At 41.1% G+C, this 112970-nt stretch overlaps 2 protein-coding genes across 2 annotated transcripts in view; both read right to left on the bottom strand.

The window, feature by feature from the left end:
• Nucleotides 1–250: 250 nt before the first annotated feature.
• On the bottom strand, nucleotides 251–66998 carry LOC121630396 (unconventional myosin-XVIIIb-like). The gene is made up of 43 exons (XM_041970681.1): nucleotides 66969–66998; nucleotides 65803–65946; nucleotides 59006–59395; nucleotides 57892–57955; nucleotides 54037–54149; nucleotides 52848–53015; nucleotides 52561–52771; nucleotides 49454–49596; nucleotides 49271–49371; nucleotides 48287–48350; nucleotides 46733–46877; nucleotides 46050–46214; nucleotides 44887–44977; nucleotides 44248–44440; nucleotides 43152–43232; nucleotides 42419–42539; nucleotides 42189–42336; nucleotides 40049–40232; nucleotides 39828–39978; nucleotides 38121–38230; nucleotides 37973–38038; nucleotides 37765–37893; nucleotides 35519–35662; nucleotides 33989–34078; nucleotides 33793–33912; nucleotides 33510–33615; nucleotides 31824–31948; nucleotides 31582–31736; nucleotides 31233–31356; nucleotides 27050–27250; nucleotides 26856–26966; nucleotides 23061–23165; nucleotides 18919–19080; nucleotides 18723–18836; nucleotides 17732–17848; nucleotides 17567–17650; nucleotides 17204–17341; nucleotides 16902–17087; nucleotides 7092–7225; nucleotides 6959–7000; nucleotides 5068–5232; nucleotides 1215–2159; nucleotides 251–440 (listed from the first exon to the last, which is right to left on the bottom strand). The coding sequence occupies exons 1-42, from the start codon at nucleotides 66996–66998 to the stop codon at nucleotides 1223–1225; spliced, it is 6372 nt and encodes a 2123-aa protein (XP_041826615.1). The 3' UTR covers nucleotides 251–440; nucleotides 1215–1222.
• Nucleotides 66999–78626: 11628 nt separating this feature from the next.
• grk3 (G protein-coupled receptor kinase 3) overlaps nucleotides 78627–112970 on the bottom strand; it is a 76855-nt gene continuing 42511 nt past the window's right edge. Inside the window, exons 4-21 of the mRNA XM_041969287.1 lie at nucleotides 112953–112970; nucleotides 110302–110376; nucleotides 108794–108855; nucleotides 108627–108678; nucleotides 106624–106715; nucleotides 106413–106512; nucleotides 104492–104570; nucleotides 103890–104020; nucleotides 102121–102215; nucleotides 100769–100876; nucleotides 93316–93382; nucleotides 90758–90858; nucleotides 90406–90472; nucleotides 86944–87039; nucleotides 86224–86386; nucleotides 86005–86141; nucleotides 81948–82061; nucleotides 78627–81866 (exon numbers count right to left, since the gene is read on the bottom strand). The exon at nucleotides 112953–112970 is cut by the window's right edge and continues 84 nt beyond it. Coding sequence (XP_041825221.1) covers nucleotides 81705–81866; nucleotides 81948–82061; nucleotides 86005–86141; nucleotides 86224–86386; nucleotides 86944–87039; nucleotides 90406–90472; nucleotides 90758–90858; nucleotides 93316–93382; nucleotides 100769–100876; nucleotides 102121–102215; nucleotides 103890–104020; nucleotides 104492–104570; nucleotides 106413–106512; nucleotides 106624–106715; nucleotides 108627–108678; nucleotides 108794–108855; nucleotides 110302–110376; nucleotides 112953–112970 — 1719 coding nt within the window. The 3' untranslated portion in view covers nucleotides 78627–81704. The remainder of the gene's footprint in view (nucleotides 81867–81947; nucleotides 82062–86004; nucleotides 86142–86223; nucleotides 86387–86943; nucleotides 87040–90405; nucleotides 90473–90757; nucleotides 90859–93315; nucleotides 93383–100768; nucleotides 100877–102120; nucleotides 102216–103889; nucleotides 104021–104491; nucleotides 104571–106412; nucleotides 106513–106623; nucleotides 106716–108626; nucleotides 108679–108793; nucleotides 108856–110301; nucleotides 110377–112952) is intronic.

The following is a 112970-nucleotide window of genomic DNA, read 5'->3' as shown; positions in this document are numbered from 1 at the left end:
ACTTTTTCTATTCACCTCTCTATAGGAACTTCACAGCTTTCTGAGCCAGAAGTACTTCCATCTTAACTAAAAGTAAATAAACAGTATTGCAATAAATATTCCCTTTAAAAAAATGCAAACCAGCTCCAACTCACCTCACGCATATTGTCATGATTATTACATGTGAAGGTTTTCCAGTTTGAAAAAGGGAGATGATATGTAACAGGTGTTAATGGGTGAGTGAGAGATGCAGCACATTAACATGAAAGCATGTAGTTATAGTTTTTAATTCATATACAAAGAGAACTTTTTCAAAAATACAGCAAGTGTATTTTCAGTTGCTTTAATATGCGTATGAGGAATTAAAAAGCATCCTCGATGACTTCTGAAGCATTTCCTTCAGTCTCCGGAAATCTGCAGGCTCTTTGAAGCTCACAGCTGGATGTGGACACATAAAGAGCCTGATGGGAGATAAAAAATAAAAAAAGGAACATGTTGGTCAGAGATGTGATGTGAAAGAGAGGTGTTATGTGCATTTTGAGTCAGATACAAGTCTGAGCTGGAATTCATCAACCACCTGAGATTCACTCATCACAAGCTGAAATGGGGCTGAAAAATACTACAACCTCAATTATTTATGAGTCATGCGACACCAATTCTCAGCAGAGAGCTCATTTGGGAGAAAAATGACGTTAGTGCTACGTGCATTTTATGTGATTAATGACCATGTCTGATGGGTTTTCCACTTTATGCCAAAACAATCAAGGCTGGGTTTCCTGACGATAATCGCTGAAGTAAAGAGCATCAGTTTCTCTTCAGAAGATTTAAACCTAAATATACCAGATTTTACATAAAGCTGCTAGTTTATCAGTAGGGGATTGTGAATGTCTGAATTAAGTTTTGTCTCAAACAGTCTGATTATTGTGGAAATGTCTTGCTCAAAAGTGCAAATGACAATCACCCAAAGAAGTGACTCAAAAATGGCTCTATATGAAATTCTACAGTATAAAAACAGAACCAATGTAAAATCTATCGCCCACAGCTTTGAAGTGACAGCCTTTTATAATTCATGAAGGAAAGAAGCAGTGGCGTCCTGAGCTGTGACACCCAAAAAGGATTTCACAATCAGCTTAAGATTCTTTTGGGAAATAGGCGCTGAAATAGAAGAAATTTGATGCATGAAACACTAAATTAAAGACCCAGAGTTTTCACTCTCTTTGCGCCTGACGGCTCACCTCATCTGTCAGTCGACCTCCTTTTTAAGGTATTTCTTCATGACAGAAGCCACGTCACCCCCCTCGCTGCCCTCCGCCTCCAGTCTTTCTCCTTGCGGCCTCTCAAACCGGCGTCTTGGCCCACTGCCCTGGGAGCTTCCCCCTGAACCACCTGAGCTGGAAGACTCCGTTTCTGAGCTTTTCCTGCTGCGGGTGGAAGGTGGCAACTCTCCAAAGTGGACACTCAACGCCCTCCTTCCTCCTCTGACTGAGCTGGCCAGGCTGCTGGTGGACTGAGCTCTCCGGATGGCGGGCAGGATGTCAGAGGCTGCATCGTCGCGATCGCCAGCAAGGCGGCGGTTTTGGAACACCATTGGTTCTGAACCCAGAGAGCACTCACCTCCATCCGCAGTAATGAGACTCCCCAGTGTGCACCGTCGCAGTACCTGCGGAGAGCGCTGGATGGGAGTCGTTGCAGAGCGGGGTTCATCTGGATCTTCCTCTGGGATGGACAGTGAGGGAGGAGGATGGCGAGCAGCAAGAGTGGATGACAATGACGAGAGGCGTGGCAGCGATGGGAGCGATGAAACTGAATCGTTTGAGCTAAAGCGAGAGATTTTTGCTCCAGCTGTAGATTCTTGAGAGTCAATGATAGAGCGAGCGCTGGCAGCACGAGACAGGAGAGGAGAGGATGGTTTGAGGATACTGGGACCAGGCCGGGGTTCTGGTATGTCTTCTGGACCGAGAGAGAGGGCTGATGACCTCCGTCTAAGAGTTGAGGCTCCAGTTGTTTGGTATATTGGCAGGGATACAGTGCTACCAGTTCCATCTCCTGCATCACCACCAGCTCTACGTTTACGGAGTCCATCCAGCAGCTCAGACAGAGCTGAAGAGGACGGGGCTCGGCTGACACGTCTGGCGCCAACTCCTCCAGCTTCAGAACCTTCGTCAAAATCCACACATGAGCTGCAAATGAGTGACAGAAACACTTTAAACTGCGGGTCTTCACAGAAACACAAACTAGTCTGCTTTATATATATATATATATATATAAATATATATACATATATAATCTTTTACACTGAATTTATTTTATGTATGCTTGAAGATGTCTGCCTGTGCGCATGTGTGAGTGTGTGGGAGTAAGTGTGTAGTGAAGAGGTTTTTAAAAAGAGTAATTATAAAAAATAATTTAAAGAGAAAATGCAGAGCTCAGATATAATGGGAGTGGTTTGGAGTGGGAGTGAGTGGAGTGTATACTGGGGCAATTTCAGCTTAAGGCAAAGAAATTAACCCTGCTTCTCTAAAACATGAGTAAGATATCTTACAAAGTAACTAATTGTACCTTTAGGGATACAAAGGATTGTCACTGGGGTCGTACCCTCAAAGGTACTGCTACGGTACCCTAAACAGTGTGTATTTATACCTTATAAAGCTAAGACAGCCCCCAGAGAATTAATGCTGGTCTAAATAAAGGTACAAACTGCACTGGTGAGCGTATGACAGCAGCACCTTTGTGGGTATCACCCCAACAACAATCCAGAACACATCTTACACACTGTCCTCAGAAGCCTTGTTAGAAGTCTTGACTGGCAGAAAGAAGGGACTCCTGAAATGAGGGACTACCTCATTTTTAAGTTTAGGTAAGCACACCTCTCCACCCTCAGGGTGGTCTGGTGGCATACCTCACTCATGTTTCAAACAACTGGGCCTCATTTAAGCCAAAGTTCTCTTTCAACATTAGTTTCAGTATTACTTCCCTATAGAGATGCCTCTTTTGCCAGACAAGCTTACCCCCGTCTGTGGGTGTGGTTATTTATTTAGACAGGTTCCTATGGCACAGCTTCCATTCATCTAATCATCGCAGCTGCCATCCATCTAATCATCACGGCTACCAGTCATCTACTCATCCACCAGCAGAATATTTAGACCACATCCTTCCTTCACTCGACGCCAGAGCGTTGAACCACCAACGCTTGGTATCTGGTCTCTTGTATTTGAGAAATTCAGTCTTGCTCATGTTTCCTGGTTTTTTGATCTGCATTGTCTTCCAGAGAATCCTGTTTAAGCCTTTCAGATCCAGAGCCATGCCTGCACAACTCTGCCCCTACAGACCGAGGGTCAGCTGTCTGCCCGCTCGCTGTTTATACCAGCTCACAAGACACTTTTTGTCATCAAATAAACCTTTTTCTCAATTCTAGAACTCTGCTTCCTGGGTCCACCATCTTGCCCTTGTGACAGATGTTGCTTGGTTGGCAGCTGTATTTATATCTTCTAAATAAATGCTTTAAAACAGTGCCCAGGATGGAGCAATACCATGAGCAGAATAGCACGCAAACTTGCTGGAGGCTATAATCCAGTGAGACCATCTTTGCTTTGGAAGAGGTCCCGTCTTCCCCCGTATGGTGTGGAGCCCACTATACAAACAGCTATTCCGATTTTCTGAACCTGTCTTGTCTATATTAAATGAGTAATGTCAGCACTGAAGAGAGTGAGTTAAGCCACTCATGATCCTGCGAGGAGAAAAGTGACGACAGAAGCTGGGTTAAAAACTTTAAGTGTAAAAGAAGAGTTTGGCTTCAGCAGCACCATAGATTGCCCATTAAAAATGACATACAAGAGGAGTTGACTGACAGGGCATGAATGCCACCCACACACCTTAAAGGAGAGCAGCTTAAGCTCAACTTGCTGCAGCAACTCGAAAGGCAAGTGTGACAGTGCATCAAGCAGCATAAGTTAATCCTTTGAGGCAGTCAAGCTAGTTGACACTGGCCACAGTCTCATTCGTCCTTGAGAAACTCAAAACAAGCGGGTGTTGGCCAACTGCTTTGTCCCCAAAACCTATGTGGCAAGTCAATATGACAGCTAAATCAACTTGGACAGTGAAAAAAGGCAAACTTTCATCCTGCAGCTCCCGTAAAAATGGAAAAAGGGGGGCTGAAGCGCCACCACCCCTGGTTTAGCACACCAATCCTCAAATGCCTGCAATTTCCTGTCATATGTGCTAGCATCTAGCTGGTAGCCTTAGCTGGTACCTGTGGGGATAGTGTTTCCTCCTGTTGGGTCAGCTTTGGCATGCTAGCCTGCGTCTCTGAGTGTTGAGAAACAGGCGAGTACGATGCTCACAAATAACCAAGGATGCTAACATGTCCTGGGTGTGGTGCATCCCTAGTTATCAAGCACAAACAGCATTGGTATCTGCTCAGGCAATTTTGTCACTACATGTGCACGCTTTGGCTAGCAGCTTCCTTTTCCATGGTGAAGGAAATTCTGAGCTCTGTGGTTTGTCAGATCTGAAGGAAAAACTAAAACATCTGGAGCCAGTGTTTGGTGACAGCCTAGTTGCTGAGACATAGCGTTTGGTGACTGAATGGCTAGCTCGCTCTAACAGTATTGCTAGCCCGTTAGCACCTGCTATCCGAAAGGCTTCTGGGAGTGAGAAGAGATTTGTTGGACGCTAGGCTCTTCTAGTAGGAGGAAGTCCTTCCTCTCAGAAGCAGATGTTATTTCTTTCTGCAAGTCAAGACTAGCATTCAGAGCTTTTGGGGACAGCGTATGAGGCTTGAGCCCCATACTGAGATGCCAAAACCAATGTTGAAAGAGAAGAGTACAGCATATCAAAGTGACAGTCACACTGGATGAAAAAGTACAAAAATAACTACATATTGATGGATACACGGTATAAGTAAAGCAGAAATTACAGGTTAAGGTTGTGTTGATATAAAAATATTTTGAATATAACCAACAAATGTCCAATCTGGTAACATTATTGCATCTGCTTAACATGAAATCAAAAAATATTGTACACACCCCAATGCTTGTTGTTATGCAACTTTATCTATAAACTTGGTTGAAGGGTCTGTATCTAACTTACCGGAAGCTGTATGTGCTCATGGTGTCAGTGACGGACTGACGGCCATCTTGGCTGCTGTATGGTGAGCCACCACTGCGGGATCCTCCTTTTGCAAGTCCTAACCGGCTACGAATCCCCTCTCCAACATCCTCTATCCCAACTGAGCCAACACTGGACACAGAGTCACTGCAAGACAAGAAAAGTGAACACCTCAACACTTTGCCTCCCCTCATGCTCTTTAGCTAGCTGTTCTGCATAATTAGCTGCAATGAGCATGCAAGCACATTGCAGATGATTGTGTATGACTGCAGCTCAGCAACAGAAGATCAACCACTGCAAGCCAGGTTGAAGTCTTAATGTCACTTTGGTTTATCTGTTTTCATTCCTCCTGTGTTATTAGCTAAATAATGCAGACAGATCTCAAAATGCACAGAGGAAGCTTTGGATTGACAGCAGCAATGGAAGCAGAGGTCATCAGGATAAATGAAAGATGCAGCAGGTTGTTAGATCAGCATCTTCATGGTCAGTTGGATTATCTACCCATAAATACCAAAATTTAGCCTGCACAATATGCTCATGGAAAAGTAGTGAATTATGTCCCTGTATTTAGAACATTAAGTAATGTGCTATTTCATTATCCATAATGCATTTATTATTGATTGAAACATATTTTCAATCAGGGCGGCATGGTGGTGTGGTGGTTATCACCGCTGCCTTACAGCAAGAAGATCACGAGCCTCGGCTGGGGGGAGGTTGGATCAGTGGCCTCTCTGTGTGGAGTTTGCATGTTCTCTGCATGTATGCATGGGTTCTCTCCGGGTATTCCCACTTCCTCCCACCGTCCAAAGACATGCATGTTAGGTAAATTGGTCACTCTAAATTCTCCCTAGGAGTGAATGTGAGTAAGAGTGGTTGTTTGTCTCTTCGTGTTAGCCCTGCGATGGACTGGCAACCTGTCCAGGGTGTACCTGCCTCTTGCCTGTTAATTGCTGGGATAGGCTCCAGCTTACTGGACTCTTAACTGGATTAAGCGGTACAGAAAATGAAAGAAAAATATTTTTCTGGGATTTTTTTTGTTTGGTTTTTTTTTTTTCTAACTCGAGGCACATTAAAGAACCATTAAAACACACTAGAGAATTAATGTATAATCACCACTTTTAGAAGATTTCATTCAGTGGTTATATTTTGTAGAAAAAGTGTTCATCACCTCTACAGTAAATGTCTGGTGGACTTTCAATCGAAGAAAGTCTGATGATGCTGAGGTAATTTTTCTGCATTCACCAAGCGTTGGATTGTTCACCCACTAATAGGGAACGTGAGCTGGGATTAGACCGTCGTGAGACAGGTTAATTATACCCTACTGATGATGTGTTGTTGCAATAGTAATGAAGATGCAAAAAGTGTTCAAACTTTTCTTTAGAAAAGACACATTGGCACAATGACATGGCTTGCAAATAGTCTGGATCTGATAGACAATTTGAGAAATTGCTGTTTTCAAAGGTACATGACAAGGCGCCATCCTGCAAAGCTGTCAGAAATGCCGGAGGAGCTGGAACAAAGTACTTTCTGTGCAAAGAAATGGCCATTAACATAAATTTTATTCATATTTACCAACAAATCCAGTTTTATTCAGCTGTTAAATAATATTATTTTCTCTCATTTTTTTAAGCTGGATAAACATCCTCCAAGAGTGGTGATTCCTTATTTTCTGCCAGGGGTTGACTTATCAGTCTGACTTAAACTGTGCAGCTGATTTAGTGAAAACTTTTTCATTAATGTGGGAGTTTATGATTCAGTCTAGTTATAATACGCAGGAATCATCCTTTAAGTTAATGATCACACTTCTTGACCTGATGCTCAAGTTACAGCCACACATTACCACCTCACACACACACAGACATGAGTTCCTTACAGGTCTTTCTTTCGAGTAAAGGACTCCACAGCAGTTTGAACGCTGGATTTAAGAGCAGAGCAGTGAAAGGTTGAGTTTAAGGACACAGGTATGATGATTTAATAGTAGGGAAACCTTGCTGAAGTCTCACTACCTTTCTGTATCACTTTCATCACTCGATTCCACTTCCTCCAGGGCGGCCTGCAGATCGACAATGCGGCGGATGGACGTCTCCAGATCGGCCTGCAACGTCTGTCTGACGGCGGTTAGCTCTTCCACCTGCATTTCCTGTAAACAAATCAGATTAGAGGACATTAGCGGACACCAGGGTGAATGTGGCACTCACCTTCAACAGGCCAGCTATGTATTTTCATCCACCAGCAACCTGAAAAGACCCCAGGGCTCAATCCGCCTCAGCAATTACCTTCATTTGAGCCCATATTACCTCATCAGTCAAACCCTGAACGTCTGATGGTGTGTCCTCCCTCACACATACACGCTTCTATGATCAGGGCTCTGCTGCTGTAGTCTGCAGCACTTTGGCCAGGTTATTTAGAAGAAAATAGCAACATACACACACTGACATTGGGAAAATAGTGATTTATTAATTCATCTTGTCTGTGCTTTCTTTTATAATCCCGTCTCTCTGGCATCCTGTCACACACGCCTACAAACACAAGTGGATGCACACATGCAAAAGCTCCTAAGCTTTCAAATTATTGGCTTTGTTGGCTTTGAGGAGACGGGTGTGGGTGCAGCAGTTGTCATAGAGACACATAAGCATGTATGAGTATGTGTGTGTGTCTGTATGTGTGTGTGCTCATAACCTTGAAGAGACAATGAGGATTAATCACAGTCAGAGAGAGAAAGCAGGATGAAGGAGAGATGACGTTATGAATGGTGCTGGGGAGGTGGGAGGAAGATGAATGTGTGTCTGTTGTTGTTTGTATGAATATGTCTATTCATGAAGTGCATGTGTGTTTTGGTAGGTTGTTAAAGGGCAGCCTTGTGTGTGTGTGTTTCTTTGCTCTAATAACTGAATAATTATTGAAGCTCTCTTTTCCTCTGCTCAAAGGTCATAAAGAAATCATCTAAGAATGAGAAGAACTGAGAATATCTGGCTCCAAAAAATGCTAACTCGGTGGAAAAATATCTTAAACATTTGCTTTGATCTTAATGATGAAACTGAATTTTAGCCATTTAATATTAGAATTAAAGGCAGAGCCAACATTCATTTCTGCAGGTGTGACTTATGATGGACTTCATGTTTTAACAATCCCAACAAATCTGCACCAGGAAAAAGACCATTTCCAGTCATCTTCCATTGTTGTTACCAGTACAAAAATATGCACTAAAATGCATCAAAGAGCATTTTTATAATAACAGAATCTAAGTGTGTAGCATTGTGTGTTGCAGACAAAAAAAATAAATAAATAAAAAGGTTTAGTTTTAGAACTACAGACAAGATTTACTGAAGAGAAATAATAAGTTTTATGTCTTGAAAGGTTGTGTTAGAGTTTTCTTTTCAGAATCCAACTTTGTGAAAGACAAAGTTTTGCAGCTGGTATCATACTAATGATTAATCCACTACATTAATATAAAGTATGTCGTGTTTGTAGCTGAAACAGAGACTCTTTGAGACATGGACCCCACTGGATGATGCAGAATTAGCTTGATTTGATTGAGATGTGGAAACTTTAGAGGCAAAGTCAACATCAAACTCAGAGTTTGATGTGGTTTCTTAAAGCATTTTTGAGTGGCAGGGAGCACTGCTACAGGGAATACAGTTTCTATGAAAGGATGTACTTTTGTGAAAGTAATATTTATTTTCCCTGCAGAACACTGATCCATGTAAAGACACACAGCTCTCTAATCAGATTGATTTCAACCACGCTGAAGAAATATTTTTCCATTTTAACTTGGTCTGTGCCAAAGATTGTTGTTGCTTGACATGTTTGTGATTAGGAAGAAGATGAAAGTGAGAGAGAACACAAAGAGGGGATATTAATTTAGATGGACTATCAAAGGAGGATGTTCCTAATGTACTGGAAGAACATTCAGATGAACTAGGACCTTCAGCTACAGCGATAATCATACTGATGCATTTTGTCCATTTACCACTAGACAGGTATAAAAGAAAGGCAATACAAGAAAACAAAACAAAAGCAAAAACATGAGATACTTAATTGAAAAAAGGAGTCTTACAACAAGCCCATCTTTTAACCCTGCTTGTAGCTTGTTTAATCAATGCACCAGCACTTCACCTGCATTTTCTCTGGTCCTGAGGTCACTAATGGGAAAAGTGCAGGAGTGTAATGATGTTCCCAAACGAGCGGGAGGCTCTCCAAAGATTTCAGCCTCAGGCGGGTTTATGTTCACATCCCTTAACGGGGTTATTTTATAACAAAATCAATATTTCACTGCTTCAGAACATAGATTTGGGTGTCTGAAGTTACAACCAAGTAAAAACACACAGGACATATAAGCATGAATCTGACTACCATCCATCCTTGAGATCAATTTCAAAACTGTTCTCATCTTCTAGTCTTTTTACTACTTTTTTATGTTGTTATAATTGCGGTTTACATATGGGGTGAGATTTAGATGTAAATAAATACAGTTTATAGGTTGCTACATAAATGATGCCCCCCAAAATACCTAGAGATGTAGAACCCAGCCCTACTGCTTGAGGGATAAACCGTACCCAGAGTACCCAACAGTTTTATCCAGTGTCTGTAGAGACTTTATCTGAGCCATCAGACAGTTCCCACTAAAGACAATAATGCTTTTCAAATGTTCCAGATAATGAAACAGCTGCTGTTTGTGGTAATGAGAGCAGCTGCTTGGAAGTGTAAGGCACTTCCATCGCCTGGAGGAAGTCTTTACTGCGAGCCCGTCTCCTAAAATGCTGTCCCACAGCCTGGATAGGAGTATGGCCCTGTTGGGTTTTATATTTAGCAGCTTCCACGCTGCCCAGGTAACGCAGAGATGTGGTGATGTATCTGCAGGCGACAGAGATGCCAAAGAAAATGAGAAACAAGTCAGAGCAACACGCTGTCATCTGCGACTCAACACAGATGTGAGGAAAGAAGCAGGTCGTCAAAGAATACGAGAAAAACAAGGAAGATGAAGGCAAACATCAAGAGACGACGACTGATTAGAGATATTTCTGCAGCCAGTACTGTGCAAGAAGCTTTAGGTATTTGGAGCGCTCCTGTTTGATCATCATTCCAATCCTCCTCATCTGCAGTACATAGTTTTTTAGACTTGTCCAGTTTCTTCAGGATGCACTGCACACCATGCTGAGATATGCCAAGTTTTCAGATCATAGGTGCAACTAAAGAAACGGGAGCAAATTATATGTCTTTGTGCCAGGCTGCTGGTAATGTAGGGCCTAAAGATCCAATTTAAAATGAGTTCTTTGCTAAGCTGTTGGTTGTTTGGAGTTTGGAGCCTTAAATGCTGGTTCACAGGTCAGAGTTAAGCGGTTTAACAGATGAAAAAAATACTTCTGAAAATGGTCAGGTACAAGGACTGGACAGAAAACGGGTGAAAAAAGTGGCAAATGTGCAAAGAAAAACTTTGAAAGACCTTCAGAAAGCTCCAAGGACAAGCTGGAGGGATCATACTCTTGGTTGGCCTACGAACGAGAAAGGAGGAGCTTCTGGAGGACCCAGCATTAAGGAAATAAATGTATATACTTTGTGGAAGTATTTTATCAAGTGTTAAAGTTTGGTGTCATGTCAGACTAAATTGATGTTTTCTTTTTTCATGGTTTTCTATCCTTTTAATTTCTTTTTTTTTTTTCATTCACTTTTTTATTGAGTTTTCAAAAAGCAAACAAAAAATAAAAAGACAAAAATAATACATAACAATACTCTGGTACACTTATGTTGCACGGACTGTGGGCTATTACAACCAGCACCCAGATACCTAATGTTTTAAAATTTTGACCGTTCATATTCGGTAGTAATGAAAGTTTAGGTACCAAGAATATTAAAAGACAGTTTAAACTTATAATCAATAAACATTTATAACAATGTAGCTTAGAACAAGGGTGTCCAACCTCCGTCTCACTTTCCATTAGGGATACATATGCAATCGGAAATAAGACTAGGATTTCACATATACACCATCCATCTCCACAAATGATACCACATGATCTGGGGGTAAGTAATACAATTCCTATCCCAAATCCCCTCTTAGTTGTTTCACATATTGTAGCCATCCTTCCCAAACGGCATTGAGTTTGTCCAGTTCCAATCTAAGAGAAAAAGTTAGTTTCTCCATTTGGTAAATGTTCATCATTATTTCAACCCAGTCATCTCCCCTAGGTGCTACCCCACTTCGCCACCTCCTGGTGATTGTCTTTTTACTGGCCACCAACATGATCCTCAACAATTTGTAATCTTCAGGTTTCTTTAGGTTAAGCTTGTTCGTCCTTCCTAAAAACATATCTTCAAAGGTGAGAGGGATATTTGTTTTCAGCACCTTATCAACACTTTTTTTAATCTCACCCCAATATTGACCTATTAGTGGACATCCCCAAAAGATGTGATAGTGATCCGCTCTGGCTTCTCCACATAGTCTCCAACACGTTGCATCTACATATTTTCTTTGTGCGGGTGTCACAAAAAACCTTATTATGTTCTTCCATCCATGCTCCCTCCAAAGTGTGGAGCTGGTGGTCTTCCATTGTATTTCGTTTATTTCTTCCCAGTCTTCCCTTGGTATCTCAATATTTGCTTCCCTCTCCCACTTTCCTTTTATATAATCTGTGGTGTCAGTTTTCAATTCCTCTAGAGCCATGTACAATTTGGAGACAATTTTTTTAACCAACTTTGATTTACATGCTTCAACCATTATTTTGATTATCGTTGGTTGGGAGACATCTAGATCCTCTTTTTTTATTTCCTGCCCTACATAGTGTCGCAACTGGAGATATCTGTGGAAATCTTGATTGTTTAGAACATATCGATCCTTTAGTTCCTGGAAACTCATCATTACCTTATCTTTACTAGCTTCCCAATACATCTTTGGCCCACTTTCCCATTTTTTAAATGTATTATCTAACTTATTGGGTATGAAATCCGTATCATACGCAATCCATCTCAGTGATCTACACTTACCCATCAAATTGTATTTAGTCACAATGACAGTCCATATCCTAAGAGGTACCTCAAGCCATGGGTTTGTTCCTTCCTTTATATAAGATCTCAGTTTACTGTCACATATAGTCGCCTGTACTGGAACTTTTTCTATTAAATTTTCATCTATGTCCTTCCATTTTGCAAGATAATCGGGGTCACATAGGTGCAACAACACTTTGAGCTGTGCGGCATAGTAATAGCTCCTCAGACACGGCAATGCCAGTCCTCCCTTTCCCTTTGATAACTGCATTGTTCTATATTTGATTCTTGGCCTCATGCCTTGCCAGACATATCTGGAAATCATTTTATCCCATTCTTTAAATTCTGTCTCCGTCACTTCAACTGGAAGAGTCTGAAATACATATAGCAGCCGGGGAAGAACATTCATTTTAATTATCTCTACTCTTGATGTTAGACTTAAAAAAGGGATTAAGCTCCATTTTCCCAAATCGGCTTTTATTTTCGATATTAACTGAGTATAATTAGATGATTTCAACTGTCCCAAATCTTGTGTTAGGTTTATACCTAAATACTTCATTGATTTCTGTCCCCACTTAATTTTATAATTCTGTTCAATAGCCTGATTTGGTTCGTAATTAAAAGTGATGACTTGAGTTTTTTGTATGTTAATTTTATACCCAGATAGCCTCCCAAATTCCGCAAAGATGGTCATAAGTGTAGGTAACGATGTGTTGGGTTTTTCAAGATAAATAAGGATGTTGTCCGCAAACAAGGCTATTTTATGCTCTTGTCCCGCAATAACTATACCTTTTATAACCTCATGCTGTTTTATCCACTGGCTCAAGGGTTCCAGGAAGATGGCAAAGAGTAATGGGCTAACCGAACACCCTTGTCGGCAGCCTCGTTCTAGTGTGATTGCGTTGGACAAACTTCCATTGACTTTAATCCTTGCTGTAGGATTTGCATATAAGGCCTGCAATAACTTAATACTAGTTTCATGAAAATTAAACTTCTTCATAACCCTATATAAGAATTCCCACCTAACTGAGTCAAAAGCTTTTTCTGCATCAATCCCCATTATCAATGCTTCTAACTTGTTATTTGATATATACTGCATTATATGTAAGGTCCGGCGGATATTATCGTGTGTCTGGCGACGTTTGATAAAGCCTGTTTGATCCAAACTTATGATATCTGGCAAAATTTTCTCTATTCGCCTTGCTAAGATTGCTGTGAAGAGTCTATAGTCTATGTTGAGTACACTTATAGGTCTATAGTTGGAACAGTTGGTTTCATCCTTTCCTTCCTTCGCAATTACAGAAATAATTCCCTCTTTCCATGAATTAGGAATCCCTCCTCCTTGTAGTATCCAATTAAAAGTCCTATGTAATAATGGTAATAGTTTGTGTCTGTAGATCTTATACCATTCCGAGATGTATCCATCAGTTCCAGGGCTCTTATTATTCTTGAGTTTAGAAATTGCCGTATTTATTTCTTCCATAGTTATCTCCGATATTAGAGCAGCATTTTGTTCTTCTGTTACCTGTGGTAAATTTAGCCTTTCCAAAAAACTATCTATCTGTAATTCATTATCATGGTTCATTTTAGCATACAATTGTCTATAATAGAGTTCAAAACATTTATGAATTTCCCCTGTTTTATACACCAATTTCTTCGTTTGTGGGTCTCTCATTTTGTAAACGTTTCTCGTTGCTTGTTGTTTTTTAAGCCTATATGCTAACAGTTTCGCAGATTTACTTCCGGCCTCATAATTTCTTTGTTTGGAGAAGATCAGTTTATTCTGAATTTCTTGTGTTAAGATGTCATTTATCTCTGCCCTTTTCTTTTTAATCTCGGTACATTTTTCCTTATCTAATGTATTTTTGTGTTCCCTTTCAATCTTTTCTAAATCAGCCTGCAATGATTTCAACTTTTCCTGTCTTTTCTTTTTCAAGTATGAAGATCTAGCTATTAGTTTCCCTCTCATTACCGCCTTACAAGCATCCCACAGAATGGACGGACACACCTCCCCATTATCATTGTCATCCACGTACTCCTGAATTTCTTTCTCAATTTCTTCCCTCATGCGACCATTTAATAAATTTGAGTTAAGTCTCCATAATGTAGTTTTCTTTTCGTTCTCCAGGTGCATTTTTAAATACACCGGACTATGATCGGACAAGTCCCTTACTCCAAACTCGCAACTTACCACCCTGTATCGATCTCTATTATAAATCAAGAAATAATCGATTCTTGAGTACAGAACATGGGGTGCAGAAAAATATGTGTAGTCTTTTCCAGTAGGATTAAGTTCTCTCCATATATCTAAAATTCCAAGCTCAGACATCATTTTACAGATTTTTTTCCCTGTGACACTTTTTTGCACATTTTTCCCAGAAGAGTCTAATTGTGGATTAAGTCTTTGGTTGAGGTCTCCTCCCCCAATGAAAATACCCTCTACCTCTGTTGCCATTAAGTTAAACAATTGCTTAAAGAAATCCCAGTCTGATCCCGGAGGCGCATAAACGTTAAGTAGTGTGACTAGTTCTCCTTCCAATCGACCCGTCACTAGAATGTATCTACCTTCTTTGTCTTTTACCACTCTCAGTCTCTCAAAACAGAGTTTATTTGATATCAATATAGCCACCCCTCTTCTATGTCCAGATTTATATGACGCTGAAAACTCCTGGTTATAACCATTCCTTTTTAATTTGTCATGCTCTTTGTCAGTTAAATGGGTCTCCTGTAAAAAGAGCACTTCTACCTTCTCCTTCTTCATTTTACTAATTATCTTGCTCCTTTTTATCGGGTTGAGTACTCCGTTGACATTATATGAGGCAATTTTAATAGTAGTCATTTTCTATATTTTAACTTATCTATTCCCTCCTACTTATCCTTCCACCCCATTTGCTACAACACTTAAACATTAAGAACAAGAACAATGAAATAAACAATCGAACCTTATCAATAACAACTTCCAAACAAGAGGTCCAAAACTTGACCTTTTCTGAGCCAACTCCTAGCTCTAAGGGATAGACCCTGGTCCATGAAGGCCAGGGGCCCTTTTGGCCTACTTTGGCCCTGTTCATTTGTCCAATATTTTCAAGAAAATTAACATAAAAGAAAAACAGTCCCGACATGACCATTACTTAAAAGGAAGGGAACTCTCAGTTATTTATCAAAAGTGCTAGCTAGGCGCATCCGGTTACCTTAATCGTCCTATATGCCACCTTTCACCTGGCTTTATGCATTGTTCTTCACTGTTCCTTCTCACTGTTTCTTCGGAAAATCTGCAGTTTTTGTTTGTATCCCATTGATGTCGTCCCGTCCGGTTTATCCGCTGCTTCAGCTCGACGCCACATCTGTCTCCGTATCCTCTCCATCGGGTCGTCTGCTGGTTTGATGACTCTCACCTGAAATCCTCTCTCTACCATGTCCTTGGTTGCCTCTGTCGCCGTGTTATAAGTCCGTGTGTCACCCTCATAGAAGACACGGAGCTTCGCCGGAAATGGGGTCTGAAAACGGATCTTTTTCTCTTTCAGGATCTTCTTCGCCTCGATATATTCCTTACGCCTCTTCATAATCTCGGGAGCATAATCATGATCCACAATAACCCGCCGCCCTTCGTACAAAAACCCTTTCTTTTCCCAAGCCAGCTTGATGATTTCTTCTTTGCATCTGTAACTCAGCAGTTTAACAACAATCGACCGCGGAGGGGCATCACTTGGAGGGCGTGCTGACAGCGCTCTGTGGGCCCTCTCGATATTGAGTGCGAATGACTGTGGCAATTCTAGTTGTTTCCTCAGCAGGTTTTTTACAAAGTCAGCCATTGACTCCGTGTTGTCCTCAGCCCCCTCTTTAACCCCGTGCAGTCTTATATTTTCTCTCCTGGCACGCCCTTCTTGGTCTATCAGCTTCTCCTCAAATCTCTTTTGAAGTTTAAGCAGCTCCAGTGTAGCTTCCTCCACACTCTGAACACGGTCTTCCGCTTTGACTATGCGCCTTTCTGCCTCGTCAAGTCTGCCATTCGTTTTCGTGATTTCTTCTCTTATATCTTTAAGACTAGCTGCATTTTCCCGGCGAAACTCTCTTATCTCCCGCAACACCGTATCTAAGTCCGCCATGCTTTCAGCCACTTGCCCCGGTGTCTCCCGATGAACCTCCGCCAGCACGGGGATAGCTTCTGCTGCTAAGTCTGCTAGCTCCGATGTTTGCTTATCGTGTTTGCTGTCGTCTTTCGCGTTCTTCCCCGCTTCGTATGTCGTCTTTTTTGGTCTTCCTTTAGTCATAATCCCTGCCCCCGGTAATTTATTCACTCGTTGTCCTTGAAAAACTCACATTTAAACCGTACGGGGCATTATTACTGCATAATGTCGGGGAGCTGTGTTCCTATGCTGTCGCCATGTTCATGGTTCCGACCGGAAGTCCTATCCTTTTAATTTCTAATGAAGGAGATGAGACTTGAAGCAACATGAGTGAAGGAAGCAACAGGATGTGTTACCAAAATACCAATTCATTTCTTTTTTTTCTTTTTTTTCTTTTTTAATTGACCCATATCCACGGGTATTTCCAGATGGTTTCTAAATGGCTCAGCTCTGCATCCAGGGAGCATCTCAACAAATTTCTGACTGCAAAATCTTTTTTCAAACATGTGAATCTATGATGAAACTGGGGTTTGAGACATTTTGTGGCTGCCTTGTTGTCTTCAGAAATTAATTTTATTGCTTCTTATTAAAATATTCAGATAATATAAGGTCAGTGCTTTACCTTTAGGACTGTGAGTGGATACTACCCAGAGGCAGCCTTTTATAGGTGTTGTGAAAGGAAGAAAAATGGTGGTCTGATCACGTTACCAGCTCCATGCGTCTGCGGCTGCTGTCCTGCTCTCTCAAGCTCAGCTCCTCCATCTCCACCCTCATCTCCTGCAGCCGCTGCTGGTAGTAGCGGGCATTCTCCTTCTCCCGGGCCTCAGCCTGGGCGCTCTGCTCCAGCTCCTCTCCCAGACGCACCACACTGTCCCTCAAACGCAGCACAAGCACCTGCACATCACACAGAATCAGGAATAAAAATGTGAGATAAAAGGCAATGAGGGATTACAATATCACACATGCTCATAATTATGTGATGAAATTGGAAAAGCATTATCTGATCTTACCTCAAACCTCTTGACTTGGCCTCTCTGAAACTCCAATTTATTTTCCAGGTCACATACACGGGCCTCCTGTTTACTGACAATGCTGCGCCCCACGGTGGACGACTCCAGGAACTGCACCCTGGACGTGCACTGCTGTAGCTGCAGAGGAGCAGGTTGAGCCATAAGCATTTAAATAATGCACAGATATATCAATGAGCGCAGCAGAGCTCCACCTGAAGCTTGCAGGTGCATTAAGATGAAAAACAATCAGGTTGAGTGATCCAGAAATCCATTATAATCTCATCTAGGTCAGTTGTAACAGAACTTTCAGTTAATAAAGCTTTCAGGGCTGCATTTATTTTCTGCAAATCAAACACAGTTCACCTCGTCTTGGAGAGACTGTCTCTGTTTCTTCACTTCCTCCAGTTCCGCCTGCAGGTCTCTGATCTGAGCGATATCACTGGAGGACTGATAGAGACCAAGTGTGAGGATGTTTGTTTCCTTTCAGGGTGTTTAAACAATTCATTGTGTGATTAATGAAGGAAGCACCTGAGCAATAAGTGCTTTGTGTTTCTTCATAAGCTCATTGAGGTCTTCCTGGTCCTCCTCGAGCCTCTTCAGCAGGTCCACCTTCTCATGCTGCAGCATGGCCAGCTGTTCATCCGCCTGCATTCAGAGAAAAGGGTGAGGAAGAGGCAGGCTCATGCTCTACACCTTCAGATTAACTTAGTCAGTGGGCCAGTGTTCTGCAGATTTTAGATGTTTCCCTGTAGATTAAAAGCCTTTAATGTCTCATTGATTTGAGTCGTGTGTTAGAGCAAGTCAGCATCAAAAAGTTATTCCCCTGATCTAATCAGTGTTCTCTGCCGACTAAATAACATTTTCATACCCCCAATACTTTACCTGTCTACTTTTCTATTTTTTATTTTTTTTTATATCTATTATGGTTTCAGCATTTATTTTCAATCTGATTTAAGTTTTGGAGCTTTAGTTTAATTTACACCTGCATGAGAAGGGAGCAGACACAAACTCACCTGAAACAAAGTTAACTAGCTATGAGGATGGGAAACATGAATCTTGGTTAACCAAAGCTAGTCATGATATTACGTTCTCCCACCCCACCTTCATCCAGACCAGAACCACACACTGACCAGGTAATTACAGCAAAAACCATTTAAATTCACTTAAAACGTTGCTATTTCACTGCTATGTGGTTTGTCTGCACTTTAGCCCAGCAGCCCGTCAGCCGTGCAGTTCAGCCCTGTTATTTTTTAAACACCTCCTGGCAGCTGTCATGTCATTTAAGTGTGAGAGGATTTCTGACTTGGCAGAAATCAAATCAAAACCAACTTCTGACCTCAGATCTGCAGAAATTGACCCATTTGTGATACAAATGACACCCTGTGTTATTTGCCAGATGATGCAAAGACAGAAGCAGAAACAGATTGGTGACCAACATCAAACAAGTACCTCAGTGAGGATTTGGGACACAAGAAAAGTCAAATCACAAACTTCCTTCTCTGGACCAGTAAAGCCTCACCACACTCTTCTGCCTGCAGATATTCTCCAGTTCTAGCTGAGTGTTCTCCAGCTCCTGGGTAAGGGTTTTCTGAATGCTCTCAGCCTCCAGACGCCTCGCCTCGCTCTCCTCAAGCTGATCAGAGACAAAGACAGCTTCAGATAGAGCACAAGGTGACCCTCTGTGGTGGTGAGGGTGTGTGTTGAGGGCAGTGTACCTGGAAGTGCAGCCGCTCTATCTGGTCTTTGCTGCCGTTGGGCAGGCTCTGGCCTGAGCTGTCGATCGTAGCGAGGAGCAGCTGGGCATCGGCCAGCAGAGCGTGAGTTCTCTTCAGGTCTCTCCTCAGCTTCTTCTCCACGTCAAAGTCTCGGTGTCCCACCTACAATATGAGAAAAGATTCATAATTCTGCCAAGAAAGCCACCAGTGATACAACGTAGATGGTGTTTAATGCATGCAGGTGCTCGGAAACACATTTAGTAAAGAAAACCTTGTCCCAGTTGTCTGCTTGAAGAGTAAAAGTGGGAGCAATTCAAAGCCTGAGTTATTACTACCAGGTATGTTTGTCCAGATGCTGCAGAAAACGGTGCACTTTAGCTAAAAATGACACATGATGAAATCAAACATAACTAAGCATTCTAACTATTGGTTACAGGAGTGAGGATTTTTGTGAGAATAACAAGTTGGCTTTGCAAAAAAAAAAAGAAAAGAAAAGAAAAGTCAACATATGCTAATTTGTTGTCTCAAAAAGACGACGTTTTTGTTGACTGGAATGATTTGTGTTTGGGAAAAATCTGAGTTTGCTGTAAGTTCATGAGAAATTTCACACAAATTAGATAAGATACATCAAAAAATCTTAGCTTTATGTTCGACACATAATGATTTCTAGTTCACCTAACTTAAAGTTATCGAACTGTAAAATATTCTGTGTTAGCAGCAGGAAGTTGGTGTGGACATGGTTTTTGTTGAACTAATGTCCACAGATCTTTGTTATGGTGCAGCTGCCTGGATAACTTCTTTTAAACAGGGATGGCCAGTAACTTCAGAGTATTTAAATGACATAACCAAAATTAATTAAAAATCATTCATTTTCATCATCAGTCAACATTGTAACAGGTAAACTGTATTTGTCTAGACCACTGAAACTATGGTGAAAGGTGGATAGTTGCTGATATAAGGTCATATGGAGACCAGAGAAAGTTTTCCTGTTTAGCTGTGAACTGGTTTCCTCACAAGAGAATTTTTGAAGGGAGAGATCATCATGGTTGACATGAGATAGTGGTTTTATTATGATTTTACATTTTATTATTTTCCCTAAATAACTTATTGTTATTGATCATAACAGAGAGAAACAAGTAGAAGAAAACACCTAAACCAGAGAAACTTTTCAATAACTACTGGTTCATTTTAACTACTACAAACTCCCAAAGTAAAAGGAAAGTTTGCATACAATGATTTACCACTAATTTGTTGCTGGGAGTCAACTGTGCACCAGCTGGTCTTTCTTTCTATCGGTGATCCTGATGGTTGTCGGCTTGCTGAAGGTTGTTTTCCATTTCCTGTTTACAGGTGTAGCTGCTGGTTGTCTGGTTATTCTGTTTGATTGACAGGTTGATGCTGTTTCTTCCATTTGGTGTTTTCTTTATCTCCTTTTTTTCTCTTACATGTACATTTAGCAATAGACTAATTTAAAAATAAAAAATCAAACTTAAGTATTAAGAGGAGCCTTAAATCCATAAAGGCCCCTCCTGGCAAAGTAAATTTGTTGGTCACATCAGGGCAGCTGGGCCATCATTCTGGTTGCTATGATGCTGAACAAGTTCAAAACAAACAAAATAATGGTGCATGTCACAGTGTGAGACCATGGTCCTCAGTCTGATGGGTCACCCTCTCTGGGTTGGGAGAAAAGAGTTCACAAATGTTTTCCTAAGCAGGTGTTTTTCTATCTTAATGTTCCCAGTCATCTTGTTTTCTTCATCCGTAGCTACATATAAGTGTTTATCTTCCCTAGATTCATCCAAGAAAAAATTACTAATTTGTGGGTTGTGTGGTAAAAATAAAACATTCTTCCCTCTCAACCCTGCAGACTTGGATTTGAATTGCTTGCCAGCTTGGCCACACACCAGGTCCTTGGCCACTTATCAAGAGTCTAATTACATCCTTACAGTGACAGAGTGTTAAATTAGCCACCTCCAACTCGCTGCATATGCTGGTTTTGTGGTGCTTGTAATGGAGAAATGACATATCCATCATCTGGAGAGCTTTAACCCACAATGAGAATGATCTATGACAAAAAGCTGGAAAGAAGTCGTCCAAGTGGAAGCTGGTAAAAAGATCTTACTCCTGAGGAAGTTTTTAAGTTTAGTAAATTAGGTTCAAATGTTTGGATGAGGTGTCATATATCAATTGTAGATGAGAAAACAGAGGAAGCAATAAAACTGTGAATATGACCTGCTGGTCAGTAATAAGCTAGATGAGTGGTTTTATAAGTCCACAGTTACAAGATAATAAATCGTTATAAAAATGTGTTTATTAGACATATTCAGTATGTTTAAGACATATAAGTCTGTGAAAAAGTCTGAAAAACTGGCTTCTAGCTTAGTTTAATTACAACCCTATTTATATTTTGTTTATTTAATAGAGACAAATTAGGTGTTTGTAGTTTACACAGAACCTTGCATCATTTATCCAGTACTGTCATTTACTACACTGTCATTTACACTTTAAAGTGGAATATTTTACATATCAGAACCTAATTCAAAGCTATCTGGTTATTACGGGGTCTTAAAAGGAAGCAAATTTTACCGCAGCTCAACAACAGTGCATGATTTATGATTCATCATTTATTGAACCAAACTAAACCAAAATGCAGAAGCAGTATGTTAAAATCCACCCAACATTTCAGCAACTATAGGGGCGGCATTTGCTGCAATACCTTGGCGTTACCATTTTCTCTATAATGTTATCAGCCTTTCACATCATTGAGGAGGACGTTTGCTACACTTTTGCTTCAGTTCATTGAGATTTGCAGCATTGGTTTGTGCACAGATCTCTGCTCTGAAGGTCCCACCACAGCATTACATCCAGGATGAGGTCTGGACTTCAAATGGATCATGTGAACAACTTAATTCTTTTCTTTTTCAGTCATTCTGTAGACGATCTGCTGCTGTTGGGATCATTGTCCTGTGACATGAAACAATTTCAGCCAAGCTTTAGGTCGTGTCAGAAACCTTGTTTTTGGTTAGGCTTTTATTTTGTTAAATCTCAGTTTGGGTCCTCTGGTGTGGCTCAGAGACGGCCTGCTGGGTATGGTGGTGCTGATTGAGGACGTGATTTTTGGTGAAAGCTCTGTTTAGACTGGAGCAAGAGGTACACCTACAGCATCATACTAAGCCTTTTTTGTTTGGTTTTTGTTTGTTTATTTGTTTTTGCCACACTGCCTTTGCCTCTGCTTCTGTTACATCCCATCCAAGTTTTTATCCACCGACAACCAGTCAGTACTCAACTCCTGTCATGTTTATTACTTACTGATCCTTCACAGGCACTTATAACCATAGAGGATGGTTTTGAGTTTGATTCCTCCTGAAGGATCTCTACAATAAAAATTTATTTTTTACTTCCTGCTGTCTCTGTCCTTTCCTGGGTTCAGCCTCTTACAGCTGGTTTTGATAGATCCCCTCACATTTAACTCTTGAATACTTTGGTATGCAGAGGAACTCAGGGTCCTCTCAATGACAGCAAGGTGTCCATGTCCTGTGGCTGCAGAGCAAGCCTAGATCATCACCCCTCCACCACCGTGCTTGACAGTTGTTACAAAGTGTTTGTGCTGCAATGCATTATGAGCAAACATCTTTGGTCTGGTGTGTCCAAAGGATATTGTTCCAGAAGTCTTGTGGTTTGTTTAGATCCAACTTTCCAAAGCTGTGCTGTCATGTTCTCTTTCCAAACAAGCAATACTTGTTCAGTCTTTTTCTAACTGGAGTATCCATGAATTCTAGCATTTAACATGCTAACTGAGGCCCGTAGAGTCTAAGACGTAGTTCTCTGGTTTGCTGCAGTTTCTCTGAGCATCACACAGACGCTGCTGGAACGTCCACTCTGTGGAAAATGACTATTTTTGTCCACCTGAATAATCTTTCTCATTGTAGAATGATGGACTTCTAGATTGATGAACATCAACAGCTGCTTCTCTAAGATCATCGCTGATGTCTTTCCTCCTTGGCATTGTGCTAACACACCTGAATGCAGCAGAATGACAAACTCCCAAAACGTTTTGCTTTTACGTATGTCTAACATGTGGCCGACTTTATCTGAGAGGTTCTGTGTGTGAGTGTGTGTGGGTGTGTGTATGTGTGGTTTACCTGGTCACACAGTGTTGCAATGAGTCCCTCCAAGTCATGCTTCTCATGAATCACCATCTGCTTCTCTTCATACTCCTGCTCCAACTGCATCTCCAGCTGCCTCAGCTGCAAAAACACACACACAGTGCAAAGATGAACAACAAAGCTTTGTTTTTTTTTGTTTGTTTGTTTGTTTTTTTTCTTTCTTTAACTGGTCCTGTCCAGCATTGTAACAAACAGAAGGATGGCTGCTGTGTTATGTGGAACAAATTTCCTCTGCAAGGAGAAGCTTTATGGGTATAAGGCTCTTCTTGATAATCAAATTTTTTTTATTTCTTTATTCGTATAAATATATCATGTTATCTTATCTATTTGGAATTATGGAATTTGTGTAATCTTGCTGGACCTGACCACAGGGAACAGAAAAAAAAGGACAGTAATGGAAAGAAGTAAAAAGGAAATTCAATTCAACTTAACACCAGACAACCAGCTGCTACACTTGTACATAAACACAGGTCCTCTGTAGGAAACAGAGAATTTCCTACAGCTTTCACAGATAAACTACAACCAGCCTGAGTGAACTTTTATTGGGCATGACAGGAAAATTCCTCTGTAGCAGCTGTGGCATGCATAACAATGAGCATAACACATCATCAACTTTGGACAAGCAATAAAATAAACAGATTATTGGCTCCTGTCGGTAAGTTTAGGTGGTTTAGACACACTCGATCTGTCTGTACATAGAAACACACATCTTCCATTTCTGAGCAGAGCTAATAGCTTCATGTAACATTTTAAATGCCTCCTCCACCCTGCATCCACCTGTAAGCCTCAAGTTAAACCTATTCTGTGGGATGTTTTTATCACCACTCCTGCATATCTTGGTGTTTTGCTGAGCCTAGATGTTTCCTGAAGGAATTGGCGAGGTCAGCGCCAGAATGCTGAATATAAGCTCTGTAAATAATCCCAATGTGATGTAAAAAGAGCTCCACTGAAGCCAAATCCCTGATATAACTATGTTATGATGATGATGAGTTTGCTGAGGAAGGCTGAGGAACAGCTTGTGTATTGATGGAAGTGCAGAGATGGGATATAACTGCTCCCTGGTTGTGTCACATTGTGAAGCAGAAAAAAGGTAAAGTGGATCATTAAATGAAGGACAGCCCCCCTCCCCACACTCCTCCAAAACACTGAACCCAGCAGAGCTCCTTCGACGGCAGACTGCTGCACCCAAAGCGTGACGGAAACGTGACGGAGCGCAGGTCCTTGATTCCTGCAGCAGCTAGACTGGAAACCAGCACTGCTCCCAGTAGTCCACAAACATACTCAATAAAAGCCTAAATTAATGCATTGTTTCTTTCCTTTATTTATTTTTGATTGCTATAAGTCTTCATTATAGTTCTTTTAACAACAAGTAGGTTTCTGAGGGAACCTGTGTAGAGTTTGCATGTTTTCCGACTATGTGTGGTTTCTCTCTCGGCTTCCTCCCACAGTCCTAAGACATGAATGTTAGGCTGGTTTGAGTCTTTAATTTAAAACCAAAGTAACACCCAGGTGTTATAATAAACTGTGTTCTGATAAAGGAGTTCACAATATGGTCTAAACACTGTTGGTCAACAGTCTGTGGTTGCTCTTGTCTGACTTTCCTCTTATGATGCTCCAACATTTTCAGTAGGAGACAAACAAACACACTCTGTGTGTACAGAGGCATGCTGCTCATGCAGAATGAGGTCTGACATTGTCCTCACATTGAAATAACCACAAACCTCCTGGGAAAAGACGTCACCTTGATGGTAGCATATGTCTCTCAAAAAGTCCAACATCCATCGCTGCATCAGCACTACCTTCACACATACAAAGTCATCCATGCTATGAACACTGATGCACCCCCATACCGTCACAGATGCTGGCTTTATCTGCTTTCTCTGCATGCCATTTCACCTTTTGCACATCAAACCAGACGTTTTTCCCAAAAGCAGCTGAAACATGGACTCGTGTCCAGACTTTCTATCCATCTGATATGAGTTTGGCATACAAAGTTAGTGATATTCAGCTTATTCTATGAGCAGAATTAACCTGAATGTACCCTAACCTTTACAGGTCAACTTAGACTTACTCGAAACCTTTGAATGCACATGTATAACTGTTCAATGTTAAACAATTTATTACAGAAGATGCTATTCTCTAAACCATCCATGTATCACTAAATGTTCTTCTTTACCTAACACATGACAAGTTATTGAGACAGTTTATGTCGTGGTACATCCACCACTGTTAGCTTTTGTTTCCATAAATTATCCAAGATGAAGTAATTACCATCACATGATTCTACTTACATGTCCTACATTCGCACAAACTTTTAAATTTCTCTTAAATTTCACCCAAAAGTTGATTGTTCCTTACTTTTTACTTTATGTGAGCAGTGTGTCTTCCTCCTTGTGTAATCCAGTTTCAGGTTACATTTCTGGATGCAAAGGTGGGCTGTGCGAGTGAAAATGGTTCTCCAAGGTCCTCCTGAGCTTATGTGATTGCATTGATCAGGGTGTCATGACAGTTTCTCCTGCAGTACTTTCTGTTCTTTAAACACTGGGATTTCCCAGACTCCCTGAATCTTTTCTCAATATTTTTAACTGTGGATGCAGGAAATTTTGTTTGAACCTCTATCCTTGTCCACAACCTCATCGCCTCCCACATTGATTACTGCAACTCTTTTCTCTTCGATCTCCCTCAGAAACATCTCCAAAGGCTTCAAATGGCCCAGAATTCAGACGCTCGCATCATCAAAACCCCCTTCCTTCACCACATCACCCCGATCCTACAGCAACTGCACTGGCTCCCAGTTAAATCAAGAAAAGAATTGAAACTCCTCCTGCAAACATTCAACGCCATCCACAACCTCACCCCCCTCTTATCCGTCAGATTTCCTGCACTTTGCCACCTCCTCCTGCTGCCTAAGGTCATCCTCCTCCATCCACCTTACTGTGCCCTGCAGCCGTCTCCATGGGGAGGAGAGCATTCAGCCGATCTGCTCCTCAGCTCTGGAGTTCACTTCCACCTTACATTCGTAAGATTCACAAATTCTGTTTAAATCCAGACTTAAAATTCACCTGTTCAAGAATAAATCTTCATGTTTTATACCTGTAATTTTTTTATTGTTGTTGTTTTTATTATCAGCTTGTTTTTCTTTTATTGTACAGTTTCCTTGAGTGACCTGAAAAGTGCTTCTAAATCAAATGTATTATTATTATTATTATTATTATTATTATTATTATTATTATTATTATTAACAATAATAATAATATCATTATCATTATTATTATAATACCCAATTCTGATACCCTTACATATCATCAATCCATCTGCTAACAGGTGAATCTTCCAGAGCGATAACGCTGTATATTTATTCATTTTCAGCCTTTCTTTGTCTCTATTCCAACTTATTTAAAGTAGTTTACTGCAGTCTATTTTGTCTAAATACAATAAAGTTGAGGATTGAATCATTCCTTGACAAGAGGAATCTCCTCACAGCTGTGGACGTGTTTACACTCAGAACTACTTTATCTCACAGTCCATCTCTTCCCTCTCTGTCAGTCAATCAATCTTAAAGACTCATAAGTTCACAAACACTGTGAGGAAAGAAAGACGAAGACTTCGTCTGAAATCAGCTCAGATTACAGCCCACATCAGTTTCTTTTCAGAGTTCAGTAGCAGACAGATGTCAACATCAGTTAGAGCTGACGACAAGTTTCCATTCAGCTGTGAAGCAACTTTTAAATGTTTTCATAGGAAATAGGCATTATTTGGACATTAACCTACCCGTCTCTGAGAGGACTTGTGGACATCCTCTAACTCCTCTTCCTTATCCTCCAGCTCTTTCTGATGAATCTGCTTCATCCTCTCCATCTCCATCTCAAACCGCATGTGGACCTATCAGAGAAAAGACAAAGACGAGATGAGACCGGTGGCAGGAAGAAGGCCGCTCTGATCACGCTGGTGTGCACGGGGAGCACCTGCTGCTGCTGCTGGATCTTGGAGGTGAGTGTTGTGATCTCTTCGGCTCTCTCGCTGGCTTGGCTCTCCAGGAGGCGAAGCTGCTTCTTCAAGTCAGGAAGTGAATCTGAGGCGAGGTGGACAGGTAGGCTGAGGTCTCGGATCTGAGCGCACAGCTCCTCCTTCTGCTTCTGCAGACGGCTCACCTCTGACTGGCTCTCCTGCACAAAAACACACCAAAACACTTTATTCATGTTCTAGTTTAAGGAGCCTGTATTTGTCTGGCTGCATCTCTGCAGGCGGTGCGGGTTAAATAGTTTAAACTTGTTCATGACTCATTGCAGCATGAAAGGAAAAACAAATGCATACAGACATGTAGGAGCACAGACATAAAAAAATAAAAAATAAAAATGTTTCTAGTCCATTTTATTCATAGAAATTGTTTGGTGACTGTATGTTGCAGCTCTGAATTTATATCACAAACCCAGAGTTGCAACATATTCATTTATTACCAGAGAACTGATTAATTTCTCTGAATATTTTTATACTTTTATTAACTATTTTATTTTATTTTAAGCTTGAAGTGTTGATAAACTCAGACCTGACTTTCAGCAGCCACATCAAAGCTTCACTAAGAAGCTTTTTACCAGCTCAGAAACATCAACAGAATTAAAAGTTTAGTCTCCCAGAAAGACCAAGAGAGACTCATCCATGCATTCATCTCCAGTAGACTGGATTACTGTAATGGTCTTTTAACAGGACTTCTTAAAAAGAGCATTAAACATCTGCAGCTCATCCAGAACGCTGCTGCTAGAGTTTTAACCAGGACTAAGAGATCTGAACACATCACACCAGTTTTAAAAATCTTTACACTGGCTTCCAGTCAGTCACAGAATAGATTTTAAAACCCTTCTTATTGTTTACAAATCCCAGAATGGTTTAGGCCCAGAACACATCTGTGATATGTTCAGAGAATATAAACCTAGCAGAGCTCTTAGATCCAAAGACTCTGGTCAACTAGTCCAGACCAGAGTCCAGAACAGAGTCCAGACTAAACATGGAGAAGCAGCATTTAGCTGTTATGCTGCAAACAAGTGGAACAAACTGCCAGTGGAGATTAAAGTTTCACTAAATGTAGACATTTTTAAATCCAGATTAAAAACTTTTTTTTTTTTTTTAACTTATCTTGCTTTTAATCATTTTAATGTAATTTATTATTTTATTGTGATTATGTGTTGATGCCTTTTACTCTTTCTAAATATCTGTAATGCTTTTGTTTTATGTAAAGCACTTTGAATTGTCCTGTACATGAAATGTGCTGTACAAATAAACTGCCTTGCCTTGATGAGGAAAGTGAATCATCTCTTATTTCTCATTTAGCTGACAGAAAAGTGAATGTGAGACATAAGCATGTCTAAAATGAGGCTGCTTTGTTTACAACAAAACTAATCAGAAATGAACTTTAATAACTTGAAAGTCAGAAAGGATTGATAAGCAAACACAAGGAAGCCTGGTCTGCTGCTTTCCTGCGTCATCCGTGCTGTCTGCAGCAGTTCTGCCTGTTTGCATTTATTGTTGGTTTTTCATCAGCATGTTTTTTACTTCTTCAGCCTCAAAGTTTCATAAACAAAACTGTTCTCTAAAATCTTCAATTCTCAGCCTCTGATGAAACTATAAATATGAAGTAAAAACAGTGTGAGAGGTTACATCATCAGCTTTTAGTATATAATATTATTTTACCCTCAAGCTCAGTTAGTAATATTTTAAAAAGCAGTTTTTGTGTGCAGCTAAAATCACGTTAGGCTTGAAAAGCAGGAGCATGCAAACTGTTTCTGAAAGACAGAGTCATTATATCAGGTTTTAAAAAGGTTGTTGAGTTGTTTTAATTAACTGTGACAACTTGAAAACATCCAACCATTCATTTGCTCACCAGGGACTTGTGCAGGTCCCATAAGTTTAACTTCGTGCTGTGGATGTGTGTGATGGCTGCACACATTGAGCCTGGTCTGGTAACCTTTTTTTTTATTTCAGTTAATTCAATAGACACTTTATATGTAATACTTACCATTTCTTTTATATTTCACCTTTTTATTAGCACGTTTGGCAGGGTGGTTGACTAAGTCAGGTCATGTTTGTAAATGAGAACTGGTTCTCAAACATTTTTTTACCTGGTTAAATAAAGGTTAAATAAAAATAAATAAGTGGGTGCACACCTTTAGTTGACTTATTTGTGTCACCTTGTTAATTTGGTTTGCTTTCAGTTAATCTGCATTTTTCTTTGAGTTGCCAGTTCCTGGGGAAGTTGCCTTGTGTGGGAGGTCTAAGCCCACGAAGGAAAAAAGTCCCAGTTGAGGTGGATCTTCCTTGATGAGGCGGATGCCTAATTGAACTCTTCTATTTCACAAGAGAATAGCGGGAAAGAGGTTTAAGTTTTCTATTGTTTTGTATTACTTTACTTGTTGCTTTTTTATGTAGAATTATGATTATTTAGATTTCTGTTTCCCTCATAGGTTAGTTTAAATTATTGTTAAATTTATTGTGAATTAAGTTTGTCTAAGCTCGTTGGAGATAGTTATTTTATGCCAACTTTATGTCTTGTGTCAAAATAGTCTGATCAGCCAGAAAATAGATTCCCTTGTGTGTCAGTTTGTTAGGATGGTTAGTTTTAACTTTGACCTCTTTTATGGGGCCAGAACCTTTACTTCCGGATTTTCATTTTTGTTGTTTTTTTGTAAAATTAAATGTCAAAAAAAATTTTTTTAAAAAAAACCTCCTGTGCTCTCTTCATCCTTGGCCTCGGTCCCTCATCATGTGTCAGAATTTTCTTCAGCTGAATAAAGATAAATCTGAAGTCACTGTGTTTGGAAACAAAGATGAACTTCCAAAGGTTAATGTCCAGCTTTGGCCAGCGATGTAAAAACAACAGATTTTTTAACTCTAAGCTAAACTTTAACAGCCACATAAAGCAGGAAACCGGATCAGCTTTTACCACCTGAAGAATACATCTACAATAACAGGACTGATGGCTCGACATGAACGTTTTCAGTAGTCTTGCCTACTGCCGTGGAGTTTTTACAGGCCTCTAAAAAGTCTCTAAGACAACTGCAACTAATCCAGTTGCTGCCGCTTGTGTCCTCACAATTAAAAGGGAAGATATCACTGTGGTTCTCACATCTCTATGCTGGCGTCCTGTAATGCTGCTGGTGTACAAGGCTCTTCATGGTCCAAAATATGTATTTTTAATATGAGCCACCAAGTCATCTGGGTCAAGTCTGCTTTCCATCCCAAGAGTTAAAACTAAACATTTAGTTTTCATGCTTCTGATATCTGGAACAAACTGTCATGGTTTCTGGTTCATGGTTTTGTCGTTTTTATTCTGAACTTGTCAGTTCTCTGTCTTGTTTCCTGTTTTGCTTTCCTTTGTGTTTTTCTGGTTCTTCATTGTCACATTCTCGCTTTGTTATCCCGGCCTCTGTACATAGCTCCAGGTTTTACTTTGTGAACTGCCAGTTCATTGTTTGTTTTTGTAATGCCGTGTTACTCGAGTTTTGTCAGTCGGTCATTTTCAGTACTTCTGGTAATCCCTGCTTTTGCTGTGTCTTTACTTTTATTAAAACATCCTAGAATCCACTGGGATTTCCACGAGTCCTGCATTTGATTCCTATCTCCTCAGCTTTCACGATCCTTGGCATGTACTACCAGAAAACCTGAAGTCCGATCCAAGGTCTTTTAAATCAGGTCTGAAAACTCTTATTTGTGTCTGCTTTTAATGAAGATGGAGTTTTTCTTTCTGGCTATATATACTTGATTATGTGAATTGACAGTGATGATGATGATGTTTCTCATTGTCATCTGTGCCATATGTAACTCATTGTATATATTTTGTTGTCTGTTTCTTTCTAATTTAGCTTCTTCTCTTTCTATTTTATCTATTTTTTTCTTTTTAGTTTGTTGTAATTCTCCTTTTAATGTTTTTTGCACCCTGCTATAATTATTTTATTGTTTTATGTAAAGCACTTTTAGTTGTCTTGTACATGAAATGTGCTCAAATGTGCTAAACAAACACATCTGCCTTACCTTAGCTTAGTTATGGGGGAAACACATCCAGGAGGGGATCCCAGATTCAGATTTAATTGTGCAAAGTTGATTCATGCATATTTTTATTGAAAAACACACATCTTCCACATGTGAACACAAACACACCTGTAGGTTGCGTCGCAGGTTGAATATTTCAGTCCCCAGAGCTGCCATCTCCTGGAAGGCTTTTTCCTTCTGCTCCCTCTCATTATCTGCTTCCTCCAGAGCCTGAGTCAACTCACTGTCAAACCTGTACCAATGCACACAAAAGAATAGATAAATGCTGTGGAAGAAATATTAAAATGGTTAAACTTTACATCTTTCTGATCAAAGTGTCATCACAGGTGGTGGTGTATCATTTCACACATCACAGAATCATTTTAGAATCATTTAAATTAAACATGAAGATGATGCAGCAGCGGGGAGATATCTGATCTTCAGACCGGAAGAAAACCAGCCTGAGGTGGAGACAGACCTCCTCTGTTTGCGGTCCAGTTCGTGCATGCGACTCTGCAGACTGTCAGTGAGCACACGGGCATCCTGAAGTTCTGAGGTCACCCGGCGACAATGACGTTTCAGCTCCACCGTGCTCCTTCTGAACTGCTCCAGCTGGGCCTGCAGCGTCACCACCTACACACACACAGGCAAAGTGTTTTTAACTTCAGACATTTAATCTGCCATCAGTGCTGCTGCGCACGTCGGCGTGTCCTGCATCACCTTGGTATCGAGCTGTTGTCTGGTCTGTCTCTCCGTCTCCAATTTTTCCTCCGTCTGCTTCAGTCGTCTGCGGACGAATTCCACCTCCGTCTGGCAGCACTCCAGCTGCATGGCCAGCTCACTTTCTGTGTGACGGACAGACGGACGTGACCTTGTCAGGAGTGATCCATCACTTGAAATCTTGAAACATTTTGGTGTTTCTTGTTATTCAAAACTGCTTTCCAAAAGTTCACGGCACAAAATATCTAGTTTTTCTTTTCTGTGCTGCAAAGATTAAACTTACCTGATAGGTCAGAAATGTATTGAATTGACTGCAATGGAAATGTAGCTGCAGCTCGCTTATTTGGTGCAAGAATTTAATGTGGTGTTTAGACCGCTGTGTGTCTGTGTGTTTATCACATTTGATGGTTATTAGCATTATCAACAATCTCTCCACATTCATAGTGTTTCTGTTTCTGTCTTGTTCTTTCTAAAAACACAGCCCCTGCTCTAAATGCAGCAGGAGCTGCTTGACTCTTCACATCTTATCTTGTTAGACCAATCAGCAACTTTCAACACGGTAAACAAACACATTCTGCTATCTGTATTCCTCCTGAAATGGGCGTCTAAGATAACACTTCGTTTGACTACTACCTCACATAGCCTTCTTTAAAGGTTAATGTAAAGACATTCACACCACATTACTTTCCTGAAGGAGAGCCTGAGGCTCAGTGCTGGGGTCCCTTTTCTTTGCCTTACACACCCCCTTCTTAAGTCCAGTTATCATCTCACATATAGATGTTTCACTGCTATGCAGATGATGTGTAACTGTACCTGTCAGTCCTACCAGATAACTGATGTTTCAGTCTTGAATAATTAGACAATATCAGTAGATAATTTCCCAGACATCTACCAATAATCCTGAAGTTGTGACCCTCATCCGAACAGATCTGTCTGATCTTTTTGCCAGCTGGTAAACAGTATTAGTGTCTCAGTGCTCGTACCACGAAGCTCAGAGCCATTTGTTGCCCAAGAGCTGTAAATCTACTTAAGTACATTTTTAATTTACTTTTACGCACTTATTAGAGTTGATTGCTGCATGACACAGTGACAGGTTTTGTATTTTATGGCCTGCTTTTTTTTATTTAATATTCAAATTTTGTATTGGCTCTGCTCTGTGTTTAACTATAAACTGAACTGAATTGATTTCTTCATTTCTTTCTCCAGTCAAGGCTTTGAGAAACATGGAGCTGATGAATGATGGCTAGTTCGCTTTCTCGAACCACAAGCTTGAATTTTGTTCCTCAGCTGTTTGGAGCAAAAGCGTCTGCTAAATGAATTCCTCCACCTCTGCTTTGGTTTACCACTGACAGAACAGTATGCATCCAGATAGCCGTCGCTGACCAAAGAATCAGTCCACAAACACAAAGATGAAAACCATTAATTCAGTTGCAGAAATCACATAATTTTTTTAAGGATTCAAATTTTGTTTGCTGGTATTTAATAATTCAGTCTGGCTTTCAGACTCATGACAAACCACATTAAGCCCTCCTACTATTTGAATTGTGGATTTCAGGGATATGCACAATTCTCACACACTGCTTCAACCCGGCTGCACTAAAACAACAGCAAGCCTGCCAATCAGTTTGGTTTTCCTCTTTCCTGCAGTAAATTCTTCAATAAAAAGCAGCAAAAAGTAGATTTTACCTGTTGCAGCTCCTCTCTGACTCTCTGCAACTTGAGCTTTCTGCTTCTCCTCCTCCAGCTGCTTCTCCAGTGTTTCCATGGTAACCTTACACTGGTCGAGGCGAGTCTGTGGTGGAAAAACAAAAGATGCATGTTTAAGAACAATAAGGACGCAGTTATTTAAGAAAATGCCATTTAAGTAAGCAGCTGTTTCTGCACCCAAGGGCCAGATTACTTCATAAGCAGTTACTTTGGGCTCCTGCACTGAGCAGCGAGTAATAGATTACTTTCTCAGTGGGCCTACCAGCAGGTCTTTGTTCTCCCTGCTGAGTCGAAGCCTCTCTGCCCTCTCCACATCCAGAGCCTGACCCACCGCATCGCCACGGAAACGCTCATCGCTGAGCTCAGAAGTCACAGCTGTAATCTACACACATGGATCGCAGCGTTAGCAGTGTGTGTGTGTGCGTTCATGTGAACTGTGTGTGTGTTGCAGTATAAACCTTGGTCTCCAGGCTGTCTGCAGTCTGCCTCAGCTCATTTCTCTCTTTCTCTGATTTCTCCAGGCGGCGCCTCAGAGCCGATAACTCATCCTGACAAAATGAAAAAGGGATGCATCTCTCAGCACCTGAAGCATCTTTGAAAACATGATTTGTCACATTAATTGACATTTTGTAGGATTATTTTTTAACCCTTCTTTCACACACAAACACTGACTGAACATCCACTATTTCAACTATCTTTTAGTTTCCATGTTTTAGATTTGTTACCTTAAAGAACAACAAGGATGTGTTAACAATGAGAGACTAAAACTATTTATCAGTTAACCACGCCAACCACTATGTTTCCGTTTGTCTTCTGTCTGTCTATTCATGTCAAACTTTTGCAGGAGTTGAGGCTAAAGTTGGCGAAACCAACAGAGACTCTGCAATGGCTGATAAGATGAACAAAACCACAACGTATCGGTTTAAACAAACTACACATTGAGCCTAAAAGCACCAGCATACTTCCTCTCTCTGCACCTTAAAGACATCAGAACTGAGGAGAAAGATAAAAATCTAACAGTGATGTGAGACTGTAACCAGGCAACCTCACAAACATCTTCCAGGTGAGTCAGAAAATGTGAACTTTATCCAGAGTTAAGCATTTTATTTATTGAAACAGAAACACATCACAGGGATGCTCCCTGAGGGTGATTTGTAGTTTCCAAAAATGTGACTTTTAAGGAATGTTCTCTTATATAGTAACCAGCCCTAAAACCGTTAAGAAAACCTTTCATTTTAATTGTAAACCTCATAACACTTCTTATCCTATTTCCAAACACTCATGGTCCTGAAAAACATTTTTTTCTCACAACTACTCACTTTATTGAAAACATCCCGCTTCCCTAAGCATCTCTTCTTCTATGGTGTTGAGTAGTTTTCCGTCCCTGCTTTTACAGCAGCACGTATTATTAAACATTATTGCTGATTGATTGTGGAGGTTGAGAAATAAGCTGATTTATATCAGCCACAATCCGGCCATTACAGAAACACGTTTTGCCCTTGAGATGTGGAATGAAGCGGTAGTGGTGTGTTTTATGTAATTTGTAAACGTGGCTGAAGCTAAGTCTCACATTTTACAAAACAAATCTTTTAGAATAAAGTAATTGTGTGCCTGATATTTAAAGTTCAGGATAAATCTCACTAAAGGATACAACAGTGCTGAAGTAAACTGGCATGTTTACAGTTAAATCAGAGCCATTATAGTTAAAAAAAAAAGAACAACTGGCATCTGATTTTTCTGGTGGTTTTAGGAGTCTTTATTACTAATGAAAACATCCCATTCTCAGCTTATTAATTAAGAATAAGACACAACCATAGATAACTGTTAACTTTCACAGAGATAACAGCTTGTTTTCTGCTCTGGTGTAAACATCACCATCTAAATCTCAACAAGATATCCATAAAGTCTGTGTGTGTGTGTGTGTGTGTGTGTGTGTGTGTGTGTGTGTGTGTGTGTGTGTGTGTGTGTGTGTGTGTGTGTGTGTTCACCTCCTTGGCCCTGAGCCTCTCGTTATCCATGTTGACGTCGAGCTGAGGACGCACTAGGCAGAAAAGTTTCCACCAGCTCCAACTGGTCACGACCCTCAGAGCTCGCAGGTTCCTCTGCAGACACCTGACCGCCATCTGCTGCACCTGGACACACACACACACACACACACACAAAGATTTAATGTAAAATGCTGCAGATGTTGGAAACTGCATATTCATTTCAATTATTGCACATTATCCTATTATGCATTAATGAACATAAAGTGGTAAAACGCTGCATTCATCATCCCAAAGTTATGTTTTCACTGAATGATTGACAATGATATCATATGAAAATAGAAGTTATTTCAACTTGGACAACACTAATTTAAAACCTGATTTACTAATAAAGCACAGAATCTCACGTTCATCCCGGTTGGGATGAGTTCAATAAGCTCCAGCTAGTTGTGGAAATATGGTAAATTTATAGAAAATTTCTATTTTCTGTAGAAGTCTTAATTATGATTTAATTCTCCAAACCAGAGCTCAGCTAACAGACGAGGACTCATGATGACCACCTTCAGACCAGAGAGAGAACTTGTACAAAACAACCTGCAGAAACTGTGTTTACATGGATCCAATCAGAGTAAAAATGAGTCGCCTCAGATTATCTGGTCCGCCTTGATTGGAAATAATTTTCAACCCATTTAAAAGGGATGGTTTAAACCTTTTCATGATCAGATCAGCAGGAAAAAATTACCATGACTACACTCTTCAATTATTTCTGGTGATTTCTGTGCATGCTCGACGAGTTTCAGAGAAGGCTTAAAAAATGGTGGCAGCGCGACAGGACTGGACTGCGATGAATACAAAGTTAAAAGACTTAAAGATAACTGGGCATCTCAATAATCAAAAGGCTCAAAATAAGAAAAAAATCTTTTATCTTCTTCTGAATTCAGTGAGTGAGTCCACTCCGGATGGGATGAGGTTCTGTCTTTTATCAGGGGATTGTGGCCAGTGTCTTGTTTTATGCTGTACTTTGTTGGGGTGGGAGCATCACCTCGAAAGAAAAAAATTGGATGAACAAACTTATTAAAAAGGCCAGCTCAGTGGTGGGGCTGAGCTTGGACTCTGTGGACATTATTGTGGACAAGAGGATGAGGACCAAACTAAGAACTGTTCTGTCTTTCACAGACCATCCTCTCCACAGTGTTGTAAGTGAACTTAAGAGCTCTTTTAGTGGGCGAATGGTGATGCCTCGGTGCTCAACTGAACGTTTAAGGAAGCCATTTGTTCCTGCTGCTGTGCGCTTTTATAAAGAGCACCTTTTATGATTTTCACTGTATTTGTATGTTTTAATGGTTGTGTTCTGTGTTGCAATGATGTCGTAATGGTGTGTAGCAGAGTCTATTAATGTATGTTGTATGTTTTTGTGTTAAGCGTCCTTGGCAATGTAGTTTCCCCCCTCGGGATTAATAAAGTTATCTTATCTTATTTTATCTTATCTTATTATTTCAAAAGTGTCATGATTGTATGAAATCTTTCCATCATGTAAACACACACCTGATCGGATCACTTTACCCAGCGTCCATGTAAACATGTCAGCTGGAATCTCTGATCACACTGATTTCAATCAGATAGATGAAATATTTGTCCATGCAAATGTAGCTGTTGATGTATTATTACCTTAAAAGACACAAAACAAACACAAGAAAAGGTGGAAAAATAGACAAATTCAAGATAAGAAGAAAAACAATCCTTGAGAAATCCAAAAGCTACAAAAAGAAACCAAAAAAACAACAAAAAAAAGGACACAAAACAGATGGAGATGATTATTACCTCAAAAGACACAAAACAAGCAGAAAGAAATGTGTAAAAATAATAAATAGATCCAAGTTGATCATTATGAACAGCAAAACAGCTAAAAAGAGAAGTACAATACAAACAGATGGCACAAAATAACCACAATAAGAAGTAAAACAATTAAAAATACCAAGAAAATATTTCTCACAACTATAATGAGAAACAAAACCACTATGAGGAAAATTTAAACAACTAAAAACAAGACAACACAAGTTCACAAAGAGGTAAGAAAATAAATACATCAAAAAATCAACAGAAAGAAGAACAGAAGAACAAAATGATGTAAAAATATCCACAAAAGTGATGCAACATGATCAGCACCATTACTGACATATAATATAATAATATTTATAAGAAAACACTTTATTCCTGTAAATTTTCTGTCTTTCGTGTGAGAGACCGACCTTGAGCTTGCGGTACTTCTGTCGGGCCAGGTGTCCCAGGCAGGCGGCCTGCAGGTAAACCAGCCAGCCGGTGACCTGCTGGTCTCTCTGCAGCTCCAGGTAACGCAGCACCCCTCGCTTCATAAACACCTGACAAAGAACAGGAAGACCATGCATCACCGGACTCACGCATGTCTGTTTGATGGCATGAGTTCAAACGTGTCCTCACCCTGCTGGCTCCCACGACGATGCTCTTTCTATCCACATCCAGCTCGACCAGCAGCTCCTCCACCGCCTGAAACACAGAGAGGGAAAATAAAACATTTACTGCCAGCTGAAGATGTTTGTGACTGAGCTGAAGCAAAGCGTCTACGCACCTTTCGCTCGTCGTGGCTGACGAACATTGAAGCGTAACGTTTCATAACTGGAGGAGATAAAGCCTGGAAATGACACCTGAAGTCACTCAGAGTCATGTGCTCTGGATAACCTGGAGAAGAAACAGACAGAGAAAGTTTCAGCTTGTTCTACATTTAAAACTGCACCTGAAAACCTTTGATAGAAAAACTTTCACCAATTAAACAGCTTAAACAGCTTTAGAATGCTTCACTGATAATCACATTATTAATGTGTTAAATGTAATTAAATATGGACGGTTTATATCTAAACAGCTGCACAGACAGCTGAACACGGAGCAGATTGTAATAAATCTCTGAGTTAAATACTGAGCTGGTTCCAGACCAGCAATATTTTCATTCAACAATCCTTTAAAGAAGCTCAGGTTGTTCCAGAGAGTTTGTGCCGAGGCTGCTGAGCAGCTCGGAGTCGGTCCTGATGCAGGATCCTGCTCGCCTGGAGGAAAACCTCATCCTGAGCTCTCCGGCTTCATCCTTCCTCCCAGGTACAGTTTTATCCTGACTTCGTTATCTACACGGAAAAATTCATCTAATATTTAAGTAAGTAAATGTTTATTTATATAGCACCTTAAAGATAAAAATCACAAAGTGGCTTTTATTTATATTTTTTTTACATTTATTTCTATTTTTCACTCTTATTTTTACGTATCTGTTGTTATGTATTATCATTATTCTTGTTTCTTTATTTTTCAGTTTATATTTAATTATTCATTCATTCATTTAATTATTCATTTATTCTGTTTGAATTATTATCTATTAATATTTATTCATTGTTTATTACTTTTATGGTTAAAAACTTTTATTTTTAAGTATTTATTATTAATTATAAAAAAAATTGTTTCTTTATTTTTAATTTCTTTATTTTCCCATTAATATGTATTTATTCATGTAATAAAATGTTACAGTAGCTAAATCATGTAAAATTCTTGATTCATTGAAAACATCTCAGTTATTTATAAATATGACAACTGGTAAAATTAGCAGAGTTTTTTTATCTTCTGGTTTTTGTGATTATTTAAACACGACTGCAGTGTTTGAGGTAACTGCTGCTTTACTCAAAAAACCTAAAGACAAACAAAAACCCACAAAATGATGCAGAAGAACAAAGAGCAACCACGATGAGAAAAAAGAAAAAAACTAAACACAATGGATACATCACAACTACAAAAAAAGAAAGAAAAAACTAAAAACAGGAACAGAAAGAAGAAGAACATCAAACGTCCTCCTGCTTGCTGTTTAAGAGAAAAAAGTTGTACCGTTTCGTGTTTCAGCTCCATGTAATAAATTAAACATCAACTATGCACAGATTGAATGTTTATGTGACAGAAATGTGGCTGAAACAACCGTTAGATGCTGCAGCTGTGTCTCAGAAAACTTTTAATTAAAGCTGATTTCAAATGAAGGCAAAGCGATGACGTCTCTTTTTGTTAAATACTTTTTACCTCGTCTCCTAGCTCCTTGTGTCTGTCCTCGACTCCTCTGAGGAGAGGAATCTAATGTGTGCAAACTGGGAAATGAAAATATTTGTAGATATTTTTGAGAGCAGCAGAGGGGATTAAAATCTACTACCGCTGTAACCTTCCAGCAGCCTAAAGCCAGAATAAAACCAGAGCATGGTCTGGGTGGGTTGTGATGGTTGTGGAGTGGCTGTGGATGAGAGGATGTGCCGACCTGTGCGGTAGAGCTGCAGGGCCGACAGGATCTGTGTGGAGTGCAGCTGCACTCTGAGAGCCGGGACGTCAAAACCTCCACCGTCCATCTTCGCACTGACACACTGCAGGAACACTGGCCTGGCTCGCCGGATCAGATTCACCAGAGCATCCTGATGAAAGAAGACCCAGATGAGGACCCCAGTCATCCTTCAGAGATGTTATCACCACTGCAGAATTTACCGCCTGCAGTTTCACTGCGATGCACTGCGAGTGTCTGCGAATGGCAGCCATCCCACCGCTGAACGTTTTCCTGATGGTGCCGTTCCTCTGCAGGGCGCGCTGGCTGCGGCCCTCCAGTCCCCCCAGACCACGACACAGGGGTGGCAGCGAGATTCTGGGGGTGAACATGGCCTTCACCACCCCACTGAAGAAGAGATGACAATAAACTGATTTTAAACCTTTAATGCATTGTCTCCACTACAGTTCAAACCTGTTAAAGGTTGTTTAAGTAGGCTGTCTTTCCAATACTCTGTTACTCACTTAGAATAAATAAACAGTTATTATACAATTTAATAATATAGATGCATTGTAATTACCAAGTTTGCTTCTTTAATAATTCATGTATCAGAGGTTTATTCCAAGCTGTACAAAAATAACAAAATTAGATTAATTAATCTGCATCTGGTACTTTGTTTATTTCATATATATAGTTATAGTTATTGATAGGTTTGCACGATGCTCAGCTCTGCTTCGCACCCAGCCATCATCATTGATATTTATACCCCTATTTGGACGCATGCTACTCCCACAGATTTCACAGTGCTACGTTTTCCACCCCGGCAACCCGACCACTTCCAGAAAATACTAAATGTTGGAATTCGGCCTCTTTGGCCTCGGTTGGGTAAAGCCTCAGGGTAGAGATTTCTAACAGAAGCATCACTTTAACTGTTGCTAGACAACCAATCATCATCCAGGAGGCAAATTTCCCCTCCAGAGACTAAATCAACAGGGAAACAGCGTTTCCGTGTTTTCTGTAATCCACTCTGTATCACCAGCTATGAGCACTTCCTCATCGGTTCCGTATGGTGTCTTTCAAATGTCAGTTTTTCTCATAAACTTTGAATAGGCCCCCTCCCTCCCTTTCCCTAGCCTACAAATTGTTACACTGAAAATTCACATGTCTGCTAACTAGTGGTGGAAAGTGGTAACAGGTTTAAGCTGTAATCTGATCCGTTTTAGGTTATTGGATAGTATCAAATCTTGAAAATAGGCTGTTCAAAAGGGAAATCCAGATCCTGAAATCAGCTAGGATCACGTAATCCAATCCTGGTTGTTATCCGGGTAAAACCCTCAGTTTGGGTTGTTCAAAACTTTTGAGTAGAATCTGGATAACTTTGATCCAAAAAACGAAACAGGATTATCTTGATCCCAGCAGAGGGCAGGATTACAAGGAGAATTTCAGGAGGAAACTGCGGTAAAACCTCAGATTTGGATAAATAATAGTATCTTTGTAGTCAGTGCATATGCTAAAAGTTATATGTTGCACTTGACTTGTTTAACCGTTATAACTCCTATTAAACCTTTCAGCATAGCATTCAATAACAAACACAAATAAAATATCTAATATTCCTGTTATTCATCACTGCATAATCAGAAAAGAACCTGTCAGAAATAATGTTGAGGATTGCATCCCTCACTACACATCCTATCCGTCCCTCCTTCTGACAGAATGACAGAGGGTGGGCCGGTACCTCATCGGGTCATTAACATCGTCTCAGAGAGGGACAGTCCGCCTGGTAGCAATATGATGCAGGACAATACATACAAGTATGATGTTATATGCTCCCAGTGGTTCCACTTGGAAGGTATGCAAACCGTCTCTTCTACCTGTTGTTCTTCGCATGGCAGGTAACACACACTGATTTACATGCTGGAAATCTGGATTTGGTGATCCTGAAAAGCGGGATTTTGGATCAGGGTGATCCAATCCTACTTTGTTTTGAACAACTGGGGTAAAAGTAATCCAGATTACATGATCCGCCATCCTGAAAAATGGGATTCCCAAATCTGGATAGCTTTTATCTGGATTAAATTTTTTGCACAACTGACCCCTGGAGATATGGCCTGATGCAGTTTTTGCAACTTTGGTGTTTAGAAGGTTTAACTCGCTGGATCTTCTCAAAGAAAGTAACAAGAATCCTGAGAAAACCGATTGTTTTTGTCTCTAACCCTTTGTGGTATGAGAGCAGCAGCTTCTAGGCTTTCTCATGTGTTTTATAGACCAGCTTATCCTCAGTGTTTTAGTTGTTTTTACAGAAATCTTTATGTTATGCTGGTTTAGAAATAACACAGGCATGAATGAGTCCTCAGACAGACTCACATGGTGGAGTTCTGGAGCAGACAGATGGCGTTGAGAGCAGAGGGGTTGTTCTGGATCAGACCGAACCATCCTGTGAGGTCGTAACGGACGGGATCGCCGCCCATCAGGTGGTTCACCTCACACTGCAATGGCTGCTCGCACTGACGCACTGCAGGGACACACATAGCATGGAATTAATTCACAGACCAGGAGTTAGCATGGCTCTGCGTGTGTAGCTTTGTTATCTTTACCTGTGTTGCTGTAATACTGGCAGACTCTCTGCAGGGCGTCGTTCTCGCAGGAGGCCGGAGTCACCATCTCCTCATCCAGAACCCACAGCAGACCTCTGGGGTCTCCATCTGCTGCCCGAATCTGAACACACACACAATTTAAAGCTACCACCTAACAGCAAAATGAGCTATTTTTCAAGGAGAAATTAAGTTTAAACTTTGAATTTCTGCTTCTGTCAGACAAAGAAAAGTCAGTCTTCTTTTCAATTAAAGAAACAAAAAGCTGCTAAACACCAAAAGAACATGCAGAAGGTGGTGGCCTCCATCTGTAAACTTTATGTAGTCTTCATGTCCAAACGGTAAAAAACAAAGTCTCTTCCTTCACCACTCGGTGCTGCTGGAGAAGCTTTTTGTTCTAATAATTCAACATTTGACTCAGAGGTGCATAGCCAGATTAGACTAAAATCCCTCAAAACAAATTAGATGAAAATCCCTAAATCCACACTTAAATCCTACTGATACTGAGAGTTTAGTTTGAAAAGATTCAACCTGAAACACAAAACAGGACAAAAACCAGATTCTGAGAAAAGAGGAGAATGTGTAATTTACCACCTGTGTGAATAAATCTATCCCTGCTCGTGTTTTTACGTGACAAAGTTCCACCACGGCAGCAGATGGCTTTTTCCGGATAAAATACAGGGTGTTTCTTTAAAAGAAGGATGTGCAGATGTAATCCTCGCAGCTGTACTCGTACCTGCGGAGGCGGCTGATCGATGGCAGAAACAACCTCAGCCGGACTGCTCTCCAGACACTCGAACTCCACATTGATCTTCTCCTGTTACAGAAAACACATGTGTAAAGCTGCTAAATCAAAATGATTTCATTCATTAGACATGGAAACTGCTGACGTCCACTGTTGCGTGTTTATCCAGAGAAAATGTAAAGAGTGAAGATACTTCAGTTATTGTGTAGTTTTTAATCATCTGAACCCAAATAAGGTGACGTTTGGAGTAATTAATAATCACTCACTGTCCACTTCATCAGCTCCACATGTCGACCTACCAACTATCCAACATGGTCTGGTTTAACCACCACAGCCTACCTGAGTATTGTTGCTGACCATGTCCATACCTTTATGACCACAGTGGAGCATCTTCTGATGCTACTTCCAGCAGGATAATGCACCATGTCACAAAGCTCAGATCATCTCCACCTGCTTTCTAGAACATGACAATGAGTTCACTGGACTCCAATGATCTCCACAGTAACCAGATCTCAGTCCAGTAGAGCAGCTTTGGGATGTGGTGGAACGGGAGATTCTCATCATGGATGCAGCCGACAAACCTGCAGCAACTGTGTGATGCTGTCATGTCAATATGGAGAAAACCTCTGAGGAAGGTTTCCACCTTCTGGAATCTATGACACCAACAATTAAAGTAGTTCTGAAGGAAAAAGAGGCCTAACCCGGTACTAGTAAGGTGGACCTGATAAAGTGGCTGATGAGTGCATATACGCCTTCTTCACAATATTACATCCAACTTTAAACTGCAGAGCTGCCGTGGTTTATTATGAGTGAATTTGGGTTAACTTTATGCCACAATATCTGGCAAAATAAATATTTAACAAAAGTATGAGGACAAAAAGAACAGATTTATTTATTACTATTTTCTGTTTATTTGTATTTATCTGTCCTTTATTTAGCAAGAAAACATCCACTAAGATGTGAAAACTCCTCTGTCAAGAAGGCAGCATTAAACTTTCATATTGTTATAAATGGGAGAAACTTTACATTTTTAATACAAACAGGACATGAATCGTATCGTGTGATGTGTGTGTAAACTCCATGTTACCTGTGCGTATCTGTCCAGTGTGTGTATAAAGGTGTGTGTGTGGTAATGCTCCAGCAGTCGCTCTTGCAGGTAGTTGTGGCAGAGCTCGGACCAGCTGGCTCCTCGCTCCTCTGCAGAGTGTCTCGGGTTCCTCAGGCCCGGCGTGTCCACCACCATCACAGAGGCTAACGCCAGCTGCTCGCTGCTCAGAGCCCTGCACACAAAGTACAACCATATGTGCTCATGTCGTACAGGAATTTATCCAGCCTGGCTTTTCACATGACTGATGCTGCATTCATTGCAGGTGGAATGGTGTGCATCAAATTTTAACTCAGGAAAGATGAGTTTAAAATGTAGTTTTACTACAAACTAGCATTAAAGTTAGGAAGTTAGTAATGCATCAAATACTTAAATATGGAATTTGTTCACTTTTTTAATCTTTATGTAACAGAAACAAGTACAAAAAAAATTATTATTGATTAATGTTTCCTTTCTGTTCAGCCAGCTTCCTTTCTATAAGACTTTTTAGTGTTTAGTGTAGTGATTTTTCTTAATGTGAATTCAGAGATGGCGTCTTCCCCGTTTACCCTGGATGCACCGGAGCAGGGCTCAGGGACACACAATCAGTGCATGTCAACCAAAACTGAGATGCAACGTTACCTGTTGATGAATGAGACGATGCTAGTGAAGAGCTCTTCGTAGAGTCCGGCAGCCATTCCCTCGACACACTGAGCAGCTGTTAAACGTGGACCTGCACACACCAGAGGAGTGAATGAAGACCAGGCCAGATGGGATTTCTCCCGTTTTTACTCAAAATGACTAAGAACAGCTGGATTTCCTCTCTGCAGCAGCTTGCCTTAATAACCAAGCAAAATTATAAAGTTATAACCCCTTACAATGATGAAAGATCTTTGTAGAAACATTATATTTAGTTTAATTTATTTCAGGTTAGACATATTTAAAAAAAAATGTGTGTATTTGTTCAACCCCCTTTAGATCAGAGACATATTTTGTTGTGTAAAATTTAAAGTTTGGCCAAAACTTCCAAATATTTTCCTGGAAATCTCCATAAAAAAGAATAACCAGATGAAATAGCACATTTTTAAAAAGTGCTGAAATAAAGATAACATGGAAAAGCTTTTAAATGGCTCTCCAGCTTATTATTTCTCCTGCATGGCACACATCTGTGAGGTATAAAGTCTCTTTTAAATAAAATCAGGCTCCGTTTCTAATGTAAGATTTTCAGAATTACTTATGAAATCAAGAAAATTTTACATTTAAGGTTCATAAAAACAACAGATGTTAATTTCTTTTCTCAGTTTTAGTTTTTTGTCTCTTTATTTGAACAGTTTTAATTTAATTTGAGACTGAGCTTCCAAACAGGTCACCACAGATAGATTAATGCCACATGGTATTAATTCATTGCAGCTATAATATTTTTTGGCTTTTTCTCCCTGATTTTATTAATATTCATCTTGGATCAACCGACCTGTTCTCAGATTGTGTTGTAACTTGGTTTTAACTGTGTGTGTGTACCTCACTGGCTGGTGTTGCTTTATGTTTACTGATCTAACAAATAACTTAATATGTTTATTTGTAAATGTATATAAGTAGGTTAAGCTGTCTTATGTACATCCTCAACCCTTATGTTTGTTCTGCAGTGTGTGGTAGGGATTACAGCCTCTCTGGGGCCACCAGTGAAGGGTCAGATTAATAAACTCCACCAGTGTCTGCAGCATCGCCTCTGCCCTCTGAAAGACTCCCTCATATCCGTTCCTCCTCCTTCTGCCTTCCTTATGTTTGCTGTTCTGTCTGAGCCTCACCCTCCTCTGACTCTGCGGTTCTTTCTCTGCTGCCTCCGGTGGCTTTCTGCAGCAGCTGTCGCAGGTGATGCTTGAAGACTGCCGTGTGCAGCTCCTCTCCCTCACATCCGAGTACGCTGCTGGCTGCCTGAGCGCTGTCAAAGTTCACAAACTGCCTCCTGGCCACTGTTCACACCAAAAGAGAGAGAAAGCAATCATGACAAAGTCCAGCTGCCCACTCTAGAAGTAGAAGTTCTTCATGTATTTCTTAATCTGGTGCATTTCCAGTGCATCCCTCTGCAGTAAAAAGACAAACTTGAGGTGAATTTAGTAGAGATTTGGGTGCACACACAGACAAAGTAATGAGGAATAAACACCTTAAATGTGTATTTTTGACATTTTCTTTCCACAGGTCTGAAAGAAAATGAATATGACCTGATCTTGATTTTGTTTGCCACCTGAAAGGTTCATCAAAACGTATCTAAGTAGAGCTGCAGATGCTTCACCTTCTGATTTAAGTGTCACAGTCATAACAAATACCAAAACAACTTTTTCCATATTCAGACCATCGAGATTAACCATTTCTACCCTTTAAATCTTAAAACAATCATCAGAAGCTTCTGATGAAAAATGATGTCATGTGAGGTCCTCAGAAACACAGGAAAGCTTCGCTTTGTGTGTGACTGATGATGATTCAGTGTTACCTTTACAGGCCCCGGCAGCTCCCAGATGGTAAATACCAGCCAGAACATGCCAGATCGCCCTCTGCTCGCTGGCTGAGAAGCCCAGCGTTTCCATGGCAGCCAGCAGCTTGGTGAAGGCAACGGACGCCCGCTGCTTCTCCTCCACCTGAGAACAGACAGAGGAGGAGGAAGAGGAGGAGGAGGTCTGTCAATGCTGTCTGTGAAAGTCAGACACTTAATAAGGTGGAGGAACAGCTGAGTCACATCTCATCTCCCATCACAGCCTGAGTCCCTTCAGCTGGAACCCTTCGCTCGATGGACTAGCCTCTTCAGAGCCGTTTTGGCTTCATTTTCTATTTTTTTTTTCCCCCTCCATGTTTTAACCTTACATGAGCTGTAAGTTCATGTAAATGCACCACAGTACCAGCTGACATGTTTGTCTGCATGTAATAATGGTCTGCAAAGGTGTTACACCATCTAATACTGTTGCTGGTAAGTTTCCAGCAAGCAGGTGAGATCAGTCAACCAACTGGAGGAAGTCAGCAGAAGCATACTTCTTAATGTTCACCACTAGACAGTTACAGCTAAACACAAAAAGGTATGGTGCCTTCATCTACCCTCAGTTCTTCATATGTTTTCAGAAATATATGAAATAGGAGCAGTGATTGATTGAAATGTGCAAACCTGAATGGAAATTCAGCATATAAGGTAAAAAAAAAGAAAGTTTGTCCCATTCTGAGGAGCTTGAGAGTGAGCAGCTTTATTCTTCAAAACAGTCTGAACCATCTTTAAAAAAAACTCTCTTTAAATAGTCTTCAGGAATATCAAAGGACTTTCCTAAGATCTTCTTCTTGTTTGGATGTTTCCGTTTTCTGTCCAGATGATCCCACACTGCTTCAACAGCTAACAGCTCTTTGGAAATCACCTTTTTGCTGCTAAAATCCCATTTTCTGTCTGTTAACCTGTGTTTTCTTTTAGAAATGGGAACAAATGATGTGTTTGTGACAAGCTGCTATTAAGAGTTCTTGGCTAAGTTGTCAGAGTTACGTGGATTAAATAAAAACATAATCCTCTGAAAATAAGTGAAAAAGCACAAAATATCCAATGAAAAACTATTGAAAGACCTTCAGAAAATCAGGAGACCTACTGACCTACTGTAAACCCTGAGGTTAAAAATCAATCTGCAGCCTGGAAAACAGATTTCTGATTCAGGTTCACAGTCTTTCTCATCATCAGAGAAAAGTGGAGCTGTTTAGGGTTTTGTGTGTGGAATTTTTTCCTCTTACCAAGCAGGATTATTCATTCACAACAGCAATGGTAAGAAAGTTTATAAAACATCAACCAGTTTACTTTTGTTTTATCTTTTTATTTTCCTGATTGACTAATACTTAAAAATAGGAGGAAATAAACTATAAAAGTTTAATTCAATCATGTTTTGATTTTATCAGCTGGTTTTATCATAGGTGTGTGTACAAAATAACATCCATGAAACCATCCAGAACATTCCGTGATCATACAGTATGGTGCTGACACACACACACACACAGAGAGAGAGACCTGTTGCACTTACTGTACCTTGGTGGGATGAACAATACCAAAAGAGTTGGACTCAAGAAGCTGGTGAAGCTGCAGTTCTGTCCTGATGGAGGATCATAGATGGAAAATGATTCGGGACATGTTCAACTATAAAAACTCTACAGAGCAACTAATCTGTTACCTCGTTGTTATTCAATAAAGTTAAAGTGAATCAACATGGACCCACCAACAAGTTGACGAGTAAGAGTCAAAGGTACTCAGAGACCTGGATGGGTTTTACTTTGGATCCTCTGAAGGAAAATGTTGTTGTGAAACTCAATTATTGGATAAATTATCCTAAACACTGACTTTTTTTTTTAAATAAAAAGTTAGGAGAAATGTAGTTGTGAGGGTTTACTTGTCTTTATTAGACTGAGAAGAGTTAAAATCCTGCAAACCATGAGAACTGTCTAAGATAATAACTTATTATTTTGAAACATCTCTAAAATTAAACAAGATGCCAAATTAGTTCCTAATACCTAAAAAATTAGAGATAGAGTCAAAGCATTTAGTATCTCACACCAAGACAAAGTAAATAAACATCTTAAACTAATAATAAACTAATAACTATAATAATGGAATGTAAAACTACTTTAAAATGATTTTTTACAATGATTTTTTTAATAATTATTTTCTTTCATCTCTGTGTGGGTGTGGCCTAAGGTGACCTAATCTACAGCAGTCTTAATTTTGGGACACTAACTCATTATGTTGAGCTGATGTCTAATTATTTTTTAAATCATATGTAAAGTTTACATTTTTACATGATTTCTCATCATAATGACCTGGAAGATTGAATTTTTTCTACAAGTTGGCGGAAATTGCCCTCCATGGGTCCTTTAGGGTTCAATACTAGAAACAAGTAACCACACAGGTTGGACAAATGCAGCCGGTGGTATTAGCAGCAGTGGTAGTTTAGCAGCTTTTAAAGGATAAGTAAACTGGATACTCAGATTTGTACAGTTCTTGGTCTGTGAAGGTTACCTCATCTCTGTGCTGAGTCCTGCCAGCATCTGAGAGAAGACCAGGAAGTTACTTTCTCCTGGAGTTTTCTGGCACACCTTCCACTTGTCCAGCATCATGGTCTGATTGATGGAGAGAGCACATGCAGGGCGATTAGAAGACATCAGAGGCTTCGCATGCAGACTGAAAGGTGTGTTTGTGTACCTGCAGATGTCCGGCAGCAGCCTGTCCAGCATGGTTAAAGTCCAGAGAGAAGACCATGGCGAATCGAGAAGAGGCGTCGCTGTGCTGGGTGCTCACGCAGCCGAATGACCTGAGGATGGTGAACATGGCCTGCACACGCTCCACTGCAGAAAGAAAGCCACCATCAGTTTCTACAGAATTCACTGTTATTACTCCAGCAACAGCATTAAATCAGAGAAAACAATTTAATTCACATTTACATGAAGTTGATCAGGAGTTAATCCAGTTTCAATCTTTATTTCTGTTTATCCCACTGGTGTGATGACTGACTCACAATGCACAAATGAAAACAGGATGCATCATCAATTTATGATTATTAGTTACTTTAAGTGCTCGCTAAGCAAAACATCAACTTTTACTCCATACTTGAACTTATATGAAATCAGTCCCAGAAAACCTTCAGGCTCATGAATGCACATGGTGAGTCTGACTGAAAGCAGATTTATTTTATTCAAACTGGAATATAAATACATACCTTTAAAAAAAAATGACGTATGAATGGTGCATGAATTTATCTGCAGGAGCTGCAGACTCTTCTCAACTCAACTTTATTTTTAAAGCACTTTATCAAGCACATAAGAGCAACGTGAAAAACATTAGCTCAAAAAAACAATTAGATCTGAGCAACGACAAGAATAAAAGCACATTAAAATAATAAAGGATATTAAAATAGATAATATAAAAGCAAGGATACATAACATCATATACAAAAAGGCCAAAAGAAGTAGATTAGAAGAGCTGGTGTTTAAAGATGTTTTTTAAAGAGTTCACTGGCATAACTCTTCATGCAATAAGAAGCAAAAAAACAATAAACACAAACAGAAATTATCTTGGAAAGTCTGATTTCAGTCAGTGTGTTTTACATGATGTTAAGAAAAATCTGTTTATAGTTATTTTAAATTAATGTGAAAACATATTAATCTGACTGACATCATGCTGAACTGAATTTCCTCTAGTTGCTCCAACACATCCAGACCGAGGCAACTTTATTTATAAAGCTGCCAACCAGCATGCTGCACACACAGCAAACATTTAGAGAAATAAAAACATGGTCTCTATGTGAGTGTAAGTAAAACCATAAAATAAATCTTAAAATTCATCCTCAGCTTGGGAGCCAGTGTAAAGAAGCACGGGGTTGTGTCCTCAAATATACTTCTCTGTTAAAAGAGGAGGCGTTTAAAGTAAAACTGGTTTATACCGTTAAAAAGAGCGCTGCAATAATTTGAGAGAGAAAAGATAAAAGCGTGCATGACCCAACTCACAATCACTTAAAAAAGAAATGGCTTGATTGTGACAAAAGACCTCAGAGTAAAAAAGACATTTTTTACAGACTAAGCTTTCGATTTAAAAACTACCCCCAGGTTTTTGGTAGGGTGTTTCAGATACTGGGAAATGAAGCCAGATGAAGCAGTTTTGATCCAGAACGTGTACGTTAAAGAGCAGAGGGCTTCAGCAGGGGGTCCGTGGAGGTACTGCAGGGGGTCCTGAAATCTTTGGTTGATTAGTCAGTTTTTGACGATACTTTTTTCTCACAAATTGATAACAAATGAAGATGAATCCAACTTATTATAGTAAATTGGATGAAAAAGGCAGAAGGTGTTATTTTTAATCAGAGTTGCACACTTTCAGTGACACACAGGGGCTCTCAGGCTGCTCACAGCAGGAGACCAGCGTTGACTCCTCCAAGCCTCCTGCAGACAAAGAGGAGGACCCTGCTGCTTCTGAGCCAATCACAAGTCTGCATGTTACATGTATTATGAAGGTTAATTTAAAAACATACTAAAATAAAACAAACACTAAATTAAAAACAACAAAAAATAAATAAATACGGTTATGTGTTGTGTGATATCTGTCTCAGTCCAGAAAGTTTTGGTCTGCATAAGAAAATACAGCTTCCTGAGTTATGCCAAACTGGGCCGAAATGTTCATTTTGGAGACCTCTGTCCTAAAGTCTTTCTCCCTTTGCAGGTATAATGTTCACATATGGTACTATGATCTGATAGAGGCTTAGAGCTGCATCATTCCAAATCATATTCATCCTGAAAGTGTTTGTTTAGCTAGAAACGTTTTTCATTTGTGCTCTGTGCAGTCTTCATTTATTCTTCACCAGGAACACATATATCGATGTTTACACATCTTAAAGAGACAATACAGGACTTTACCAGATTTTCACCAGCTAACGACGGCTAATCCTGCATAGTCTCGCATCCTACCAGCACTGTGAACGCTCTCCAGACAGTAACTGTTGTCCTATAATGTCCTCAGCTACTCTGCGTGTCCAGGCAGCAGGTGTTATCTGTTTGCTGGGGTGTGAAGCGGTGCGTAAGCGAAAGTGGAAGAGGAAGGACAGCACATGAAGGAAGAATATTTGTGGAAGCAAAAGTTGTGAGCTTTTCGGGTTTCCCTGCCTCAGAATGACGGCTGCAGAAATAAATATCACTCTCCCATCAAATGAGTCAGTAAATCAGAGTTTTAGGGTCAGAAAGTTCCACACTGCAACTTCATCAACTCTCGTGTTTCCATTACTATGATTCCAGCATTCATTAGACCCTGTGGTTGCAGATACAGATATATATACTATAGTTGCAAATATATTATCTGATATATACTGCAGATGTATTATCAGTATGCAGTTTTAAGCAAAGCTCAAAGGGCTTATTAGTCTATTACTTCTAAAAAGTGCACTCAATCCTTACACACCATGCCCGCTTTCATTAATAATTCCTGACATGCCCATGAACCATAACAGCAGTTGTAAAGAGGGGATTACTGAACCGTGGCTGAATTCAAACGTTTTCTACACTTTTCTAATTTTCTGTTTTAAAATGTCTAAAATAGTTATTGTTGGAAAAAAATTGGTTAAGTTGAGCAATGAATAGTGACCCAGCTGAGATTCACCATCTCATCATATGAATGTAACATTGTGCATGATTGCATCATGTTTTCTTTTGATTTCTTATCTTTGAAACATCTTGTTTTGTTGTTGCTTTTTTGTCAGATGGTGTTTGGTTTTGAACCTCAAGGCCACCGTAGCCATGATGCAGAGGTGATTCAGACGTAACCCTCACCGCTGATGTTCTGTCCGGTTGTCCCGGCCTGCTTGAGGAGTGCATGTGTGAAGGCTTGGCACGCCGTGGTCTTTCCCGTCCCGCTGCGTCCCACCGAGCACACGCAGTGGTCTCTCCTGCTGCCAACCATGGACACGTAGACCCGTTTGACCAGAGCAGCCAGAGCAGGAGGGGCATCCCACACAGACTCCCCTCGTCGCGACTTTGGGGTCTGAAAGAGAGGAAGGAGACAATGAATGCAAACAGACGTCTTTTAGACCTTGAGCTCATTTTACTGTCAGTCTCACCTTGCTGTGGGTCTGTAATGGAGGCCAGAAGTTGATCAGGTTTGGTCCAGCTTGAGTGAGTGGCATGCTGGCTTTGGCCCGACTGGCTAGCGTGTGCAGGACTCCACATTCATTCACACTCTGCAAGTCACTAAGGTCCTCACACTGGTCCAGTTCTGCTGGGTTACACTGTGGAAGCACAGGGACACTCAGTCTGATGATTCCACCTTTTCTACACAGAAGAAGGTTTATCTGTGACTGGGTGTTCCTCTTCTGGCTCTGAGTGCCCCCACATACAGATACTGACACTTCATGAAGGAGGAGAGCAGGTTGTAAATGGAGGGAAGTGTGAAAAATGTTATAATCATGATGGAAAAAAGCAAAAATATAGTCTGAAAATGGTTAGTTTTACCGAGTATCCCTGATTTTTCTGTCTGGGATTTCATCAGTAGAAAAATTAGTGAACGTGTGAAGCACTTTACAGCTGATTAGTTCATGTGTCCGGCATCCGTTACCATGGTGATTGAGTAGGTTAAAGAAACCCTTTGACCCCAGTTTTTCCAATCTTTTTTTTTATACGCTTGATTTAATTGCTTTATTTAAACTTACTTTTGAATTTATTTTATATAATCTTTTTATTTATTTTCATTCTTATGTTAATTTATTTAATATTTAATTGCATTTCATTTTATTCCAGTCTCTTTCTTTTTGTTATACCTTTTAAGGTACAAATTTTATTTAAATATAATTGTAAATTATATATAAAGGCATTTATAAAAGAAGTTAAATTGTATTAAAGGATCAGTGCACAGATTTTTAAATCTGTCTGGACCCTGTTCTGCCCTACACTCCAGTTACATGTTAAAGAAATTGATCAGAAATTAGGGATTTTTTTTTTTTTTACTATCGCTTTTTGTTAAAAGGATGACAAAAATTTAAAGTTTTACTATTTTTATCTGATGAACTTAACAAAATGGTTCTTTTGTTTTTACTTCAATGTCACAGTTTTAACATTTAGTAATTTTCTTTCTTTTGTTTCACATAAAAAACTGGTTATTTTTATTGGATTCACTTCACACACGACTGTTTATAGGAAATAAATGAAAATACTGAATAAATTTCTCAGCATGAACCTATAATAGAGCTGATCACAGCTTTTATTTTAAATGTCTGACTGTGCTAACAGACAGAAATAAATAAACTGACGTACCTTCTCAACTTCATACTCTGTGACGTCATGCAGCGACCCATCGGTCTCCAGGCGGACCCTCACTCGGCCCTCTGGGAGTTCCGGCGTGCCTTCATCCGGCTTCAGCTGAGTGGCTGAGAAGAAAAGCTCCGTTATTTATGATCAGAGAACATCAGGAACAGAGTTTCAGATCCACAGTGTGTGAGCTTTATATCCTAATTCTCTGATATCTGTATATTAAAGATCCGGCTCGTGGGCCAGGACTAACTGGGACTATCAGGGTCTAATGGGATTAGTGTAGAGCAGTAAATAGATGGAAAACTGGGCATGGGAATGCTGGATGGATAAAAAGAGCAGCTGTAACTAATGTGTAACATGATATATAGGCAATAAAACAGATTACTAGAGATTGTGTGTGGATTAACAGATGACTCCACTAATCCAAACACACATTATGGGTCACAGAGACTCTGTTTCCATTGCAGGAGCTGGACGTATTCAGTTAGATGATTACCGGCAGAACATCTAACAGCCTTGTTGTAAGGGTTTCAAGTAACACTTTAAAAAGATTTCAAGCAAAGGGACTGTTTTTCTTTTGTTTACACAAAACAAACAATCAGTCTAATTTTATTTATAAAGCACTTTTCAGACAGGAATAGCACAAAGTGCTACTGCAAATGGATTGTTTGGTAATCTTTTTTTTAAATGCTAGTTTTGCATAAAATTCTAACCCTCATTTTTTTCTGTTTTGAAGAACTGGTCAGGAGGAGACGTCCAAACTGGTCAGAATCCAGATGTTTAAGAGTTTGTTAAGAAATGTTTAATCAATCCAGTAAATGCCTCGGATAAAATGATGACACGGAAAACTGAAACACAGACATATAAATGGAGATAAGATTAGTTTATCTGAATATAGTATTCTTATACCCTTCATCCATTATTCCATATAACCTGTTTCATGTTTTTATATTTACCTAAAAATTACCTTACTTACCTGAAAGGTCATTTACTAAACACATTAAACATTAAAAGGTAATGAGTAGTTTGCATGATCTGCTCACTGCAAGTGTTTTTCCTCAGATGGGACAAAGATCACATGCTTCTGTTTTTGGTGACACTGATAACAAGAGTTTAGGAATGTAAGTTGTGATATGAAATTATAGACAAAACAGTGATGGCCATAAAAGTGATACAGTATGTTCTTGGTCACATCTATAGGGATGCTGGACCAAAGTGTTTGATGCATTTTCATTTCAATTAGCCTGAGTAAAACGCCTTAACTTGTAAGCGTCATCTGGACTGTCTTTTTCACTTAACACTGCAGTAGGGTAGATCTTCTCTCTCACCCATGCTGAGGTAAGAGATCTTGGGCTAAAAAAGGTTGGTGATCGCTGCTTTAGAACATGGTAGAGATGATGCAGAACAATGTTAATGTAATGAAATAAATTACATGCTGCATTTACTGACCCTTGGACATCTGATATTTACCCAAGGGAAGGTCTGTTAACGCTGTATCCCAATTCAGGGACTACGTAGGCCATGGAGTGTCCTCCGTAGTCTACACACTTCAAAGTCCGCTTAACATTCGTGAAATGGGACACCCTTCCTAGCCAACAAGATTTTCCAGTAGCAGCAACATATGATGTTGAATCATTTAAACCTCTTAAATGAAAGAATTTTAATGCCACCATTTAACTAACATGTTTTTAATGTTTTGTCTCATTTCCACTAAAGTGTAGTTTAAAAAACAACAACAACAAAAAGAACTTTTCTAAGCTTGGTTGCTCATTCACCGCCGTCTTGTGCACAGTGAATTCTGGGAGACAAGAGGTCGTGAAGGATGCATCACCAGCAGCCTTCGTTTGAGGCCAAACAAAATGTGGATTTGTTGGGTGCATTTGGAGGCTCCTTCCAATTGGGACAGTGCTTGGCGCACCTCGATTACGTATGTAGCCGACGAATCTGCACTTCGAAGTGTGCAGACCCTGAATTGGGACACAGCTAAAATATTTGCAAGCTATGGCTTGCAGTAAAAACGGGCATATTCCAGGTTTAGTTATTAATCATGATTAATCATTTTAATAATTTGACAGCCCTAATTTTACCATTTAGTGTTTTTATGTGCTGATGTTACAGATTCTGTCCTTCTGTCTTTGCTTCATAGCATCCACCAGTAATAGCATAGCACCTTTCATCTGTGCTGAATGTGAGAGGACTCTGAAGCGCTCAGGAGCTTTCAACATCCACAACCCCTCCACACAAGCAAGCGTTTAAACAGTGACCACTGTAATGAGACAAATGGTCAGATTTCTGTGCATCCATTTGTCCAGTGTTGTCATTTATTGCAGCAAACAGACACATCTGCATGTTATCATGGGAGAAGTTCAGAAAGAGTGTCAGTCAGAGCCGTTTTACTGAGTGAAGCTTCATTTTCTACAGATTATCAGTGTAGATCACGGTATAAAACTGCATCTAAATGCTGTTCCGATCAGTTTAAAGAGAGGTAAATGTAAAACTGAGGGTGATTCAGTTTTACAGTCTAATAGTAGAAGCTTCAGAAACATTTTGTTTAAGTAGAAAATATTTTATCCATAACTTTCTGATCTTAAAACATTGCATTCTGGACTTGTTAGATAGTACAGTGACATCTATTATGTGTTGTTGCCCTGCAGCAGCATCCTGAGGCAGAAAAAAACACTTCACAACTTCTTCTTCTGGGAAGTCACATCAAGTTTTGCTGTACGCACCGCGTCACTTGCTAGCAAGTGGATGTAAACACAGCGGCCGTTTTGAACGTGCACCGTGGTTGATTCAGCAAAGATACGCATGAAAACAGAGGAAAAGACAGAGAGAAAGGGATAGAGCACAAAACATGACAGGAGTCTGGCTGGAGAGATCTCAGAGTACAGGTAGGTTGCAAGATGGATGCTGGATTAGCCCTCGACAAGGGGTGCATCACTAAAAAAGTTCTATAGTGCGTCTTTAAGGAAGAGGAGAAAAGGCTGGGGACCATCACATGACACAAGAACTGGACTGAAAATCGGTGGTAACAGGTCTGGTGGAGGGATGGATCTTTCCTAGAGCCTGGGCATCAACACTAGTGAAGGAATGTGGGATTAAGAGCTTTGGAAAGTCCTTCCAGAAGCCTGGAGAACTATTCCTGAAGACTACTGAAAGAAATGACATATGATGACACATAAAGCTGTTTAGATAAGATGTTCACCTTCAAAATCCTCAAAATTTGACAGTTTTTGCCTGATAAGCTGGTTTTCCATTTACAATTTACAACATTCAGTGAAGCTAATTCCAAGAAATTTTATGATAAAATGAGGGCTGGATATAGAATTTTACCTTTGAGTAAAAAAAATTAACAAATAAACTGATTAAACTATAGATGATAGTAGTTTTTGAGCCTCATTAAGTCAGAAATTTAGAAGGTTTTATTGAATTAATTTGTTTTGGAGTCAGATTTTGTATGTCAATGTGTTTTGAAGCAAAAGTTTAAAAGAAAACTTTGTTTAAACATTTAGCAGATGTAGATCTTTTTATTTAACAAAAAGTTAGTTTTACTTTTTGTCAGAATTTTGTAGAAAACTCCAGCTGTAAGGAACCCAGCAGGAATTTTTATTACCAGAATCAGAAGTGGAGGAAACAGTCCTCCCACGTCACGCCTCCACTGAAGAGAATATCCAGAATTTTTCAGTCTTGGCCTCATATCATGAAGAATCTAATTAAACTGATTAAACCGAACAATTTTTTGCTGCTTTTAGTAATTTATCCACTAACGGGTAATATATGTGATGTTAGGCAAACAGAACTGAATCTACTTTGTTGGGGAGTGTGATGTTTACAGTGTGTGTGATGTTTACAGCTCACCACGGGTGAAGCCATCTTTGTGGACGTACCACACAGGTCCAGCTTCATACCAGACATCCCTCACCTGAAATAAAGACACAGAAAGCTGTGAGTCATCATCTGTGCAGCCATGTTGTGTATATGTGCGATTTACGTCACGTTACTCGATGCTCAGTCACATGACATCAAAGCTAACCAATCTTCAGCTTCAGGGTGTTTATGGTGTATTTTCAGTTTTCTGGTGACACACAGCTTTGAAACCTTAAATAAATCTAAATCTTTATCTTTGCAAAGGAAAAATTGCCACCTCTGAATCTGACTGGACGTCCTAGGTGCCACCTCAGGTGACTGACAGGTCACTCAAAGCTGTTTCTTGCCATATGCAGACTATGAACAAGCAAAGGGCCCCATTAGCCAACAGGGGGCCACAAATTTGGAAGTCAAACCTCATCTCAGAATGACTTATGCACTTAAAAATAGATGTGGAATAAAACAAGCAAAAGTAATCAGGTGTCATGCAGTGAGTGACGTCAGCCGACCGGAATGATTGACAGGTACCCGTCAGTCCTGTTAGTGAGGAAATGGATGATAAACGGCATCATGGCATTAAAAAGAAGTTGTTGTAGTGGTGCAGACAAATGGAAGAATAAAGACAGGCGGAGATAAAGGCAAGGCAGCTGTTTGTGTGATGGGGGGAGGTGTTAAATATATAAACCGTAATTATCATTTCTAAAATTAATATAAAATTATTATGCCCAAATTAATTTTTATTAAATGTATTAATATTAAAATATTCAAACAGATGTTATTAAATGAATGAAATCTCTTAAAAGTTTTATAACTGGGTACAGGCTATAAAGGGACACTGTACATTAAAATGTATAATCTGAAAATTTATTTATTAATTTTTTTTTTCTTAGTGAAACATTCTGCAAATATAACATAAGAGAACTTATGAATTTTTTGCTTTGCTTGATAGACTAAGAAGCTTTGTCTTTGCAGGAGGAATTCTGAAAATGTTGGAGCTCCAGGCACCAAAGCAGGACTTGCATGTTCGTCAGAACCTCCTGACCGGTACAGTGGTTAAATGTGGTCGTAAAACACTGGTTATAAATTATGACAGGAACAAACTCACCTCCCTTCTTTTATGGTCGGTAACAGTGGCATCAGATTGCCTGCCTTCTGGCTCCTGCCTCTGCTCCATGCCCTCCTCTTTCTTCTTCATGGGCTCGGCCTGCTGCATCTTCTTGCTCTTAATTTCTGTCTTTTTCTCCTGGTGCTGCTGCTTCTGCTTTGGGGGTTCTGGTGTCGGGTCCTTATTGGTTTCAGGCTTGCTGTCAGAGTTGGGAGTCATTATGTGGAGGTGGGACAAGGACCTGTCATCCAACTGGGCCGAGTTTGACCTTTTCTGTTTGCTGTTGTTGATGAGCTGTTCAGCCCGCAGAGACATCTCTGCTTCGAGGATCGGAGGAGTCTGGTCTGGGTTGAGGAACTGCTGCACCAGGTTGTTGCTCAGTTTGCTTGGCTGAGGAGGAAAGAAGTCTAGTTGCCATTAAAGTGCAGCAAATGGGAAAATCAAAGGCCACAGACAGAAAACTTTCATATATAATTGAAAACTGTGTTTCTATTGTTATCAAATTACTAAAGTAACCGTTGTGTTCTTATTCTCCAAGAATGAACCATTTACATTTACTTTCTGTGGGTCCACATACATGGCAGCTGCCATAATTGTGCCACCATTTTTCCTACGGTGTCTCTGAGGCCCTGTTTACACGACACTGTTTTGTTTCCACGCAAAACACAAATATTTTGCCTTTACGATTTCGAAAGAACAATGCATTTACACAACAGCGAAATGAAAACTGTCAGTGGAGGAGAAAATCCAAAGAGGACCAGAAATGATGTAGTGTGCATGCCAGGCCTCTAGAGGGCAGTGAAATTTTGCAACGACACACCCAAGTGTGCACCGCATCCTCATAAGACTGCAAAACAACTAAACAACTGAAGAGTTACGTGTCAACTGCTTGTTATCTGGTGCATGTAACCTCTGTGTCTTCGCTGACAGCATAAATCAGGGGTCTCCAACTCCGGTTCTCATGAGCTCCTGCAGGTTTTAGATGTCTCCTACTAAAACACAAGCTTGTTAATGACCCAGTTCCTCAAAGAATTGATTTTAAAATCCTTTTAATGGTTCATCAGTCTTTGAAAGGTCAAGGTCCAAAATATTTATCTGAGCTTTTAACCCCATATGAACCCCGTAGGCCTCTCAGATCAGCTGGTACTAGTCTTTTAGAATGTCCAGAGTAAACATGGTGAAGCTTCATTTAGTTTCTACGCCTCCCAAATGTGGAACTCCTTACCTGAAAATTTTCGTCGTGAAACGTTGCTCAACACTTTTAAGTCTAAATTAAAGACCTACCTTTTTAACATAACTTATGATTAATTTTTGTTTTTCTCTCTTTTTTACTTGATGTCTGTATGTTCAGTGTTTTATTGTATTTGGGTATTTTAGCCTCATTTTATGCTTATTTTTATTGTAAACTTTTCTTAAATTGTTTTGTTTGTTTTTTTTTTGTTTGTTTTTGTTGTTATTGTTGATGATCTCCATGTAAAGCACCTTGAGTTGTCTTTCACATGAAAGGTGCTATTCAAATAAACTTGACATTGACATTGACAGTGATTTGAGTCAGGTGTGTTGCATCAGGGTAGAATCCAAAACCTGCAGGACAGTAGCTCACAAGGACCGGAGTTGGAGATCCTTGCCATAAATACTCTTCCAGAAACAGGTTTTTCTTCAACAGACCAAATAAATTAAAAAGATGTAGCATGACACGGAGGTCCACCATTGTTTTGGTGCTTTTCAAGGGTTAAGCAGGGTCTGAGCCTGCAAGTACAAGATGACCTGAAAGACGTCATCTTTGCCAAAAGATTCCTCTGAAAATTTCCCTCTGTGGACCGTTGTCAAATCTTTGCAGTTTTATCCACCCATAGCTCTGTTACTGTGTAGACAAGAGGCCAGAACGCAACAAAACTTTTGTGTTTTACTGTCTCAGCATTGTGGTGTAAACAGGGCCTAAGTGGACAAACAAGTCTGTGTAAGTAAGAACCCTCTGAGCTTTAAAACGGCAGTACCATCTTTGTTTGATAGACGCTTCAGCACTGTTTGGGAAATAAGGACCATAGAAGAAGACAGTATGCATGCACACAATGCTAAAGTAGCTACGTGTTGTGCAGTCATCGCTGCACCAGAGGCAACTGGATCCACTCAAAGATGAAAACGTGTCTGGAGGAATTTTGGCCACTGATGGCCACCATCCATTCACAGCTGTGCTTGGTTAGCAGTGATTGCTATGCCCATCTTTACCACTAGATGTCAGTAATTCTTACACACCAGCTCAGGGGTGTCCAAAGTTGGTCCTGCTTCAACACACCTGACTTAAATGAAATGGATCCAACATTCAATTAAGTTTTGCACAATTACTCATTAATTTGAGTCAGGTGGTTTTGGAGCAGGGACACATCAAAAACCTGGAGGATTGTGACCCTCGAAGACCGGAGCTTGGCACCCTTGCACTAAATGTACACATATGTTTGAAAGCAAACTTTCTCCCAAAACTTTTAGGTTTGATTCCTCTGTGGAAACGTTCCATGTAGTCGTTTTTGATTCTAGAATGCGCCGCTAGGTGGCAGCAGCAATTGTAGTAGCTCTGTTTTTAACTTGTGATTTTTTGCAATATAGCCGTCTTTTTTAAGACATCAGCTGTCAATCTGTGTCTGTTCGGGTAGATTTTTTCGCGCTGGTCAGAGGCTGTGCTATACGGGAGATTTTTCTGAATATTTTTTCGTTTTTTGCAAGACTTGTTATTGTGAGTCTCCATGGCAACGAGACTTGTTTACCATCGGGATCAACTGATAAAACTCTCCAAACTCAAGATTATCAGTGAAACAACACTTCAAATCCCAACGGAGTTGAAAAGAAAGAGAAGAGGATGCAGGGCAGGAGCGAGGCAGAGAGAAAAACGGTGGCGATTCAAACCGTTTCTTCCAACGGTTGTTATGGGAAACGTGAGATCGCTAGTTAACAAAATTGATGAACTTCAGGTGCTAACCAGGTCTCTTAAAAAATACAGAGAGTGCAGTATTATGTGCTTCACCGAGACATGGCTGCATGAACACATCCCAGACTGTAATGCGTCTGTACACGGCTTCAGGACGGTCCGTGCAGACCGCAATAAACAACTCAGCGGGAAGCTGAAGGGAGGTGGAATTGCGGTGCTGGTAAACCAGCGCTGGTGTCATCCTGAACATGTCACTGTTAAAGAGAAGATCTGCAAAAGAGACATTGAACTGCTAGCTGTGAGTCTCCGCCCGTATTATTTACCCAGAGAGTTCACATGCGTTATTCTGGTAGCGGTATATATATTACCTGGTACGCTCCAGACGCAGCCTGTGATGTCATTAACTCTGTAGTGGCCAGGCTTCAAACACAACATCCAAACGCATTTGTGGCGATCTCTGGAGATTTTAACAACATCTCCCTCTCTGCAACTCTACCAACTTTCCAACAGTTTGTCAGCTGCTCCACCAGAGAAAACAAAACGTTGGACTTATTTTATGCAAATATTGAAAATGCATACAGCTCCTTTGCCCTGCCACCTTTAGGAAGATCAGACCATAACCTAGTTCTTCTCTCCTCCTCCTACAAGCCCATCGTTCAGCAACAACCAGTCATTAGAAAGGCTATTAGAACCTGGTCTAATGAAGCTGAAGATGCTCTGAGAGGATGCTTCGAGGCTACAGACTGGAACGTCCTATGTGAACCTCATGGAGATGACATCAATGCCTTGACTGAGTGTGTGACAGATTATATTAACTTCTGTGTGGACAGCACCGTTCCAACAAGAACAGTGAGGTGCTTCCCCAATAACAAACCCTGGATCACCAGTGACCTGAAAAAGCTGCTGAACATCAAAAAGAAAGCTTTTAGGGATGGAGACAGGGAGTTATTGAAGTCCACACAAAAACAACTTAAAACACAAATAAAGAAGTGCAAGGAGGACTACAGGAAGAAGTTGGAAAGTAAGCTTCAGAAAAACAATGTAAGGGATGTGTGGTCAGGAATGAAGAAGATCACTGGCTTCGGGATAAAGGAGGATCAGACTGATGGAGGTCTGGACAGAGCGAATGAACTGAACATGTTCTTCAATAGGTTTAGCTCACCTCCTGCTTCAACCCCAACTAGCCACACACCCTCCATGAGCCCACAGCTTTCCTGTCACACCTCCACTCTGTCACCCTACAGCTCAGTCAAGGACCTGGACACAACCTCATCTCCTTCCACATCAGGACTTCCTGAAACCTCCTCTGCCTCCATCTCCACTCTGTCTGTCTCCTGTAACCAAGTCATGCAACAACTGGTGAAACTGAACCAGAACAAGGCTGCAGGTCCAGATGGTGTCAGTCCCAGAGTTCTCAAGACCTGCTCAAAACAGCTATGTCCGATTCTCCAGCACCTGTTCAACACCAGCCTGAGCCAGAAAAGAATCCCGGTGCTGTGGAAAACATCCTGCCTTGTTCCAGTGCCTAAAAAACAACAACCAGCTGAACCAAAAGACTACAGACCAGTCGCCCTGACATCCCACGTCATGAAAGTCCTGGAGAGACTCTTACTGGCTCACCTCAGCAAGCAGGTGAAGACCTTTCAGGACCCATTACAGTTTGCATACCGTAATGGGCTTGGGGTTGAAGATGCCATCATATACCTGCTTCAGAGAGCCCACTCTCATCTGGACCAGTCAGGCAGCACTTTGAGGGTCATGTTCTTTGATTTCTCAAGTGCTTTTAATACGATTCAGCCTGCTCTGCTGTGTGAGAAGCTGCAGAAATTCCAGGTGGATCCCTCCACAACCACCTGGATTTACGACTACCTCACAAACAGACCACAGTTTGTGAGACTGAAAGGTTGTGTGTCTGAGATGGTGGTCAGCTGCACTGGAACACCACAAGGGGGGGGGGGGGGGGGGGGGGGGGGGGGGGGGGGGGGGGGGGGGGGGGGGGGGGGGGGGGGGGGGGGGGGGGGGGGGGGGGGGGGGGGGGGGGGGGGGGGGGGGGGGGGGGGGGGGGGGGGGGGGGGGGGGGGGGGGGGGGGGGGGGGGGGGGGGGGGGGGGGGGGGGGGGGGGGGGGGGGGGGGGGGGGGGGGGGGGGGGGGGGGGGGGGGGGGGGGGGGGGGGGGGGGGGGGGGGGGGGGGGGGGGGGGGGGGGGGGGGGGGGGGGGGGGGGGGGGGGGGGGGGGGGGGGGGGGGGGTGGGGGGGGGGGGGGGGGGGGGGGGGGGGGGGGGGGGGGGGGGGGGGGGGGGGGGGGGGGGGGGGGGGGGGGGGGGGGGGGGGGGGGGGGGGGGGGGGGGGGGGGGGGGGGGGGGGGGGGGGGGGGGGGGGGGGGGGGGGGGGGGGGGGGGGGGGGGGTGGGGGGGGGGGGGGGGGGGGGGGGGGGGGGGGGGGGGGGGGGGGGGGGGGGGGGGGGGGGGGGTGGGGGGGGGGGGGGGGGGGGGGGGGGGGGGGGGGGGGGGGGGGGGGGGGGGGGGGGGGGGGGGGGGGGGGGGGGGGGGGGGGGGGGGGGGGGGGGGGGTGGGGGGGGGGGGGGGGGGGGGGGGGGGGGGGGGGGGGGGGGGGGGGGGGGGGGGGGGGGGGGGGGGGGGGGGGGGGGGGGGGGGGGGGGGGGGGGGGGGGGGGGGGGGGGGGGGGGGGGGGGGGGGGGGGGGGGGGGGGGGGGGGGGGGGGGGGGGGGGGGGGGGGGGGGGGGGGGGGGGGGGGGGGGGGGGGGGGGGGGGGGGGGGGGGGGGGGGGGGGGGGGGGGGGGGGGGGGGGGGGGGGGGGGGGGGGGGGGGGGGGGGGGGGGGGGGGGGGGGGGGGGGGGGGGGGGGGGGGGGGGGGGGGGGGGGGGGGGGGGGGGGGGGGGGGGGGGGGGGGGGGGGGGGGGGGGGGGGGGGGGGGGGGGGGGGGGGGGGGGGACTGTACTTTCACCATTTCTATTTACGCTGTACACCTCAGACTTCCAGTACAACTCTGAGTTCTGTCATCTGCAGAAATACTCTGATGACTCAGCAGTTGTTGGGTGTATCAGTGATGGACAAGAAGCAGAGTACAGAGAACTGGTCGGTCAGTTTGTGAAATGGTGCGGTGACAATCATCTCATCTTGAATACCAAGAAAACAAAGGAGATGATTGTTGACTTCAGGAGGAACAAGAACACACATAGAAGTGTTTCCATCATGGGAGAGGAGGTGGAGGTGGTGGAGGAATACAAGTACCTTGGAGTTCAGCTGGACAACAGACTTGAGTGGAAAAGCAACACTGAGTACATTTACAAGAAAGGTCAGAGCAGACTCTACTTCTTAAGGAAGCTGAGATCTTTTAACGTCTGCACCAAAATGTTGCAAATGTTCTACAGGTCTGTTGTTGAAAGTGCAATCAGCTTTGCAGCAATCTGCTGGGGCAGCGGCATCAGAACCAGAGACTTGAAAAGAATTAACAAACTGATCAAGAAAGCCGGTTCTGTGCTTGGAGTAACTCTGGAGCCGCTGGAGTTGATCATCAAAAAAAGAATTCTGTACAAGCTGACGAAGATAATGGAAGATCCTTCACACCCTCTACACAACGCCGTGACGAAACAACAGAGTGTGTTCAGTGGGAGGCTTGTTCAAGTCCGATGCAAGACAGAGAGATACAGAAGATCCTTCCTTCCAGCAGCTATCAGGCTGAAGAACAAAGCCCTTAATTAATTAATGTGATTGTTTTACTAAAAAATTACTACTACTACAATATTGAATTTCCCTTTGGGATTAATAAAGTATTTTTCATTTCATTCATTTCATTCATTTTTATGTGTTTTTAAGCTACTTTTGATCTCAAGATGGGAAATAAAAATGACTGACCGTTTTATCCTCTTTGACCTCTGGCTCTTTGTGTTTGGTCTCTTTTTCTGAATCTCTGACCAGCTGTTTGAGGAAGCCACCCGGCAGAGCTGACAGCGGTGGTGGAGGGACGGCCGTAGCTACCGGCTTGTTCTCCTCCTTTATCTGTAGTGGTTGGATGGAGGGAGGGAATCAGACAGAATTAGACAGAAACAGGAAGTCACTGTGAAGGGTGTGTAGAAACACCGAGCCGACACAGTTCAGCTGGGAGTTTTCTTAAATGAGAAACCTCTGCACACATCCATGACATGCTGAAAACAAAAACAAACAGAAATACAGCATCTTGTTGAGCAGTTTTAAATGAAGCAGGCGGAGGTAGATGATAAATGGAGTAACAAGCATTTCTTTAAGAAATCTAAATTTCAGATACAAATAAAAGTGGAAAACATAGGAGATGGTTTTCCACCTTAAACAGAGTGTCCACACTGACTCAACGATAGTCTAATAATATTTGAACATTTCTAGCTTTATGAGGAAACTGAGCCCATGTCTCTCACTGGAAAACACTGGTGGCCAAGAAGCAAATGCAGAATACGGCCAAAGGCCTGACATTTAACTAATAGCTTTCACCTGCTGACACAATAGGGAATATTGGAAAGGTCACTAGGACAGCTGCTTTGCATTCTCTGACAAGCTACTGTGTGTAATCACAGGAAACTGTTTGGCAGAGCGAGTCGAGGAATTATAACACTTCTGATGGTGTGAAATCTGGACTAGTGCAGAGACACAAAAGACTAAATCCAATTAATCCAGATTTGTTTGTCAATTTACGTTTGTTTCATCATTGGTCCTTTTTTTTAATTCATCATTGTCACTATTTTTCCCCCACGGGCAGTTTAGTAAGTGTAATGCTAAATTTAGACCAGGGTCAACGTCTCCATGAAACAGTTTTTCTTAGATTGAATGTTGAATGACCAACTTGAGGAAATATGCCAACTAAATCTACATTATCTATTCACTTTTATCCATATGTCCAAGAACTCTATTCTAATAGTATCAGTAAAACTTTTTACCTTAACCACAAATATGTTTGAATCATCAAAGCAACACTACATACAGTACGTGTCTGACTTCAAAACTCTGTGCTTATGACTGTTTTTGATGGTACACTGACATTCATTGTGTACATTCTTGAAGCTGTTGTTGCCCTGCAGCATCCCGAGGCTGAGAAAATCTGCACAATCTGCCAAAGTTCAGTAGTGTTGCATGATAACTATGTTCACTTCGATATTTCTATTTACAACTTCAAACACAATACCTGAAATTCATTAACTTGAACCAAACTGTAATAAAGGTAAAGGCGTGTTGTTGCATACAGTATTTTATTAAAGGTACAGTGTGTAACTTATTTGGCTTTTTGTTAGCAAAAATCAAGTATCACATTCATAAATATGTATTTTACCAAAGTCTAATCACAATTGCATCCAAATGAAAGGGTTCTTGTAGCTTAGAATAAGTTGTTTATAAAAACATAGGTGGCTGCGCGCCCAACTGGAGGCTGCAATGTTGCATCACCATCTTTGAATGCGGCAGCCAAAAGGAGACAAACTTGTTAGCTTTACACATTTAACCTATGAGTCCCCGGGGGGGCTAACACTGACGACCGTGGATCATTCAGCTTGCCAGTTTACATTGAAATGTAGGACCATCCATACTTTTTGCCCCGCGAGACGGAGGAAAAAAAACAAAAGAAAAATAACCAGGAGCAAACTAGAGTGTACATCGGTGGAACATTTATCAGATGGAGGCAATTGATGAAGAAGAGGGACTTTAAAACTAATGCGGAGGTTGCAGGCTTTCTGCTGGATGGGTAAGTTAATTCAAACTAACAGTGAAGTTTATTTTGGCGTTATGTTAGAAACAGGGCAGAGTCTTTATCCTCCCGTTTAAGTCGGATCATTTACTGTTACTTGCTACATAAAAGGGCAGAAACGGCTGATTTGTTAATTAGCCTAGAGTAGAAAAGCTCTGTTGCAACAGTTTTCAGTTGTTCACTCTTCACAGAAGTCATACCAGTAGACGGCCGTGCATATTTTCCGAGAGCTTTGTCAATGGGTTGGGGGTAGTTGTCCTCCTTCTGGTCAGACAGAACAGACCAAAGTAATACCAGTTTCTTGTCGTGATTTAATCACTAGAACCGCAAGCATTCTGATGCAAAAATATTTCTCAAATAATAATTATTTCTAATCAATGCGTCGCCCACCTCTTGATAAATCAGCTGAAGTACGATTTCACACGATAACATTAGCAGTAGCTTGGTACCAAATACATGGAGGGCATGCTTGTAACTCATTAGCATAAAACAACAACAACAAAAAAACAAACAAAACAGAATTATGAATCGTTCTGTACCTCATCACCTGACTGGTCACTCAAACTTGTGCGAGATGTTGATATTATTACATTTATGAGTCTCTACGGCTTCTGTATTTGTAATAACGTGTTTAAACGGTGAAGTTTCAGACAGCACCACTCGGTTTGCTTACATTATTTCAGGGCACCACTAAATGGGAATAATTCTTACACACTGGGGCTTTACAGCATATCAGTACAATTACTGATTACTGAAGAAATTTCGTAATTGATTTTTGTCCAGGAACATAAAAAAGGTAACTGGAAAACTGTTATAAAAAAACTCTCAGTGAACAACAGACACTCAGATCAGTGAGAAAACAAAACTATTTACTGCAATTGCTGGAGCTCCTGCAGTCAGCAGACACATGTTGTACAGAGGTCGACAGACATGTTTAACTGCCGAATTTGCTTAGGACCATCTTTATAGACTCTTCTCCCATCTGGGAACTGTTATCTAGCCCCTGGTGCAGGACACCTAGAGTGAGGTTTTACGTTGAGCAACCACAGCAGGAGGATAATAAGTTCCTTTAATCTGTTTTTACAACTGTACTCACTTCCAGAGGCCCACTAAAATAACACAGAGTCTTGTAAAAAACAGTTCTGGTCACATCATTTTATGACTACCTGTGTCCCTTACAAAGAGTCACAATATCATCAATACAATCAATAGAAGAATTTTCTATCAAAAACAATAAATGAGCTTGCATCAACCTATGTGAGACCAATCCTAGTATACAGCATGCCAAAATCAAGGGGAGACATGCAGCATACCAAGCATCAGCATCCTAACCAAACACAATTTAAACCCCAAGCAATTATATGGGGATGTAAGAAAACCACGAGAGCAGCTCTGTCCACTTTAGAGCTTCTGCTAGTTTCCCCACTTCCAGCAAACCACACAAACAAGGAGTCACATGAAAGCTGAGACTCTGCTGGTTACAAAGACGTCTGTCTCATCAATGTGGGACATTAACTCTGGCAGCCAGAATCAGAAACCAGGTCTTACTTTTGCTGTTTTGTGGTGAAAAGTTTGATTCCAGCTTTAAAAACTCTGCTATGTGTTCTCCTATGACTCTGCCTTTGTTTGTGAATCGTGATGGTCCTGCTAGTTTCCATGGAGATGAAGGATGTTTTATACTGAAGTATCACTCTTCCTATCATAGGACTATGTTGGGCTTCTCTTCTTTCTGGATCCTCATGGTGTTTCTAAGGTGATTGTGGGGCTATCCCTGGATTCTCCTGACTGACTAGTGATAAAGATTTTACTTTGGCACAGTTTTTTTTTTTTTTTTTGCACAGTTTCTCAGACATTGCTCATTCCTAGATTAATTGTGCTGCTATCCTCTGGTTTTCACTGAAAGTAATGTTTTTTTTTTTTTTCTGTGTGGAGATCTGCACATCTTAATTGTGATACGTCTGTAGTAATCTCACATGATTGTACATACAGCCCTTGTAGTTGTGAAGTTGTACTGCATTTGTTTTGGATGTCATTTTGGACAAAAGGCAGAAAATATGCTTCATGATGAAGAGGATAAATTTGAAGTGCTGCTGGTTTAATGCAGCATCAGACCTTACACTGTTTATGACATGGTACAAATAAGCAAACCAAATAACCTAAATTTATTTACAGCCTAATATGTTTTGTTGTTAATGTCCAACTGACAGTCAGGTTTAAATCTTTGGTGCTTCCAGCTTCACCATGTTGTCCATCGGTGTAAGGATTTCTGCTTCCTGGTGACTTCGGTTTAAAGCTCATTATTTGTTTAAAGTATCAGCTGTTGCACACGTCTGGTGTTGGGCTTTAAAAAGCTTTAACATGCTGGATGACTAACACACTGATCAGTGACATGCCACAATGACTCAGGGTTAGAACAGAGGGCCATGCTCACCCTGTCATCAGTGCTGCCTCATACTACACGACACACACTTATAAACACACTCTATCAAAATGATATACTAGAGGATTCATTAATGCAGCATGCAGCAGCTCTGCACCTCCCTTCTGCTCCCACAGTTTTAAGCGTGAAGACAGTGCCATGGTTGCACGGTGGGTAGGGGGAGGGCTCGGAGATGCGTGGTGGTGGCCGTTGGGGGGGGTCACAGGGATGTCAGCGGAGGTGTGTGTGTGTGTGCAGAGAGAGACAACCTAACAATGGAGAAAGGGAGTTAAATAAAGAGGAGTGACAGAAGCTTTGGTTGAGTTATTGCACACACACATCACAGTAACTCGTTTTTCCATCACTGAGATGCTTCACAGCCACTTTTTGTCCATGGAGGGTCATCATATTTAAAAAAAAACAAACATCTCCACAAGAAGTTAAGAAGTTTTACTGTCAAATCAGCAAGTTTTGTTTTTTTTTTCTTTTTTTATTCATGTTTTTGCAAGATTTAATTATGGAAGCCCATCCCTGCCACTTGTAAATGAAAAATACTGACAAAGGATTCCATCCATCCATCCATCCACCCTCTGCCGCTTATCCGGAGTCGGGTCGGGGGGGCAGCCGCCTAAGCAGGGAAACCCAGACTTCCCTCTTTCCAGCCACATTCACCAGCTCATCCGGAGGGATCCCGAGGCGTTCCCAGGCCAGCCGAGAGATGTAGTTCATCCAGCGTGTCCTGGGTTTCCCTCGGGGCCTCTTTCCGGTGGGATGTGCCTGATACACTTCACCAGGGAGATGTCAAGGAGGCATCCTAAACAGATGCCCGAGCCACCTCATCTGGCTCCTCTCGATGTGGAGAAGCAGTGGCTCTACTCTGAGCCCCTCCCAGATCACCGAGCTCCTTACCTTATCTCTAAGGGAGAGCCCAGCCACCCTGCGGAGAAAACTCATTTTGACCGCTTGTACTCGCGATCTTGTTCTTTCGGTCACTACCCACAGCTCATGACCATAGGTTCCTACCCTCACCTATGGTCGTAAAGGATTCCATAAGTATGAAATAAAAATAATAATGACAATAATTACAATGATGAGATAGATAGATAGATAGATAGATAGATAGATAGATAGATAGATAGATAGATAGATAGATAGATAGATAGATAGATAGATAGATAGATAGATAGATAGATAATTCATCCCATTATTCATACTTTATTTAAATACTTTATTCATTCATTATCATATAAGTAGCAAAGTCATAATTATAAGGAAAAGTCATAATTTTGAGTTAAAATCCACAGGTTTTTTTTTTGTATTTCTTCGAAGTTACATCACTACCATCATCATTAAAGTCTTATTAAGATTAAATAAGATATCTCGTAATTTTGACCTTTTATCTCATGATTATGACTTTTAATATAATTTTTTTTATTTTCCAGTGGTGGGAATGGACTTCCAATGATAAAGTAAATAGTGGCGTGTAACCAAACACAGCTGAAGGAAGATAAGAAAAAATCAGAAATCTGCAAAAAGAAAGAATCCAGCAATAATAAAACAACTGAATGAAACTATGATTTAAAGAAAGCTGCTCATAAACCTAACAGATAATTTTCTTTGTCTTAAATGAGACTTTCCTTTCAGAGAAACCTGAATCAGAGCAAATCTTAAACAGACTTTTTTCTGTTGAATTAATGGAGCAAACCTGGGGAAGACTGTAAAACACATTTGAGGTTTGTGCCTTGCAAATGCACCCACTTCCTTTTCTTTTTCTTTTTATATATATATATATATATAAATATGTATACACACACACACATCAGGGCTCAACCTTGTAGTTTATATTCAAAACTTGCCCATGTCAATCACAGACATAGTCAAAGCACTAAACAGGCTATACTTGGTCACGTAGTCGTTCCCATGCCAAGATCATGTGCTATGCAGAAACAATTTTGAGTTGTAGGAATTAAATTATATCTGTTGAAATTTAATTTCTTGTATTATTGTTTTATATGTCGACCCCAGGAAGATTAGCTGCTGGCTTGGCAGCCTCTAATGGCAATACTGATTAGAAATAAACAAATAAACCCAAATATTTACACAGATTTTAGTTATTTTTACCTGACTAAATTATTTTATGTATTAAATTGAATTTATTTACTGATATTTACGTATTTACTTTTTATATAAGCTATTTATATATCTTTATTTTTTAACTGTCAATAAGTGATCAGTAAAGATCACAACATTCAACTGGAATCATTATTGATCTAAAAAAAGCATTTGATACAATCAACCGCTCATTCCCACTCAACAAAGTTAAACTATATGGTATAAGGGGTTTGCCAGGGAGTGGTTGAGAAGTTACCTAACAGTAAGGGTACAATATGTTGAAATGGGATAGTATACATAAAAAATCTTGTTATTTCTTGTGGTTTCCCCCAGGGGATTGTTTTGGGACCTAAATTGTTCAATGTTTACATTAAGGACATATTTGATGTATCTCAATAGCTAAAACTCATACTCTTTGCAGATGACACCAACATATTCTTTAGTGGTAACAATTATAGTGAATTTGTAACAAGGAATTAAGCAAACTGGAAAAGTGGATGAATAGTAATAAATTTAGGCAAGAATAAGGCAATGGTGTTTGGAAACTCTACAGAACTAAAGATAATGATTGAAGGTGTCCAAATTGATATGAAAATAATTTTTTAGGAGTTATAATAGACAGTAAATTACCATGGAAAGCCCATGTCAGATATATAAAAACCAGTATAAAGCCTCTCAATCATTAATAAAGTAAAAACTACCTTGATGTAAATGCCCATACTTCACATATTGTGTTGAAGTGCAGGGAAATAGTTACCAATGCACAATTAATCCATTCGTTATACCACAGAAAAGAGCAGTCCGAATGATTCATAAGGATGGGTTTCTATAACTCACTCATAATCCGTTTTTTTCAATCAAAGCAGTTAAAAAAATCAATTATCTTTTAAAGTATTATACATTAATAACTCTATTCAAAGCATTTAACAATTTACTACCCACTAAAATATTTTCACAATTCTGGAGAGTTCTTGTAAGCGTAAAGAAGCAAAGGGGGTCCCTGAGGCTTTGAACATTAGAGCCATTGTGATTAATGTCCACAAAGTATCCCTATTTTAAAGAAATAAAGTAAGGCTATATGTTGTTCATTTAACTTTGGATTTATCAAAGGACAGGACTCAACCAGAATACATTAATTATAGAGAGAATCTCACTTTTGAAAGCCTAAAACCAAGCATGGTTTGTGCACAGGGTGGAGCAGGGGGTCCACTGCATTTTAGTATGCATGAAGAGGGTCCCTGAGGAAAAAAGGTTGGGAACCACTGGTATAAGGTAAAGTATATAAGGATGGACCTGATCTTTACCGTGTTGTCATTTTTTACCTTGTAGGTATGTAATTATCATTGTAAATATAAATATAAACTTGGTTGGTTGTTGTCCTGGTTTGAGGTTTGGGAAACAGGTGTGAGTATTTGGATTTATTATGTAAAGTTTATTGATAAGTTCTCTTCTTCCCACTCCTTTTTGAGCATTAAGGATTTGCATTTATTCTTTTGAGTGAAATTCCAATGCTGTTGTACATATGTTATTTGTGTCACAACAAGTTTTTGATTTCCATTTTTTCAGGATTATATAATGGAAGCTCATTCCTGCCACTTCTAAAAATTGGACAAAGTAATGCTTAATTATGAGATTAAAAGTCCTAATTAAGATGTAATAATAAAATAAAAACATAAATATGAGCTTTAAAGTCAAATTTGTGACATAAAAAGTTCAAATCATGATATTTTAAGTAATAATTATTAGTCTTTTTTTCCTATATTTATTCTTGTTTTAATTGTAAACAAATTCCAATGTCAAGGGGTTAAAACAAGGTAATTTCTGCCACTGTGGTGACTATATATTATACTTGAGAAGATGTGTTTTTGGAAGTCAATGTTCAGGTGTAATAGCCATTAAACCCATAAAAATAAACTAACTCATTTCAAGAAATCCACATTAGTCTAAATGATGCAGAACAGTATAGGAAAATGTATCAGACGGGAAAATGCTTTTCAAGAACATGTAATATGTTGATTATTCAATCTAAAGGAATCACTACATTTTGTTAGATCTGCGGCTTTTGCAGTGTACAGTTTATGGGTTAGGGTTAGCACAAACAGCATTTACCATCCTTTGTTGCTGACTTGTAATTTCCAAATTCTCCGACTTCCAGCTGACTTTCCAGCTCCAAACTTTCCACTAGAAAAACAACCTCCTCCTACTCTTTCACAAACTGCTTTCATGTTAATTCATCCAAAATCTCAGTAAATCTCAACCAAACCACTTTAATTCCTGTTTCTTTTTTAATCTGAAGCAGTTTCATCTGTCTCATTTCATCCTGTTTATTGACCAGAGAAAAATAATACAGACTGAAGGCACCTGTTAAGTACTTTAAACAACTTGGAAAGGATGTGGCACTGTGACATCAATCCTCCAAAAACTACTCTATTTCATTTGAGTTCCTGTCTTCAGGGAGTGTTTTGACACCATAGAAAATCCAACAGGCTTTAGATTAAAATTTCAATCAAACAGGCAACTATAACCCACAAGGATCAGAAATTAATTTCCACTTTGGAAGATTGAAACAATAAATTCTAAATGAACCATAAAAACCAACTGGTGTTATATTCTGCCTGAGGCCAGTGTCACATCTCACCCCAGCCATACTGCAGCACACAGGCCCTGTGAAGCCCCTCTCCCAGACAGATTTAATCAGCTACAGATAAAACCTGCAGAGTGTTTCTTTTTCTTTTTTTACCTCCAAATGTCTGTGAACTCCACAGAACAGAAAACCTTCCAAAACTGCACAAAGATCCAGATGGTTGGGAGCAAATCCGGCGAGGCCTGACGAGCGTCCAGCCGTCACACAAACACCAGCACAGACACTGACTGAAGGGGCATGTAGCAATAGAGTCAGAAATAGAGCAACACAGAGATAAGCAGCACGACAGGGCGGACAGGCGATTCCTCTATAAATATCTGCAGGAGGAGGGTGGAGGAAGGGGATACGACCCTGTTTGGAGAACTGGGTGATACTGAAGCACAGAGGAACCGGAGTTAGGGGGGCATTCAACTCCTCCTAACAACTGTTTGTAACACCAGACTTTCACCCCCACATTTTACACAACAAACCTCCACACGATGAAAGGATAAAAGAAAAATAACAGTGTGAATCCACTTGTTTGTTTCTACTGGCGGAAAACTTCCACACAAATACACAACAATGAGATTTGAAGCTGTGATTGTGCAGAGAGGTGATAATGGATGCTGGCTGTTCCCAACAAGACACGACTGCACATGTGCAGATCTGAAGCTGTCAGCTGTCCGCTTTGACTGACAGCCCCAGCTGAGGCAGAGGAGGAGGGGGAGGAGCCTGATGGCTTCTAGAAGGGGGAGGAGGGAAACAGTCACAGACATACAGTCATGGGACAAAGACAGAACACCCTCTTTATATTCTAATGTTTTATATATCAGGACATAAAAAATCATCAGCTCCTCACAAGGTTAATGGACACAAGACATGTTATTTAACTAAAACTAAACCAGAAAGCAGAAACAATGTGTGAAAAACTAAGGCCATCCCATAATTCAGCAGCTTGTAGAAGCAGATAATCATTTTCTATATGATGTTATCAGTCGCTCACATGGCTTTGGAGGAGTTTTCTCCCACTCTGAACCAGAGAGGCCCCTGAAAACAAGTGTTTTGTTGCATTTTTAATACACGTTTATTTCTGAAAAATCTGAACAAGTACAGGTTTATAATGTAAAATATTCTATTTGGGATTGGCATTAAGTTGATTTTGATTTTTTGCTAAAATGACTACAGGATTATTGTCCACAATGATTTATGTAATTTTATGAGTTGAAAATATGTGTTAGCATATTTTTTTACACCAATGTTGTACAGACAAAACAGTTTGTAATGTTCTTTTATCACACAGTACAAGAAATCCACTACTTAAAGTAGCATTAGGTAAATTTTTTACCTTAAAAACAGGTGTGTCTGTGTTGCCCAGCAACGTCCCAAGGCTGAGAAACCACACTTTTACTTCATGTTACATTCAAGCGAATCTCAGCTGTGATGAAGCAACTAGACATCGACATACCGGTCATTTTGAAAGTGCACCATGAAAAGAAAGACAGAAATTAGCAGAGCACGAAATGAAACATTAGTCAACATTAGACCGATCTCTACTGACTGGAGAGATCTCAGAGTACAAGTAGGATGCAAGAAGGATGCAGAATTAGCCAAAAACTGGCGGCATCAGAAAATCAAAAATTCGATATAGCAGCTTTACACTCATCACTGGATGAAGGGGGGGGAAAAGCATTAAACCATTAATACACAGTACATCCTCATCTCTATATAGATGGAATATGTTGAAAAAACAATTCCATGTGATCACTTTGACTCATTTACAAAGAATGTGTGGTGTTGTTAAAATGCTCATAGTCCATTTTGCAGTGACTTGTAATAAACAGAAGTCTTTTTTATTCTGTAGTTATGCGAAAGTCAGCCAAACACTTTTGTGCCCTATTACGACTTTTATTAAATTCCAGTTATACTGACCAAGTGATAACTCTGAGTACTCCCGCTTTCCTTCCTCAGCATCTCTTCCTCCCTGAACTACCTGCAAGCTTTAATTCTGTCACCTCACAACATAGCACAATGCTGCATGATAAGGAAACACGTTTCTGGCTTTAGTGACTATTAGTAACAACGTTATTATGCAATATTTAATTATATATTTTCTTATATATGTGTCAAGCCCGGCTCGTGAGAGCTTGACACACAAGGAAGCGGGACAACGAGGGATGCCAATTAAAGTATAGTTTATTAAGAAAAGGTGACCAAAGTAAATAAACGAAGCGTAACAGTGTAGCCTATGTGTATAATCTGTAGCATCAGTAGTGTATGGGAGTGTTGGTTGTGAGGAGGTGTTGTGTGGGAAAACTAAAGTGAATAAACTAATGAGTGCACAAACAAAGGAAAAGGAGTGCTGCAGGGGAGCAGGCTGGCGCGAGCAGAGAGCCCCGCAGGTGGAGAAGGCCTGGTATTTAAGCCCAAACGGGCCACGCCCCCGCCAGCTACCGCGGGAGAACCGGAGCAGCATACTGGCCACCTGAGAAACGGAGGACAGAGGCGGAGAGAAGGAGGAGGAGGCAGAACAAGAGACAGAGCTGGAAGCAACCAGTAAAGTCCCCAGAGACGGACAAAATACAGCCCGCTCTGGGGTTGTCACATATGTACGTTTATTACTATGTGATGTCAAAATTATTGTAGTCCAAAAGGTATCCACCAGGGGGCAGAAGACATGTATCAGATTGTTTTGAGCAAAGTTTTCACTATAAATTGATGCAACAGTCCTCAGAAACAGTATATCGAACATAATACACGCAGCATTACAGGGTTAATGCTTGGAGGCTTTTTTAAAGAACAGTTTGTTTAGGTCTGGTTTTTCTGGATTTACACTAAAGAACGAGGAAGTCTGATGTTTGAACTGCACGTCAGACTATGATACAGATTAAGCAGATTTAGCTACACAAAATAAAACCTGGTACAGGGTTGTATTTTAACACATTAAAAATTAACATCTAGTTTATCTGAATTGCGATATCTGGTGGAGATTAAACCAAGATGGGAGTCAGGTGGAAGTAAGATGGTGGGAATATTCCACCAACCAGAAATGCTCAGCTCTGCATACCTCTCTGTAAAAGTGCTACTTAAGACCAAAAGTGCCCTGGGAGTAAAAAGCTTTAATTCCTGGTTCATGCAGTTCAGGAGTCCATGGCTTGCAAAATGGGTGTCCCCAAGAAAAATAGGTCACGAACCACTGCTCAAACTTCTAGCTTCTGTCTCTTTAACTGTATATTAATCAGGAAATAAACCTCTGGATTTACATTGCTGAGAACGATATCTTGGGGATCCTCTAAAACTAGGAGCCAGCCCACTCATTACCACAGATCAGAGCAGACCTGGGTCCACACCACAGCCACAGGGCCGCAGTGCAGGACCCCAGCCACCTAGACAAAGGCAGTCCCAACAGCATCAGCCCTGCAGACCAAGCAGGCAGAGCTCCCTGGCATTTTTTTGTAAAGAGGACGGTTACAGGACAAGACAGACCCAAATGTAGAGCTAGCCACACAAGGATCCAGTCTACCACCACCAGGCAGTAAACCAGAACCAGTTCCCTTCCTACCACACTAAGCTCCACATTCTGCACACCAAAGTTACCAACTTACCTTTCTATAGACCTTTTTGAACGTTGCAAATATAACTTGGTTAATCCAGATTAATGTAAAGATGTTTGATTTCTAATGTCTCTCTAATGTGATCAAGTTGTCACAGCAAGTGTGTCAGAAGAACACATTTTTCTTTTTTTCATTTAAGCATTAAAATGTGGTCATCCGAATAAAACATCAAGGACAGAAACAGAAGAGACATGACAGGAGGCAACACGGAAAAAGGATTTTTATTCATGAACTGTTTTTACAAGCAGTCCAACACGCAACTTTCTACCTGTCTCATAAACCAAAAAAAAAAAAAAAAAATCATAGGAATAAAATAAAACTTTTTCTTTAATAATCACTGAATAATATTACCAATCAGTATTATCATGACCTTAATTTCAATAACCCAAAAGCAGTAGTATTTGTGTTTGTCTGTAGCATCTGAAGACATAGAGAAGAGTTCTTGATGGGTGTAAACCGGAGGATTTTCTACAGCGAGCTGTCGGCCGCCCGCTCGGACACGTGGAGGAGAGACGGAGCCACAGGGCCCCCCTCGCACGCAATAAATATGAAAGAGCCAAGAGTCTGGTATTCAAACAAAAATAATCATCTGGAACTCGCAGGTACAATATCTCTAGTAAGTCTTTATGTGCAAGAGTCGAGCTGAAGTCTTCACCACAAACAGTTAAACTCACATCAAACCCCAACCTCCCCTCAACAAGTTCATTTTGTTTTCTACATTAAATCTTTTAAATAAACCTAGAGTGTCATTTCATATACACATATATTTATATATACTTAGATTTTTTCCTATATGCCATCCTTTTTAAATTGTATCGAGCGCGTGTCTGAGCAGAGGATCTATGTGTGACATAAAAATAAAGAAGTCCACTGGATGAGCATACGAGGCGTTAACGTGGCTCACGTATCACTCACACACTCACATGACATACACACAGTGTGGAAAATAAAAACTCAGGGAGCTGGGGGAGGGTGTGCGTCCGGTCTCCATGGCAACACGGTGGACAGCCAGAGCCGTGCACATGTTTGGTCACAGTTTTTTTTTTTTTTTTTTTTTTGTACCCTTCACCAGAACTTCCACCGTAAAGTTCATGTGTGAATTCATGTTGGCGGTGCGAAGCTTCCCGTCGGTCCCGCTCACTCACAAACAGTTATTTGGCACATTTAACAACTATTAAGTAACACATTGGGCAAAAAGGTGCAACAACATAAATTTCAATGAAAACTATTTAAAAAAAATTTGGTTTACAAAAATAAAAAGACACCTTAAGAGGTGGCAAAATTTCTCTATAAGACGATAAGAATCTCCCCCTGACTGACTGGTAAAGGCTACAAAGAAAATAAAAGCAATCACAATGCACCCTAATCGACCCTTTTCCTACTGAAGGTCTTACATCACAGCTCCGGAAATGCATGGACGTCACAGACGAGGACACAACTGCATGAGAAATAAAAAGCCCTGAAGAGATCTGAACCTCATCCTCCTATCGCTGCCACTCTGAAACATTGTGTCCTTCAGATAAAATTTCAGAATCGTAAATGATCAAAAACTTTATGCCTCATCTGAAACGCGTCACAATCAGAGAAAGCTGACGTTTGAAACGATTGTTTGAGTCCAGCTTCTGCTCCAGTTGGCAATATTTAACTTGCAAATGTTCTTAAATGTTAAAAAAATCTTTAGGATTTTATACACATTTAAAAAAAGATGTGGATATTTCAAATGTATGTGATTGGCTGGCTGCAGATTTGTCCTTACCTAACAGTAAATCTGCTGTCTGCTTAGGTTCTCTGTCTGGACACAAAAAGCTTCAGTTTACAGATGAACTACCTCCTCGGATGGAGCTTCTCAGAGGTTTCTGATAGTCAACTAAATATTTTGGGACTCCTGACTGAATATGGGTTGTTGTAGGGTTTCCAGCATTTGTTTCTGATATTTTGGTGCCAAATAATTTAGAATCAGCAGATTAATATTACAGCTCAATGCAGACTGGGCTGCACATGCAGGGAATTCTGGGAAATGTAGGCCAGCTTAAAAAACACAATTGTGAATAAAACTTTAACCGTGACAGCAATTCATTAGGGGGGTGGGGGGTGGGGGTGGGGGGGGGGGTTTGATTTAGTTTTGTCCTCTTTCTCCTCCTCCCTGGATGATGTTGTAAACCTATCGGGATGATTGTGTGATGATGATGATGTCTGACACAGTCCAGCGGAGGCAATGCAGCACTGCAAGTGATTGAAAGCGGTCTGACTCCTGCCTGTCCACTCCCCACAATCACACCCAACCTGCAGGAAATTCCCTCTTCCTCCCCCACCCCGAAAGCCCAGACAGATTCACGGACAGGCAGACAGACGTCCCAGACGATGCAAACACACTGGACTAAAACACTGGAGATGCACAGAGAGAAAAGAGTTGCTTATATACACTCAGGAGTCCCCGCCCCCTCCCACCCTAACACCCCCCACTCCACAAGCCTTCATACACAATAGTTACACCGTTGTCCATGGTAACCGGTCCCCAGGTACACGGGTCTTCATGGTTCCCATAGCAACCGGCTGCTGTTTGACAGCCAATGGAATCTCAGTCTCCATGGTAACTGGCTGCGAGGGAGCCAATCTGAAAGAGTCTGTGGTCCTTCCCGTTTTCTGGGCTGGAATGATCGGCCGCCGCCCACAAACAGCCGCTCAGGTGACTCAAGTAAAACATCCACATTGGCACTTTATGCACTTCAGTAACTGAGGGAGGAACAGTTAGGGTCGGAGGAGGGGGGTGGGGAGGTGAGCAGCAGTTCTTAAATGTGTTTGTGTGTTTTTTACATTCCCTGCTGAAGCCCGGCCTCATCTGCATCACCTCAGAGAGTGGATAAGGACCTCTCTCTCCGGTTGGTTCTGTTGGAGACATCCTTCGGAGAGCTCAGTCATATCATTTAAACGTGGGGGTGGTGAAAGTCGAGGGGGGTGACAGAGAACCAGGCACCACATCCATGCAGAGGTTCTTCACATGCTGAATCCTCCAAAAATGTTTCTCTCTGTGACCAGCAGGATGAAAACCAATAAAAATAAATCATTAAATCTCTTCTGATTGGTCGTCGTGTCGAGTGTGTGTGTTGGGAGGGGGAGGGGTAAGAGGCTGGTGGGTCCGTACACACACTGCAAGGTGTTTTGGGAAGTCTGGGCAAATGTCTTGAGGTGATGAGGTGGGCAGTGTCTGTGTGTGTCGAGCTGTGTCTATGCGTTTGTGTAATTATATTTATATATATTTATATAAATGTGTGTGCGCCCGTGTGTTCACAGGCCGTTGCTGTTGCGGTGTGTGAGTGGAGGTTTGGAGAGCTCCACCACGCCGGCTCGGCCTTTTCCGATGACTTTGGGGGCGCGACGCAGCAGCTTCTGGGCTTCTGTGAACGCCTCGGTCAGCTCCTTCTTCCACTGCACGAACTCCGGGTCGCTCTGCGGACGGAAAGAAAGGCGTCAGCTGCTCGTCTCGCGCCGACCACATCGCTCAGACAACACGCCACACAGGGCTCATACCTCACACTGCAGAACAAACTGCTTCCCTCCTTTGATGCGCAGCAGGATGCACTTCTTGTCTTTAATCTGCGTCTCTTCCACGGTCACGATCTGCTCCATTGTCAGCAGGTTTTGCTGTAAACAAACAAGCAAGCGTGAAGTAAAACCCGGGGTGAGGGGGTGGAAGGGGGGGTGTTACCAAGCCTGAGATAAAGAGCTACTGCAACTAAGGCAGTTCCTGTGCTGGTCTGGAGACCTGTTCCTTTTGTTCTGGCAACCTTAGAGCCAGGTTTTCGATTGGCAAAACTGGTTCCAAAGCAGCACCCGGTCTTTGCAGGATTAAAGGACCAACCAGAACAACTAACACTTGGATAATACTGGAACATCAAGCTGCAGGAAATCATAACTAATCTGTGGAGAATCTTTTTTCAAAAGGTTCTTGGACCTGAATCTGGCCCAAAATAATAAAACTGTGATATCTTACTTAGAGGGGATTTCAGCAGGTGTGGTGTAGCAAAATATAATCTGAGAGGATAATTCAGGTAAACGTGGTTAATTTTACAAGATGCAAGGACCCTCCAGCTGATTGACAGCTCACTGTTGTCATAACAACATCTTTTAGTGCATTCCATTTGAACTCCGGCCTGAAAACCCAACATGGTTGCTCTGGTCTTTGCAACATGAACTGTTTATTATCACTTCTGTCAGTTTGTGTTTGATCAGCACAACCCAGGGGTGTTAAATATACGATCTGGGGACAAAACTGGCCCACCAGTGGGTCCAATCTGGCCCATAGTATGAATCTGACAAATCTGAAAATGACATAGAAGACATTAACTGTAAAATATTAACAAATGTAACTGTAATTCCTAATTTTCCATGTAAGGTTGAAATTTTATGTTTAAATCTAAAAAATGTTTAAGGCAGGAGGAGAACCTGTTATACCTTGTATATCTTTCTGACTTAATAGATCTGATTTCTGACTGACTACAGTCTAAATGTTTCCAGGGTTTACGTTTTATGTAACATGAAATTAACCAGAAATACAGTCCAGACATAGTTAATGTGGTAAATGACTGTTATTGCTGGAAACAGCTGTTTTTTATTGGAATATCTACATAAGCTGTACAGAGACCCATTTTCAGCAACCATCACTCCTGTGTTCCAATGGCATATTCTGTTAGCTAATCCAAGTTTATCATGTTAAAAGGCTAACTGATCATTTGAAAAGTCTTATGCAATCATGTTAGCACAGCTGAAAACTGTTGTACTGATCAACGAAGCAATACAATTTGTCTTCCTTTGGCTAGTTCAGTATCTGGTGCTTCCTCATTTGTGTTTTCAATTATAGTCTCAAAATGCCCAGAAAAAAAAAAAACTTTCTACTGAAACTCGTCAGTCTATTCCTGTTCTGAGAAATGAAGGCTATTCCATGAGAGAAATAGCCAAGAAACTGAATGGTGTGTACTACTCCCTTCGAAGAACAGCACAAACTGGTTCTAACCACAATAGGCGGAGAAGTGGGAGGTCCCGGTGCACAACTGAGCAAGAGGACAAGCTCATCAGAGTCTCTAGTTTGAGAAACAGACACCTCACAGGTCCTCAACTGGCAGCTTCACTAAATGGTACAAGTCTCAACATCAACTGTGAAGAGGCGACTCCAGGATGCTGGCCTTCTAGGCAGAGTAGCAAAGAAAAAGCCATATCTGAGACTAGCCAACAAAAGCAAAAGATTAAGATGGGCAAAAGAACACAAACAGACAGACAGACAGAGGAAGACTGTAAAAAGGTCTGATGGACAGATGAATCTAAGTTTGAGGTGTTTGGATCACAAAGAACATGATTTGTGAGACGCACAACTAATGAAAAGATGCTGGAGCAGTGCTTGATGCCATCTGTCAAGCATGGTGGAGGAAACGTGCTGGTCTGGGGATGCTTTGGTGCTGGTGAAGTGGCAGATTTGTACAGGGTAAAAGGATTATTGAATAAGGACGGCTATCACTCCATTTTGCAACGCCATGCCATACCCTGTGGACAGAGCTTGATTGGAGCCAATTTTGTCCTGCAACAAGACAATGATCCAAAGCAGAGCTCTAAACTATGCAAGAACTATTTAGGGAAGAAGCAGTCAGCGGGTATTCTGTCTATAATAGAGTGGCCAGCACAGTCTGTACTGCTCTGTATTTTTATCATTTTGCACGTCATTTCTCCCGACCAGTCCAGCCTATAGTCCACGTCCGGCATTTGGTTCATTTGAAGCTAACTGAGAGCTACGTACATTTGCAGGTGGACCAGAGTTTGTTTCTTTGATCCGTATCAGGGTTCGTTTGGACATCCACACCTTCCCAAACAAACGGGAGTTTCCAACTAAGCAAAGCCACACATAAAAGGTGAAGTTAGTCCACGAGCTAGCTTTTAATGCAGAGGGTGCTGGTCAGATTTCACACTCGGCTATGTTGTTTGTTACATGCAGGCCACAGACGGTCAGGGCACTGCACTTCCACAATTTTAAGTTCCGCCTTGCATTCCTTAAAGGTCCCATATTATGCAAAATTCACTTTTTAATGGTTTTGGAACAGTCATACTGGTCCCCCCGCATGTGTAGGAGACCCGTAAGTGTGAAACTCTTTCAGGCGCTCTCTCTCCCCCGTGCTCCACCTCTAGGGAAGTAAACGCTGAAGTGAGCGAGTTTGAAAGCGTGTACGTTAAGACGTCATAAGGGACAATAACCACTCCCCACAGAGCGATGGACCCGCCTACCGGCTCTCAAAGCACGCCCTCTAAAAATCACCTGGCGCCCAGTGTTTATCCTTTTCAGCAACCCTCGTTAGCGGACATGGCTAAGCGACAGAAGCACTGTTCTGTTTGTGGCTGCATAAATGAACACGAAAACGTTTTTTTACTTCCATCCACTGAACCCACGAGGACTGAGTGGATTAATTTTATTTTTGGAGGAATAGTACCCGGAAAACTTCCAAAGGTTTTGCATGTCTGTGGCCAGCATTTCAAAGAGGACTGTTTCCACAACATGGGGGCATGGAAAGCAGGCTTCGCCGACCGTTTGAAGCTGAAGCCAGGTTCAATACCAACTGCCCGTGACACAGCTGGCAGGTAAGAGCTGGCAGTTATTTTATCGTTTCGGCCTTATTAGTCTGATAGCTTGAAAATATATTAGCACTGTTGTAAATGTAGCCAAGTTACTGTTTCTACTGTTTGTATCCGGTGCCATTGTGCATCAGATTGGTGAGCGTAGCTAGCTGTGTTCTCCGTGCGTTTCGGTTTGGGTCGGGAATGGGGGCTTCAGGAATGGGTTCCGGTGTTCCGGCGTTTGTTTATCCTTCACTACGCTGTAATCAGCGTCTAGTAACCGCTAAGGCCTAACCTGTCAATCACCTCATGACGGGCGATGCGATGGGCGGAGCCAACAGCTGAGCTGCTCCACCAGGGTTCCGCCCACCATAAACGGCACATTTCTGAAGCTGCTAAAAAGAGGGAGGTGAAGAGAAGCCGCTGCACTCAAACTGAGGGTCGATTTGTCCATACCATGGCGGAAATATTTCATTTAGATATTAATGAATGGTCTCAGATTGGGAATAAAGTGTATAATATGGGACCTTTAACACTGTGTTATTAATTAACAGTTAAAGAATTAATTTACCATTATAATACTGATTCTGAATCATCCACATTGCAATGGATCTAAAAAAAAACAACCTTTACCCCCAACTGTTAATATCCTGGTGCTAGCATGTGAAACGTTGCTGAGGTGTAACATCTCTAATGTTGGCTTGTTTCCATCTACCTGCAGCAGTAAGAGGAGGCTGAAGCTGGGGGAAGGGGTGACTACAGCTCTAAACATGTGGACATGGATGGCAGGGACCGTGTGGTGACACTCACCCCTTCTTTCTGCATTCTAAAATGTCTGAGCCACTTCTCCTTCAGTGGTGAGTGGGGACAGACAGACAGAAAGTATGTTCACACGCTGACAACACAACATCGCTTCAGGACAGACAGACAGACTCACGTCTGGGCGTACATGCAGAGGAATGTGACTTGAACGTGTGCGAGGCTAACTCACCCGTGACTCGCCCTCCCCCCTCCACTCCACTCGGTTGGGAAAAAGATAGAAGTAGCGTCGCTGCCACTGTGTGAGGAACGGGTTCCCCAGCTTCAGCATGTAACCGTGCATGATACAGTCCTTCCCTAAGGCGTAGTCTGAACACACAAGCACACACAGTCAGAACATCTGCAGCCGAGAACGAGAGCATTTCTCTGACTGTAGAGATGCTTTCTTTACCCTCCTCATGGCCCAGCTGCTTGTTCTTGGCCCTCTTCCGAGCTTCGATCTTATCTGTGTCTGAGTTGACTGCCTCGTAGACCGTCTCCGCCACTTCCTGCTGCCAGCGCTCCGATATGACCAGAGGGAAGTTCTTGTACAGCTCCTGGTCGCTGTCCAGCAGCTGACAGACAGACGAACAGGATAATGATACTAAAACTCTGAGTTTTGACTCATTTATCAAACAACAACAAACAAACCTTTTCCCTCTGCATTCTGGAAAGAAGAATCCTGTTTCGAAAATTTATTTTTTTTACATGAAAACAGCAATATTCTTGTAGTTTTATTACAAATGTCTTACAGATGAAGCGTATAATTAAAGTGCTTTGGAACAAAGACAACTTAAATCAACTTTATGGTAATTTTTCAGGCTGCCACAGGGTAATGGCATTTGTTATGTTTTATTAAAAAAACAAAAGCAAAAAAAAAAAAAACATTTATGTCAGTAAAAGCTGTGGGATGATGCAGAAATCATCCCCCAGAGGGTCTAAACTCATTCTGGACTGTCTAGAAACTCAGGAACTTTGCATTTCTAAAACAAAATCCCGCACAAGTTTAAACATAGCAGTGATATTCTTGCCCCCTCAAGGCTTCAGATCCCTCGAGTGTTTAGAATAAAAACATGTCCTGTGATGTCAGATAATGACGAACGTGTTATATAAAAGTCAGAGGTTGCTTTACCTTGATGCCCTTTGTGTCCTCCTCATCAAAGGAGCCGATGTCGAAAGCGTCTGCAGCGTTGACCTCCCCCCTGGGAGGGATCAGAGGAGGAGAGTACTGCAGGGGAAGAAGAGAGATGGCCGTCAGAAACACTGATGGAGGAGGAAACAGAAGAAACAGAGTGTGAGCATAGCAAGGCGACAGTCCCACAGCAACGCTTCCCTGGAGTGATGTAGTAACCATAGCAACAGTAACTGCAATGAAGTAATGACTAATGTAGCTCTGTGCAGTGGCTTTAGACGGAGAATCATGACTGGACCTGAGCTGAGGCACAGATACAGCCCATGATTTTACAGTCTTAACTAAGAGGATTCAACGTCTCAAAGCCAAAACCAACCTTTAAATTTCAGAAACAGCCAGCATTTGTTCCCGTGTAGCTTAGGCCTCATCTTTGAGACACATTCTGGTAAGTTACTGAATCTGGTTTGTAGGAACCCTCCAAAATTGGAAGTTAAAAGCTGGGAATGCAGAATTAACCAACAGGGCTGTTTAAATCCATCTAGCAAGAAATGTTGATGCTCACATTTAAAACAACATGATTCAAACCAAAGGGCTGCATAAAAACTAAACCAAACACAAGCAATCAAATGCCAATGAGGAGACGTGGCTCCGGAGCATCCATCGTCTCAGTTTGGATCTGTGGACATCTGAGGCCAGACCTGTGAACATTTGGCCAGTCGACCTCAGTGTCAAAGCTGGTGTATAATCATGTAAAAGGTTTTGTAGACAAAGTGGAGCCAGACCATTTTGAGCTTTAATGACCAGTAATAAAATCTGAAAATCTGCCTGTAATGAACAGGAGGTTAATGCAGGGATGCCTCCGCTGGTGTGATTCAATCATGTTTTCCTGGTTCTGGTAAAAGACGAGCAGCGACCCATAAACGCATGAACAGGGAGTTGAAATAAAGGCAAGAAGAACTTTCTCAAAGCCAGTAACTGAGAACAACAGTGAGGGTCTGATCATTAAGATAATTTCTGTCTTGTTTTTATTTGAATTATAGAATTAAATGTTCATCCATGTTTTCGTGTCATCTACACAGTCTGACAAAGGTTGCAAAGAATCTTTAGCTTTTATTTCTATGTGTAAACAAAAAAAAAAATTCCTGAAAATAATACGTGAAGGCAATAAAGATGAGAGGTGGTAGGGGCCCAGGATTTTAGCTTTGAGGAACTCCACATGTGAGCAGGACAGCAGCTTTGCAGGTTACAGCTGGATAAAAAATTCTGTTGTTGATCTGACATAACGAGGTTAAACTACAAATCCAGGCGAGCTGCATATGGTGGGGGGTTTGATTGTTGTTAACAGTTGTTCAGTAAACTGAGCAAAAAAAACAAAAAAAAAGCTTTATTCTGCATCTAAAAAGCTGCCCTGTATCTCACAGCTGCTGGATGTTTACCCTGATTTATTCAGTCTGAACAGTAAAAACATAAAATAAGTAAATATCGTTAAATAATCTGGGAAATATATTTCAGACCAAATCAGTTTAGAGAAGAAGAAAAAAAGTTTTCTTGTAACTCAGATGAACAAATATCAAAAATATTTAACAAAATTAAATTTATGAAAATGACCAGCAGAGCTAAAGCATTTAGCAGATCAGTATTTATTTAGAATTCTTTGAATTGCTGCCCTGAAGAAACCAATTCCTCAAAAAGCAGAGCAACGGTGCAAGAAATCTCAGAAAATAACTAGAAATTTAAGTTTTATCCTGATTTAAACTGAATGAATTTATTGACTTCTGACCTGTTGAACTAATTCAGAAAAGAGGGGGAAGATGTTAGGATTTATGGTACAGAGTAAAGACTTTGTTCAGGGTCTGAGTAAGCAGCCTTATTATCACATTTAACTATATGATGCAGGATTCACTCTTCATGTCATTATATATTTCCAGAAAACAGGAAATAAATTCAGTGATTTACTGAAACTTCTAAAAAAGCATAGAAATAAAGGATTGTCCACTTCTAAAGATGTTTAATGGCTTCTTGGCTGCCACGTTTCCATGGATACCATATCTGATGAGGCTTCAGCCAACAGTAGATGGGTCAGCTGAAGGTCATGATGCATCTCTCAGGTCCTGGTTCAGGTCTTTACTGGATTTTTTCATATTTTTTTAGGACATCACTTTCAGATCCTCTTCATCTGCTGTAGACAGTTTTTTAGTCCTGACACGTCTTCTTTTGTCCTCCACTTGTCCAGTTTCTGCACAGCGATATGCTAATTTTTCAGCTATCAGATCTTTAGAAATCACCTTGTTGCTGCAGTCTGAAAAACTTCTGCTCAAGATCAGAAAAAAGTCTGGCTGCTTGGAAGCAAAATATAAAGAAATGAAGGCTGAATCTAAATTATTGCACAGTTCTGCTTTTTAATATATTTTAGAGGAGGACAAGATACAATTTATTTATTTATTTTTATCCAACTTGCAGTTAATGTGGACAGTATGGGAGAAGAAAAGTGTCACAATGAAATAAACAAATATAGAACTGAATAATTGTGTCATTTATCAGTTAAAATTTTCAGCAACCACATCAAATAAAGAAATTCATCAATAACTACTTAAATGTGTCTTAAATAAGTACTATTGGAAAAATGAGTGCACGTATAGTAACTTAAATTACTTAGATATCAATTCAGAAATATTTTATCAAATTTATAACTAACTAAATACGTTTTAAGTCATTCAAATTAATTAAAGTAATGTAAAAACATAAATAACTATTCCACTATTTAATTATTTCACGTAACCAGAGCTGCAGTGGATCATGAATTAATTTAAAGGTCACTGCAGCTCGTCAACAGGTTGTGACATCTGATTGGTTACCTTATTTTGCAAGTCATCACAAATAAATCCCAAATAAAAGAGCCCTGCAGAGTCAATTTGGTGGTCTCATCTATCTATATGTTTGATGGCTACACCTATTAGTTTCCATGAAAAAAGGCTTCAACTTCAGACCAAAGTAATTAAATCCGTGGTTAACCAGCTCAAAGTTAGCCCCGCCCACCAGGTTTGATGGGTGAGGCTGACAGATAAAATCTATGATGTACTGCAGCATGGGGACCTTAAAATTATTAATTAAATGATGAAAAAATATATGTGAAATTATGTTTGAATTAAATTAATGATGTACTTCATTTATTCATGTATCTATTTTCAATTTTAATAAATCAATTACACATTTAACTATTTAAAGCTGTATTTATGTATTTCGTTGTGGCATGCGTCTCCTTCAAGATCAGTACTGTGTAATTAACTCGTTTTATTGTGAATTTTCCATATGTTTTTACAACTTTAATGTTCCCTGTGATTCTGTAGGTGGGGGTGATTGATATCTTGTAAACATGGTCAATATTTAACTAACTGGTCGCACATGCTGACTCATCAAACCGGAAGCGTCTCACTGGAAGCTGTAGGAATGAAGCTGACTCACCTTTTGCAGGTAAACCTGCTGCCAGTCGATGCCTTTGAAAAACTGATGCTCCTTCACCTCTGCAGCTCTGCATGAGACACACAGACAGTGTTACCCTTCATTTGAACACAGGGTGGCAGTGCTGGTCACATGACTCCCCTCTCACATATACACATCATCCTCCTCCATCACTCTGCTGATGAAACTAGTTGTGAACTCTGCTCCCATCAGATTGTCCTCACATTACATCACCCAGGGATTAAAGCCTTAATGAGCATCATCTACCAAAAAAATCCACCTGACTGAGTTCATTTGTCTGCCTGTGGATGTAAATACCGCCGTGGATGGCTGTGTGTGAGTGTGTGTGTCATACCCGCGGCCCTGGCAGCCGAGCCTTTTAGACACATCTCTCTGCAGCAGCCCCTCCAGGAGATCTTTGAGCTCAGAGGTGAACGAGTCTGGCAGCTCCACGTTCTGCAGGAACAAAAAAGAGAATAAGAAAATGCTGACTCCCTCCATCCACTGGACTGGATTACAGCTCTTTCCTAACTTTTAAAGTCAGTCTGTGTGGAAATAAAAACATTATATGGAAGGTTCCTGCAAACAAAAAACAGTGAGTAGAGGCAAAATCTTCAAAGCTTCACAAACTAAAACAAAGACCCCAAATTACCCAAAATTCTTCTGTGCATGACCCTGAGTCAGCCAACAGCCTCCTAACCAGACCCATTAAATCAATAACCGTTGCATCTTAGCCATCGAAGCAGCCGTGTGGTTAGGGGACCTGTCCCTCCCTGCTCAGCTGAGTGATGGACATTGTAGAGAACAGAGGTGCCAACAATGAGGATCCGTTCCATCCATCTCTCACCGTCTCAGCGTTCCCATCATGCTTATCCAATGAAACACTTCATCATGTCTGATAAACACTGAGACAGAACGTGCTGTATTTATAGTCCTTTCTGGACTGAAATGCAGCCTTTTACCCTCTCCCTGCCTTTCTCCCTCCCTCTCTGTCTCACACACAGACCAGGATTAAGGGGATAAACCAGATTAAGTGGCTGGATTAAATTCCTAATCTGGATTTATTGTGATATGAAAGATCATACTTTCTCTGTCTAGAGATCACTTCAGCTAGACTGGGCCTCTATATGTGTGCATAGTTGTCCCCTTTACCCCGTCCCGACAAATCACGAAAACACAAACGCACAGATTTGGACGGACTGCTGCTGCCGGCGAGGGTACAGAGCAGAGACTTCGCCCCGCAGCTCGTCAACGTAAATCGTCTGTCCTCAAATGCAACATGACGCCTTCACAGAATCTCGGCTTGGCGGGTGAGAGCAGAAGTGTCACTGTGTGGGCTCAATGGACGCCATTCATACCGAGTGATCCGTGACATCGAAAGGCTCGGCAGGTTGTACACCGATGCTGTTTCGTTGGTGTGATGAGGCTGAAAGCTTCAGATGTGGCAGCAAACTTTTTCTTTTTGTTAACAGATGAGGATGCAGCTCTTCTTCTCTTGTTAATCCTCCACTAGATCAGCAGCAATCCCGAGCGTCATCGCTTATATTGTCAACAGTTTCTCAGGAATGGCAGTGTGTAACTCTGTGGGAGAAATTGTGATGGATAGCTTACCCTTTAGGTGGGTTATAGAAGTTTTCCAGGAATTTAAATTCCGTACAGGAGGTTTACAGTCCAGCCACAAAATGTGGTTTTTAACCAGTGACTCTGGGGTAAATCCACAATAATCCATGATACCACCATTTTTTAATCACATTTTCATCATAAAAAAAAGATCACAATCACTACTATGTGGCTAAGAGACCTCTATTAGGACCTGGAAATGATGACGGAGCCACTTCCTGTCAAACCTTTGACCAATTAACATAGTTAAAATTGACGGTAACGTCCAATGCAGGAGCAGCCAAACATCAACAAGTGAGAAGAAAGTACTGTGTGTGTCTGAAAAAGAAGAAAAATAATGCTCCTCTATGGCCGGAATAAAGCCAAGACCACGTTTGGATGCATGGTGCACAAAAAAACCCCTTGGAGTTGGTTTTGTGAGGATAGTAGGTGTATAGTAGCATAAATAACTGTAAATAGCAAGAAAATATTTAAATGATTTAAAATAGCATCATTGTTTCTACAAAGTACTTTTAGTAATAAATTAGCCTCATAATCTGATAACAGACTGTTAACTGGATAACTGGATGTTGACTAGGATTAAAATGATTCAGCTTATATATATATATATATATATATATATCTATACATATATATATATATATATGGCTTAGTGCTTTATGGGTTAATATGTAACTTCAGTCATTTCTTTAGTTGATCTGACTTAATGTTAAGAGGCTACAGGTGTGTTAGCACACACAGCTAATCACTGTGGCTTTCTTGACACACTGTGGCCTTCTTGACACAAACAGCAGCAGTACTTGTTAGGAAAAAAAGCTAATTGTTTGTTTTCCTGAAATTAATCAGCTCCGATTTGGACGGTTTTCCCACCAGCTCTGACTTTGCTAGGGTTTGCAGATCCCAGCTGTGACTGTGGCCAATGAAATGTGCCTACAAATCCATCTGACCTGGCTGCTGGCTCCATTTATCTACGCCAGCTTTCTGTCAGATCCTTCATCTCCTGTGTTTACCCGTGACACAGCACAGTAAAAATACTGTTCCACACTGCAGAAACACCCAGAAGCAAAGACGATCAGCTCTGCGGGACCTGATCGCAGCTCACCTGGGTACACCTGAATGGGACGGTACACACATATAAACCTGTTTACACTGGAAATTACTGAAAGGCAAACGAAGCAAACCCACATGTTCAGATGAAAGACTTGCACTGCCTTCTTGCTTTATGGCGTGTTTACACATAGAAGACGTCTAACATGTGTCGCTGTAGTGTAGAGGTGCAGTGAGGAGTCTTACCATGGTGAGCGTCATGCGGTCTATCTCATGTTTGTCTTTGGTCTTGTGCTGTCTGAAGGGGCTGTGCCTGAACAAGAGAGAGAAGAGAGTCCGACACTGAGGATGAGAGGCAAAAGGAGGTGAAGTAAGGAGAAGCCACAGAAAAGAGGGATGTAGCACGAAAACAGACACACTCAGGCCTTTCTGAGCTCGTCATGCTCCAACAGTCTTAGTAAAAACTGAAACAGTGCTCTCATAAATATTCCAACACCATGAAGTCAGAAATGGTAATTTGAAGTGACCTACATCTTTCTCACTCTAATGAACCAACTGCAGATTCAAGAGCCCGAAGTGTGAGGAGAATGAGAGGCTTCATGTCTTTGTAACAGAAATATTTTAGGCTCTTAGTTTTAAATGTGATGGGTCAGTCAAGTATCGCCACTCTGCATCCCTTTACTCTCAAATTTATCTTTTTATAACACAGAACAGAAATAGAGCATCTGTATCTGATGTGAATGATCTGGTATAAATTATTACGATGCAGAGGAAAACAGGACGTAATGATTTGAAAATGATTTGAACCTTGTGTTAATTAAAAATACAGAGACAACGTATTAACCAGCGTGACTTTTGTTTGCATAAACTTAGTTTAAAAATTTTTTTAAAAAGCTGGAGCAGATTGGTGTTTGCTGCTGGGTTGCATCAGCTCCTCTCTAACAGTTTAGAGACAGAGGAAACAAAGTCCTGTTTTAAAGTGAAGCTCTGAACAGTGCAGGACGTCTGTTTTTATATTTTTGTTTCAGGTCTGGACTGCAGGCACATCCGTTTTTGCTGCGTCGCCATGGTGATGTAACACGTGCAGAATGAGGAGAAAAGCATTGTCTGGATGACAGAATATTTGGCAAGTTGAAGGATTTGTAGGAACCAGTAATGTAACACTGATCAACAACATAATAATCTTGGCCATTTTAAATGTAATAGCTTGCCAATAATATAATAGGTTATTATGCTATTGGTTGTTATTTGCCTAGCAAGAAATAATCCTTTGAAAACGTAATAACTGCAGCTGCATAAATAAAACTGCATTTCACATAAATGTGAGGTTTTTTTGGCAGTTTTTGTGCAGTTTGCTAATCAAAACTAGGTATGATTACATTATTGGCTTTATTAGATTTAAAAGAGTCACAATTACTGCAATCGTGGTTGCTACAGGGCTTCTGTTTTTTTGTTTTAACCTGTCCTGTCCAGCATCATAGCAAGCAAAATGATAATCTGGTTGCTGTATTGTGCTGAACAAATTTGCTCTGCCAAGGGGAGGTCTATGGGTAAGGCTCCTGATTCATTTATTTATTTATTTACTTCGAATCACAGAATCTATGTTCTTGCTGGACCTGACCGGAGGGGACAGAAAAAGATGGAAAATAGCAAAAAGATGCAAAAGGGAAAGAAGAAAGGAGACAAAAACATCACAGACAGAAGGAAACGACCCTTCAATCCAAACCATCACCAGACAACAAACTGTTACACCTGTACATGAACACACCAGAAAATTTCCTACAACTTTTACAAAATACAAAAACAAAAAACAAACACAAAAAAAAACAACCAAAAAACAGAGCTGCTAGTCATTAAGAGTTTTTAAATAACCAAATCAAAAAGACATATCATGAAAGTAGCATTACAGTGACCAGATACTAACTCACAAGAAAAATAAAAAGAAGAATTATCTCTTAGTAAATAAACCCACTGGACAACTCAGTGACTGTGTCAGCATGCAGAGCATGAGGAAGAGGAGTGATCAGTGATGAAGAGTGGTGAGTGAGATCATGCAAATGCGACCACGCCTCTACGGAGGTCAGAGGCAGACCAGGGCAGCCAGAGACCCGGGCCCTCAGCAGCAGCCCCCAGAACACTAACCCAAGCTACCCCACCACGATTACGACTCCAGCCCCACCCGAAGGGCGGCAGAGGAGAGCCCCAGCAAGAGCCCCCCCTTGTCTTGGGGCATAGGTCCCAGTGGGCCGAGATCGGTAGCCGCCAGCCCCGCCAGGGACCGACCATCCAGGGCAGCCCAAGCGAAGGGCCCAGGGCCCCAGGAGCCCAGAGGTGGCCGCCCCACCCTTCAAAGGCAGAGGGCCCGCACCATGCCTAGGAGGACCAGGCCCCCCCAGACAACCACCCGGCATAGGCCAGCACACACCCTGATGTTCCAGCCGCACACCCTGGGAACCAGGGCGCCATCGACCCCCCCCCTCCCAATCTGCATCCCATATAACCCCACACTCACACCCTCCCCTGTGCCGTACCCACAAGCACTCACCATCACACAGTCACGTCACACATAACCCACCCACCATGCCCCGTGGGGGACACCCCAGGCGGACCAGAGGACAGCCTGTGGACACCCCAGGCGGACCAGAGGACAGCGACCCATGGCACACCACCCCCAGGCCCCTAAGTGTAATTTAAACCGAGAGGTGAGTCGCCACAGGGTGCAGCTAAGGAAGCCACGTGGGTGGCCCCCCCGGCTACACCCCGCATGACGTGCACGCCTCCCAAATCCCTATGTGTGTGTGTGTGTGTCTATGTGTGTATGTAAGAGAGATAGAGAGAGCGGGGAAGAAGAGAGGTCCAGGGATGTAAGTCCGAAGGGAAGAGAACCTCCCTCTGTATGGTGAGCTGCCAGCAGCACTAGGCACCCAAGTTCCCCAGGAGGCCCCCCAGGGTAAGACAGGCCAGAGGCAGCCGCCCCCCACGGCCAGGCCACGCAGCGACTGCAGCCAATGAGCCACCACTGACCCCAGAAGACACCCACCCACTCACCAGACCCCCAAGGGGGAAGGAGAGGAGCGGAAGAAGAATAGTGGGAGAGCCCAGATCCACGGCACACCACCCACAGGCCCGCCCAGGCCCCCCAACAGGGTCATGTCATCCCTCCCCACCCCACCTACTCACCTATGATCTTACACACTCCCACTCATCCTAGCACATGCATACGCACACACACAAACATACCCCCACACCCACACAAACATCATCCAAAGCATAGACACACACAACATACAAGCATCCCTGTCTCACACCCCAGCACCTCCCCCTATAATCCCCCGAATCCCACTCAGCCCTCCTTCAAACCCCTACACCCCTCCTGCCCCAGGGCCATACCCTGGGTCCCAGGGCGGCAACCAGACATCAGGGCATGCACCAACCCACACCCCACCCCTACCACCTCAGAGGGAGGGGGACCACCCCCAGGCACCAGAGCCCAGAACCTCCGCCCAGCCCACCCCGGAATAGCCCGGCCGCCCGGCCCAGGACCGACGCCCACCAGTGGCCTCACCCCTCGCCATGAGGCGACTCCAACCGCTGGCCCCCACAGCCCCCGACAGGGCCAGACCCAGAGCCACCCCCATCGCAGAGCAGCCCGGTCCCGCATCATGGGAAACCACAAAGAACCCGCAACCACCAGTCACTTCCGGCCATTTTCCAACCCCCAAAGCAACGAGGTCACAGTCCTCCACCTACACTAAGTGATGGAGCTAAGCACAGGGGACCAGAGAGATTTTCTTTAATATGAAGGATTAAGCGTTCATGCTTCTGACTGGTCCGACTACAAGCCAGCTTTCACTTCTCAGTACATCTCGAGTTTCTGGATCTCATTTCTATGATTTTTATTTTCTTTGGGGGGGCTGTAGCTGTGCAGTGATGGTCTGTGTTCTCTAGCATCCATGGAGTGATTTCACAACAGAACCATATAACCGCATATAAGAAAAGGAACATCATACCAACAGTAAAATATGGTGGTGGTAGTGTGATGGTCTGGGGCTGTTTTGGTGCTTTGGGACCTGGAAGACTGAAACCATGAATTCTGCTGTCTACTAAACGATCCTGAAGGAGAATGTCAGGCCATTTGTTCATGACCTCAAGCTGAAATGAACTTGGGTTCTGCAGCAGGTCAATGATCCAAAACACACCAGCAAGTCCACCTCTGGATGGCTGAAGAAAAACAAAATGAAGACTTTGGAGAAGCCTAGTCAAAGTTCTGAACTGAATCCTATTGAGATGCTGTGGCATGACCATAAAAACGGGGTTTATGCCCAAAAACCCTCCAATGTGGCTGATATACAACAATTCTGCAAAGATGAGTGAACCAAAATTCCCCCACAGCGCTGTAAAAGACTCCCTGCAAGGTATCACAAACGCTGTATTGCAGTTGTTGCTGCTAAGGATGGCCCAACCATTTATTAGGTTTAGGGGGCAATCACTGTTTCACAAAGGGCTGTGTAGTTTTTTTTCTTCTTCTTCTTCTTTTTTTTTCTCCCTAACTGCATTTTGTGTTTACTTGTGTAGTCTTTGACTAAAATTTAAATTTGATTGATCTGAAACATTTGAGTGTGAGAAACATGCAAAAAAAAAAAAAAAAAAAAAGAAATCAGGAAGGGGGTAAACACTTCTTCACACCGCTGTGAACATGAGGCTTAAAAACTGTCGGAAATTTCATAAATAAGGAGCATAGAGTTGTTTTTAGTGGATTCTGTTCACTGTTGTGACAAAGCACCGACATGCCCAAAATGAGCTTCTCTCACAGAGATAATTTTGAATTCAGATTTTTAATATGGCATGAGTAATAACATTGTTGTTTATGGGATCAAAAAAAAGTAACGCGTTAATTCCACAGATTAATTTCTTTGCAACAGCGCATTAATTTTTACAGCCCTAGTTTTTTCACACTGGTATTGAGTTCTGTAGCATCAGAACACTTTTATAAAAAAAAAAAAAAAAGTATGAGAACACTTATTATTGGACTGATGCATCTTATTATTGGACTGATGCATTCCTTAATATGTGTATAGTCTGTTATAATAATCATAAAAGTGGGGGCTTGAGATATTTGCACAAAGAATTTTTTATTCAGTAAGCACTTCAGCAGCAGCCCAAATTTCAAGCAGGTACATCTACCAGACAGCGCCATATTTAAAACCAGGACTCAGAGAGCAGATAGATGTGACACAATGACAACTGGCAGCCTTAATAGGGAGAGGGGCCACGGCTTCAATGAGGCAGAGACAAACTGCAACAATAAAGAAAATACAGGGGTGAAAACTGGAAGCGTGTTATTAGATCTGTGAGTTTTCAAGGCTGCAACGGAAAAAGGACAGAGGGGGAATTTATGCAATGAGCCAAAAAAAGAAAAAGAAGCATGACTGCAAATGAGGTGGATTTATTCTGCAGCAGGATAATGAGCTGCCCGATTTCCTGCAGAACAATAAGTGTAAAGATGCGCTGCCGCTGCTCTGACGAGCCCACCATTAATTTAACTTCTCATACCCAAAGAAGCTAGAAGCTAAAATTTCATCATTCCACTGCAGCTCAGTCAGACCTGCAGGAATTGTCTGCTAATTAAAACTGTACAAATCAAGATTTTTGTATCAGCAGATACAAATGTGAGAAGGATCTAAAGGATCATTTACTGAAATATAACCAAAGATAATTAATTATCTGCAGCTCTACAGGGCATTTCTTTGAATTCATTGTTGTTTTTTTTTCCTTTTTCTTTTTTTTAATTTCACTCCCACAGTTTATCAGCCTTGTGTCTGGGAGCAAAGAAAAAAAGAAGCTGCTGATCGTGACATGATCTGCAACAAACTACCACCATAAGAACAAACTACGTTCCAGTGGGAGAGTTCCTAAATGATGGTGGAGCCAAAAACAGAGCTGAAGGAGTCAGAATCTCATCTCAAACCCTCACATGTACAGGTGACTCCAGTCAAACTCAAGCTTTAAAACCTGATAATGATTAAAGAGCTGTAACATCAACGGTTCAGCTCCAGGTACCAGAAATAAGCTCTCCTTCTCACAGACGCTGTGAGTTGTCCCATTTGTGTAACCAGAAGTGCTAAAATATGATTGGCTGACACCTCCTCTCCCATCCCCCAATGATCCAGGTAAACCATGCAACCAGCCCTTAAACATTAATGATTATTCAAGAATGTGTTTAACAGCAACCATTAGCCATCTGGTTGTTTGACTCTGGGTGAGATTAGATTACAAATTAAAACCAGGTAACATTCATCTCCAGGCCAATACAATCCTTACAGTAAAGCATGGTGGCGGCAGCATCATGCTGTGGGGATGTTTTTCAGCAGCAGGAACTGGGAGACCAGTCAGAATAGAGGGAAAGATGAATGCAGCAATGTACAGAGACATCCTGGATGAAAACCTGCTCCAGAGCATTCTTGACCTCAGACTGGGGTGAGGTTCAATCTTTCAGCAGCACTCAGCTAAGCTATCAAAGGAGCGGCTTCAGGACAACTCTGGCCAGAGCCCAGACATGAATCTGATTCAACATCTCTGGAGAGAAATTTCCCTGAGGACTCTCCAAAAGGATTAATAAATTAAAGGGATTAATAAAGTATTTCTATTCTATGGATGTAAAAAAATGGCTGATGGCGCTTGAGGTGCTTAAAAAAAGAATGGGCGCAAATGCCCGAAGACACGCGTGCCAAGCTTGTGGCTTCATATTCAATTTATTCAACTGACTTCATACTATATAGTTTTTAATTTATTTTTATTTTGTTTTTATTATCTGTGTTTTATTTTTATCTACTGTGTTTTACTTTGTTTAGCATGTTTATTATTTTTAATTACTTTATGTTGTTTCCATGCTTTTATTTTACCTGTCTGAGATGTACAGCACTTTCATCAGCGGCTGGTGTTGAAGCGCTTCATAAATAAACTGATGATGATGATGATGAAGGTACATCAACAAAGTGTTGAGCAAAGGCTGTGAATACTGATGAACATGCAATTTCTAAGTTTTTTATTTTTTAATAAATTTGCAAACATTTGACAAAACCTTTTTCCATGTGATCATTATGGGATGTTGTGTGTAGAATTTTGGGAAATAAAATTTATTTATTTTAATTTGTAAAAAAAAAAAAAAAAACATAAGAAATTATGGGAAAAGTGAAGCACTGTGAATACTTTTGGGTGCACTGTAAAACCTTCATCTGATGAAGGAATACAGAAAAAGTTACTGCTGATGATGATGATGACACAAATGTGTTTCTTTGTATTGGAAACATTCAGTCAGCCTCTCACACACAGATCCAAACATCAATGAAAAAAAAATCCCAGACAAAGCACCAAACACACACACACACAGACACACACACACACACACCTTTTACCTGTTTTCTGACCTACAGGGCACAGACCTATGGCATTTACACACTCCACATCAAAAGTGCACGCACACACACAAACACACACACGCTCTCACACACAAACAAGATCAAACACACCAAACAGAAGGCGAGCAGGCAGAGGAGGAGAAGTGATTCAATCAGGTTCGCTCTGAGAGCCACGAGAGGTTTCAAAGCAGACAGGAAGTCAGGACATGGTGGGAGTGAAGAGGAGGAGGAAGAGGAGGAGGAGAAGATGAGAGAGGAGCAGGGAAAGCTGGAGTTGTTACCCTCGGAGGAGCTTGAAGAGCATGCAGCCTAAAGAGAACCAGTCTGCGCTGCTGTCGTACGCCGTCCCCTTCTGCAGGACCTCCGGAGCCATGTAGCCATGAGTACCGCTGCAACACACACACATCATGTTAAACACTCAACGGCAATAAAACACACAAGTACACACTGCAGCCACATTAAAGAGGGTGTAAAACTGGTAAATTTCCTGTTTATTCTTATCTGCAATCTGGTTATCAACAAGTCTGCTCAACTCTTTCTCCTGGTGTAGATCAGGATGATTTTACAGACAGAATCCAACAAATGTCTGCAGCACACTTCAACCTGAAGGGTCTGGGCTTATTTAGTTCCTTTGTCTTCATTTACCACAGAAATATTGTTAACATCTACATGTCCAGCTTCATCTTCATAATCTAATCATTGTTTTTTCCACTTTAATTATATACTTGGCTAAAAGAAAAATCACAGAAATCATCGAGTCCTGATTGAACAAACTAAAAGCTGATTTAACCTTTTTTCTGTGACAAAATGATATAAAAAGGATGAATAGATTAAAAGAAACATTACACCTGATCTAACACCTCCGGTAGAGGACATTTTTGTGTGCTATCAAATTTAAAGGTTCATATTTCCGGTATCAGATGGTCTATTGATGCCAAACAAAGACTGGGAGGTGTTTAAAATCTCCACATCCGGGAGACGTTGTTGGCAACCTCTTTCCTTTTTTTGTTGCTGTGACGCTTTGAAAAGCACCATCTGATCACATTGGCATGAACTCAGACCTTTAAGGGTTAAATCCTGTCAGCTGACTGAAAACCAAAACAGCTCAGGTTTAAAACTCCTATTTTATTTCATTAAACAAACATAAAACATCAAATCTATCTACTGAAAACGAATCTAACTTGACCTGAAAATAAGAAGAGCTGTAGAACATGAATGACAAAATGTAAAAAAATATCCCTAAAAATCTATAAAAGTTTAAAACAGGACAGAAAAGTGACAGTACAGAATTTTTTATAGATATTTTTGATATTTCACTAAAATCTGCATAGTTTAGGTCATCATTTTGCAGCGTTTCCGTCGTTTTAAGTAGTAAAAATGGTGACAGGTTAACGTAAAGTGGACGTCAAAAACAGATTAAATTCTAATTTCAGACAAACATCTGTGCCCCGGTGTTCATTTAAGATAAATAAAGCTGATCAAGACATGAGAGAAAGATTCTGTGGGGTGTTGTCTTGAGTTGTTAGAATGATAGGATGAGTCAGAATAAGCACAACCACAGGAAGTTGATAAAAATCTCTGAGTAGCATTAATTGTTAAATTAATGTAGCTAAACAGAGAGATGTGCACTTACACGCTAGCGTGGGGCTTCTTCTTGGAGAAGTCGCAGGCCAGGCCGAGGTCCGAGATCCGAACGTGACCGTGCTCGTCCAACAGGATGTTAGCTGGCTGATGGGGGAGAGCGAGAGAGGGTGATGCTAATGCAGGATGTGAGAGATGACATCACAAAGCTGGAGATTTCACTAATTCACCACTGGAGTTAGCAGACAGACGATATAAGAGAAAACCTCTTGTCCTGGTTGTCCTCTCTAAATCATTTACTCTCCAAGACTCGGCCTCAAAGTTTCATCCGCATCACACTTTGTTTACTCTAGCTTTAAAACTGTTCCCCGACTTCCAAAAAAATGTATCTGTTATTATGGCAACCAGTCCAAACAGGGGGATTGGAGGAAAAACAGGACAGATAAAAACGTTGCTGATATGTATCTACGGCTCAGAGAGCTTGAGTGGGGGTGTGGTGGACTTTCACAAGCGTATGCTTTCTTTCCTTAAGTTTTCTACAAAACAAACCTGAATGTTGTGTGTTTTATATCGAGGCAGCAGGAAGGAATGTGCTTTTATTTTGAAGGTTTTAGAAGAGAATTTAAATGTATGTAAATTTTCATAATTTTTGTTGGAATATCAATCACCTGAGACATAAACTAACTTAAGCTGAAATGTGGTGTTAAAAGTCCTATGAACACAAATTTTGAGTCCATGTTTTCCAGAAGAAAAGCTCCTACTGAAGATTTAAGGACACACACATCTCATAACAACAGGAAAAAATAACGCTTTTGAAGAGTCTTTTCTAGATTAATTCACATTTAGTGGTTGAATCAGAGGTCAAAATAGTATTTTAACACTTAATTCATTAACAGATGTTATGAATTTGATTTTTCTGGGATGAACCAAGAGAAAATATTGTGCAGCCAAACGGAGCAACTTGTGGGAACACGTTCCAAACTTGTCCTTACTTGTTTGAACCCTAACTTAACAGACACAAGTACAAAGAAATGATTTTCAGCATCTTTACTGAAAATCTTCATTGTATTTAGAACATAGAAATAGATGTAGAATCTTCTGCAGCAACACACTTAGTGGAAGTTGGATAGAGTCATGTTTCTATTGTGTTCCATCAGCGTCCTTTTAATTTGATTTTTTAATAGTTTGGGGAACTAAGGACACCGAATCTGGGTCCATTCCATTCAAATACAAGATTTCTGCAGCTCAAATCTTGATGTCTTTAATTCCAGCATCCTTCTCTGCATCAGTGGTGGCTTCACACTCGCCATGGATGCTGGTGCTCTCTACCCCCATACCATCCCCGAGATGATTTATAGCTTCTGTCTTGTGTAATCCAGTGTCAGGTTCCAGTTCTGGATGCAGTGATGTTGATTGTGTTTGGTGAAAATGGTTTTCTGAAGTCCTCCTGAGACCATGTGGTTGTCAATCATTATATGTATGCTGCCTTACTGTCTGCAGTACCACTTCATGTGAAAACATGTGACATGACAAATAAATTCCTTGAGTCACTTTATTTGTAATACTTTACTTATTGATGATTAATGGTGGGTGCTCCTTTTATACCTAATGGTGACACCCTCACCTGTCATCAATTAATCTCCTGATTGGAGAACCTAAAAAATATGCTGCTACTTGTATGTCTTCCAGTACCTCTCTCCCAACCTTTTTTTTTTTTCTAGATTTAAACTAGATATAATAAAGTCGGTCAGTGAAGACACAGGATACTGTTTTCTTTTAACTGAGGCTCACGCCACCCCTGGGACGAGGATTTGGGTCTACCTTGAGGTCTCTGTAGACGACGAAGCGGTTGTGCATGTGCTCCAGGCCCAGGATGATTTCAGCCGCGTAGAAACGCATCTCCTTCTCACTGAAGACGCCGTGCTGAGACAGGTGGTAGTGCAGGTCGCCCCCTAAACACAAATGTAGGGTGGGTTAGCATCTCACAACACCTCAGCTTTAGTCAGGAGCCACAGAGAGGCTGTAATAACTAGCTGGGAGGAGAAGCAGGAATGAATGGAAGGCCTGTCTTGGTCCTAACATCTATTGACTGTATTTATAGCTCAGCTGAGGCCGACAGCGTGCAGCCTGGTAATGTAAACTGCACGCCGATGACTCTGCCGTCTTTGAAAAGTGACTCAGCCTCTGATGAAGCTGGTTCCTCGCTGGCGGCTCCTGAGGAGGAAACGCCAGCAGTGAGGATGTTAGATAAGCTAAAACAGGCAGGTCGTTGCGGTGCGAAGCTTAATCAGGGAGGTCAAAATCCAATCGAGCTCTCTGGGGAGGACGAATGACCAGAGTCTGAGTAATCTGATCTTTCTGTCTTAGGATGGATCGAATGAGGATGGAGTTTAATGCAGGATGGGCGGGGGGGGTCAGCCTACCATTCATCAGATCCAGGATGAAGCACAGCTTGTCGGGCGTGTGGAAGGCGTATGTCATACACACGATGAACGGGCAGTCCTGGAAAAGGACGACACACAGACTGAGTGAATTCCAGTTAAAAGTTCCACATAAACATCAACGATGGTAAAAGTAAAAGTTTACTGCGACGATTCCCAGATCCTCACATTTAGGAGAGTAAAAACAAGCAAATATAAACACCAACTTTCACTTTCTCACTTTAATATTCCATCATTTGACCCAACATTGATCTATTTTTGCATCTGCTGTATGATGGCAGGTCTCACTGAAAACAACATTAAACCGTTTCAGGTTTCAGGTTCAGAGTGTCGTGTCATTTTTTTCTGGTTTTTTTTTTTCAATGCAAAATATCTAACTGTAAAATACGGAACATAACTGATCAATCCAATCAGGTTTGAGAATTCACTGTCTGCTTCTTCTGCATGAACAGCACTTCCTGCATTAGAAGGCTACTTCATCAGATTCACCTGAACTGTCCACCAAAGTCTGTTTCTGAACTCTGAGGGGAAAAAAAACTGCAGCTGCAGTTTTCACTCATTACGTTAAATTAAAGAAACATTCATTAAAATGTTTGTTGTGACAAATAGATTCATATTTGAGTAGAAGAATCTGATGGATGAAATTCATCATTGATAATTTAAACACAGAGAAAGTAAATGAAATTAAATTCCTCTGTGAAACCACATATTAATTATGTTAAGGGGATGTTTGCACGGAGCATTGCTGTCCCCGGGAAAAACAAGGCATTTACTCAACCAGAAAGCATTATTTACTTTATAATGTACATTCATTCTATTACACACGAGTTCCTGTAGAGGTAAACTAGTTTTATACAAACAATCAATACCATGCAGAAGAAGCAAGATATAGAAATTAATCTCTAAATTTTCTAGATTTTATTTAGTTTAAAAAGCACAGATAATTTTCAGCCTAAGGGTTAATTTACTTTAAATAAAATTAAGAATTTGTTTTTATAAAGACAACTTTACAGGTATGTGTGTTTCAGTCTCAGAGGTAAAATCATAGAACAGTTTACCAGATTATTTAAAGCTAAATAAAAACATTAGAATAATAGAAAGTATAAAAAAGACATTTTAAGTAAATATAAACTTGAAAATCCAGTATGGTAAAAAGTGTCTTTAAAGCCAGAAATATTGTGTTGCTCTTCGGTTTTATTTCTGGATAAATCTGTTATTGTGTATAATTGTTAAACTGAGTGGTGTGTAATAATAATGGTGTAGGGACATGTATGTTTATACTATTGCTGCTGAGGAAAAGAAAATGTAAAGGTGTAAATTATGTAACTAAACAAACAACTATGGTGGATCACTGAATTTGTCATATATATATATATATATATATATATATATATATATATATATATATATATATATATTTATATTATGTATTTGTCAATTTCTATGTATTTATTCTTAATTTAAGCCCATAGTCTTTTCCAGAATTTGTCTTTATGTGTCTCATTTTGTTGCGGAAGAATTTACTTTCAATAACACGATAACGTTCATTAAAGAATGTTTAGTTAATCAAACTATAAACGTGACATGAAGAAAAATCTAAAAATAGCTGCTGGTCTTTGAGAGCTTGCATCTAACTCTTCCGTTTCTTTAAATCCATCGAACCCTGGCCAGGATTACCCGGACTTTAAGCATCATTTCTACCTGTAAACTGAATTTTGTTGCGTGTGGTTTAAATGCTGTTTGACGTAATGGGAATTATGACATTATGATACCTTCCAGATGTTTGTAAATGAAAATACTTTGAATCAAATGTTCCCGTTTCACCAGCGACAGCTCAGACATGAGCAGTTATGGCGAGCATGTTAGCGTTAGCTCGTTATGTAGCGGCTGCTGTTGAACTCACCCCCGTGCTGACTAACGACAGCATGATTCTCTCGTTAAGCGCCAGAGTCTCCCCCTGCTTCATCTTGATCCTCTTCTTGTCCAAACACTTCATGGCGTACCTGACATCCGAACAACAGCACACATTACAAACACCCACATCAAGGAGTGGCTGTGTTGTTTGTTTCTTTTAACAGGTTTATTCTGCACAACCCCCTCCCTCCCTCCCTTACATCTTCCCCGTGTCGGCCTTCCTGCAGCCGTACACCTCTCCAAAGCCGCCCCTGCCGATGATTCGATGCACGCTGAAGTCATTCATGGTCAGCTGAGGGAAACAAAGAAGCAGAGGGATTTTAAAAACAAGGACAAGCATTGTGTAGAGAGATTTTCCACCAAAAACAACTATTAGTAGTATTATATTTTTTTATGACTTTTGATAAATCAATAAAGTCCCACAGGTCAGCCGGTTGTTATAACTCAGCACAACAAACATCAGGTGCAGAAAAATGTTGCCGATCTCAGGATTAAAGACTGTTTTGATCCAGTATGAGTCACCGAGATGATCCAACTGAGTGACCCGTCAGTCCATGATGCAATGTTTACACGGCCTGCTTAGTGTGGGCATGATGGAGTCAAACTAACAGCTGACTTTTTTTTGTTTGAAAGTCTGATCACTTTCCAGACTCAGACTTCCAGACAATGACGTGATTTGTTATGTGAATAGATGTTTTATTAACGGGTGCGTAAACTAGAGTATTTACTGTCCTGCAGCTTAAACATCAAACCTGATCAGTTTCAGAACAAAGCACCTCATTCAGCTTAACAGCAGAACCGGTGCAACCTGTATTCCTCACTTCCCCTCATCATAATATAGTCCCACATTTCCTTTCCAGTTATTTTTCTTAACTCAGCCATAACCAATTCCTCATGCAGATAAACAGTGAACTACGGAGCTCAAAACCAGGTTCAGACACACATGCACATTTCCCATAAAAGATTATTAATACTAGTTTGTTTCTGGCTGTCCATGTTATTTAGTTATGTAGTTCAACGTCTCATGAATGCAGGAGGCAGATCTGCGATCGTCTTGCTTTGAGTCGTTCAGGCTCCCACGCAGCTGGAAACGCTCTCAGCTTCCCCACAAAAAGATATTCTTTTATTTTCTCTCAAAGCAAACAAGCAAAGAGTTGTTTTCATCAGCTCGTTCTTATCAAGAGCTGGAAATGACTGAAATCAGATATGCATCATCTTTATCTGAAGGAGGTAGTCTTACTAGTGATTTGGGCTTTGTATAGTTTAAAGTCAGAGTAAAATAAATTCATGTGTTTCCATGGAAACATGTTGCAAATGTTAGCAAAATAGTTTCTTCAAGCTTCTGCAGAAACTTGTGGCTCTGACAGTGATGTTGATATAAAGGACAATTTACATAAAATAAAGATGTCTGCATTTACAAAGTCCCCACTGGATGAACGGGATGATGAGCGAGCAGGTGAGGTGGTACACCTGAGAATGCATGTGGACAGCGTTACTGGCTGCAGGATTTAAAACCGATTCGGATGAAACTCCCATGTGCAGATGAGAACATCACTTTCCTCGACTACACTGTGTCCCAGTGCTGTGCTGTCAGACATTCAGTCACAACATACAGGACTGTTTACTGCTTTCAGACTTTCAAACTAGAACTGACATCAGATCCAGTAAAGGTTTTTTGTGGTATGTTTTATTTTCTTGTAATTAATTTAATTTGCTTTCTTTGATATTTTACTGCTTCTTTTGCTTAAACAAGATGTATTAAAAGAATTACTTTATCCTGTATATTAGGACCTCTGTATTTTGCTTTAAAAGCACCCAGAATATTAATTTGTCAGACAGGAATCCACACAGGTGAACAGATAATATATCTGACTTGCGATCAAAATATCAGAACAATATTTTAAATATAACACACAGTTCGTGGGTCCATCACAAAGAGAAACTGACAACAGATCAGTGATTTGGTGTAAAGAATTCCCCCTAAAGATTATAAGAACTGGATTCTAACCCCTCTTGTACAACTACACACCACCTGGAGGAAGATGAAGAACAAAAGGATTAAAAATTAGATTCAGTTCCATCCTGTGGCGGTTCAAATACCTGTGTACATACAGAAAAACCTGCATGCAGAGTTTAGTCTGAAGGAAGAAATCCTCTGATGTGGATCAAAGGTGTTAAACTGACTTCAAAAGCTTGTACTCACGTGGATGTTGAGCTCCACGTTCTTCCACTGGCAAAAACGAGTAAACTTGTCACTGAGGGTAAAAGAGAGATGAGAGCGATTTAAAAGGTGAGTTTAATCTACGAAGCCAAAGCAAAAAAAGACAAAAAACAAAGAAATTGCTTCAGTTTCCATCTCTGTCGCCTCACCTCTCGATGTACTTCTGGAAGATCTTCCCTCTCAAACTGTCGCAGATCTCTACGATGTAAGGCTGCAGGAGCAAACACAAAAACGTGAGGAATCAGAGGCTCATTTCACAGCAACATGAAGGAAGCAGTTTTATTGCAAGTTGGATCCTAGCAGGTTTTCTCTCTATTAGCCGTAGAGAACATACTCCTAAACTCTGTCCCTAGTGAGTATATGATTGTATGTATGATTTTCTTTGGCTCATTTTAAAAAAATTAATAATAATATTGCTGAACAGTCATGTTTGAAAAGTTTTGAACACTGACAGGTTGACAGTTGACGTTTAAGGAAAAACAGTCACTGGGGATCATTTTTTAACCAGAAGAGGAGCCATGCTGTGGTCTTGGAGACAATAGTTGATTAGATTTAGCGAACTGAAAGAAAACTTTGTCTGTTTTGCTCTGCGTTATGTTCTCCTGGGTGGCCTTTTCAACAACAGATGCTAAATAACCAGTGGTGTGAATCTGAAAATGTGGAGTTTAACAATAATCCTGCTTTAGTTCACGGCCAAACGCAACGCCGGACTTGATCTTTGGGAGAGAGAAACACACAGCGCTCTCTGAGCTGCACTTGGTGACAGTTTTGTAAACACTTGAGTCACATGGAAATGAGAAACTCACATTTTGCTGATCAAACGTGTTTCCTGACAGTTAGTCACGTCACAAAGTTATTTTCAACCAATCACATGACGGTGTTTTAGGAACAAATAAGCTGGATGGAAACACCACATGTGATTGTTTTGGTCTCAGAGGTCCGACTGAAAGGAGAAACTCCCTCTGAGAGTAACCATTTGAAGTAACTTGTCTCTTCCATTTGCACATGTAAACATCCTAATTTCAGACACCTGGATGAACCTGAATCTGCCAGCTGGAGCAAGGGGAAAAGAGGATTTGATCCAGGTTTCTGAATGTTGTCTATTAGCTTAACAGCTCAGCAGTCAGTGGGAAAAATGAAGCCAGATTATCTCAGCTACTACTCTTAACTTCCACAGAGCAGCTTGCATCATCTGCGGATGAAGCAGCAGAATATTCAGGAACTTACACGAACTTACAGTTCTGATCTGCAGCAACATAATTAAAATAGTCTGTCAGGTTTTTAGACTGAATCCATCCTAGTGTCTGTAAAAAGTGAGGACTTTTTGCCGTCTAAAACTTTGTTTAAAGGCCAAACATGTTCATGTGAAGCAGATTTCTAGCTGTTTAAAATGCAAAAACAGAGAAGTGGGTTTATGTCTCAGATGGAGGTTGAATTGCATGTGTCCTCAGATAAAATAAAAATAGGATTGTGTGTGTTTAACACCCTCAAAATGTGCGACCTCAGTCATTACTGAGACGGGACACATTTCATTTGTGAAGGTTTGTGTCTGAGCTTGTTTAGATGTGCCTTTCTTTATTTTTACGTCATCGTTTTATAGGAAATTAGAAAACTAGAGACTGCAGCTGCATCATCTGCTGCTGTTGGGATCTTTTACCTGGAAGAGAGTTGGAGGAACCTGCTTCTTTGCCAAATGACTCTGCACATGGTCCACTGCTTTCTTGGAAAATGGCTGCAACAAAGAGGAGGAAATAAAATGAGGGGTCATTAAAGATGCAGCTGAAAGCAGTCGTTTCAGTTCTGTTTTCTGTGTATGAGGATGTGCATCCCCTGGTGTAAAATGCAGCTGCTGCTGCTACTGAGAACAGAGCCGATAGCTGCGAGTGGGTGGGTGGTTTGTTTATTAACGTTCTCCCTTTGGACAGCAGCAGTGACGTTGCATGCCAAACTGGTGCCTTGCAGGTGAACAGAGAGCTGCAGGGTGGAGTGTTGGTGATGAAGGTGGACCTTATACAATTGAACACAGCAGATTAGAGGTGGTGGAAGTTTAAGGTTTCTGAATTTGAAGTGTGGTTTTGACCTCCTGATCAACACCCACCAACAGTTTTTCAACCTTTTAAAACTAGCTCATCGGGTGGGTGAAATTAAATACTGCAGGTCTTCAGTGACACCTTCTTGAACACAAACAGCAGCAACATTTCAGTCCGAGTACGACCGGACCTCAGCTGTCACACACGGTCAACCACAGCTTCTTATAGACCAGCTATAAGCACTTCACTGGTTTGAGTCCTACGTAAAAACCAGGGACTATTTTGGGTCTATAGACGTCGATAAATCTAAATGAACAAAGATAATCTGTGGAATTCCCCAGGGCTCCATCTTGGGGCCTTTGTCCATCAACATCTACATGCTCCCACTGACTCAAATTATAAAAAACAAGTAAATATGTTATAATAATTATACTGATGGCACACAAATCTACATAACCTCATCTCACCAGGAGACTATAGCCCGATCCAAACACTGATTACATGTATCGATCAAGATAAAGACTAGATGTGCCAGAACTTCCTTCAGTTAAATGAAGACAAGCCAGAAATCTGGGAGTAGTGGACTAAGGCCTGAATTAAGACTGCTGTGAAGTCAGCCTTTTATCATTTAAAGAACATCTTGAGGATTAAAGGACTGATGTAGCAGCAGAATTTAGACAATTATCTTTAGTAGACTAGACTGCTGTAGCACTGTCCTTACAGGTCTACCTAAAGTCCATCAGACAGCTGCAGTTTGGTCTCACTAAGACCAAGAAAGTGGATTGTATAACTCCAGTCCTCAGATCTTTACATGGACATCAAAATCATGCAATTAGTTTTCAACGCACTGAATGGTTTAGGGCCAAAATACATTCAGGATCTTCCATTTCGTTATGAACCAACCAGATCCCTCAGGTCATCAGGGTCAAATCTACTTTCTGTTCGTAGAGTCAGAACTCATCATGAAGAGGCAGCATATGCTCCTCACATGTGGAACAAACTCCCAGAAAACTGCAGGTCAGTAGAAACTCTGGAGAACATCCACAACTGGAAAATGGAGAGAGCTCATTTTCTGAAATTGCTCTCATCTCTGGGAATATCTTTCATATTACAACAAATCCAAGATGTCAGTTGGTTGCATGTTTAGAGTTTGTCGGCTCAGACTGGAAACAGCTGGTATGTCACTTTCCTTTAATCTTTACCAGCTCAAATGAGACTTGAGTTGATTCCATTTTTCACAATGTACATCAAGTTTTCATGGATACAAGAAAAAAAACACACCTTATATATTACTTTAAAACTCCGCTAGATGTCTGGCGCCCCCGAGTGCTTTCACTTTTATTGGGAACAATTTCTTAGTGTGTAACTCTGGGGGGTAAATTGTGATGGATAGTTTACCCTTCAGGTGATATACGGACGTTTTCCAGGCATTTATATCCGTCCAGGAGGTTTATAATCCAGTCGCATAATATCGTGTTTATTTTAGGACTCTATATGTTAAGTCCACAATGAGTGATCCATGATAATACCATTATACATTTTTGATTAAAAAAATATTACTATCACTACTATGCTGCTAACAGATCCCTATTTTGACTCAGAAATGATGATCAAGCCACTTCCTCTCAAACTTTCCACCAATCAAAGAGCTTAAATTAACTGTATCATCCAATCACGAGCCACCAAAGATCAACAAGTGAGCGGAAAGTTCCGTGTGTGTCTGAGAAGAAGAAAAATAATGCTCATCTATGGCTGGAATAAAACCAAGAAGAAGTTTCTGATGCACGGTGGCACCAAAAAGCAGCTGAGTTGGAGTCAGTTTGGTGAGGATAGGAGGTAAAAAGGTAGCAGAAATTACTGTGAATAAGGAAAAAGTGTAAATATGTCAATAGTTTCTGTTGTGTATTTATTTTAAAACTTTTCTCCTGAAAGCCAAGACTTGAGAGAATGATATGCAGATGAGAAAGGTTTTAGCAAGGTTTCTTGTTTTGGTCGGCCTTTATGCTGCTATATCTACTGATACATTCATTTTACATCATTTTAGTCTCATAATCTGACTAAATATGTCTGCATGTTGACTGGGACTAAAACGGTTGCACTTCTACAGACATTTTTACATTACAAATCAAAAACAGAAAAAGTTAAGTGTAACTGGATCCATGGTCTTAGAACCACCATGAGATCAACAGCAGGTGTGTGCCGTGTGCTCTGCATGTGCTTGACCCGCCCACCAGTGCATGAGTGACGTGCACCGTGGCCGCGAGTGTGAAGCGCTCACATGTGAACAGGACAGCAG

This window comes from Melanotaenia boesemani, chromosome 19, assembly GCF_017639745.1.
Source record: "Melanotaenia boesemani isolate fMelBoe1 chromosome 19, fMelBoe1.pri, whole genome shotgun sequence".
NCBI lineage: Eukaryota > Metazoa > Chordata > Actinopteri > Atheriniformes > Melanotaeniidae > Melanotaenia > Melanotaenia boesemani.
The sequence above is the reverse complement of the archived record's forward strand: the minus strand, read 5'-3'. Positions and strand labels throughout refer to the sequence as shown.

Coding starts and splice junctions, on each gene's coding strand:
- LOC121630396 (XM_041970681.1), bottom strand. CDS start 66,998: ATGCTGCAGGGCAACAACAGCTTCAAGAAT. Junction 44,978..46,049: donor AACCGCAGAGTCAGAGGAGG/GTGAGGCTCAGA, acceptor TGGTGTGTGCAG/GTCCACGTTTAACAGCTGCT. Junction 7,226..16,901: donor GCCGCAGACGCATGGAGCTG/GTAACGTGATCA, acceptor ATTTGTTTACAG/GAAATGCAGGTGGAAGAGCT.